This window comes from Phyllostomus hastatus, unplaced genomic scaffold (assembly GCF_019186645.2).
Source record: "Phyllostomus hastatus isolate PE091 unplaced genomic scaffold, TTU_PhHast_1.1 phas_scaffold_193, whole genome shotgun sequence".
Lineage (NCBI taxonomy): Eukaryota > Metazoa > Chordata > Mammalia > Chiroptera > Phyllostomidae > Phyllostomus > Phyllostomus hastatus.
In genome coordinates this window covers 13732313-13855876 of record NW_025334015.1, presented here as the reverse complement: position 1 = coordinate 13855876, position 123564 = coordinate 13732313, and the positions used below count along the sequence as shown (strand labels likewise).

Genomic DNA, 123564 nt, shown 5'->3' with positions numbered 1-123564 from the left:
TCTGAAAATAATACCAAAGTTATAAGGCAAAGATATCAAATCACCTAAGAAAAAAGAAACATTTGCTGAGCACTAATTATGCTAATGGCACTGTTCTAAGTGCTCTGGGGCATTTTCATTAAACCCATTAGACAGCTGAGGACACTGGGCACAAGTCCCAGTCCTTCTAAGTGGCAGCAGAAGGGGAAGTCAGACCCTCTGGCTCTGGGGTTGGAGCTTTGTACCCTAACCACTCTGCTAGAGCACAGAGCAGGTCAGACAGGCACTCACCCTCCTTCTGCCTGCAGTCACAGTGCTGGACTCTACTGGCTCCCACCCATCTCTCTCATGCAGACTCAGATGGCCCTGGTGACAAGAAGGGGACAACTCAGAGCTCAGACTGCTTTGCTTCTTCTGTCTCTCTCCTTTAACATTCAAAGCCTTTAGTTTGTCTTGGTTCTCCTGTTGAGCTGAAGAACATGGTCTCTGACCTACTTTGTCCCGAGCTTCCAGGTCAGCTTCCAGGGATGAAACACCACACTTACAACATCCATGGATAACCAGAGACTGAAGAGTATTTTTCTAGATTACAGACCACAGTACCTAGTTACAGGGGCTCCCTCGGGATACCAGTCCCTACGGAAGAGGAGATGGTTGTTTATGCCCTTGATACTACTTGATGGGGCTTTTAATAGGCTTCCCTTTCATTCAGGTTACATCTTTATAAGTACAATTAAGAAGAAAGCACTTGGGAAAAGAATTCTTGTACTGAGCACTTACTGTATACTGACCACTGTATCTGTCCCAGCACCCTCATCTGAAAGATCCAGAGAAAAGCATACATAATTTCACTGTGTTTATTCCTCAGAACAACCTCATAAGGTAGACCTACCAGTCTCCACTAATAATACATGGAAAATACATGAAAGAAACATGAAAGTGCACTGAAGAAAAGGAAAGCTAGGGAGAGGAACAGCACACAGGGGAGAGCTGCTGAAAGGGTAAGTGTTACAGATTTCAGTTTAAATAGTGGAATGTGATAGTTGAGCAATGACTTGAGAGAGACCTGGAAAGCCTTTGCTTAAAAATACCAGTTACTCTAATGAAACACTGGGTGTCATGTCTTAATGCAGCACCTTCTCTGGGCATCAAGGTTTTGTCCCACAGTTTTACACAGCACTCCAGCCCAAATTATTGCTGTGGGGAAGGAAATTCTGACCAAATAACAGGATAGAGGGGCAACAGAGCTTGCTGAGGTTTCACATAACAAAAACTCACACAGTGTAGATTTTTGGCTGAGACTGATATAAAGAGTAATAAAATTTTATGTGGCAATATGTATTCAACACCCTTTGACAGAGGCATTTACATAGTAAGGATGGCAAATTTTCTATTCAAAAAACAAATCTGTATTTGGGGAAGTTCAAGAGTTGGTTAGCTGATGAGTTATGTATGTTTTTGGTCAGAGTTAAGGTCTGAAGCTCTTTGGGAGAAATCAGGACATCAGAACACAAAGGCAGAACCCATCATCTTCCAGGCAAGTCCAACTGAAATCATTGCACATCGGTCTGTGTGTGTGTCTGAGTGTGTACACGTACAGCAGTGAGGACTTGCCCTCCCCCCACTAAGGCTCAGCAGTGAGGGGGCCTCATCTGCCTGTTTGCATTGAGAATAGTCCACTGCCCAAATGACACTAATGAATCCCAGTCCCTGCTCATCATCCCACTGCACATGTTGAAGAAATAGAGAAAAACAATCCATTATCAAGAAACTAAAGTAAGCACCACAAGTATACTCTCCTTAGGACCCAAGGTCAAAGAGGACCTTGGGGACTCGTTAAAATCTTCAGTTTCCTTTCAGAATCTCAGAGGGTTCTTGGAAGCATGATGCAATGCCAGGAAAAATTCTTCTGAGATCTTTGCCTCTTCAGAGATGGTTTCCATGGGAGCTTCATTTCCACTACATCAAGGTTTTATTTCAAGTGAACCAGGGCTTCTCTAAAGCTGTTTGACTGTTGACTTGCTCCTATACAAGCAGAGACAAACAGAAATCAATATTCTGGATTAAGTTATTTTGTTGCAGGTCTTTTATCTCCTCAGTTTATTTATTCCTAGGTACTTTATATTTTTCTTGCTATAGTAAATGGGATTTCTCCTCTAGTTTCTCTTTCTGATATTTCATTGTTGGTGTACAAAAATGCCATCAATTTCTGAATATTGACCTTGTACCCCACTACTTTGCCAAATTCACTCATTAGGTCAATAGTTTTTTGGTGGAGACTGTAGGGTTTTCTATGTACACTATCATGTCATCTGCAATAATGACAGTTTTACTTCCTCCTTTCCAATTTGGATGCCTTTTAGTTCTTTTTCTTGTTTTATTGCTGGGGCTAGAACTTCCAGTACTATGTTTTATAAGAGTGGTGAGAGAGGACACCCTTGTCTTGTTGCTATTCTTAGGGGGAAAGCTCTTAGTTTTTTCCCATTGAGTATGTTGGCTGTAGGTTTCTCGTATATGGTTTTTATTATGTTGAGGTATGCTCCCTCTAGTCCCACTTTGCTGAGTGTTTTTATCATAAATGGGTGCAGGATTTTATCAAAAGCCCTTTCAGCATCTATTGATCTGATCATGGGATTTTTGTCCTTCATTTTGTTTATGTGGAGTATTACATTAATTGATTTGTGAATATTGTACCATCCTTGCATCCCTGGGATGAACCCACTTGACATGGTGTATGATCTTTTTAATGTATTTCTGAGTCTGGATATGCAGTGTATTGTTGAGGATTTAAGCATCTATGTTCATCAACAATACTGGCCTGTAGTTTTGTTTCTTTGATGAGTCTTCACCAGGTTTTGGAATTAGAATGAAACTGACCTTGTAAAAAGAGTTTGGGAGTTTTTACTCATCTTGAATTTTTTGGAATAGTTTGAGAAGATGGCAGTTAGTTCTTTCTTAAATATTAGATAAAAAACAACTGTGAAGCCATTTAGTACAGGGCTTTGTATGCTGGGAGTTTTTTGATTACCACTTCAATTTTACTGGTGTTATCAATCTATTCAGGCTTTCTGCTTCTTCTTGATTCAGTTTTGGAAGATTGTATGTTTCAAGAAATTTCTCCATTTCACCCAGGTTGTCCAGTTTCTTGGCATGTAGTTGTTCATAGTAATTTCTTACAATTCTTTGTATTCATCTGGAATTGGTTGTAACTTCTCCTCTTTCATTTCTGATTTTATTTATTTGGGTCCTCTCTCCTTTTCATGATGACTCTGGTTAAAAGCTTGTGAATTTTATATATCTTGTCAAAGAACCAGCTCCTGGATTTCCTGATCCTTTGAATTGTTCTTTTAGTCTGTGTGTCATTTAATTCTGCCCTGTTCTTGATTATTTCCTTCCTTCTCTTTGCTCTGGCCTTTGTTTGTTGTTGTTCCTCTAGTTCTTGTAGACACAGGGTTAGGTTGTTTATTTGAGATTTTTCTATCTTCTTTATGTAGAACATTACCTGATTTTTCAATATGAAGTCAACCTTATGTTCCCAGGATCAAACTCTAATTCAAAATTATATAAAACTATTTTTGTGTTCTGTAGGATTTTTTAAGCCAATTTTTCCAGTTGGTTTTTTTTTTGCATCTAAATTCATGAAGCATATTGGTGTGTGTGTGTATATATATATATATATATACTAGAATATATATATATATATATATATATGTTACTAGAATATATATATATATTTTTTCTAGTAACATTTCAGTCCAGTTTAGGTTACCAGAGGCAGTACAATTTCCCCTGGTGAGCCAAGATTTCAGTCACCTATAATCACATCACCAGACTTATCCCTAGACCCAGGCAACCCATTAGTGCTGCTGAGAACCCACCATCAGGCTGCTATGAGCCTGAGAGATTGGAACACAAGGGTGACCTTTGCACACGTGTTTTCCCAGTGGCTCTGTCCTCATTCCTAGACTCACTGGGCCTGCAGTCAAGGCAAGACCTGACACTTACAATGTCCTCTGTGGCTCTCAAAGCCCCTTCACACACACCATGTGCTAATCAATCCTCACAAAGCATTAAGATTGTATCGTGTTTTTCATTTTAAAGATAATAAAGTTGAAGTATGTATGAGTCACCAAAAGTCACATAGTAAGAAATGCATTTTTTAACAAAGTTTAACAGCTCACATAGTAAGAAATGCATGGAACCTAATCAACAAAAGAAAAAAGCAAGTAAAATATAACTGGAGACATTGAAATTAAGAACAATCTGACAATAACCAGAGGGGAGGTAGAAGGGATTAATGGAGAAAAAGGGGAAGGGTTGTGAGGAACAAGTATAAAGGACATGTAGACAAAACCAACAAGGGGTGGAAGCAAGGGAGGGAGGAAGTTTAGGGGTGGGTGTGGGGAGGGGAGGGAGTAAACATAGACAACTGTAATTGGACAAAATAAAACAATTTTTTTTCAAAAGGAAAAGATTCCTAGATACAAAAGAAAAGAAAGAAAAGAAAAGAAAGAAAGAAAAGAAATGCATTCCATGGCACTCTTTTGTCTTCAGTTGTCAAAGTTCATGATCTTTCCTCTATCAATTCATGCATTTTTCAACATTTCTAGAGCATTCTGGGGATCTTAAACACAATTGTAGTAATGTGATTAAAATATTCTGGCAAAACACATCTGGCAGGGAGCAAAATTTAATACCAAAAGAGGAGAAGTTTGAGGGCATAAATCAGGAATGAAAGTTGAATCTGTCACAAAGATAAAGACCTCACTAGGGTAACTGTCCCAGTCAAGTTTTGGATCTCCAGTGCCACCCACACAACAGGCCTCTGATGCATGTAAGTGAACTCATACTACACTCAACACCAAGTAAATGGGTGGCCTCACAGCACTCCCTCCCACCTCATCCCCAGGCTCCCCATGCACACACCTCATTAATGAGAGGGCAGTATAAAGCCACGAGGCTCCACCTACTTGTAGAAAGCAGCCTGGCCTGACCAGCAGTTGAGTCCTATCCACAATAAACCCTGCCTGTCATGTCCTGGCCCATATCCTTGTATGTTATTTAGAGACTCAATTTTTGCTCCTTGCACAGATGCTCCCAAGGCTGGAACTGCAGACACCCTCTCAGAGCCAGCTGCCTGATGCTGTTGTGTGCTCACTCTGGCCATCCTGACTGATCCTCATGTGCACATTCAGCAACATCATGTCACTTCCACACACAACTGCATAGCACATGCTCACAGGTGCCACACTGCTTTGCCACAGGGGCCCACCTCCAAGATTATGCTGGTGCATCCCTTGGATCTGATGGTCAAGGTCATAGCTGCAGACTTCCCCTTGTTGCTGATGTCCCTGGGATCTTCCCAAGAGTTCTGCCCTACAGAGTTGCTGCCATGGTCTACTTTCAAATTGTGAGCCACAGTGTGAAAAACCCTTGTCTGAAACTGTACTTTGGAGATCAACCAGCAGGGGCAGAAAACTTGGGAAAGATCATCTGAAGTTATCATTTCCAGAATTTTTCAGTCAAAATTCTAGAAACACCCCCCGTCACCCCCAAGCATATGTTAGAGGTACCCACAACCAAAACAGACTTGTGTGGTACAGCAATTGCCTCACAACACTCTTGGTTCACTTAAGTCTCCTTCTATGTTACCGTTTTTTAAAAACTGCTTAGTGATCCTTGGCTCTTTTCTTGACATTGAAAGTGTCCTAAGCTGATAGAACACAGATGTGCTTTGGCCAGACTGCTCAACAAGAGCACTTCACTCTCCCCATGTTTGTGTGGTGTGTATTACTAGGCAGCTCCTATCCTTGGGATCCAGTTCTCTCCTTTTGTGCTGATCAGTTTCACCAGAAGGCCATGCTCCACTCTCTTAAGAGGTCATGTTAGGGTGCATAATAATCTTTTTTTAAATTTTTTTAAAAATATATTTTATTGATTATGCTATTACAGTTGTCCCATTTTCCCCCTTCACTCCCCTCCACCCTGTACCCCCTCTCCTACCCATGTTCGCCCCCTTTAGTTCATGTCCATGTGTCATACTTATGAGTTCTTTAGCTTCTACATTTCCCGTACTATTCTTGCCCCTCCCCCCTATCTATTTTCAACCTACATTCTATGCTACTTATTCTCTATACCTTTTCCCCCCTCTCCTCCTCCCACCCCCCCCCCTGCTGCTAGCCCTCCATGTGCCCTCCATTTCTATGGTTCTGTTCCTGTTCTAGTTATTTACTTAGTTTCTTTTGGTTTTGCTTTAGGTGTGGTTGTTAATAATTGTGAGTTTGCTGTCCTTTTACTATACATGTCTTTTCTTTATCTTCTTTTCTTAGATATGTCCCTTTAGCATTTCATAAAATAAGGGCTTGGTGATGATGAACTCCTTTAACTTGACCTTATCTGAAAAGCACTTTATCTTCCCTTCCATTCTAAATGAGAGCTTTGCTGGATAGAGCAATCTGGGATGTAGGTCCTTGTCTTTCATGACTTGGAATATTTCTTTCCAGCCCCTTCTTGGCTGTAAGGTGTCTTTTGAGAAATCAGCTGACAGTCTGATGGGAACTCCTTTGTAGGTAACTGTCCCCTTATCTCTTGCTGCTTCTAGGATTCTCTCCTTCATTTTTACCTTGGCTAATGTAATTATGATGTGCCTTGGTGTGTTTCTTCTTGGGTCCAACTTCTTTGGGGCTCTCTGAGCTTCTTGGATTTCTTGGAAGACTGTTCCCTTTGCCAGATTGTGGAAGTTCTCCTTTATTATTTGTTCTAATACGTGCTCAATTTGTTGCTTTTTCCCCTTCCCCATTCTGGTATCCCCTATAATTGGGATGTTGGAACGTTTAAAGGTGTCCTGGATGCTCTTAAGCTTTTCCTCGATTTTTTGAATTCTTATTTCATCATGCTTTCCTGCTTGGTTGATTCTATCTTCCTTCTGGTCCACTGTATGGTTTTGAGACTCAGATTCCTTCCTTTCACTATTGGCTCACCTCTGCGTATCTTCCTGCATCTCTTTTATGGTAACCTGCATCCTTTCATCTAAATTGTGCCCAAAATCAACTAATTCCGTGAGCTTTCTGATCACCAGTGTTTTGAACTGTGCATCTGATAGATTTGCTATTTTTTGGTCGCTCAAAAGGATGAGTCCTGGGGGACTGATCTGTTCTGTTGGAAACATGTCTTATGTCTTTCCCTGTCTCTCCTTTTTTTTTTTTTTTCTTCCGGTCTGGTCGCTCTTGTTACGGTGGAGGGCGGAGCCTTAGGTGTTCACCGGGGCTGGGCACGCCTGTCGCTAGATTGTGACGTTATATGTGGGGGTGGGGGCGGGAGTGGGGATGGGAGGGAACAGTGGTGGTAGTTCCGTTCTCCTGGGCTCAGACCCTTCTCTGGGATCCTGGGCTGCAAGCTCTGCCCTGGTCCACAATCGCTGCCTCACTGGGTCCGCCAGCCGCAGCTTTCATACTCAGGGATCACCACTGCGTCCTCGCACCCCGGATGGCTGTTGTGCCAACTTCGCGCCAAATTTTCCCTGACTTCCGCGCCGCCGACCCGCGCCAACCCCGCGCCCGCACAGCTCGTTGTCTCCTACCAGTCTGGATGTACGGGTCTACTTCAACTTCTTGGCTGTCCAACTTCCATTCAAATAAATCCTCTATTAGTTCTGAGTGTTATTCTATCTGTAAATTATTGTTGTTCTAATCTTGGTTGTGGGAAGAGGTATGGTGCATCCACCTATTCCTCCATCTTGCCAAAGTCGGGTGCATAATAATCTTAAGGAAATCCTTTCTATAATTATTTCCTTTTAGTTTAGTTTAGTTTAATTTGTGTATGTGCAGGGGCCTGCTCCTGGGCTTCCCTCCTCCCCAGCTCACTCTTCCCCACTTGCCAACTCCAGGATGCCTGGGAGGTGTGCTGAACCTCATTGTTGATTTAAGCCACCCAGAACTAGCAGCAAATTCAACATCCTAGTCAGGTCCAGCCTTTTCTCTCAACATCACAAACAAACTCTTGGCTGAAAATCCCTTATGATCTCATGGAACCAGCACTGGGTGTATGGTGTGTCACTGACGGTTGTCACATGGTGCATCAACACACACTTTTTCAGCCTCCTAGGGTCTCACTTCTGTGTTCTCACTGGGTCTACCTGGAATGCTTCCTAGCAAATCACTTCATCTCATGGTCTTTGGGGAACCCAATGCAAGACTGGTGGAAGGAAACCAAATGAAGAGTAGAGAAGACTGCACACAAGAGAAAGGGGGAGAAAAAACATTCAGAAAGAAAATAAAACCCACCACTTTTTAGAAGGAAAACTGTTGGAATTCAGAATTCTCAGTAAAGAAAGCTCAAAAATAAAATGAGATATCAGCATTTCCCCAAGTCAAAAGAAAAATGTCAGAGTTTTCATCTCAGGAAATGAGGTGCTCAGAGGATCGTTCAGCAGTTCTGGGTGGTTGCTATCCAGTCAGGAGGAGCAGCATCACTGGGGATCTTCTTAGGAATGAGAACTCTCAAGTCCTACCCAAGACCTACCAGATTGGAAACTCTGTGGATGGGGCCTAGAATCTGTGTTTCAGCAAATCCTCTGTGTGATTCAGATTCATCTGAGAACCACCAGTGTAGTTCCTGGTCCCAGGACATGAGCTAAAGTAAAGCGTTTTCCTGACCCAAAGGGAACAAAGAGCAGCTTTTGCATCTGCCTCAGGAGGGAGGAAAATAAGAATGAGTATGCACCAGATGAAGATGGTCAGTTGTAATGCTTATGGCTACAAAATCCAACTGCTTGTCAGTAGGTGCTGAATAAAGATTTTGATGAGAGCAGGTGTGTTGCATGTGCCAGGGTTGATGGTGTTGTGGTCATAGAAAGACACATTGTCCTTTGCCACTGGGTGGGTCATGACACCCCTGATATCTGTTCCTACACAAACCAAGTGTTGGCAGGGAACAGACCTGAGAGACAGATGCCATAGTGACATGAGGCCATGAGTATTAAAACAGTGGTCACTAACAATAAAGGAGCAGGAGAAAAGTGTCTTGCACTTAAAATTAGGGATGCTGCTCCTACCTGTATAGAGTTCATTCTCACTTTACAGTAAAATGGCAAAAACAGAGAAGATTCTCTATTATTCACTTTGTTTTTAAAAATATAATTTATTTCCTTTTATTTTACAACTACAGTTGATGTACAATATCATGTTAGTTTCAGGTGTGCAACCCCATCATTAGACATTTACACAACTTATGAAGGGATCACCTCAATAAATCGAGTCCCCATCTGGCACCATACATAGTCATGACAGAAGTATTGACTGTATTCCCTGTGCTGTACTTTGCATCCCCATGACTATTCTGCAACTACCAATTTGTACTTCCTAGTCCCTAAATCCCTTCACCTTTCTCACCCTTTCCCCCAAACTGTCTAATCTCACAGCCATGAAATGTTCTCTGCATTTCTGAGTTTCCTTCATTTCTGTTTGTTGTTTATTTTGTTTTTCAGATTCCACAAAGAAGTGAAATCATCTGGCATTTGTCCTTCTCTGTCTGACTTATTTCACTCAGGATAATATCCTCTAGGACCATCCATGATGTTGGGGTGCAAGATCTCATTCTTTTTTGTGGCTGAGTCATATTCCATTGTATGTCTGAACCCCTTCTTCCTCCACTCATTTCTTGATGGACACATGGGTTGCTTCCATATCTTGGCCATTGTAAACAGTGCTGCAACGAACATACAGATTTCTTTGGATGAACACCTAGAATAGGAGTTCTTGGGCCCTTCTTTGTCTCTTGTTTAGTCTTTGTTTTAAAGTCTATTTTTTCTGGAATATGCACAGCTACTACAGCTTTTTTGCCTTTCCTCTGTTTCCATTTTCATGTACTACATTTTTCCATCCCTTTACTTTCAGTTTGTGTGAGTCTTTTGATCTGAAGATGGCATATGGAAGGGTCTTGTTTTGTTATCCTTAAGCCACTGTATGTCTTTCAATGGCAGAATTTAGTCCATTTGCACATCAAATAAGTGTGGATAAATATGCATTTATTGTCATTTTATTATTCATATTTCTAATCTTTTTATTCTTTTAAAAGAAGACCGTTTTCACATTTCTTTTTCTTTTTTATTTCTTTATTGAACTCATATTGGGGTGACATTGGTTAATAAAATTATGTAGGTTTCAGGAGCACATTTCTATTACACATCATCTGTATGTTGTATTGTGTGTTCACCACCCCAACTCAAGTCTCCTTGCATCACCACTTGTCCCCTCTCTCACTCCCTGCCTTCTTCACTCTGGTAATAATGCTACTGTTGTCTGACTATGAGTATTTTCATTTTTTGCTTAATCCCTTCACCTTTTCCCCCGACCCCTCCCCTCCTTTCCTCTGACAGCCATCAGTCTATTCTCTGTATCCATGAGTCTGTTTCTATTTTGTTTGGTAGTCTATTCTGTTCATTCAAATCCACAGGTAAGTGAAATCACATGGCATTTGTCTTTCTCTGACTGGCTTATTTCATTTACCCTAATACTCTATAGGTCCATCCATGCTGTCCCAAAAGGTAAGATTTCCTTCTTTTTTATAGCCAAGTAGTATTCCATTGGGTGAATGTACCACTGCTTTTTTATCTGGGAAGTTACCTTCAAGATATGAAATATTATAAAGCTTCTGTAAATCAAGCAGTGTGGTATTGGCTTATGAATAGACTGACAGACCAATAGAACACAATGGTAAACACAGAAATAGCGTAGGTGCCTATGAAATTTTGTATAGAATGAAGTCAACAGCTCAAACCCATGGGGAAAAGATGGACTTTTTTATAAATGGCAATAGAAACACAGGATGGTCTTCTAGAAAAATATATGGTTGGATTCATTCTTCACACCATACAGTGGTAAAATTTCTAAAAGATATTAAGCGGGGCCTTTGATAGCTCAATTGGTATAGTGGAGGACTATAAAATGACCAGATATTCAAATATTAAAAAAAATAAAACCATACAATCACATTATGATAAAAATGAGTGACTTTCTTTATAACCTAAGAGGAGAAAAAATATTTCTAGCATTAAAATACCAGAAACAATAGAATAATAAATTTAATTTAAAAAACTTATCTTAAGAACAGTCAAAAGCCAAATCACAAATTACAGGAAAATATGCAACTTATACCTCAAACAGAAAGCTATTATACCCAATATACAGTCCTCCTAAAAATTGAGAAGATCAAAATCCAGCAGAAACATGAGGAAAAGGTATGAAGAGACAGTCCATAAAAGAAGTAGTAACACCACTGCGGGGGCTCCGGGCCTGGGTGGATGGATGGGTGGGGCTGGCAGTGCAGTTCACAGAATAGAAAGTGTGAGCCCTAGAGTGCAGAGTGCTGGAAAAGTGGCACAAGAGCCTTCAGCAGAGCCCTGAGCAGGGGCTCCTCACTTTACTATGTAAAACTCCCCTTTGAAAAGTACTTTCTGACTTCTGGCCAAGATGGAGGCATAGGTGGATGCACTGTACCTCCATGCACAACCAAGATTGGAACAACAACAATTTAGAGGCAGAATAACATCCAGAACTTTTAGAAAATTTATCTGAATGGAAGTCGGACAGCCAAGAAGTTGAAGTAGACCTGTTCATCCAGACAGGTAGGAGGGGCAGAGAGGAGCAGCCAGGCGCGGGTCGCAGCTCGAAGAGCAGAGAGAGTTGGATGCATAAGGCATCCAGGGGCACATAAGGCATCTGGGGCATGCAAGATTGCAGTGGGTGGACCCTGAGTATGCAAGTGGCAGCGGGCAGACCCAGTGAGGCAGCCATTGTAGAACAGGGAGAGCGCACAACCCAGGATCCCAGAGAAGGAACTGAGGTCCCACAGAGAAATGAGCAAACGTCATTGTTCCCTCTCAATCCTGCCCCCACATACAACGTCACAATCTAGCGACTGGGGTGCCCAGCCCTGGTGAACACCTAAGGCTCCGCCCCTCACCATAATAAGACTGACCAGATTTAAAAAAAAAGGGAGAGAGAGAGAGATGGCTCAAACAGAAGAACAAATCAATGCCCCAGAACTCATCCTTTTAAGTGACCGAGAGATAGCCAACCTATCAGATGCACAGTTCAAAACTGGTGATCAGGAAGGGCACTGGTGATCAGGAAGGTCACAGAATTGGTTGATTTTGGTCACAAATTAGATGAACAAATGCAGGTTATGATAAGAGAAATGAAGAAAAATGCACAGACAACCAATAGTGATGGGAAGAAAACTGGGACTCAAATCAATGGAGTGGACCAGAAGGAAGAAAGAAACAACCAAACAGAAAAGAATGAAAAAAATCAAAAAATAAGAATCCAAAAAAATGAGGAGGGGGTTAGGAATCTGCAGGACATCTTTAAACATTCCAACATCCAAATTATAGGGATACCAGAAGGGGAAGAGGAAGAGCAACCAGTGGAAAGCTTATTTGAATAAATAATAAAGAACTTCCCCAATCTGGCAAAAAAAAAAATAGACTTCTAGGAAGTCCAGGAAGCTCAGAGAGTCCCAAAGAAGTTGGACCCAAGGAGGAACACACAAAGACACATCATAATTACATTACCCAAGATTAAAATAAAGGGGAGAATTCTATAATCAGCAAGAGATAAGGAGACAGTTACCTACAAAGGAGTTCCCATCAGACTGTCAGCTGATTTCTCAAAAGAGACATTACAGCCAAGAAGGGGCTGGACAGAAGTATTTTAAGTCATGAAAGGCAAGGACCTATATCCCAGATTACTCTATCCAGCAAAGCTTTCATTTAGAATGGGAGGGCACATAAAGCCCTTCTCTGATAAGGTCAAGTTAAAGGAGTTCATCATCACCAAGCCCTGATTATATGAAATGTTAAAGGGACTTATCTAAGAAAAGAAGATAAAGAAAAAACATGTATAGTAAAAGGACAGCAAACTCACAATTATTAACAACCACACCTAAAGCAAAACCAAAAGAAACTAAGCAAACAACTAGAACAGGAACAGAACCACAGAAATGGAGATCACATAAAAGGTTAGCAACAGGGGAGAGGGAGGAGGAGAGAGAGGGAAAAGGTACAGAGAATAAGTAGCAAAAATTATAGGTTGAAAATAGATAGGGGGAGGGTAAGAATAGTATGAGAAATGTAGAAGCTAAAGAACTTATAAGTATGACACATGGACATGAACTAAAGGGGGGAATGTGGGTGGGAGAGGGAGTACAGGGTGGAGGGGAGTGAAGGGGGAAATGGGACAACTGTAATGGCATAATCAATAAAATATATTAAGAAAAGAAGTAGTAACACCAACACTCATTAAATACAGGAAACCATCTCCCATGTTTCTTAAAATTAAAGAAATGCAAATTATAATAATACTTAAACACTACTTCTCATCCATCAGGATGGAAACTATAAAAATTCTGAAAATACACCATGCTGAAGAGACTGTAAGAAAGTAGGCACTCCCATTTATTGCTGAGGGAGAAAATAAATGTCAATTCCTCCTCCCCCAACAAAAAAATCCATTGTCAATACAATCCCAATCAAAATCACAGCAGGTTCTTTTGTAGGAATTTACAAGCTGATTCTAGAATTCATATGGAAACTCACAGGTCCTAAAGTAGTAAAAACAACTTTGAAAGAAGTGAATGAAATCCAGGACTTATGCTAACTGATTTCAAAAATTATTATAAAGCTACAGTAATCAAAACTGTATGGTATTGGCATCAAGATAGACAAATAGATGAAAACAAACACACACAAATAGAATCAACTGATCCTATTTAACACAGGTAAAAGAACAATCACTGGACATTTATGTGCAAATATACACACACCCCAAAACCCCACTTTGATCCATATACAAAAAATTAACTCATAAAATTTCCACATTGTTCTTCTGGCCTTAGCTAAAGCAGTAAAGAATTTCTTAATTAGGACATAGCACTAATTATGAAAGACAAAGTGGATAAATCAAACTTCATTACAATTAAAAATATTGGCTATCAAAAGATATCTTTTAGGATAAGTAATGCACAGTCTGGGGAAGATAGACAGGGAGAGGAAGATGACTGAGTATGTATGCATGTATTATCCATAGAGACACATATATTATCCATACATGCACAAACACAAACATGTACACTTATATGGACATACAAGTGCATATTAACATTCCTTCAATACAATAGGAAAACAACTAACTACCCTATATTTTTAATGAGGAAATGACCTGAATAATTACTTCAGAGAAGACATCCAAACAGCCAGTAAATATGTAAAAAGGTGTCCAACATCATTACTTATCAGGGAAAAAAGTTAAACAGAAAAGCATTCCACTGTCCATATCAGAATAAAAATACATTTTTGCATATGGGATAAAACAGGGATAAAATAAAAATACCAAGGGTTAACAAGGATGTAGAGCAATTGGAATCCTCAAACATGGTTGATAGCAATGCAATTTGAATCAGACATTAAAAAACAATTTGGCATTTTTTTCTTGATTTCTGCTTCTGCTGTTTCATTGTTGGTATACAGAAATGCCTTTGATTTCTGCATATTGACTTTGTATCCCGCTGTTTTGCCAAATTCATTTATTAGGTTGAGCAGTTTTTTGGCCGAGCCTATAGGATTTTGTATGTACACTTTCATGTCATCAGCAAACAATGACAGTTTTGATTCCTCCTTTCTGATTTGGATGCCTTTTATTTCCTTTTCTTGTCTGATTGCTGTGCCTAAAATTCCAATGCTAGGATTATATCCTAAGAACTCTGAAACACCAATCTCAAAGAACCTATGCACCCCAATGTTCATAGCAGTACAATGTACAATAGCCAAGTGTTAGAAGCAAGCTAGGTGCCCATCAGTACATGAATGTATCAAAAAACTATGGTACATTTACACAATGGAATTCTATGCAGCAGAAAGAAAGGAGATCCTACCCTTTGCAATAGCATGGACAGAACTGGAGAGAATCATGCTAAGTGAAATAAGCCAGGAGGGGAAAGACAAATACCACATGATCTCAGCTTTAACAGGAACCTAAACAACAAAACAAACAAACACACAAAATATAACCAAAGACACTGAAGTAGAGAACAGGCTGACAACGACCAGGGGGAAGAGAGGAGGAAATAAATATCAGGGAAAAGGGGGAACGGTTTACAGGAACAAGTATAAAAGACACATGGACAAAAACTAGGGGCGGGGAGTGGAAATGGGAGTGGGGGAGGGCTGGGGGTGGACAGGGAAGGGAGTAGAAGGCAGAAAACTGTACTTGAACAACTAAGATAAAAGAAAATGAAATAAAAAGAAAACAGTTTAGCAGTGATGTTTATAAAAGCTGCACATAAGCCTACTCTATTATCTAGCAGATCCACATATAAGCATAATCCAAAAGAAATGTTTGCTTATTCCATCAAAATACACATTCAAACCGTTTCTAAAGGCTTTATCAATAATAGGCAAAAACTTGAAACTATCTAACTTTATTAATAGGCTAAATAATTGTACATTCACATGATGGAATACTACACAGCAATATAACATAATCTACCCATATATACTGCAATATAGATGTACATGACAGGCTTTATGATGAAGAAAAGAGGCCAGAAACAATTGAGTACCTGTTTATATGAAGTTCAAATACAGACAACACACTATAATGATAAAAGTCAGAACAGTGGATAGCTGTGGGGGATGGGACTGAGGGCAGGTTGTATTTATTGGAAAGATGCAAGAGGAAACTTTCTAAAGTAGATGGAAATGTTGTGCATCTTGATGTAGGTTGTGGTTACATATTCATGTGCAAAAGTTTAATGAGCTCTACAGTGAAGATTTGTGCACTTTGCTATATGAAAGTTAGGGCACAACATTTTCAAAAGGACGTTTCTGTATTCTTTCATGACCTACATTGAATAGCATATTCAATACACCAACCCTAACTCCTAAATTCTAGGTTCCCTAAATTCAGGCACACACAGGGTCCAGCACAAAAAATACCCCTTTGATTACATAAAAATCTTGTATTACAAAATAATAAGCATGTAACTATGTAACATAACAATATCACACTCCAGCACACCATATGACACTTTAGGTGAAATGTTCAAATTGCTGTCCATCTCTTGTGAGACATTCACATACCCTACCAACCACACGCAATGGTGCTACTTCTGCTGGACCCTGTATTTCATCTCATCTCAATCCTCCCTTCAGAAGCTTGTGCTTTTCTTTTTGGTGGCATTGAACAGAATCAAAAGGCAGAACTAACTCAACAGTTCTTCCAATTTCCCCTGCATCCTAATGGAATGGACTTGCTAATGAACAGCCAGGTAAGTCAAAATATTTCCCCCAGCACTTCATTTGTCATTGCTTCTCTGAGAAATTTTACCAATAATAGTGAGTTTAGATGAAAATTGTTCTTTTGATTTTTAATATAAAGTTCTATTTCCCATTTCATAATATGGTGGCTTTATGAACTTATCCCAAGCTCACCATTTCTTACCCATATGCCTCTGTTATTAGAACATTGAGGCTACCTGCAATGCCTGACAATTCCATAGCAATTGCCTCTCCTAATAAGCAGCAGCTTGGTGCTGCCTGGCAGGTGAACATGGACCCAGGGCCAGCTAGTGCTCTGTTTCATCCTCTAGACCAGTGTCATCCAATGGAAATATAATGCAAGCCACCTATAAATTCTAAACTTTCTAGTAGATACCTTAAAAATAAACAGATAGATTCATTTTAATGATATATTTTGTTTAACACAATATATCCAAAATGTTATCATTTCAACATGTAATCAAGTAAGAAAGTATCCATCAGATTATTTTTCATATTCTTCAAAGATTTGGTGTGCATATCACACTTACTTTGCCCACTTACAGTATGTCTCAATTTGGATGTCCACATTTCAGTTGCTCAATACCACACATGACTAGTGACTACCAGTTCAGATAGCACAGCTCCCAATGACCTTGGACCACAACCAAGATCACCCTTGCAATGAGACTCCAAATTCTGTCTCAGCCTTGAGATAATATGACGCCTCCACTCAGCATTTTTCTACCCTATAAAATTCCATTTCTCTCCCCTGGAAGTCCTAATTCACTAACCCATGTCCCTGGTCCTCCACTCACCAATTGGGTGGTCACCATACTTGCCTTCTGAGAAACCTAACACACGACCCATTAACACACTAAGAAATTCATCAGACACTGATCTTGTCATTTTGCCAAGACCAACTCAACAAAATTTTTCACCTCCTATTCTCTTGCAAAATGTGATGGATTAAAATTATTTTGTGCAAGTAGTATGAAATTACTGTCAATCCATTATTCATTTAGAGGTACTGTGTCAACTAACATGTGAAATGACATCTTCCTAGAAAGAGATGAGGCAAGAAAACATGGCATAAAGGGAAACAAACTGAATTGAGGTTCAAGCAGGGATTTCAGTCCCAGCTCTGCCATCAGGTAGTTTCATATTTTCAGACTAGATGGAATGATTCTGAAGCCCCATTAAATACTGCATACTGTATAATTGCAGAAACTATTTTCATAAAATAAAGAAGGAAGGGTTGGGTTGATGATGAGAGAGAATAAATCCATTTGGGAAAGAGAGTTAAAATTTCCTTTCAATATAGAATCCAAAAGCAGGAAGTTTGAATTCATTATTGATGATGATGATAAAATAATAATGGCACTCTAATTTAAAAATTCTGATCCCTTTTCTCAATTTCCAATTTTTTTTCAAGAGAAAGTTATTCTGCCCAAGGTTTTCTTCATGGCTAATTTGACATCCTTGTTCCTCAGGCTGTAGATTAGTGGGTTCAGCATGGGCACCACAATGGTATAGAACAGAGTACACACTTTCCGCTGGTCAAGGGGTACAGCAGAAGGTGGTTTAAGGTATGCAAAAGTTCCTGACCCAAAGAAGAGACAAACTGCAATTATGTGAGAACTGCAGGTACTAAAGGCTTTGGATCTGCCCTCAGTAGAACTAATGTGGAAAATGCTGGAAAGAATGAAGCCATAAGAGAGAAAAATGGTCACAATGGACACCCCAATGCCAAAGCCCACAACAGTAAAGACCACCAGCATTATTCATGTAAGAGCTATTGCAGGAGAGTTCAAGGAGGGGAAGGATGTCACACATATAATGATTGATAAGGTTGTCTGCACAAAAGGTCAGAAACAGTATATTACCTGTATGAGCTAAAGCCGCCAAAACCCCCATCCCATAGACACCCAGCAAAAGAAATAGACACACCTGAGGAGACATGGTGACCGTGTACAACAGTGGTTTACAGATGGCCACATAGCGGTCATATGCCATTGCTGACAGGATGAAGCATTCAGAAACGACAAAGAAACAGAAGAAAAAGAGCTGAGTCATACACCCTGTGTAGGAGATGATGTTCTTCTTTGAGACAAAACTCATCAGCATTTTGGGGATGATGGTAGAGGAGTAACTGAAGTCAATGAAGGACAAGTTGAAGAGGAAAAAGTACATGGGGGTGTGCAGGTGAGAGTTCAGCCCAATCAGTGTTATCAAGCCCAGGTTCCCCAGCACAGTGACCATGTAGAAGCCCAGAAACAGGAAGAAGAGGGGGAGCTGGAGTCCTGGCTGGTTTGTTAAGCCTGCGAGGATAAACTCTGTCACAGAGGAGGTGTTATCTGCAGCCATCCTCCTCTGGGAGGGTCTCAGAGAGAAAAAGAAAAGAATTGCTCACACAGAGAGAGGAAAACAACCCATTCTTGAGAGTGGTGTTTGAACAAGGATGTGTGGAACTTAGAGCTGAGATGGCATCTCCTTGTTCCCCCATCTCTGTTTTTATGGTCTCCACATGGCTTCAACCATCCTAGTAACTCTTGGTGGGTGAAATTTGCCTCCAGAATAAGGGCTCATCCAACTGAGGAGAAAGTCCACAAAGCTCAGCTGGGATGCCCCTGCAACCTTGCAGTGACCCTCCTCTGGTACTGCCTGCCCACTATAGCCCTGGACCAAGTTTTGTGTGACCTGGGCCCTTCTCTGGAGTGCTGTTGAGAAGCAGATGCCAGTTGCCCTAGACCTTCCACCTTTGGTCAGTGCTGGTCACAACAGGAAGATGAGGCTGTGTTGCCCCAAGTCTTTATTGGGAATGCCTGTGGAAATGTTATGTGAAATGCCAAGTCATTTACAAGATATAGAGGATTAAGAGTATTATATGTGAAGGTATTTTGTAAACTGTGAAGTATAGAGCAAATGTCAAGTTACTTCCATTTGGTGGGGTTGGATCTGTGGGAAAGGACTGGGGCATAGGCCATCTGCCCTAAGAGGCCCTGACCTTGGCCTTCACACTGGTCCCCTCTGCCTGTGGCCTTCTACAAGGCAAAGAGTCCATGGGGCCAAAGGGATATACCTACTCAGAGCCTATGTATCTTCTCTAGACCACTCCTGGCACCTGGGGTGCTGTAATTCCATGACCAGGAGGCACCAGCATTTTTCCAAGGCCTGTGCAGGCCTTTTCCTTGGGTGCAGCCTCACATGGGCAAATCTGGTCACTGGTATGCACCCCTGGCACTAAGGAATGGCTCCTTGTGGGAGTTCAGGTGGAATTAAGAAGTGCTGGGATGCCCACACATGCAATTATGAGGCTACTTGCAATGTGGGTACTTTGCTGGGTTGGGAAGGGACCTTGGGAGTCTGAGAATTCTAAATTTAAACCTGGCATCTCTGATCATTATGAAGGGGGGTGTGTGTGTGCCTAAATATGTCAAGGTAGGCAGATAGAACACATTTCATTTAACAGTTTGCTAGCTTTATTTATAGCATTTAATTTTTAGATAAATAGTATGTGGGCCTCTATTTGAACTGTTTTACCTGGGCCCAGAAACGTTTGGCCTGGGCCTGTCTCTCTCCCCATCACCAGGCTAGGGGCCAGCTCTGATTCACGGCTGCCCTGCACGCGCTAACTGGAGTGACCCAGCATGGGAGTGAGAGCAGGGATCCTTTATTTCCTTTCACTTTAGCCTCTCCACACTCTCATTTCTGTATCTTTTCATCATGTGTGTTTTTGCCAAATGTTTATTATTGGTTTGTATTCACGTATTTTCTTTTGATTTTAAAAAATAGTTTACATTTTTACTGAGTGAAGTATAAAACACATACATTCATAGACACATAAGTGGACAGTTCAATCAGCTTTCATCTGATCAGGAAACAGAATGTTACTAACAGCCCAGAAGCCCTCTTTGTGCTCTTTTCTCATAACTATCATCCCCAAAGGGGAATATTATCCTGACGTCTAACAGCAAGGTGGATTGTGTCTCATCGCACCCCATGGAAGTGGAATCGTGTGTATACACGCTTTCATGTTGGGCTTCTCTCGCTGTGCATCGTATGCACCTTGGGGTGGATCTAGGAAAAGCAGTTTTTGATTCTGTTTCTCTTTTTCTCCCTCCCTACTTCCATGCATCTGAGCTCTCTGGGTAACCATTCTAACCTGCCTAATGAGTATTTTATTAGTTATGTTTTTCTAAATATGCTTTTTTTCTGGTTTGTGTATGTGTAATTTTAATATACATGAATAACATTGTTTCACATCTCATTAACTTTCTTTTCTCACATGTCACTATGGCTCTAAGGCTCTAAGCTATGTTGCCTGTGGCTAATGGCTTTGCTTCCAACTGCTGCAAAGTCTCCCCTACACTTTACCTGTTTGTTTATCCCATGGTGAGTGTGAAAATAGATCTTGTTTTATTTTGTACTTCTCTGATAGCAATAGGTTTGAGCATGTCCTCGTATACTGAGTGGCACTTCAAGGTTTCTATTCTCTAAATTGTTTTACATAGCGTGCCCATTATATTTTTTGTTGATATTGAAGTTTCTAATAAATGCCAGTGAGATGTCTTCTTCCATTCTGTTGTATTTCCATTAAGTCTATCTCTGGTGTCCTTTACTGAACAAAAATCTGAATTTTGAATGTTATCATATTCACCAATTTATTTGGCTTTTTGGTTTCTCATCCTTAGATAACAAAGATATTTTCCTACATATTCTCTGAATTAGAGGGGACCTATAGTGGTAGAGGACTCAGTTCCTGCTGGAAGGAGGTCAGGAAAAAAGGGCAGAATAGCCATTTGGCAATAACAGCTCTCTCAATATCCCTTCTACCCTCCTTGTAGTCAGGTCAAAAAGCTAAAATTACATATCCCAATTTCCCCCTGTAGCTGCAGCCCTGGATGTGAATCAGTTTCCAGTATCTACGTGCACTTGTGTGAGACTGGGAAGATGGGAGGATTGGGAAGACTGTGAGGTGGCTCTCACACTTCAGTACATAGCAGAATCATTGGAGGGCCCCACCTGGTAATTTTGTAGGTGTGGAGCAGGGCCCCCAAATTTTCATTGCCAGCAAGTTTCCATGTGACACTCAAACTGGGTGCAGTTGTTTACTTACCAGTTCTGTGAGTGTGACAGGCATTTTTTCATGGTGGCAGGGGTCACAGTGGCAGCAGGAGCTTCCTGATCTCTGAGTCATATCTATTGTGGAGTCAGTTTGGGGGGCCCTCACCCCTTCTTCAGTCATTCAAAAAACTGTAAGCAAGTTATTCCTTGTATGCAATCTCTTCCTGTTTGAGAAAACTAGTTCTCTCTCATAATAACCACTGATTGATACAGTATTATACCAAAAATAGCTAGAAATGACAAGAGGATGTCCACAAATGCTTCGCACTATATCAGGCTGCTAAGTTTAAAACAAGCATCCTTGATGTCGCTATAAACAAGGGGACAAAGTTTGTCCCATGGCCACTGGATCTGCTGAGTGAGCTTGGCAGTAGATCTATCAGTTACTTAAGCATGGCCAGAGATTCTGCAGCATGTGTAATGTAGGATGAACAAGCAGCCGGGTTTGTTTGGGATGGAGGGTTTCCCAGGATGTGGTGGGACTTTTAGCTCTAAAAGCAGATTGGGTTGGTCACTCTAGTGTAAGCTTTCCTTAGTCATCTTAAAGAAGTTTCTCATGAATGGGAGAGGATAGGGCAGATGGTAAAAGATGGGAGTCTGGGAAAATAGGAGGTCTTTCCAGAATGTATCCAGCCATGTAATACAAAAAAAGAGACATTTATTGAAGAAGATACAAGAAACATTGTACATAGGACGATGATAATTTAGTCCCTTTCAAGGTAGGCACCTTGGGACTTCATACAGTTCTCCCAGTTGCCATGAGCTGGCCTGTGATATTTTCCTGAATCTCATCGATGGCCTGTAATCTCTTCCCTTTCAAAGGAGATTTTAGTTTTGGGAAATGACAGAAGTTGCAAGGCTCCAAATCTGGGCTGTAGAGGGGCTGAGTCATTTAGCTGATTTGATGTTTCTCCAAAAAACTCTGCACAATGTGATGAATGAGTGAATATGTTGTGTTGAAGCTGCCAATCACCAGTTACCCATAGCTGCGGCCTTTTGAATCATCGGAATAGTATCCACAGAAGAACGTTTAAGCTTAACGCAAAATTTGATTCAGATTCGTTGATCTTCTTGTTCAGTCATTTTGAATACGATGACCACCACTACATACACATACTCACTCAATGGCATCTACTGCCCCGACTGACTAGAACAGTGAAGTCATCATTGTTCACACATGTGCATTCCAGTCCAATCTCCTTGACTGCCAGGTTACATCCATGTCACACAGATCATTCTCATTTTATTAACAATGGTTGGACTTTTTTCCAGACCTTGTATTTTCAGGAGGCATTTGAAATTAGAAGAACATAAGTAGGCAGACTTCACTGGATATTCAAAGGGAGTGTTCACCTATAGCAAAGGGGATAATGATTGAGAGCCAGTAGTGTGGGTTCTAGAGTCACTTAGGCTTTGGTGTAAATCCCAGTGTCTTTGTTTACCAGCTATGTGACCTTAAATAGGTAACTAAACCAGGTTTCCATATCTGCAAAGTGGGATAACAAAAATACCTCACTATTGTGAAGTATAATGAAAAAAAATACATATAAAGCATCGAGAACAGTTGTAGACTCAGAATAAGCAACAAAAACCATGTTAACAGCTAGTATTATTATCACTAAGAAAATTACATAAAGAGACCAGGTATAAATTCTTGTGCAGGAATAACAAGAAAGGAGAGTAAGAGTTGAGTTGAGAAATGAGCTGTGTATTAGGTCTTGGGGGTTTTCAAATTCACCTCTCTTTGCTTTGTGTACTCCTAAATGCGAGAGAGAGAGAGAGAGAGAAAGAATTGGGTTGAGTAATATTTTCCACCTAAAGATAATAAAACAATGATGACTCTCAAAACTCAATGCAAAAGGCTCAGGACAGAGAAAATGAACCCCAAATGAAAGGAAACGTGACCTTGAAATCAGCTGGATTCAAAAAGCAATGAGAGTAGTGAGATGGGAGGAAGGAAGAGGGAAGAAGCAAAGGCGGTTTTTGCCCAACCTTGCAGAAAAGTGATTGTTCCCCATTGTTGGTTGGGCATTCAGAGGGCTTCTTGTGGGTATTTATAACACTTACTTTTCAAATTAAGGAAGAATGATAGCTTTGGTATCAAAACATTTTTCTCCTCAGTGTTTTCTGGATGGCAGCCTTTACTTCCTTGTTCCTCAAACTGTAGATTAGGGGGTTCAGCATGGGGATCACTGTGGTGTAGAACACAGAGGCCACGTTCTCCTGGGCCAGGGAACTGGCTGTGGAGGGTTTTAAGTACATGAATGCAGTGGATCCATAGAACATCCCCACAGCTGCAAGGTGGGAGCTGCAGGTGCTAAAGGCTTTGGACCTTCCTTCTGCAGTGCTGATGTGGAGGATGCTGGAGAAGATGAAGGCATAGGAAACAAGGACTGTTAAGCAGGTGACTATGATGTTGAATCCAGCCAAAAAGAAGACTGTCACCTCAATATCATAGGTGCTGGAGCAGGAGAGCTTCATGAGGGGGGAGGATGTCACAGAAGTAATGACTGATGAGGTCCTTACAATAGGGCAGTTGTATCATGAGGCCAGTCTCTACTGTTGAGCCAACAAGCCCCATGAGGTAAACCACAGCCACCAGCAGGGAGCAGACGTGATGAGACATGATAATGTTGTAACGCAAAGGCCTGCAGATGGCAACATAGCGGTCATAGGCCATCACTGTCAGCATGTAACCCTCAGCAATGACAAACACAAGGAAGAAGTAGAGCTGTGACATGCACCCTGCATAGGAGATGATGTTTTTTTCTGACAAGAAGTTCACGAGCATTTTAGGGGTAATGACAGAAGAGTAGCAGAGATCCACGAATGACAGATTGCTGAGGAAGAAGTACATGGGGGTGTGAAGCTGAGCACTCAGACCAATTAATGTCATCATGCCCAGGTTCCCTATCATGGTGATGGAGTAGATCCCAAGGAAGAGGAGAAAGAGGGGAAGCTGGAGCTCTGGTCGCTTTGTTAATCCCCCGAGAATGAACTCCACCACTGTAGAGTGATTTTCTGCAGCCATTCTCCTTCGTTTGGGAGCCCTGTGAGGGGAAGAGAGAACTCCATGAGAGGATGCATCTGGGACTGCTTGGTGAAGCTGGTTTTGCGCATTTGGAACCAGCTGAATGATTCTGGGTTCTTTCCAGATGCATCCTTCTCTCCTCCTGCTGTCTCTGAGAGAAAGACTGGATCCTGGGTGTTCCAAATTTCAAGAAGATGGGAGGGAAACAGGGCCGAGATCTGGGTCTTTTAACACTTGCATGTTTCTCAAATATCCTAGAGCATTTCTTCTTAAGGTGTAGTCCCCAGACCAGCTGCATCAGCACCACCTGTACATTAGAGAGGCAAACTCTCAGGCCTCACCCCCAGACCTACCAAGTCGGAAACTCTGGGGATGGGGGCACCTCAGTCTAGGCTCACCATTCTTTCCAGGCAATGCCAATGCATGCTAAAGATTGAGACCCTCTTCCCTGTAGGTAATAAGCAGTATGTTTCATATTTTATAGCTGGAGATATACTTTGCTTAAAAAATGAAATTTAGCTGTAATCTATGCAATCCCTAAATATTTACTGCATATGAATATATGAATGCCCATCTCAAATTGATGCAGTGTCAGGATGATATAGTAGTTAAATCTGTGACACTGAGTACAAATCGATTTTTGTATCTGCAAGATGAAGAAATTATTGATATCAATTCCAAAGTAGTTGTAAAACTAATAGTGGTCAATGATCACTCAGAAAATTTTTTCAAGCACTCAGCTGCTATAAAAATGTGAGTTGTCATTAGGTTGTTAGAATCGTTTCTTTGTTTTTCACTGAACTTAAGGCCATGAGACAGTGGTTCTCAACATTGACCGTATGTTGTAACTACCTGGAGCCTTTCAAAGTAAGGAACGATGTGTGGGTTCTACCAACAGTGGTTGATTTCACTGATCTGTGTTGCAGCCTGGGCCCAGGCACATAGAATACTCCAGATTAAGTGCCCTACAGCCATTATTATTATTATTACTCTTATTATTATCATCATTATTCTCAGACCATAATATTGAGTAAACCGTGGCCCCATTATCCACCTACTGGCATAGTACTCAAATTATAGACAGGAACCTAGGAAGCACGGATCTTCATGGCTGGATATGATACCTATAGACAAACTGTCTCTGAGATGAATTTCCTAAGGTAAAAACCATAAACCCTCAGCATTTTCATGCTTCCTTATGTAATTACTAACTTTTTGACAGTGGTCTTCAAAGGTCCATGTTATTAACCCCTGCTACAATTTTTGGGTATGAGGAGAAACATGTTTAGAGTAGGAATTTTATTCCCTTTTTCATGTTGAGAAAATTGAAGCACCAGACTCAAAATTACTGGGACTTGGGGCTCAGACTGCTCCCTTGGTCCTTGGCTTCTCCCCTCGGCCCACGTGCACAGCCTTACGTACCTGCACACCTCCAGCGCTAAGAAATGCTGTTCAGCGTGCTTTCCGCCTGATGTCTTAGGTTGTGCATGGAGCAGGAGATAAGGGTAATCTCCATTACCTTCCATTCTCTAGGAAACCGAGGCTCTCAAGTTACACACATTATCCTATCATGCAGTGAGCAAGAGGCAGAACTGGGCCCCAAACCGAGAACCTCTGCCTACCAGTGCGTTTTGTTCCTCTTAAGCCCTGTTGTTTTCCTGTAGCTTCTCTTTGTGTAGAAATTTGTTATCATTCACTAAAGTTATTGAATTTTCAGAGGTAGAAGGAAGAGTTCATTGGCAATTTTAGGTACATTGAAGAAAACTAACAAGGTAGTATATCTGCACTGTAGAAAATGAGAAATACAAATAAGGAAAATTAATAAATGAATAAATAAATAAATAAGAAAGAAAAGAGAAGAAAATAGGTATGAAAATAGAAAAGCAAAGTAAAAAAATAAAAAGTTAAAAGAAGAAGGAGGAAAAGAAATACAAATAAGCAAAAATAAAATACCATTTTCTGCTCCGTGGAGATCAACGCTGGTGATGACCGCCTTCTACATTTTTCGATGCGTGGATATATTTACACATGTGTAAGTGTATAAATAGCTTTAAAACATCTTAACCTGTTTTCTAATATAGCAATTTAAAACCCTTTGTCTCATTTGGGTCCTATAATAGTAACTTTGGCACTAACCGTTTTGCATTTACTTAGGTGTAAGAGTCTTTAAATCCTTAGGGTGTGGTTAAAGAGAAGAAAATCTGCATTGCATCTTGACCTTTATTTGTTATCTTATCAGCAGTGGGGTATTTAAGAGGTATTTAACTTCGTAATAACTACTACCAGAAATAGCTAGGATTATTTGACTATTATCTCCATTTATTACAAAGGAGAAAATAAATTTCCTCTAGATCACAGTAGATTAAAAAATTCTCACATATTCCCTCCTACCTAATTTCCGCCTCTAAAGACAATCAGAAAGACAGAAAATCCACCTGAATATACCATTACCAGAATTCAGAGTTGTTTAGAAAGCAGTGCAGAGTCGATACCATTCACCCAGCACAGTGCAAATGGGAAAATCGTAGATAGCATTGATTTAATTTTCACTCCCACAGTCATCGAATGACACAAATAGGGAGACATGACCCCCCCACACTGGATATAAATTATTACCTCCAGTTTCACCAGACCATTATCAGAGGCTCATGACTACTGTTGAGAACACAAGGCACAAAGTAAAAAACACTTAGAGATGAAAGTGAACATAGGTTGGAAACATCCTGCATTGAAAGCGGGAGTTCGTGAAAGAAATACTGTTTTCGTAAAATTGCTTTAAATCTGTAAGTACCTGTGCTGAGGCAAAATGGACAGTCTCTGGAAGTTTTAGAGGATGTCCTTGGTTTCAACAATCAGGAAGTAAATATCAGAAAATGAGAGGACATACAGGTTTATTTCTAGTTCTACATTTACTCAAAGGGGCTATCACGGCCATAAAAAAGGGGGGGTCACTGAGCTCGGGAGACCTGCGTGTCTTTTTATATGTACATGGGCAGAAGCTCTCGTGGGATGAAGTCACTGCAGAGACTGGAGCCCTTACTACAGGGGCAATTAAAGTGTTGGTTTACACCTCTGCTCTGAATCTAGTTCTGTCTCCCAGGTATGGTAATTTTCCTTTTACTGAGAGAGTCACCTTGCAGGTTGGAAAAATTAGAATCTAATGCCAGCATGCAAATAACTCATGAACAACAACCCAGTCATCCTGATCATCACCCTCACCATCATCACTCTCACCATCACCATTATCATCATCATCACCACCACCAAAACCACCTCAGTCATTACCATCAACATCACCAGTTTCTACCATATCGTTATTCATCATTAGGCATAATCAACTTGGCTTAAAATGTTAATTTTGAAGGGTCTTGAAGCTAATTCAAATATTTTACTAATGCCAGTCATACAACTTTAGCAAAGGGATGTGAAGTCATAATGTACATTAAATTGTCAACCTGCCACCATACCTGCACTGACAGACAGAATAGAATAGTGGGAGGTTGAGGGGCATGAGACGATAGACTTCTAAGAACGCTTCATACATATATTCTCATTCATAAGTGAAATATGTTCCTAAGAAAATGTACTTTTCAAGAATATATTGTGTAATATGTAATCCACAAAATTTTGCTGATGAAGATTTTTAAAGCTATTTTGAGATAATTTCAGATGCACATGCAGTTGTAAGAAATAATACATAGAGATCCTTTGTACCCTTCATACAGTTTCCCCCGGTGATAACATTTTGCAAAATTATACGACAACACACTCAGGAGAGGGCATATTGCCAAATACAATTCACTGATCTCATTCAGATTTCCCCAGCTTTGCCAATACTCATCTGTATGTGTAGGCATACATTTAGCTTGATGCAGTTTTATCACATGCATAGGTTCCTGTATCCACCACACAGTTCAAATAAAAACACATCGTTTTCATTTTCTAATACTCAAAATAATATTTTGGTGTCTTATGATCCTGCAAAGGTGACTAGTTATTTTTCTTTAGCATCTTTATACTCTCACTAACTTAAATATACCTTATGTATTTCAGTCCATTGCAATTATTATCTTTTGGTGACTCACAATTTTTTCTTTGGCCTGTGGAATTCTCTTCAGTTTTTCTCCTGAGAAACAGTGCTGTTACTCCTTAATACCTCCCTTGTTCTGACACGACAAGGTGTTCTGAGCTCATAACACACACTTCATTCTTCAGACCAAGAAACAACCGTGTCCTCAAGAAACACACTTCCTTTCAGTGGTGAAATGGTGTTTCAAGGCCAAAACTTGGGCACCAGAGAGGCTCATTGCTTCTGGATTGTTGTTTCTACGTCCTTTTGAAGAAGAACTAGGAAATGTGGACTACATGGTTCTCAAAGTATCTTTTTAAAATTTGAAATAAGAAGGACCAATAATTTTACTAGGATATGTTTTGATATTTATTCTTAGGCAATTTCCTTAGGTATATTTCTTTTCAATATGTCACTTTGAATCTTTTTTTAATATCAGGAAAACTTTCTTAAATTACACATTCTGTTGTCAGTTCTGTCCGTTGCGTTGGTTTTTTCTTCTTTGGGGCTCCTGGTCTAGGTGAGTTAGATCCTCTTTGCCTTGTATCTACATTTGTTACTTTCCTGTAAATCCTCTTCGGTTTTTTAAAACAACAGTTTATCCCTCTTTTTCTCCTCATGTTTTCCCTAAGGTATTAGGTGAGGTGTTTATTTGTTCTCTAACTTCTAATTCAGTCTTAATTTCCTAAATTACTTTTCTTTTCTTTCTAATAATTTGCTGAGTTCTATTACCTATATGAGTTTTTTCATTCTGATTTTTCTTTCATAGCTTGTATCATTGTTTAAAATTGATTTTAAATAGAGAGAGAAGAAGAGGTGGGAAGAGAGTAAGGGAGAAACATCAGTTTATTGTTCTGCTTATTGATGCATTCGCTAGTGAATTTTTGCATGCGCCCTGACGGGAGATGGCGCCCTCAACCTCGGCGTATCAGGGGCGATTTTCTAACCAGTTGAGCTACCCAGCCAGGGCTTTGTATCATTTTCAAAAAGTCTTTTAGCTCATTTTGAAATAATGTAATAGTATTCATTTATTTGTGGGCATATGCTATGGACTGAATTGTGTTCTCTGGCATAAGCCGTCCCAAATAAACAATTAAAAGACTGGACAAAATATATAAAATAATTGTTTTCAGACATTTGACAACAGGTGTTGCTGAATTATGATCTATGATAAGAGAGGAATAAATGAGATGAACCCTGTATTCACCCTGACTTTTTTTGTCTGGACGTACTTTCTAGATCATGTCCCAGGGAATGTATATACAAGCACAGCGTAGCATTTTGGTCAGTTGGGAAGAAGCAGTCCAGAGTTTCTGGAGTCGGAAGTGGCTGGAACATGTAGAGAACCGTATAGAAACCAAACAAAGAACTCCAGAAATCTGGATAGTGGCCTCCTTGGAACTTGGAGTACTAAGCTATGCATTTCTAAGATAAAACTCCATTAAGCTGGGCCAAGAACAAATACTTGGGAATTTCAAGCCAAATTAATTATCGGAGCTTATGAAGGAATGTGAGATGTTCGTGTCAACAGTTGTTCCTGAACGCAGGTCCAGCTGCCTGCTGAAACAAAAGCCAAACTTTGTGAAACAGATGCTGGTGAAGTACGGGCAGAAGTTTTGTAAGGAGGGAGAGGGAAGGCAGAACAAATAGATCAAGGCAGAGGGCGCTGAGAGTTCTCTGTTGAGGGGACTATGTGCAGACCAGTATTAAAAAAGAATACTATCCCATCTGACTCTTATTTAATCACCTTAATTTATCCACTTTCTTAGGTTTAACACCACTTTAAATAAAGATCTCTCTACTGCCACCTTTTCTGTCCAGCCAGTCTCCCTGCCTCTTCTTCCCGGAATAATGTGTGTTCTTGTGTTCCTCTGGTGGGCAGTGATGAACAGCTCACTGCAGGTTATCCTAGTGACATTGGAGGGACTCTGAGACATATATGTAAAGACACTGTATACACGTTTAAGTATCGAACATACACTTACATTACACATGATAAACTATAAATATACATTAGATATGAGCTAGAAATAACTAAAGCAATCATTAAGCAGAGATTCAGGTTTTGTACCATAATGAACATGGTCAAAAATATCTCTTTCTGTACTGCTTCCTGCTTATGTTAAAGCAAGTCATCAGTGAACTTGATCCTGGGGGAACCATGGGCGAAAAGCATTTGAAATCCAGTTTTCACGGCGGTGGTCTCTGAAGTGACATCAATTCAGAGGAAGTTTTCCTGGTGTTGCATCATGCAGACAAGAATTCTCTAAGGCTCCTAGAGAAAAGTGAACTTTTAATGAACCCCCAAGGTCTTCTTTGCAGTTGCATTCCTAAGAGAGTTTACGATAGTTCATTGTTTTTCTCCACTTGTAACTTAAGTGTAGTGGGATTTAAGGTCATGCTTTGGGATCCATTAGAGTCACTGGAGGACACAGCAAAGTTCTAAGTGTAAATCAGCAATAAAGCACCGTTATTATGGAGTATTAGCCAAACATGCCTCTCAGAGGTGGGTCAGCAAGCAGGCATCGATGTATGCACACACATAAACGCAGCGACAGGGGCAGTGATTGTAATCGGACTTGACAAGAAGCTTGGTTTCTGCATTTGTGGTGTGATTTGATAAACTTCTCATGAGATGTCCTGATCCAAAACATAGCTTAGTCGCTTGTTCACTGAGGCTTGAGTGTCTCCAGAGATATCCCCCTGCTTTGGCTAAAGACATCATAAATGCTATGTGATTGTGTCTGGAGTAAAGGTAGCTACACATGAGCTCAATCAGTCCCTTTACAAAGGAGTTTATCAGATCCCTTCCTGAGAGCCGATTTGAAAATTAACAGAATCTAGAATAGCTGGTGCTGGCCTATTTAAAGACCAGGAATATGTGTGGGTGGGGACCTTCATTCTGTCCCTTGTGATTTTATAAAAAGCTTAAAAGGTCTTTTGCCTTCTCTAACTTGTCACTACATGCAAGATTTCCTTCACTAGAGCCAGTGCTCATGGTGAAGCAGTTGGCTGAAGCCCAGGGCAATAATGAGTTGCCTGTGGGGAGTGATATGTTCACTGGTTGGGTTATTAGAGCCATTGATGCCAACAGCACAGCTCTGACCATAGTCTTTCAAGACTTGCCTCAGGTGGCCTCTTCACAAGGACACCTAATCTACATCCAATTTAAACACACAACCCACAACCCTTCCTTTGTTTTTTATAGCCCCTATTATTTTCTAAAATATTATATAAGTTACTTGTTTTATTTATTGCCTGTCTTCCCCCAGTTGGAGTAAAAGCTCAGTGAGAACAAGGGTTTTGTTTTGTGTAGTGCAGTTCCTAGAACAGTTCCAGACATATAGTTTCTTGGTATTTTTTGAATGAATCAATTAATGCCATTGTGTTATTCAAAGACTCTTAGAGCTTACTCATTGGCTAACAAACTGCCTTTGGGTTCAGCATTCTACACTCTCCTTAGTGTGCTCTTGGTGTACTCTGCCAGACTAATTTCTTATTTCTTTCAGGAGTCACTCAGGTTGCCCTGGTGGGTGTGACTCAATGGTTTGAATTCCAGGCTGTGGACCAAAGGGTCGCTGGTTGATTCCCAGTCAGGGCACATGCCTGGGGACGTGGGAGAGGCAACCACACATTGATGTTTCTCTCCCTCTCTTTCTCCTTTCCTTCCCCTCTCTCTCAAAATAAACTTAAAAAATCTTTAAAAAGAAAAGAGTCACTCAGGTTATTGCATGGTATCAATAGTCTATTATTTTTTATTACTGAATTGTATTTCATTGTGTAAACAAATCACAGCTTACCTTTATCTACTTTCCTCTTGATCTTTATTTGGGTTGTTTTTTCAATAAGGGAAATGTTTTGGCTGTTATGAATAAACAGCTATGGCAGCTATGAACATTTGTATAAAAAACATTTTGTGGACATATGCATTTGGGGGGTGTGGTATCTGACTGGAGGTTTGGAGTTTCTGGTTCACGGGGTAGGTGTGTGTTTCACCTTGCTAGGTACTGCCAGTTGTACAAATAGTTATACCATTTTACATTCCCGGTAGCAATAAAAGAGAGTTTTATTGGCTTCACATTCTTGCCAACATTTGGTATTATCAATCTTCCAAGTTTTAGCTATTGTAATAGGTATGTAGTGATAACTCATTGTGGTTTTAATTTGCATTTCTCTAATAAGTAATGCTTTGAGCAACTTTCCATAGGCTTACTGTCCACGTGAATATCTTCTGAAGTGTCTATTTAAATCTTTGTCCCGTTAAACAATTTTAATCTTTTATTAATTTATTTGTAGGAGTTGTTTATAAAATGTAGATGAGATATGAGATATAAAATGTTTGACAGATATAGGCATACTTCATTTTATTGCACTTGGATTTGTTGTGTGTATTAGGTGTTGTGCTTCTACAAAATGAATTCAAGACCCTCCACCAGCAAAAGAGATTAGGACTTGCTTTATTGCAACACTTGCTTTACTGCAGTGGTCTGAAACTGAACTTGCAATATATCATAATTAATCCTGTACTTGTATTGTGAGTATTTTCTTCCTATCTGTGGTTTGCCTTTATACTTTCTTAATGCTGTATTTCAAAGAGAAGAAGTTTTAAATAGTGATAAAATAGAACTTCTGGGGTTTTTTTTTAAATGGTTACTACCTTTTATGTTTAAGAAATTCTTTCTACTCTAAGGTCTTGAAGATACTCTCCTATTTTCTTCCATAGGCTTAATTTTTTATTTTTTTATTTTTTCAATTCAATTTATTGGGGTGATATTAGTTAATAAAATTATATAAGTTTCAAGTGTACAATTCTATGATACATCAGTAGGTAGAGTGGATAAAGATGCTGCAGTTGCATATATACAGTTGAATATTACTCACCATAAAAAGGAAAAGAATGAAATCTTACTATTTGCGATAGCATGCATGGACCTAGAAGGTATTATGTTCAGTGAAATACGTAGTCAGTGAAAGATAGATACCATATGATTTCACTTATATGTGGGATCTAAAGAACAAAATAAAAGAACAACAACAACAAAAAAAGACTCACAGATACAGAGAACAAACTGATGATTACCAGAGGAGTGGGATGTTGGGGGGCTGAGTGATGTTCACCAGTTTAATACAGATTCAAATGTGGCACCAGTACCAAGTCTCAGGCCACTGAGCAAAAGTCTCAGGGTACACGGATGCCTGTGGACCTTTGCCATGGGGCAGGGTCTCAGGGAGTCACAAGGTGGAGCTAGTAGAGTTCACCAGGCTAGAGAAGATCAAGATTTGCCTGTGTGGAGGGAGGGCTTAACACAGGAAAGGTGGTGTCCACCAGCCACACAGGAAGATGGTCCCAAACCCAAAGCTGAACAACTCAGGCTCTCCCTGCTTGTCTCTGCATTTTCCCAAGCCTGACTGGAACCCCTCAGGAGTTCTTCAAGAAAGACTGCAAAGTAGGCCCAGGCCAGCCACTAAGGACAGAGCTTCTGGTCCTGCGTGAGTTGGGTAGGGCAGGGCCTCAGGGAATGGTCAGGAGGGGACTAGTGTAGCTCACCAGGCTAATGCCCTGTGGGGGGAGTGCTTAACCCAGGAAGGATGGTGCCTGTGGGTTGTGCAGCAGGAGGACTCCACTGAGGGGCACTTCTAAATCAAGCACAAGTAGCGCATGTCAGCTGGCCCCAGGTAAAACACAGGAGGTATCTGACCTTGGCCTGCACCTCATAGGAGGCTCTAGAGCCAGTGGACGCAGTAGACAGCTTCAGACCACCACCCAACCACCTCCACAAGTGAAACACTTAAAGGGAAGACTGAGCAGGCATCAGAGCCCTGCTGAAGTAAGTCCCACTCTGTAGGATGGTGCCCTGCACAGCTGATCCTCTGTGGTCGTCAAAACCAGTCCTTGTTGACCTGGGGATAAATCTGTCCCATGGACATGCCAGCAGCAATAAAGGCTCAACTACAACAGGATGGTATACACAACCCACATGGGGAGTCATACCTGAAGTGCCCAGCTCAGGTGATTGGGAAGGCCCTGCCACTGGGCCCTACAGGACACCTACTATATAAGGCCACTCAACCAAGACCAGGAGTCACAAAAGCTCTACCTAGTACATACAGACAAACACAGAGAGGCAGCCTAAATGAGGAGACAAATGAAAGAACAGAATAAAAATCCAGAAAAAGAACTAAATAAAATGGAGACAAGCAATCTACTAGATCAGAGTTCAAAACACTGATTATGCTCAATGATCTCAACAAGAACTTCAACAAAGAGAGAAAACATAAAAATGAAGTTAGAACATATAAAAAATAACCTGTTGGAAATTCAGATTACAATAACTGAAATAAATAATACATCACAGGGAATCAACAGTAGGGTAGGTGGAAGAGAGAACCACATCAGCAATTTCAATGATAAGAAAGCAGAAAGCACACAATCAGAACAGCAAAAAGAAAAATGAATACAAAAAATGTCTTTCTGGGACTTCAAGCATAACAACATTGTCACTGTGAGAGTACTACAGGAGAAGAGAGACAGATGAAATTGAAAACCAATTTGAAAAAATAATGACAGAAACTTCTCTAACCTGGTGAAGGACATGAACATACAAGTTCAGGAAGCCCAGAGAGTCCCAAACAAGATGAACTCAAAGAAACTTTCACCAAGACACATCATAATTAAAATTCCAAAGATTAAAAACAAAGAGAGAATCTTAAAAGCAGCAAGAGAAAAGTAGTTAGTTACTTACAAGGGAGCTCCCATAAGACTGTCAGATGATTTCTTAACAGAAACATTTCAGGCCAGAAGAGATTGGCATGAAATATTCAAAGCGATAAAAGCAAAGATGTACAAATATTATCATAAGCAGTTAGGTAGACATTAACCAAAAGGGAGAGAGTGGACCAATCAGAAGCAGATAACTGATTAGAGCTGCTTAAGCTTTACAGTCACCCTGGGGAGTCTGCCCCACCAACACAGGAAGGCAGAAGATGGTGCAGGGGAAAGTCATTTCAATGCCAAATGTTGTGTGAAATACTCCATGCCAAGCTTCCCAGTCCAGGGCACAAGAGCTGGAAAGAGGAGCCCACATAATATCTGCTGAGAAAACCAGTGGGGACTCCATCAGCCCATGTGAGATGCAGGCTGCTGAAAACCCAGGCACCCTCTCAAAGAAAAAAATGCAAAAGCTCTAGCTTGCAGGCATCACCCTGGGCTCTGGCAAAGGAGTGGCAGCTCAGGAGGTGCCCAAGTCATATGGGGAGACCCTGACTTGTGGGGTGAGGGCTGAAGGGACAGCCTCCAATGCCCCTCAGTGGAGTCCTCCTGCTGCACAACCCACAGGCACCATCCTTCCTGGGTTAAGCACTCCCCCCACAGGGCATTAGCCTGGTGAGCTACACTAGTCCCCTCCTGACCATTCCCTGAGGCCCTGCCCTACCCAACTCACGCAGGACCAGAAGCTCTGTCCTTAGTGGCTGGCCTGGGCCTACTTTGCAGTCTTTCTTGAAGAACTCCTGAGGGGTTCCAGTCAGGCTTGGGAAAATGCAGAGACAAGCAGGGAGAGCCTGAGTTGTTCAGCTTTGGGTTTGGGACCATCTTCCTGTGTGGCTGGTGGACACCACCTTTCCTGTGTTAAGCCCTCCCTCCACACAGGCAAATCTTGATCTTCTCTAGCCTGGTGAACTCTACTAGCTCCACCTTGTGACTCCCTGAGACCCTGCCCCATGGCAAAGGTCCACAGGCATCCGTGTACCCTGAGACTTTTGCTCAGTGGCCTGAGACTTGGTACTGGTGCCACATTTGAATCTGTATTAAACTGGTGAACATCACTCAGCCCCCCCCCCAACATCCCACTCCTCTGGTAATCATCAGTTTGTTCTCTGTATCTGTGAGTCTTTTTTTGTTGTTGTTGTTCTTTTATTTTGTTCTTTAGATCCCACATATAAGTGAAATCATATGGTATCTATCTTTCACTGACTACGTATTTCACTGAACATAATACCTTCTAGGTCCATGCATGCTATCGCAAATAGTAAGATTTCATTCTTTTCCTTTTTATGGTGAGTAATATTCAACTGTATATATGCAACTGCAGCATCTTTATCCACTCTACCTACTGATGTATCATAGAATTGTACACTTGAAACTTATATAATTTTATTAACTAATATCACCCCAATAAATTGAATTGAAAAATAAAAAATAAAAATTAAGCCTATGGAAGAAAATAGGAGAGTATCTTCAAGACCTTAGAGTAGAAAGAATTTCTTAAACATAAAAGGTAGTAACCATTTAAAAAAAAAAACCCAGAAGTTCTATTTTATCACTATTTAAAACTTCTTCTCTTTGAAATACAGCATTAAGAAAGTATAAAGGCAAACCACAGATAGGAAGAAAATACTCACAATACAAGTACAGGATTAATTATGATATATTGCAAGTTCAGTTTCAGACCACTGCAGTAAAGCAAGTGTTGCAATAAAGCAAGTCCTAATCTCTTTTGCTGGTGGAGGGTCTTGAATTCATTTTGTAGAAGCACAACACCTAATACACACAACAAATCCAAGTGCAATAAAATGAAGTATGCCTATATCTGTCAAACATTTTATATCTCATATCTCATCTACATTTTATAAACAACTCCTACAAATAAATTAATAAAAGATTAAAATTGTTTAACGGGACAAAGATTTAAATAGACACTTCAGAAGATATTCACGTGGACAGTAAGCCTATGGAAAGTTGCTCAAAGCATTACTTATTAGAGAAATGCAAATTAAAACCACAATGAGTTATCACTACATACCTATTACAATAGCTAAAACTTGGAAGATTGATAATACCAAATGTTGGCAAGAATGTGAAGCCAATAAAACTCTCTTTTATTGCTACCGGGAATGTAAAATGGTATAACTATTTGTACAACTGGCAGTACCTAGCAAGGTGAAACACACACCTACCCCGTGAACCAGAAACTCCAAACCTCCAGTCAGATACCACACCCCCCAAATGCATATGTCCACAAAATGTTTTTTATACAAATGTTCATAGCTGCCATAGCTGTTTATTCATAACAGCCAAAACATTTCCCTTATTGAAAAACAACCCAAATAAAGATCAAGAGGAAAGTAGATAAAGGTAAGCTGTGATTTGTTTACACAATGAAATACAATTCAGTAATAAAAAATAATAGACTATTGATACCATGCAATAACCTGAGTGACTCTTTTCTTTTTAAAGATTTTTTTAAGTTTATTTTGAGAGAGAGGGGAAGGAAAGGAGAAAGAGAGGGAGAGAAACATCAATGTGTGGTTGCCTCTCCCACGTCCCCAGGCATGTGCCCTGACTGGGAATCAACCAGCGACCCTTTGGTCCACAGCCTGGAATTCAAACCATTGAGTCACACCCACCAGGGCAACCTGAGTGACTCCTGAAAGAAATAAGAAATTAGTCTGGCAGAGTACACCAAGAGCACACTAAGGAGAGTGTAGAATGCTGAACCCAAAGGCAGTTTGTTAGCCAATGAGTAAGCTCTAAGAGTCTTTGAATAACACAATGGCATTAATTGATTCATTCAAAAAATACCAAGAAACTATATGTCTGGAACTGTTCTAGGAACTGCACTACACAAAACAAAACCCTTGTTCTCACTGAGCTTTTACTCCAACTGGGGGAAGACAGGCAATAAATAAAACAAGTAACTTATATAATATTTTAGAAAATAATAGGGGCTATAAAAAACAAAGGAAGGGTTGTGGGTTGTGTGTTTAAATTGGATGTAGATTAGGTGTCCTTGTGAAGAGGCCACCTGAGGCAAGTCTTGAAAGACTATGGTCAGAGCTGTGCTGTTGGCATCAATGGCTCTAATAACCCAACCAGTGAACATATCACTCCCCACAGGCAACTCATTATTGCCCTGGGCTTCAGCCAACTGCTTCACCATGAGCACTGGCTCTAGTGAAGGAAATCTTGCATGTAGTGACAAGTTAGAGAAGGCAAAAGACCTTTTAAGCTTTTTATAAAATCACAAGGGACAGAATGAAGGTCCCCACCCACACATATTCCTGGTCTTTAAATAGGCCAGCACCAGCTATTCTAGATTCTGTTAATTTTCAAATCGGCTCTCAGGAAGGGATCTGATAAACTCCTTTGTAAAGGGACTGATTGAGCTCATGTGTAGCTACCTTTACTCCAGACACAATCACATAGCATTTATGATGTCTTTAGCCAAAGCAGGGGGATATCTCTGGAGACACTCAAGCCTCAGTGAACAAGCGACTAAGCTATGTTTTGGATCAGGACATCTCATGAGAAGTTTATCAAATCACACCACAAATGCAGAAACCAAGCTTCTTGTCAAGTCCGATTACAATCACTGCCCCTGTCGCTGCGTTTATGTGTGTGCATACATCGATGCCTGCTTGCTGACCCACCTCTGAGAGGCATGTTTGGCTAATACTCCATAATAACGGTGCTTTATTGCTGATTTACACTTAGAACTTTGCTGTGTCCTCCAGTGACTCTAATGGATCCCAAAGCATGACCTTAAATCCCACTACACTTAAGTTACAAGTGGAGAAAAACAATGAACTATCGTAAACTCTCTTAGGAATGCAACTGCAAAGAAGACCTTGGGGGTTCATTAAAAGTTCACTTTTCTCTAGGAGCCTTAGAGAATTCTTGTCTGCATGATGCAACACCAGGAAAACTTCCTCTGAATTGATGTCACTTCAGAGACCACCGCCGTGAAAACTGGATTTCAAATGCTTTTCGCCCATGGTTCCCCCAGGATCAAGTTCACTGATGACTTGCTTTAACATAAGCAGGAAGCAGTACAGAAAGAGATATTTTTGACCATGTTCATTATGGTACAAAACCTGAATCTCTGCTTAATGATTGCTTTAGTTATTTCTAGCTCATATCTAATGTATATTTATAGTTTATCATGTGTAATGTAAGTGTATGTTCGATACTTAAACGTGTATACAGTGTCTTTACATATATGTCTCAGAGTCCCTCCAATGTCACTAGGATAACCTGCAGTGAGCTGTTCATCACTGCCCACCAGAGGAACACAAGAACACACATTATTCCGGGAAGAAGAGGCAGGGAGACTGGCTGGACAGAAAAGGTGGCAGTAGAGAGATCTTTATTTAAAGTGGTGTTAAACCTAAGAAAGTGGATAAATTAAGGTGATTAAATAAGAGTCAGATGGGATAGTATTCTTTTTAATACTGGTCTGCACATAGTCCCCTCAACAGAGAACTCTCAGCGCCCTCTGCCTTGATCTATTTGTTCTGCCTTCCCTCTCCCTCCTTACAAAACTTCTGCCCGTACTTCACCAGCATCTGTTTCACAAAGTTTGGCTTTTGTTTCAGCAGGCAGCTGGACCTGCGTTCAGGAACAACTGTTGACACGAACATCTCACATTCCTTCATAAGCTCCGATAATTAATTTGGCTTGAAATTCCCAAGTATTTGTTCTTGGCCCAGCTTAATGGAGTTTTATCTTAGAAATGCATAGCTTAGTACTCCAAGTTCCAAGGAGGCCACTATCCAGATTTCTGGAGTTCTTTGTTTGGTTTCTATACGGTTCTCTACATGTTCCAGCCACTTCCGACTCCAGAAACTCTGGACTGCTTCTTCCCAACTGACCAAAATGCTACGCTGTGCTTGTATATACATTCCCTGGGACATGATCTAGAAAGTACGTCCAGACAAAAAAAAGTCAGGGTGAATACAGGGTTCATCTCATTTATTCCTCTCTTATCATAGATCATAATTCAGCAACACCTGTTGTCAAATGTCTGAAAACAATTATTTTATATATTTTGTCCAGTCTTTTAATTGTTTATTTGGGACGGCTTATGCCAGAGAACACAATTCAGTCCATAGCATATGCCCACAAATAAATGAATACTATTACATTATTTCAAAATGAGCTAAAAGACTTTTTGAAAATGATACAAAGCCCTGGCTGGGTAGCTCAACTGGTTAGAAAATCGCCCCTGATACGCCGAGGTTGAGGGCGCCATCTCCCGTCAGGGCGCATGCAAAAATTCACTAGCGAATGCATCAATAAGCAGAACAATAAACTGATGTTTCTCCCTTACTCTCTTCCCACCTCTTCTTCTCTCTCTATTTAAAATCAATTTTAAACAATGATACAAGCTATGAAAGAAAAATCAGAATGAAAAAACTCATATAGGTAATAGAACTCAGCAAATTATTAGAAAGAAAAGAAAAGTAATTTAGGAAATTAAGACTGAATTAGAAGTTAGAGAACAAATAAACACCTCACCTAATACCTTAGGGAAAACATGAGGAGAAAAAGAGGGATAAACTGTTGTTTTAAAAAACCGAAGAGGATTTACAGGAAAGTAACAAATGTAGATACAAGGCAAAGAGGATCTAACTCACCTAGACCAGGAGCCCCAAAGAAGAAAAACCAACGCAACGGACAGAACTGACAACAGAATGTGTAATTTAAGAAAGTTTTCCTGATATTAAAAAAAGATTCAAAGTGACATATTGAAAAGAAATATACCTAAGGAAATTGCCTAAGAATAAATATCAAAACATATCCTAGTAAAATTATTGGTCCTTCTTATTTCAAATTTTTAAAAAGATACTTTGAGAACCATGTAGTCCACATTTCCTAGTTCTTCTTCAAAAGGACGTAGAAACAACAATCCAGAAGCAATGAGCCTCTCTGGTGCCCAAGTTTTGGCCTTGAAACACCATTTCACCACTGAAAGGAAGTGTGTTTCTTGAGGACACGGTTGTTTCTTGGTCTGAAGAATGAAGTGTGTGTTATGAGCTCAGAACACCTTGTCGTGTCAGAACAAGGGAGGTATTAAGGAGTAACAGCACTGTTTCTCAGGAGAAAAACTGAAGAGAATTCCACAGGCCAAAGAAAAAATTGTGAGTCACCAAAAGATAATAATTGCAATGGACTGAAATACATAAGGTATATTTAAGTTAGTGAGAGTATAAAGATGCTAAAGAAAAATAACTAGTCACCTTTGCAGGATCATAAGACACCAAAATATTATTTTGAGTATTAGAAAATGAAAACGATGTGTTTTTATTTGAACTGTGTGGTGGATACAGGAACCTATGCATGTGATAAAACTGCATCAAGCTAAATGTATGCCTACACATACAGATGAGTATTGGCAAAGCTGGGGAAATCTGAATGAGATCAGTGAATTGTATTTGGCAATATGCCCTCTCCTGAGTGTGTTGTCGTATAATTTTGCAAAATGTTATCACCGGGGGAAACTGTATGAAGGGTACAAAGGATCTCTATGTATTATTTCTTACAACTGCATGTGCATCTGAAATTATCTCAAAATAGCTTTAAAAAATCTTCATCAGCAAAATTTTGTGGATTACATATTACACAATATATTCTTGAAAAGTACATTTTCTTAGGAACATATTTCACTTATGAATGAGAATATATGTATGAAGCGTTCTTAGAAGTCTATCGTCTCATGCCCCTCAACCTCCCACTATTCTATTCTGTCTGTCAGTGCAGGTATGGTGGCAGGTTGACAATTTAATGTACATTATGACTTCACATCCCTTTGCTAAAGTTGTATGACTGGCATTAGTAAAATATTTGAATTAGCTTCAAGACCCTTCAAAATTAACATTTTAAGCCAAGTTGATTATGCCTAATGATGAATAACGATATGGTAGAAACTGGTGATGTTGATGGTAATGACTGAGGTGGTTTTGGTGGTGGTGATGATGATGATAATGGTGATGGTGAGAGTGATGATGGTGAGGGTGATGATCAGGATGACTGGGTTGTTGTTCATGAGTTATTTGCATGCTGGCATTAGATTCTAATTTTTCCAACCTGCAAGGTGACTCTCTCAGTAAAAGGAAAATTACCATACCTGGGAGACAGAACTAGATTCAGAGCAGAGGTGTAAACCAACACTTTAATTGCCCCTGTAGTAAGGGCTCCAGTCTCTGCAGTGACTTCATCCCACGAGAGCTTCTGCCCATGTACATATAAAAAGACACGCAGGTCTCCCGAGCTCAGTGACCCCCCCTTTTTTATGGCCGTGATAGCCCCTTTGAGTAAATGTAGAACTAGAAATAAACCTGTATGTCCTCTCATTTTCTGATATTTACTTCCTGATTGTTGAAACCAAGGACATCCTCTAAAACTTCCAGAGACTGTCCATTTTGCCTCAGCACAGGTACTTACAGATTTAAAGCAATTTTACGAAAACAGTATTTCTTTCACGAACTCCCGCTTTCAATGCAGGATGTTTCCAACCTATGTTCACTTTCATCTCTAAGTGTTTTTTACTTTGTGCCTTGTGTTCTCAACAGTAGTCATGAGCCTCTGATAATGGTCTGGTGAAACTGGAGGTAATAATTTATATCCAGTGTGGGGGGTCATGTCTCCCTATTTGTGTCATTCGATGACTGTGGGAGTGAAAATTAAATCAATGCTATCTACGATTTTCCCATTTGCACTGTGCTGGGTGAATGGTATCGACTCTGCACTGCTTTCTAAACAACTCTGAATTCTGGTAATGGTATATTCAGGTGGATTTTCTGTCTTTCTGATTGTCTTTAGAGGCGGAAATTAGGTAGGAGGGAATATGTGAGAATTTTTAATCTACTGTGATCTAGAGGAAATTTATTTTCTCCTTTGTAATAAATGGAGATAATAGTCAAATAATCCTAGCTATTTCTGGTAGTAGTTATTACGAAGTTAAATACCTCTTAAATACCCCACTGCTGATAAGATAACAAATAAAGGTCAAGATGCAATGCAGATTTTCTTCTCTTTAACCACACCCTAAGGATTTAAAGACTCTTACACCTAAGTAAATGCAAAACGGTTAGTGCCAAAGTTACTATTATAGGACCCAAATGAGACAAAGGGTTTTAAATTGCTATATTAGAAAACAGGTTAAGATGTTTTAAAGCTATTTATACACTTACACATGTGTAAATATATCCACGCATCGAAAAATGTAGAAGGCGGTCATCACCAGCGTTGATCTCCACGGAGCAGAAAATGGTATTTTATTTTTGCTTATTTGTATTTCTTTTCCTCCTTCTTCTTTTAACTTTTTATTTTTTTACTTTGCTTTTCTATTTTCATACCTATTTTCTTCTCTTTTCTTTCTTATTTATTTATTTATTCATTTATTAATTTTCCTTATTTGTATTTCTCATTTTCTACAGTGCAGATATACTACCTTGTTAGTTTTCTTCAATGTACCTAAAATTGCCAATGAACTCTTCCTTCTACCTCTGAAAATTCAATAACTTTAGTGAATGATAACAAATTTCTACACAAAGAGAAGCTACAGGAAAACAACAGGGCTTAAGAGGAACAAAACGCACTGGTAGGCAGAGGTTCTCGGTTTGGGGCCCAGTTCTGCCTCTTGCTCACTGCATGATAGGATAATGTGTTTAACTTGAGAGCCTCGGTTTCCTAGAGAATGGAAGGTAATGGAGATTACCCTTATCTCCTGCTCCATGCACAACCTAAGACATCAGGCGGAAAGCACGCTGAACAGCATTTCTTAGCGCTGGAGGTGTGCAGGTACATAAGGCTGTGCATGTGGGCCGAGGGGAGAAGCCAAGGACCAAGGGAGCAGTCTGAGCCCCAAGTCCCAGTAATTTTGAGTCTGGTGCTTCAATTTTCTCAACATGAAAAAGGGAATAAAATTCCTACTCTAAACATGTTTCTCCTCATACCCAAAAATTGTAGCAGGGGTTAATAACATGGACCTTTGAAGACCACTGTCAAAAAGTTAGTAATTACATAAGGAAGCATGAAAATGCTGAGGGTTTATGGTTTTTACCTTAGGAAATTCATCTCAGAGACAGTTTGTCTATAGGTATCATATCCAGCCATGAAGATCCGTGCTTCCTAGGTTCCTGTCTATAATTTGAGTACTATGCCAGTAGGTGGATAATGGGGCCACGGTTTACTCAATATTATGGTCTGAGAATAATGATGATAATAATAAGAGTAATAATAATAATAATGGCTGTAGGGCACTTAATCTGGAGTATTCTATGTGCCTGGGCCCAGGCTGCAACACAGATCAGTGAAATCAACCACTGTTGGTAGAACCCACACATCGTTCCTTACTTTGAAAGGCTCCAGGTAGTTACAACATACGGTCAATGTTGAGAACCACTGTCTCATGGCCTTAAGTTCAGTGAAAAACAAAGAAACGATTCTAACAACCTAATGACAACTCACATTTTTATAGCAGCTGAGTGCTTGAAAAAATTTTCTGAGTGATCATTGACCACTATTAGTTTTACAACTACTTTGGAATTGATATCAATAATTTCTTCATCTTGCAGATACAAAAATCGATTTGTACTCAGTGTCACAGATTTAACTACTATATCATCCTGACACTGCATCAATTTGAGATGGGCATTCATATATTCATATGCAGTAAATATTTAGGGATTGCATAGATTACAGCTAAATTTCATTTTTTAAGCAAAGTATATCTCCAGCTATAAAATATGAAACATACTGCTTATTACCTACAGGGAAGAGGGTCTCAATCTTTAGCATGCATTGGCATTGCCTGGAAAGAATGGTGAGCCTAGACTGAGGTGCCCCATCCCCAGAGTTTCCGACTTGGTAGGTCTGGGGTGAGGCCTGAGAGTTTGCCTCTCTAATGTACAGGTGGTGCTGATGCAGCTGGTCTGGGGACTACACCTTAAGAAGAAATGCTCTAGGATATTTGAGAAACATGCAAGTGTTAAAAGACCCAGATCTCGGCCCTGTTTCCCTCCCATCTTCTTGAAATTTGGAACACCCAGGATCCAGTCTTTCTCTCAGAGACAGCAGGAGGAGAGAAGGATGCATCTGGAAAGAACCCAGAATCATTCAGCTGGTTCCAAATGCGCAAAACCAGCTTCACCAAGCAGTCCCAGATGCATCCTCTCATGGAGTTCTCTCTTCCCCTCACAGGGCTCCCAAACGAAGGAGAATGGCTGCAGAAAATCACTCTACAGTGGTGGAGTTCATTCTCGGGGGATTAACAAAGCGACCAGAGCTCCAGCTCCCCCTCTTTCTCTTCTTCCTTGGGATCTACTCCGTCACCATGATAGGGAACCTGGGCATGATGACATTAATTGGTCTGAGTGCTCAGCTTCACACCCCCATGTACTTCTTCCTCAGCAATCTGTCATTCGTGGATCTCTGCTACTCTTCTGTCATTACCCCTAAAATGCTCGTGAGCTTCTTGTCAGAAAAAAGCAACATCTCCTATGCAGGATGCATGTCGCAGCTGTACTTCTTCCTTGTGTTTGTCATTGCTGAGTGTTACATGCTGACAGTGATGGCCTATGACCGCTATGTTGCCATCTGCAGGCCTTTGCGTTACAACATTATCATGTCTCATCATGTCTGCTCCCTGCTGGTGGCTGTGGTTTACCTCATGGGGCTTGTTGGCTCAACAGTAGAGACTGGCCTCATGATACAACTGCCCTATTGTAAGGACCTCATCAGTCATTACTTCTGTGACATCCTCCCCCTCATGAAGCTCTCCTGCTCCAGCACCTATGATGTTGAGGTGACAGTCTTCTTTTTGGCTGGATTCAACATCATAGTCACCTGCTTAACAGTCCTTGTTTCCTATGCCTTCATCTTCTCCAGCATCCTCCGCATCAGCACTGCAGAAGGAAGGTCCAAAGCCTTTAGCACCTGCAGCTCCCACCTTGCAGCTGTGGGGATGTTCTATGGATCCACTGCATTCATGTACTTAAAACCCTCCACAGCCAGTTCCCTGGCCCAGGAGAACGTGGCCTCTGTGTTCTACACCACAGTGATCCCCATGCTGAACCCCCTAATCTACAGTTTGAGGAACAAGGAAGTAAAGACTGCCATCCAGAAAACACTGAGGAGAAAAATGTTTTGATGCCAAAGCTATCATTCTTCCTTATTTTGAAAAGTAAGTGTTATAAATACCCACAAGAAGCCCTCTGAATGCCCAACCAACAATGGGGAACAATCACTTTTCTGCAAGGTTGGGCAAAAACCGCCTTTGCTTCTTCCCTCTTCCTTCCTCCCATCTCACTACTCTCATTGCTTCTTGAATCCAGCTGATTTCAAGGTCACGTTTCCTTTTATTTGGGGTCCATTTTCCCTGTCCTGAGCCTTTTGCATTGAGTTTTGAGAGTCATCATTGTTTTATTATCTTTAGGTAGAAAATATTACTCAACCCAATTCCCCCTCTCTCTCTCTCTCTCTCTCTCTCTCTCTCTCTCTCTCTCTCTCTCTCTCGCATTTAGGAGTACACAAAGCAAAGAGAGGTGAATTTGAAAACCCCCAAGACCTAATACACAGCTCATTTCTCAACTCAACTCTTACTCTCCTTTCTTGTTATTCCTGCACAAGAATTTATACCTGGTCTCTTTATGTAATTTTCTTAGTGATAATAATACTAGCTGTTAACATGGTTTTTGTTGCTTATTCTGAGTCTACAACTGTTCTGGATGCTTTATATGTATTTTTTCATTATACTTCACAATAGTGAGGTATTTTTGTTATCCCACTTTGCAGATATGGAAACCTGGTTTAGTTACCTATTTAAGGTCACATAGCTGGTAAACAAAGACACTGGGATTTACACCAAAGCCTAAGTGACTCTAGAACCCACACTACTGGCTCTCAATCATTATCCCCTTTGCTATAGGTGAACACTCCCTTTGAATATCCAATGAAGTCTGCCTACTTATGTTCTTCTAATTTCAAATGCCTCCTGAAAATACAAGGTCTGGAAAAAAGTCCAACCATTGTTAATAAAATGAGAATGATCTGTGTGACATGGATGTAACCTGGCAGTCAAGGAGATTGGACTGGAATGCACATGTGTGAACAATGACGACTTCACTGTTCTAGTCAGTCGGGGCAGTAGATGCCATTGAGTGAGTATGTGTATGTAGTGGTGGTCATCGTATTCAAAATGACTGAACAAGAAGATCAATGAATCTGAATCAAATTTTGCGTTAAGCTTAAACGTTCTTCTGTGGATACTATTCCGATGATTCAAAAGGCCGCAGCTATGGGTAACTGGTGATTGGCAGCTTCAACACAACATATTCACTCATTCATCACATTGTGCAGAGTTTTTTGGAGAAACATCAAATCAGCTAAATGACTCAGCCCCTCTACAGCCCAGATTTGGAGCCTTGCAACTTCTGTCATTTCCCAAAACTAAAATCTCCTTTGAAAGGGAAGAGATTACAGGCCATCAATGAGATTCAGGAAAATATCACAGGCCAGCTCATGGCAACTGGGAGAACTGTATGAAGTCCCAAGGTGCCTACCTTGAAAGGGACTAAATTATCATCGTCCTATGTACAATGTTTCTTGTATCTTCTTCAATAAATGTCTCTTTTTTGTATTACATGGCTGGATACATTCTGGAAAGACCTCCTATTTTCCCAGACTCCCATCTTTTACCATCTGCCCTATCCTCTCCCATTCATGAGAAACTTCTTTAAGATGACTAAGGAAAGCTTACACTAGAGTGACCAACCCAATCTGCTTTTAGAGCTAAAAGTCCCACCACATCCTGGGAAACCCTCCATCCCAAACAAACCCGGCTGCTTGTTCATTCTACATTACACATGCTGCAGAATCTCTGGCCATGCTTAAGTAACTGATAGATCTACTGCCAAGCTCACTCAGCAGATCCAGTGGCCATGGGACAAACTTTGTCCCCTTGTTTATAGCGACATCAAGGATGCTTGTTTTAAACTTAGCAGCCTGATATAGTGCGAAGCATTTGTGGACATCCTCTTGTCATTTCTAGCTATTTTTGGTATAATACTGTATCAATCAGTGGTTATTATGAGAAAGAACTAGTTTTCTCAAACAGGAAGAGATTGCATACAAGGAACAACTTGCTTACAGTTTTTTGAATGACTGAAGAAGGGGTGAGGGCCCCCCAAACTGACTCCACAATAGATATGACTCAGAGATCAGGAAGCTCCTGCTGCCACTGTGACCCCTGCCACCATGAAAAAATGCCTGTCACACTCACAGAACTGGTAAGTAAACAACTGCACCCAGTTTGAGTGTCACATGGAAACTTGCTGGCAATGAAAATTTGGGGGCCCTGCTCCACACCTACAAAATTAAAATTACCAGGTGGGGCCCTCCAATGATTCTGCTATGTACTGAAGTGTGAGAGCCACCTCACAGTCTTCCCAATCCTCCCATCTTCCCAGTCTCACACAAGTGCACGTAGATACTGGAAACTGATTCACATCCAGGGCTGCAGCTACAGGGGAAATTGGGATATGTAATTTTAGCTTTTTGACCTGACTACAAGGAGGGTAGAAGGGATATTGAGAGAGCTGTTATTGCCAAATGGCTATTCTGCCCTTTTTTCCTGACCTCCTTCCAGCAGGAACTGAGTCCTCTACCACTATAGGTCCCCTCTAATTCGGAGAAAATGTAGGAAAATATCTTTGTTATCTGAGGATGAGAAACCAAAAAGCCAAATAAATTGGTGAATATGATAACATTCAAAATTCAGATTTTTGTTCAGTAAAGGACACCAGAGATAGACTTAATGGAAATACAACAGAATGGAAGAAGACATCTCACTGGCATTTATTAGAAACTTCAATATCAACAAAAAATATAATGGGCACGCTATGTAAAACAATTTAGAGAATAGAAACCTTGAAGTGCCACTCAGTATACGAGGACATGCTCAAACCTATTGCTATCAGAGAAGTACAAAATAAAACAAGATCTATTTTCACACTCACCATGGGATAAACAAACAGGTAAAGTGTAGGGGAGACTTTGCAGCAGTTGGAAGCAAAGCCATTAGCCACAGGCAACATAGCTTAGAGCCTTAGAGCCATAGTGACATGTGAGAAAAGAAAGTTAATGAGATGTGAAACAATGTTATTCATGTATATTAAAATTACACATACACAAACCAGAAAAAAAGCATATTTAGAAAAACATAACTAATAAAATACTCATTAGGCAGGTTAGAATGGTTACCCAGAGAGCTCAGATGCATGGAAGTAGGGAGGGAGAAAAAGAGAAACAGAATCAAAAACTGCTTTTCCTAGATCCACCCCAAGGTGCATATGATGCACAGCGAGAGAAGCCCAACATGAAAGCGTGTATACACACGATTCCACTTCCATGGGGTGCGATGAGACACAATCCACCTGTGCTGTTAGACGTCAGGATAATATTCCCCTTTGGGGATGATAGTTATGAGAAAAGAGCACAAAGAGGGCTTCTGGGCTGTTAGTAACATTCTGTTTCCTGATCAGATGAAAGCTGATTGAACTGTCCACTTATGTGTCTATGAATGTATGTGTTTTATACTTCACTCAGTAAAAATGTAAACTATTTTTTAAAATCGAAAGAAAATACATGAATACAAACCAATAATAAACATTTGGCAAAAACACACATGATGAAAAGATACAGAAATGAGAGTGTGGAGAGGCTAAAGTGAAAGGAAATAAAGGATCCCTGCTCTCACTCCCATGCCGGGTCACTCCAGTTAGCGCGTGCAGGGCAGCCGTGAATCAGAGCTGGCCCCCTAGCCTGGTGATGGGGGAGAGAGACAGGCCCAGGCCAAACGTTTCTGGGCCCAGGTAAAACAGTTCAAATAGAGGCCCACATACTATTTATCTAAAATTTAAATGCTATAAATAAAGCTAGCAAACTGTTAAATGAAATGTGTTCTATCTGCCTACCTTGACATATTTAGGCACACACACACCCCCCTTCATAATGATCAGAGATGCCAGGTTTAAATTTAGAATTCTCAGACTCCCAAGGTCCCTTCCCAACCCAGCAAAGTACCCACATTGCAAGTAGCCTCATAATTGCATGTGTGGGCATCCCAGCACTTCTTAATTCCACCTGAACTCCCACAAGGAGCCATTCCTTAGTGCCAGGGGTGCATACCAGTGACCAGATTTGCCCACGTGAGGCTGCACCCAAGGAAAAGGCCTGCACAGGCCTTGGAAAAACGCTGGTGCCTCCTGGTCATGGAATTACAGCACCCCAGGTGCCAGGAGTGGTCTAGAGAAGATACATAGGCTCTGAGTAGGTATATCCCTTTGGGCCCCATGGACTCTTTGCCTTGTAGAAGGCCACAGGCAGAGGGGACCAGTGTGAAGGCCAAGGTCAGGGCCTCTCAGGGCAGATGGCCTATGTCCCAGTCCTTTCCCACAGATCCAACCCCACCAAATGGAAGTAACTTGACATTTGCCCTATACTTCACAGTTTACAAAATACCTTCACATATAATACTCTGAATCAATCCTCTCCATCTTGTAAGATTACAATACGATGCCATTTGATAGATGAGAACACTGAACCAAAGTAACTTCCTGAAGTCATACAATAAAAAAAAAAATGAGTTCTGCCAGGTCTCCAGTAAAAGACTTTTCCTTCCCAATGTCAAAGGTCACGTTCATCCATTATTCAACACTGCCACCCATCCCTTAGTGTTCTAAAGAACAAATGGATGCTTAAAATTATAACTATATGGAACTCATAAATATGAAGCAGGGAGGGGATTTTAACACCAAATACAGAATCCCTTCTGAGAAAGAGCCTGAGCCCAAAGCAAATCTCATCACTGGTACAAACAATACTATGTAGGAGTAGCAGTCCTAGCTGAGTCTTGGGGTTCCCACCCCCACCTCAAACCACAAAATGAGGACCTTCAACACAACTAAGCAATCTCCACCCAAATTCTGCACCAATTACATGGGTGGGGGGAGGCCTGGCCACACAGCCCGCCTTCTCTCCACCACCCCACCAAAAATACTTTATTAATAAGAGGGCAGCATAAAGCCATGGGCCTCCCTCTGCTCAAGGACAGTCCACAGAGAGCAGCCTGGCACCAGCCCCGGCTGATACCCGACCCTCCTCTAGCAAGGACCCACTAAGCTATGCCTCCCTCTAATTACCAGGTGTCTGGCCCAGGGCCTGGCCAGTTATTTAGAGAACCAGTGCCTGCTTCTGGCACAGATGTCTATAAGGCTGGGGCTGCAGGCACTATCTGCTCAAAACCAGCTTCTTGAAGCTGTCATCTCCTCACACTACTATCCTGGGACCCCTCCTGCTGCCTGCGCACCCCAAAACTCAGCAGCATCATGTCACTTGCACACACAGCTGCAGAGTACATGCTGTCAGATGCCCTGCTGCCCGACCGCAGGGGCCCTCGCCTCAAAGGACTGCACCTAGAACTACCCCTGGATCGCATGGTCAAGTTCATAGCCGTGGGCTTCCCCCTGTTGCTGATGTCCCTGGCATTTGCCCAGGAGTTCTCCTCCGGTAAGTGGCTTCCAAGACCCAGTGTATAGGAGACTCTACCTTGTTTTCTCTTTACATCATGGGTTCTGAAGCAAGGCAGCTCCCACATCATCTAGGTGTTATGGCTGGCCTGGGCATTACCCAAAAGGCTAACTATGTATGAGTTTAGAGTACCAGCAAAGGCACCAACATTTTTTGAAAGTTATTTCCTAAATTTTGGAAAAAAAAAAAAGATTTATTTTAAATTTCAGTATTCATGTATTTTATGTCATTGCAATAATTAAACTTTTGATTTTATATGGATGAAGGAGATTGGGGGCTCCATAATCTTTTCAGGACTCAGGACTTCTAAAGGTGTTGGTCATCCACACTTCTGATAAGTCTTGGAGCCTTCTTCCTACTCCCCACTTCCCAGATTACTGACTTAAGAACATGTGTTAAGTGCCCAACAGAGCTTAGCACATCACAGGTGAGTAAGTCCACTCCTTCCTCTCCACACACTAACATTAACACACACGTATGTAGTGTCCTATGGGAAAGATTAACTCAGCAAATCTGCCCCCTCTATTAAAGAGAATTGGGATTTCTGGCTTTCTTTCCCAGCTGTGTGAGTAGCTTGCTTGCTACATTTCCCAAAGAAGTATGCCAACTTCCCACCGCCTCTCCCTTTACCCACAAAGGGGAGAAGAACTGGTTCCCATTCCTGCCTCTTTTTAAAGAATGATGGGAAAACCAAAAACGAGAGATTCTGCCTCCAAGCCCACTTTCCTTCTAGCACTATTTATCTACCTTTTTTCTTTAGGACCAGGAATCCAGGCAACTAATCCTCTAAATTTTAGAACCCAAAGGTGTCAGCTCTCTTACCATGAAATTGAAAGCCTTCTGGCATCAAACTGCAAGATTGCAGGGAGCCTCTTCTCCCACCCCACCCCACACACACCCCTACCTCCGACCCTGTGACCCCCTGGTGCCTGCCTGTCTGGGAGTCCAGGGGGAGCTCAGAGAGAAAAAAACTGGCAGGCATTACAGGGAAGTCAGTACATGGGCAGGCCTGAGTCAAAGAGCAGAGCACTGTCCTGTCATGCCCGTCCAACGGTGACACGGGCTCGCCAGACCCAGAAACTTGGGCATGGGAAGAAGAAAGTGCCTACCACGTACACAAATTGGCAGAGTTGTGGGGGCGGCTCCTAGAAAGCTTTTAGCTGAATGTCCCCTGGATTCCAAGGGCTTCCTCAAGGGTGTATTACTGTTTCAGGGTCTCCCATCAGCTGCTTCTCTCCCAGTAACTTCAGTGTTCGGCAGGCGGCCTACGTGGACAGTTCCTGTTGGGACTCACTGGTTCACCATGAACAGGGTGAGCCTGGGCAGCACAAGCTGAAATCTCTCTGGCCTCATAAGGTAAAGTGGGCTCGGGCTCAATCAAGCCAGCTTCATGGCTGAGTGGGGTGGGACTGGACTACATCATTATACACATTTTCTCTCTTCTTCTTCACCACCCTTCCCCTTTCATGTGTTGGCCATTGATGTTCACGTTTCAGGCGTTCTTCGAATGCCTGGTGATCTGTGGTTTCTCACTGTTATCTGATTGGAGGTTTTGTGCTGATGGATGAAGCTTGCTGACCACCAGCCTTCAGTTTAAGGAGAGCCCTTGGGCCATTTCATCGGAAAAACCTCAAATGTCAGCATCTGTAATTCATTCTCTCAGGCTGGTCAGTTTTTCCAAGGAGAATGACTCAATCCCTAATTTGTGTGGAGGGGGCAGGGTGGAGTGGATGTCAGGCTGAGCTGCCAACCCTGTGGGAACTCAGATGTGGTATCAGCATTCAGTATTCAATTAACTTCTGCCAGGTTCTCAGTGTGGTCCCCCTGCTCTCGATGGACCCAAATGCAGAATCTCCCTGGTTTCATGTTTCTAAGGGGTAAACCATGGCCTTCTGCCAGGGGAGGGACGGGGCAGTCACTGCATGCGTCCTGTTACAGAATCTGCAGGGCTGGATTTTCAATATTCCTGTGTTCAGTCCCCCTTTCAGAGGCACCTGGTGTCTCTAACTCCTGAGTCTTTCTGGTTCTGCGGTGCAAGAGAGCTTGCTTATTCACTCCTGCCTCAACTCCCCATCCACTCGCGTGCTGCTGTCCTTGGCCATGCAACTGCTTTTCAGTTTACAGCGTTTTGTTGCTCTTTTGTCCTCTCCTGTTTTCTTTGTCCTCACAGGATTATGTCATTTTGATCTCTTTACTGTTGTTCAGGAGCAGAAGTCATTTATACGTCCAGTTTGCAATGTTTAGTCACAAGTCACTCGTAACATTTTGTTGTTATGACAGGTTTACCAGGTCTCAAAACACTGCAGTTCTCAGACACAGACAAAACCAGAAAATTAATGCAAAGAGGCCATGAAGTGTCTGTCACTGGAAGTGTTTGAGCAGGATCTGGAGGGCAACAGGTTCAGGACAGTATAGAGGGAATTCGTGTTAGAAAAGAGTTTAGTGTCTAGGGGTGAAGAGTTTGTTTTCAAGAAATGTCCTTTTTTAAACAGGTGTCAAAAGGTTCTAATTTTCTCTCACATACCTTTCCCAACACGTTTCTCTTGTTTAGTTCTGAAACTCTCTTACACACACACACACAGACACACACACACACACACACACACACACACACACACAACCATGTCCCTCTATCTAGATGCAACCAAATATGCTCCCTCCCTCTTATTCTTCAAACTCTCCCCCCAAATCAAAGTGCCCTGATTCAGAGAAGCTGTAGCCAAGCATCATAAGGGAATACGCTCCAAAATCAGCCTGCTGGATCCCAATTCCCATTTGCTTACCTTCTAGATGTGAAACTTGTACAAGTTACTTAATATTTTCACATTTCAGTTTCTTTGTGAAACAGAGACACTAATAGTACCTACATGATAGCGAGCGCCCCTGTGAAAATGAAGTGAAACTATGCGTGTTAAGCACCTAACACAAATGTGGCTTTAAAAGCCTTTATAGGTAGTTTTTACTGTGGGCAGGATAGAGTCCCAACCTGGTAGGTATGATAAGCATGATGAGGAAGCCAGGAAAAGTCCCTTATCTCAGGTAGCTCAAGAGAGGGGGCAGAAAAGGAAATGGGTTTGATCTGTTCTCTGGAGAGTCTAAATGCAAGTCAGCAATGTCGGGGCCTTTTGCTGGACTTAGCTAATGGGCTCTAGATGTTTGGTGATAAGAACCTGAAACAGTCAGAGAAAGAAAAGGGAAAGACTGAGAATAAAGACACCCTCTCCTGGGATGCCATGAGCATGTTGGCCTCGATTTCTGGTTAGCTGCCTCGGCTGACATGCAGGGGGAACAGGGACCCCTCTGGCTCTCTCTACACACCTCCCCCTCCCCCGCCGCTCCATCCCCCATCTCTCTCTTACCTCCTTCCTTCCTTTCTCTCTCCCTTCCATATTCTGTCTCTTGCCTCTCTGCCTCCTGCCTCTCTCCTTCCTGGGAACCTACACAGACCCCAGATCAGAAAAGCAGAGCTGGGGAGGGTAGAGATCCACCATCCTTTCTCTCCTGGGCCTCACTGTATTCAGCCAGGTCAACAGAGAGCCTAACAGCCTGGGCCTGCGGCAGCTCTTCCCTCTTCTGAGGCAGAAGCCCCACAGTCAGAGCTCTCCCCATGAGCCCCCAACACCCTGGGCCTCCCTCCTCAGCTCGCTCTCACCCCACAGGCCCTCCCCTACTCCCTGCTGGCCCTAGCCATGGTCATGTACCTGCCAGTTCTGCTGTGGCAGTATGCAGCCGTGCCGGCCCTCAGCTCAGACCTGCTGTTCATCATCAGCGAACTGGACAAATCCTACAACCGCTCCATCCGCCTGGTGCAGCACATGCTGAAGATCCAGCAGAAGAGCTCGGACCCTGATGATTTCTGGGATGATCTGGAAAAGTGAGTTGTCTCTTCCACTCCTTTCTGAAGACTTGGTCAAACGTCAATGTGATTTCCTTGCAGAGTAATGTTTAAACTATCCTTACCAGGGGGTTCCAACCTGCGGCCCACGGGCTGCATGCAGCCTAGGATGGCTGTGAATGCAGCCCAACACAAAACTGTAAATTTACTTAAAACATTATGAGATTTCTTTTTTGTGATTATGTGTCACACTGTATTTAATGTGTGGCCAAGACAACTCTTCTTCTTCCAGTGTGGCCAAGACACCAAAAGGTTGGACTCACTTGCATACCCAACCTTCTCCGAGGTGCAAACTGACACACCCTCTCATTTACTTGCTATCACTGGCGTACAGGGAGAAGAAAAAGGGTTCTGCCTCTAGTTTACAGGTGAACACAGAGCCTCCAAGGGATTGGATGCTCCAAACTACCACTGTCATATACCACTCCCCTGCTCAGGAACCTCCAGTTGCTCCCCTCATGCATACAGAAGAATATCCACGATCTTCCAAGTGTTTGTCCAAGGCCCTCTACACACACTGTCACCAACCACTTTCTCAAACTTCTAACTACCAAGTGACAGAAATTTCCCACTCTACCTAGGGAGTCTCCTTCTTTTCTCCTAACGAGTCAGTCAGCCACCATTTATGAATACCAGACACTGGTCTGGGTGCTTTAGAGATACACGTCTGTGTGTGCACAGGGGGCAGAGGTGGGGCAGAGGTGGGGCAGAGACAAAGCTACACTGACCCATATGGGGCTTATTCTCTACTGAGAGAAAACAGACACAAATACTCATAACATGTGTAAATTGTAGGGTAGAAAATAAGTGGTTTGAAGGAAAAAAGCCAGGCAGGGTGAGGGTGGGGTGATCAGGAAAGCTGGACAGCAGTGGAGTGGCACGGTTTTAAATAGAATGGCCAGGGCGGGCCCCACCAACAGGACAGTCGGGCTAAGATCTGAAACCATACTCTGTCTCGTGTTTGTGCACGTACTCCTTCTGAACTCTATCTTTTGAAGGCCAACTCTGCAACAACGTTTTCTGTAAAGGTTTCTGAACGCTCAGCCCGTACTGTTATCCTCCCTCTCCTCATTTATAGCTACCACGGGTTGTACTCATCATTTTAACAAACCGAGCGCTATTTTTACTTTATGTTTGTGTATCGTAGCTGCCCCTTCCCCACAAGCCAGACTGTAAACATCTTCAGAACAGAGACTGGCTTATGTGTACCTGAATACCACAGCTCTCAACGAGTACTTGTTAGCACATTTATTTTTATGAAATAACTGGATTGACCTAAATGTCATACAGAATATACAGACCAGGAACCAGAATATGCTTATTTAGACTCCCCGTCCAGTGCTAATTTAATGAGCCTTACTGCTTGCTAAGAGGTTTCTTCTGCCTTGCTGGGCAGAAGTAAACCAGAGTGACAACTGATTGTTCATTGATCATTCACTGGGTTTATTGCACTGCACTCACTGCTTGGAGAACTGAGATACACTTACTTGCCTCCTTTTGGGGAGAGGGGTGGTTACGCTCAGAGAAGGCAGACTTTCAGGAGTTGAGAATGCCATGTTGGATAGGCAGATTCTGTGGCTTTTCCACATGGCTCCATTAGGATATGGTTCTAAATGGTCCCTCCTAACCTTGCCTCATTTCTTCCCCACCCAGGGCTCGGAAAGAACGATACTTTGAATTCCCCTTGCTTGAGTGGTACCTGGCATGTAAGCAGCGCTCACATTCACTAGTAGCTACCTACCTCCTGAGGAACTCCCTCTTGCTCCTCTTCACCTCGGCCACCTACCTGTACCTTGGCCACTTCCACCTGGATGTCTTCTTCCTAAAGGAATTCAGTTGTTCTGTCAAGACAGGGCTGCTAAGTAATGAGACCCACATCCCTGATCTCATCACATGCAGGCTGACATCCCTGTCTGTTTTCCAGATTGTTAGTCTCTCCACTATAGCAGTATACACCCTGCTGGTTCCAGTGATAATCTACAACCTCACGCGGCTATGTCGGTGGGACAAGCGACTCCTATCCATCTATGAGATGCTCCCAGCATTTGACCTCCTCAGCAGAAAGATGCTGGGGTGCCCCATCAATGACCTCAATGTGATCCTTCTTTTCCTCCGAGCCAACATCTCTGAGCTCATCTCTTTTAGCTGGCTGAATGTTTTATGTGTGTTGAAGGACACAAGCACCCAGAAGCACAACATTGACACTGTGATCGATTTCATGACTGTACTAGCTGGCTTAGAACCTGCAAAACCTAAACACCTCACTCATCAGGTATCTGATGAAAACCCATAGTTAGGAAACGATGGGGTGGGAAATTTTATGGGTAAAAGTCTTTCTCCTTCCTCCCAAGCCTCACTCACTAACATTAAAAAAAAATCCACTTTAAAATTGCTAAGCTTGGATTCAGCCAAATTATATATCCTGTACCGTGTTATCCTAAAGCTGAGAAGATATAATCAACACATGGAAACAAATTGGAAAGTTCAGGCTAAAGAGTCGAAGAACTAAAAAATTAGGTCTAGAGCATAATATGATAGGGAAAAAAACCTACAACTAAAATTAAATCTAGGCATTCTGCAAGGAAAGAAGGTTCTAAAGGCTATTTATGGAGGCAGGTTCTTCTTCCTATATCTAATATTCCATGGCCCTTCTAGGATACACACTCAGCTTACCCCAAAGAGCAAGTGGGTTAATCTGGAAAGAGAATAAAGATATGAAAGCCCTGAAAACCCTTTGGTGTGGCCTCAGATCCTAGGAACATGCCCACCTTGCTTTGTGGAAGACACCAACCTTGCCCAGGCCCTCTGCGGCCTGCAAAGTGGTCAGGAGATAATGATGGCAGGAACTTGCGATATGCTCTTGGGGCTTAAGGACAGTGTAGAACATGGTCAGGGCCATGCATCAGCTGTAGCTGGAGCCACACAGTGTGCAGATATACCTTTTCATCATTTAAATCAGGAACGCACTTAAACATGGGCTGGGGTAACAGGCTGTGGACCCCTTCACAACTCTTAGTAGGCCCACGTGTGCTTTTAATAGCCCAGGGGAGGCTATACGTCCACTTGCAGCCCATCACTGAAGAGTAACCACTTCAGTAAACTGCTGGTGATCCCCTTCTCTCTCTCCTCTGACTCATCACCCATCTTATGTGCTAACTCCCATCCCTGTGTCTGTATTTAACGAAAACTTGATCCGACTCCAAAAGCCACGCTCACCCACAATACCAACTGTCTCTCAACTGGTATTTCTTTTTCTAGATGCATATTATACCCTCCTTCACACAGGTATGTAGAAAAATGATGTCGTTCCTGACAAATCTGGATAAGTTTACCTAAAACAAGCAAAGGGGCTGATACATAAACATTCCTTAATGGCTTCCTATTGTCATTGGTAAAGGTCTGCCTCTTCAGACTGCTACACAAGACCTTTTGCTATCCAAACAAAGCCTGCCACTTTGGTCCTCTTGCCCCTCTCCACATTCCTTTTTCACTCTAATCAACTTCCTGCAATTCCTATGCTTCTCGTGATGCTAAGCCTTTGGATGCACTGTCCCCACTGCCCAAGATGCCCTCCTGTTCTTCTCTCTTTCAGGGTAAGGGCTGGCACATTTCCTTCAAGAAGCCTTCCCTAGCTCCTCCCCCTTCCCTAACAAGGTGCTGCTGTATCATCCAATACCTGCCTTTGAGATAAAACTGACTAGACTGTGTTTATATGGCCCCTTTTTTCCCTCTTAAATAAGTCTCCTAAATGTTCTGCCATAATAAGCTCTATTCTTCTGAATAAATAAGTGACTCAGTGAGTTGTTCAGGAATATTACATTGTTGGGGCACACAAACCCAGCCTCTAAACAATCCTGTGTGAAAAAAGCTTTGTGCACAAAGATGCACTTTGCAGCAATTGATGACCAAAAAGTCAAACAACATGAAGATAATCACGTAAAATGACTATGCCATAACTGAAATATTAAGCAGCCATTTAAAATTATAAAGAAATCATAATAACGTTGCAAAATGACTATTATAGTGGTAAGTGAACAAAAAGAAACCTTGTGTTTAGTATACAAAGATGCATGGAAATATTCAGTATGATACACTCCGTATAAAGATGCATGAAGACACACATACCAATGTGTTACAAATGGTTCATTCCATGTGGCAGCATAGAGATTCTTAAACTTTTTGTACTATATTTTCTAAGTTTCAAAAGTTTGCATGAAATGTTTTACCTATTGTAAGGAGATGTTTCTAATGAAGAACAAACAATAAATATTTTAATGAAAATTCCACTGAAATCCATTGGCCAGAACAGCTTGCAAACTAAGGCAAGTGGTAGCACTTTTCCTCCCACTAAGTATGAAGAGGAATAATGAAAACAAAAGACAAAGCCTGCAATGACAAAATACAGCTGGGCAGCCAATAAACCTGGCAGTTAGGGAATAGGGGTTTACAAAAGAAAAGAAAAATACCCCAAACCTCTTCTGATCAATCAGAACTGTTTTCAGGGTCCAAGGTAAAGTGCCAATTTATACTATCAAAGGCATGAGTGTGGGTATTTTGTAGGCTGAAAAAATTCCTGGCAGTTTCGAAACATGAACTTGTGTGGCTGCCTTGAGTGTGTCTGCGGAGGCACACTGGCACCAGGAGGGGCTGCTCTGCTAAAACTCAGCCTGGCCCCACAAAGGGCAGCTTACAACATGGATGGGCATAAAAGGACTTCAGTGAAACCTATTTTTGTCAATACCCCATCACCATTTTTACAATTTTCAGAAATGAAATACCTGGGTCATCGATTCTAAACTTCTCTTTTGAACTCTGATTATGTTACTTATTCAGTATTAGATTTTTCTCCAGTAATTTAATAAATGTACTTTCCTTAATTTCCATATGCCACTCTAGAAGTCTATATTTTTAGACTTTCTTCATTTGTATATGCCACTCTAGAAGTCTGTATTTTTAACCTGTAACTGTAATTCTATTTCATATAAATAGTGCCTTGCAGTTTAGAACTCTCGCTCACATCCATTACTCCACAGCATATTCAGTTTTCAGAGGAAACATCTGTTGGCCCAGAGACTCAGTCAAGTAGCTAGCGGCACTGCTGTGAGAATGAACAGACGCCTCTGTCTTCCGAACGGATGCACCAACACTGCATCCTAAAGAGTTTTTTCTCTTCATTTGATTTTAGATAGACCTGGACTACACATAAATAAACGTAAAGGTACAGAAACTTACTTTTGGTGCCATCAGACAAACTATGACTGAGTGCCTACTTGTGCTTGCGTATTATTAAAGCTGTTTGTTAATTCTTCCACTTTTCCTGCTACATTCTAACCTGCGGGAGCAGAGGCTTTTTGCTATTCAGCCCCGAGCCCGGACTCGCACTAAAATCACGGCACTACGGAAACATTTACTCGAGCTGCCAAAATGTAAGGAAGCCAGGAAGACGGCTGGTCCACACAGCTTGCGTACGAGCGCGTCTGAGTCCTCCCCACGCTATAGCGCCGGGAGCACCCTGGGTACCGAGTGTAAAAAGCTGGTGTCGGCCGCAGTCGGCTGCGGGAGCGTGTCATACTCGCGCGGGGAAGGTTTTTGCCCGCTCCTGCCTCAGCCCAGCAATCACACTACTAAGCTAAGCACGGGCACGTGAGTCAGGGAGTGTCACAAGGGTACCAGCCCCCGACCGCGCGCTCGAGGCGATCCTACGCTCAGCACCCGGATATTACGCCAGTCGGCGCCGTGGCGTAACTTCCGGTAGGAGTTACTTCCGATGCGGACGCAGAAGGACCGAAGTTCGGGCTTTGACTGCATTAATTCCGTGCTAGCCGCTCTCCTTGGTAGCGTTCTTGGAGAGGTCGGTCCTTCAGGGCCCGGTTCCGCCAGCGCAGACCGGACGGGACCGATGTCCCGCCGCCCCTCGGCCGGGCGCTGATGCCCGCTGTGCCCGAGAGGCCCCGCAGCGGGCCCAGGTCATGAGCCTGCTGGGCGGCCTCACCCCTTCTCCGCGGGCCGCGTCGCAGGCCGCCAAGGCCAGGATGAAAAAGCTCCCGAAGCGGAGCCAGAACGAGAAGTACCGGCTCAAGTACCTGCGGCTGCGCAAAGCCGCCAAAGCCACGGTGTTTGTGAGTTTGATGCCGCTCTGTCTTTCCCAGTCTCCACACTCCGAATTCGCGAAATCTTTCCCGAAACCGTCCCCCATCCCAGAGTGGCAGTGGTAGTGTCGTGTTAACTTTCGCAGTTTTACATCGCTTCTCGGTAGCCCTGTACCCTTGGACAGGTCACGTGTTTCTATGATTTTGTTTTTTATCTGTGAGAATTAATAACTGTCTTGCTGAGTTGTGAAGGTTAAATGAGGAAAGTGTTTGGTGTCTAGAAGATGTGCCAGTAAGTTTTAGCCATTATCGTTATAACCTCAAAACTCTTGGAAATGCGTTTGATTCTCAAGAGAACCCTGAGAACGAGGCACTATTTTTAAAATAACACAATCGCCGAGAGATGATTTGCTTAAAGGCACCGTGTCAGAGCCCTGACACCAATTTAGACCCCGCGATTCTAGTTTCTTTATTACTTTCACTAACCCAGCCTATTTCCTAGGCGCCCCATGTACCCCTTTCCTAAACAGACACATACAGGAAGCTTTCAATAATTTATCCCCTTCTAACTTCTTCTGAGTCTCCCCAGTATTTCTGCCATTTTTTCTATTGTAGAGGCACTGGGTATATTGAATGAATGAACTGGTTGGCCAGCCCCACACTTTGTGTTAACATGTTCTGACTGGCTCAAGCTTGCCTCAATGCAGGGAAATATAAAGAGTGGAGTCCCCAAAGGTCCTCCCATGTCTGAATTACCACCTCGCCCATCTTTCTACCCAAAACTTGAACATCTCTCGGCTTTTTTTGGAAGCATAAGGAAGTTTGTGAATTAGCACATTCATTCCAGAAACATTTATTTAGCACTTGCTGTGTACACTGGAGAGAAATAAGAAAAGTATAATTAAGAGGATTTGATACTTTTCTTTTATTCCCTACATGTCAAAGGTACATGAAGCTTGGAGCCTGTGCTGTTAGGAGGACCTTGGTTCCATTCACTACTACATAAAGGTTTTGTGAAGAAAAGGGCTATTGTTTTCGATTCACAGGCAGAGTTTGAGGTCCCACCTATGGAACATCTGGATTGCAGCATCACCCCAGGACTGCTGCTTGGGAGACAGGCTGAGTCGTCAGTAAAGAAAGACAGTGCTTGAATAAGTAGATGAGGAAGTCTAAGAGTTGTACATACCAGGGTTGATTTTATTCCTTCCAATTTTTCTCTGACGTTCATATTGCATGGGATGCTTCAGGTTAGGCTGATTTCATAAGCTCCCCCAAGAGTCAAGGTACTTGGAAATGCCTGGTCCTCATATTCACAAGGGTTGAATTTAAGCATCCATGGATTTAAGCAGGATGCCCTTTTCTCTGCCAAAGGTGACCCTAATTAGGATGACTACACATCTTGGTTTGCCTAGAACAGCCATAGCCCACCATATTGTTCTGGCATAATCACTAATAGTGCTCCCTTTTCACTCAGAGGTACCCCAGTTTTGGTAAATTCTGTAATTACCCTGCGTATAGTCGAACTGGACTCCACTGTTACCTGTAGGTTCTTTTGTAGTTTGCAAGGTAGCCTAGTTCTTCCTTCTTTTCTAGCAACATAGGACTTCTTTGGTTTGAAATATAACTCATCTTTCCAGCATAATATTTTGATCTTTTATTCATTCTATGTGATTATAATCAATTTTTTTTCTTAAAGGAAAATGCTGCTATTTGTGATGAAATTGCTCGTCTTGAGGAAAAATTTCTTAAAGCAAAAGAAGAAAGACGGTGAGCTGAGTTCATTTTGTGTTTAGAGTCACAGTTTTGGTGATTGATACGCCGTTACTGCTCTGGGGATTGTGCTGCAGTGGGTTTTTTGTGCACCACTCGGCCTGCTGGCCGCTGGCAGCACAGAGAAACAGCCTGTGATGTCGGCTCCCGTTTATCCTAGCTGCGTTAGATCAGTGATGAGACAGCTCTCTATTCATCTCTCTAATGAAGCCCTCTTGCCACAACTAATAAGTAATCTAAAAATGTAACTCCCCAGTTATAAAATAAACTGTCCCTCATTCTGCAAATATGTGTTCAGTATGTACTAGTCTATGCAAAGTCCAGTGGGTATGTGTGCATATGCAGTTTGTGGTGCATGCCTTTCCGAAGTCTAACACCTTCCAACCTCAAGTTACAGCCACTCTCCAGGTGCACAGAGACACACTACAATTCTTTATCCTTCGCTTCTGGAGTATTGCCCTTGGACCTTCATTATTCTTAGGGTCCAATAAGAATATTATTTTTTTAAGTGTAATAACCTTGTACATAGTTTTGACTTTTCCCAGTAGTTAAGTAAAACGTTGACTTGAGATAAAATGGAAGCTCACACCTCTGCTTTTTTTCCTTCCCAACCTCAGGTACTTGCTAAAGAAGCTTCTCCAGCTTCAGGCTCTAACTGAAGGGGAAATACAGCCTGCAGCTCCTCCCCACAGCTCCAGTTTGCCCCTGGCTTATGGTGTGGCCAGCTCTGTGGGGACTCTACAGGGAGCTGGACCCATTTCTGGGCCCAGCACTGGGGCCGAGGAGCCATTTGGGAAGAAATCCAAGAAGGAGAAAAAAGAAAAAGGCAAAGAGAACAACAAACTGGAAGGTACCTGGAGGGGATATCAGTTGTGCCGGTGGCTCAGTGCCTGTTGACAAAGACCTGATACTGACTGGTGGACACACATGGCCATGGCCATGCTTAAACTCTCAGCCAGTCCTTAAGCAGCCCTAACAGCCCTTGGAAAACAAGCGGATCAGAGCCATTTTGAGAGAAGGAATGCCAGTTAGACCTGGTTAAATGTGCAGGGAGCAAGCTAAGTCTTCCACCTTCTTCCCTATCCCCAGCTCTCTAGGCTGCCTTCAGTTCCCTCTTTCCTAGGGGCAGGGAAGTGAGCTAGGTGGCCTTTGGAACATATTGCTGGCTTGGGAAATTTCTGATGTGTGAAGTAAGAGGCCTTAAAAAGTATAAGGCTTTTGGGTCCTGAGCAGTAATATTCAAATTGGTTACTGCCAGGTGGGTGGCTTAGAAGGATACTCAGGGCTTTGGGGGGAAATCCCATGTGCCCATTCAGTGAGTGTGTAGAGCCAGGATTGGCTTATTGCTCTTAGCATTTACATGTGAATTTTCCCCTTCCCCTTAGCATTGGGAGGGGCCTAAAGTGGGTGACCCCAGATTTGCGTTTCAGTTCTGAAGAAAACATCCAAGAAAAAGAAAATGGAGGGAGGTGCTCGCAAGCTGGTTCAGCCCATTGCCCTGGATCCCTCAGGACGGCCTGTGTTCCCCATCGGACTGGGGGGTCTAACAGTATATAGCCTGGGGGAGGTGAGTGAGACCAGCGATACCTAGAGAGGAGCTTCAGAAAGGTGGGAATGGGGTTGAGCTTTCCCTCCCCGTTCCCAGTAGCAGCAGCGCTTACTGTTCCAGACCAACACCAGGAAATCTCCAGGCCTTAGGAACCAGGTCAGTTTGGTCTGCCACACAGCCTGCACACTTTCTGTGACGTGTGTCACTCTTTGTAGCACCGGAGTGGTTCCAGAGGCTACCTGTGGCACACTGGGCTTCTAGATTCTCCGGTGACTTCATTTGCAGGTTGGGGGAATCTTTTTTGTAGATCATCACCGACCGACCTGGCTTCCATGATGAGAGCGCCATCTACCCTGTGGGCTACTGCAGTACTCGAATCTATGCCAGCATGAAACACCCAGACCAGAAGTGTCTGTATACTTGTCAGATCAAGGATGGTGGTGTGCAACCTCAGGTATTTTTCTTCACAAAAATCTTATTGAACTTTATAGAAAAGTAGTCAAGGAATTTTCTAGCCAACCTTTAAGTTGGCTAGAAAGCACTTACTACAAAAATTTTCTTGGCAAAAATTTCTCAGTATAATTTTTATTGAACCGTTTATAAATAGTTAAGGTATTCTGCAATTCAAAAAGTAAAGAAAATTAACTGAAAAGGGGATTTGCCGTCAAAATGGCCCATGAGATATTGTAAGGTTAACCCAAGATTACATGGAGAATGATCTCATTGGTTTTTAGGATACCATTTGCTTTTGTATTTAGACACATAAGTAAGTGGATCGAAAGGGGTCTGGAGAGGCATGGAACCAGTTCATTGTTGACCTCTGGAGAGCAGTAAGGCCAGGAGTATAGAACTGAAAGAGTCAAAAGACTTTGTCTTCTTGGATTTATTTGAATTTTTAATGGCACTGCAGGAAACTGTACCCACCTCCTAGTGTGGTACACATCAGCTTCACGTTCCAGAGTAGAGAACAGTTATAGGACAGTGTGACTTCCTCTCTCCTACTTCTTCCTCCAAGGGTGCTCTCATGGCTCCTTTGTCTTCCTCAGTTTGAAATTGTTCCTGAAGACGACCCCCAGAATGCCATCGTTGGTTCTTCTGCAGAGGCCTGTCATGCAGAACTGCTCACGGCCGTAAGTGCTACTGCGTAAGTTGGCCAGCAGCTTGAAGACAGACAGAAAGACCACTTTGGGGACAGCTACAGTGAGACCTTTTCTCCTGCTGCACTGAGTGGAGATCTCTCACTGTATAGAATGCTCTCTTTCATCACCCGGCTATTGTAGCAACTAAAGTCTCCAGAGTGTCCAAGCCAAGGCTTGTGTGGCTGATCGTGCCCACATCCCAGCCCGAAACCCATTCTCATCTCCCTCTAAGCTCTTGAATTAAAATTCTCCCTCTCCTATTCAGGGGGAAACCAGTGTCTAATGTGCTTCCATCTGGAGCAGACTTTTTTGGGTTTTCTCATCCAACCATCCACAACCTGATCCAGAGTTGCCCCGGAGCTCGAAAATGTGTCAAGTAAGTGTGGTCGGATCCACTCCCTTGAGAGAAGCTATACAATAGCAGGCCAGGGACATAAACCGTTTTGTACACTTACTGAGCTGCTCCTGCGCATAAAGCATGCTTGCTTCTTGACCACTGTGCCTGAGTATTGCCTTAGTCCTCTGCACGGGCGAGCAGAAGCCAGTTCCCCACTGTACCATAATCGTTTTCTGTGTGTACCATGATAGCAAGAGGAAGTCCTGCAGAATAATGTGCCACTAAAGAAGCCTATCCATCTTTTTAAAGGTGTTTTTGTTGTTGTTAATGTGTTTTTAGATATATATTGGAGAGCTCTACAGAAAAAAATGGGTTGTGGCTAACAGCTTTTTTTTTTTTTTTTTAAGATTTTATTTATTTATTTTTTAGAGAGGGAAGGGAGGGAGAAAGAGAAATCAATGCGTGGTTGCTGGGGGCCATGGCCTGCAACCCAGGCATGTGCCCTGACTGGGAATCGAACCTGTGATGCTTTGGTTCGCAGCCTGCGCTCAATCCACTGAGCTATGCCAGCCAGGGTGTGGCTAACAGCTCTTGATAACGATGTCCTTTGGTCCTGCAGTTACCAGTGGGTGAAATTTGATGTGTGCAAACCTGGAGATGGGCAGCCACCCGAAGGCCTGCTGGAGAGTGAGGCAGCTATAAGCTTCGAAGCCTTTCAGAGACAGACCTTTGATGAAGATCATACTGATCCCATGCTACAAGGTATCTTTTAATGTTATCTTCTGGTTTGAAAATTGACCATATTCAGGCTGCCCTCCCCTCTTCATCCATAGCTGAGTACCCCAGATGTCTGGGCAGAGGTACAAGCTTTCACTGCTCTGATCCTGGAGAGTCCCGAGCCAAGAGAATCCACTGTCCTGTGTGGCTCTCCAGCAGTCCTCACAGAAGCCACAGGGCACGGCTGGGATCATAAAAGTAAGGCAGGGCCCACCGAGAAACTAACATTTCTCATTTTCTCCTGAAGTTGAGACCTAAGTGGGACTCCAGGAGCAAATTTGCTGTGCAGGGCTAAGATTCCAGGTGGGGTAAAGGGGATCGGGTCACAGTCTCAGTCCCGCCTGTGTCCCACGGATTCCCTACCGTAAATGCAGGGAGCAGCCAGGGTATCCGCACAGGGATCATACCGGCAGAGCTCTGAACTGGAAATGAGAAAGTGGAATTAAAACTCCCTCTCTTTGCCTGATACACTACACAACCAGGCGAGTCACTTAATCTACTTCAGGCATAGTGAAAGTAAATACCTTCATTGTAAAAGTGTCCTATCTTATGAAACAAGGGTGAAATTGAGGTGTTAGGGATTTGAAAGAACATACATGTATCTAATCGGTCTCCTGAGATTCCCAAACAACACTGGAACTTAAGGAATTTTTTCCCCAGGACCGCTGGACCTCCCGGAGCTTCAGCCTGCAGCCTTTGTGTCATCTTACCAACCCATGTTCCTGGCACACGAGCCCTTGGTTGACAATCACCTAGAGCACTTGAAGTCTCCAGTGCAGTGTAGCCCAACGCAGTCTCTAGACTGAACGAGAAGGGGTCAGATACCATTTCACCATGACAATTAAGTTAAAATTTTTTTTAACTTAATCTAAAACTTAGAATATATAGAAGGAAGCAGCAGTTCAGAAGAAATTAACACGTTTTGTTGTGGAGCTTCCCATGGTGACAGTTTTCCCTGAGAAAAACTTCACCTACTTTATTTTTAGTAATAAATTTCTCTTGACAATTCTGCTTATTTTCATCTTGTCATCAGATAGAATCTATTTTGCTTAGTTCCACCTCAGGTAAACTTAAACCCTTTGTTAACCAGAGTAAGAAATGGCTGCTGACTCAGGAAGGAGTCAGTACAGTTCTGACGACCTTTTACCCTTGATTCTGATCCTACTTCAAGGACTGTTAAGCCCCAGCCCCTGCACCCCAAGCAGCCGTTTTATTTCTGTGTCGGTATCATCGAAATCAAATCCTGCGCATCCCCAAGCTGGTGTCCAGCCCAAGGCACACTTTGCCCATTCACATTTCACATTTCTCCAAGGGGAGCAAAAGGTTCTCTTGACGCTTTCTACATCTTCTTTGTGGTTTCTTATCAGAAGTGTGCTGTTAGCTAAATACACTGAAACTGCTTGATAACACATTTAGATAGGACTGGGGGTCAGCTCCCAGCCTCCATCACAGGCTCACAGTGTCATTAGTCTTTCTATACGTTTGTAAGCTTTTACAGTGCAAAAAGGTATAATTTGGATTATGGCAAATCAAGGGTGGAAAGGGTATTACTCAAAGCTGTTAATATTTTAATATGTTTCTTTTCTCTGTGTAAGTTGCCTGAACATCATATCTGTACTTACACAGAAATGATATATGCTGCTTTTATCATATAGAAAATACTTTTCCATTCTATTACAGCTTGAGTAAATCACATATTAAAAGAAAGCTTCATTTTAAGAAAGACATTTAAAAATGTTTTAATAGGTTAGTGTGTTATTTACTCTTATTAAAGAATATTCACTTTGTAGCTTTCCTAGAATAGAAAGAACCCATTTGTCGTTCTTAAACTTAGGGAGTCAAGTACTCTTTTAAAATTAATCAGACTATATTGGAATGCATCATGTGCCAAAAGGTTAAAACTCGTATCAGATTAGTGTGTATGTATATATTTATATATCACACATGCATTCACATGTATGGGGATACATGGAATGTCAAATGTTTTTCTTATGGATCATCATGTTTAAAGACTTGAAAGACAGTGCCATAGATCTGTCATCTACTGGGTTGTTAGGGATTTCCTAAATTGGACCACATGCAGTATCGGTGAGAAGGAGATGAAAAACGGGACTGTGCCTGGGTGGGAGTAGAAACTGTTGGACTTCTGAGAGGGTGAAGCTGCAGGTCTCACAACTGTAAACATATTTATCCTTAAACCCGTTCCTGCACATTAAGAGTCCTAGGGAAATTAAGTGTGGTATGATGTTTGCAAGTAACCATTATCACAGTATTAGTTTAACAGTGAAAAAGTGGGAGAAAACCTCTTAAGTCCACTAATGGGCAATTGGTTAAAGCACGGGGCTCCCACAAAATGAAACACTCAAATCTGTTTACAGTTTAACAGGGAAATTATTTTGCTGGAATAAATGAAAAGCACAGATTACAAAGTAATACCCAATGTAGTGTGTACAGTGCAACCCAGACAAATCAAGTGACTGTTCACCAAAATACTGCTCTCCAAATGATGGATTTGGGGTGATTTTTTCCTTATATTTTTGTTAGCATCCAAATCATCTACAGTGATTATAAATATCATTTTTCAAACAGTAAAATGTTATCCGGGAAATAAGCTGAGTTCCCACAGAATGTTTTAAATTATTCAACCATTAAAAATAAATCAACTTTTATATGAGTTTTCATTAGTATGTCCACTCCCTACACCTCATTTTTCACACTGTGCGCTAGGTTATCGGGGATGAAAGGAACCCCAGCTGCTTGGTTGGTCTAGTTTAAACAGTAAAGTTTCAGTAAGCCAAGGTTAATTTACCATGGAAGAAAAACATTTGCACATAAACTCAGAGCGGCCTGAGAGCCGTGTTTGTGAAGTTGACAGCAGTGAGCAGGAATGTCCTCGGCCTTCACACGCACCACTTCCTGCACTGCCTCACCCAGAGCGACTTCCGGTCCTGCCAGCCCCGTTCTCGGTGAGTGCCCTGCACAGGTGCACCATTTTAGCTTTTATACCGTGATTTTACTGCACCTCTCGTATGTTTAGATACGTTCAGGCACACAAACACCACTGTAGACTGCCAACAGTCTTCAGTACAGTAACATGCTCTATGCAGCCCAGGTGCCACCCAGGTTCATGTGACTGCACCTGTGACATTCGCATGACAGAATCACCGAATGACGTGCTTCTCACAGTGTCCCCATCAAGCAGCGTGTGACTTTATGCTTTTATTTCTAACTTCTAATAGACAACACACAATTATGAAGTGCTGTTAACCATTTTTAATCAACCAATAAATATGATTCTTAGCACACACAAAAGCCCTCTTTTCACATTTGTCCCATGAGGGTTATTTTTCTAAATGCTCATCACATAGCTTTACTCTCAGCCTCCCTTTATTCTTCCATCCGGACTATCCTTTTTATAGTTAAAACTCTTACCTTTAAAGAGCCTGAGATTTCTATTTAACTGTAGTGGCCTGTTTGCCCATCAGTGACCTCCAGAGTCACACTCTAAGCTTGTGATCCCCCCAGACCTGCTGCTGGCAGCTGAGGTGTCTTTGTTACCACGGCCTCACCTTTTCCCTGTGTTCCTGAGGCCGGCCCTCCGCACCTCCCCTGGTGCATACTCATGGTTCTGCCTTGCTAGCTCTCGGCGTTCACCCTGCCGCTACTCAGACCGAAAGAGCAGAACTGCTTTTGGTGTGGAGTGCAACATGGAACACTTCCTCCCCCCACACCCGGAATTGTGGAAACGAGGCTGGAAGGACCCGCAAGGCCTTGTGGTCCAGCCAGCTGTTTCACCCCGATGAGGAGGAAGTGAATGACACTGAGGTTCTATCTGTGGTCTGGCATGAGTCCAGTATGGACACCAGCCTAACCAAAGCAGTGGTTCCCATCCTTTTTGGCACCAGGGACCAGTTTCGTGGAAGACAATTTTTCCACGGGAGGGGGGTGGTTTTGAGATGGTTCAAGCGCATGACATTTAAGCTCCCCTCCTGCTGTGTGGCCCAGTTCCTAACAGGCCAGGACTGGCACTAGACCGTGGCCTGGAGGTTGGGAACCCTTGAACTAGAGGACAAAAGGCAGGCATTTCATTACCAGCCCTGGCTCATCTCAAAATATAGAAACAGCCACGTGCTCGCTGGGAACTGTCCAAGTTTCTGTTAATTTCCTTTAAAAGCAAGTGCTGTCCTCATTTAAACTAAATGCCCATTTCTAAGGAACCCATGCTTCTGTCTGTGGTCATATAGCATCATTTAGCAACTCTGCTGTGAGATCTAGGCATCTGGTCTGCCATGAAAGCAATAAAGGGAGGAGCTGGCAAGGTGCTGCTGGGGTGGTAGAGGGGACACAGCTTATATTCACAAGGCCATGCAGTCCAGGCATAGCGGACAGCAACCACAGCACCGGAACACAAACTGGTATTCAGGGCCAGCGTCCAGGTGGAGAAAGTGTTCATGGGAGCTGGAAGCCATGTGCACTGCTGGTCACCACAACATGAGACCTGGTGAGAGAGCAGTAAAAAGGGCGGGTCAGGTCCAGCCGAAGTGTTCCTGGAGGCTGGGAACTGCCCTTTCAGACAAAGAGCTACTTTCAGCCAAGAACCCACTTCCTCTGGTGACCAGAGCAAACCTGAGTCTGGGTCTGGTGAACACGGCCACAAGCTGACGAAAATGGTCATGTGATGAGCAAGTGACTTAAATCACTAAAGCATGAATTACCGAGGGAGGAAGGAAGCACAATCACAACCAGCATGTGGGGAGGGTTCCCCAAGTACCCTCACTGTCACCCTCCCGACAGAGGGCCACGCAGGAGTCGAGTGAGCCAAGCACTCCTGCTGGTGCTCCCCTCGGGCCCTCCCCCGGAGCTGAGGAATGAAGCGGGGGCACAGAGACACGGGATGCCAGGCTTTCCTGCAGGCAGAAAGCACTCCAGGGAGGGGAACCGGAATGATCCAGTACCCAAAGGTTGAGTGCTGACCCGACCACAACTGTGTTTCTGGGTCCAGGAGATGGACAGACTGCCAGCAATGGACGGAAATGGAGAACATAGAACTCAGAATCTACCTAAAACCCGGTGTCCAGAGTCTAAGGCGTAGCGCTGACCAAGCACCTGAGGCAAGTGGATACTGAAGTCAGGACTGCAGAGCAGAAGCTGCCCCAGATCAACTGTGTCACTAAAGTGTGTTTCCAACATTCTCTCACCTCCTCCAGGGCCCTCTTTTCGCACCCCGCCAATCCCAGCCTAATGGTGTCTTGGTTCCCAGGCACTCACACAAACATTCCGTCTAGGAATGCCCCCACCCCACCCCCAGCGATGAAAGGCCCTTCAAGGAACCTCTTTAGTCAACAGCCCCAGCTCCACAGTGGGGTGATCGTTGCTAGGTGTTAGAAGAAGGTCGTTTCACTATATAAATTCACACTAAGCTACAAATCACCAAGCTTATGCCTCTTAAAAGAGACACCAACTCAAAAGAGTTTCAGATTTAGGATAAAAGGCATCCAAGGATGAGGAAAATATTCTGGAACAAGGGTCCTTTCAATGCAACCTACGAATACAGTGGCAGCCTTGCCCAGAGCAAAGATGGTTGCTCTGGGAGGGAAAACACGAAAGGTATACTATTTTAATTTGGACGCCTCTCCCCTTCCTTGATTGTCCCATCGAAACTGCCTCTAAGTCAGTGATTTTCAGCTGGTGTGCCTGCCGCAAGAATGTTTAAAACATACACCTGACTATTTAGTCAGGGGCATGGACTCTTCCCTTAGACTGTCTAGGAAAAATATGTCGACAGCCAGCACAGTTCCAGCTGTCCAGTGTGAATGAACCAAAATTACACCTACTTTTTTGTCAGACTGGCAAAAACACTCTTCTCCGGTGTGCTGCAGGATTCTGGTAATTTGTGTGTGCCGTGAGACGAAAGAGGATGGAAACCGCTGCTCTGAGCAAATGAATGAGTAGCAGCTCACCTGCCCCTCCGAGACAAGCCCTGCCGCACAGTCATTCAAGTCAGAGACGGGCCTCACTGTGGAGGGGACCCTGCGGCCCCAGACAGGAGGGGCCCCCGTTGTTTCTGCCAGCCTCACCTCAAATATCCTGTCATCCTTCTTCTGCACTAGGATTCGCTGGGAATACGTGAGGTTAAGCAGCCCCTCGTCTGCCAGGAGCTCCATCTTCTCAGGCAGCGGCCCCTGAAAGGTCAGCTGCTTCTCACCGTAGGCCACAGCGCGGGCCCCCAGGTGCAGCCGGTAGGCCACGGTCTGTTTATCTCGAGGGTGGATGCTACGGGGTAAACACGGAGAGAACTTTGGGTTTGAGCTCAGTAATGACTACATTTAAAAAAAAAAAAGAATAGGGTAGTGATTGTGAGGGTGAGGGGGAATAAGGGGGATAAATACATGTTAACGGGAAAATACAATAAAAATAAATAACTACAAATAGACATAAACAAGAAATAATATACAAAGCACCCTTTAAGAAGGTGAGAATAGAGCTGACTCAATCAAATAGCCAGTGACGAGTGGCTGCTACTCAGCTTGAAAGACCCGGTGAGTGGCAGGCAGAGGTGCGCTCCGGGCCTCCTGCGGGTTGGGAACCTTGAAATAACAGGAGGAAACAAAGGGAGGCAGGGAGGATGCTGGAACTGACCTAGGCGAGCTAACTCAACAGACTATTCCAACTAACATATCCTGTGTTTCCCCCTGCATCGGCTGTTTATTGCTTGGTCCCCTCCAGGTTTTATTGGTTCAATAAATATTTATTCTTTCAAAAATAAGTGAATTATTAGTTCAAGCTCCTACTAGTGCCCAGACACTGTATTGGGCTGCTGCTTTGGAACCCCCTCGTGTCCGACAGCATGTGGCAGTCGTGGGCAGTCACACACCAGTATACCACTGCTCCTCCTCTGAGCCCACGGCAGAACCACGGTTCCACCCCCTGCAGCCGGGCGTGGCCACAGGGCTGCTTTGGCTCCAGCAGAGTGGGCAGAAGTGACTGGTGCTGTTCCGGGGAGAGCCCTTCATCACCAGTGTGGCGCTTTAAGGTGACTGGAAGTACAGGTCAGTGTGGTGCCTGTTTCCCTGGATCTGCGAGTGACTGGGGGAGAGCCTCTCGGTTGACCTTGGGATGTGTAGTGTGAACAAGAAAAAATTTCTGTTGCATTGAAGCCCTGGGATGTTGAGGGTTCCTTTTTATTACTGCAGCACACCCCAGTGTAAGTGATTACAAACAATGCTTCTATGGTCCGATCCTCGGGCCATCTACTCTCTCCCCTCACAAGTGAACGAACGTCCCAGTGAAGATCACAAAGAACACACTATTCAAGCAAAGCCCAAGAAGCACCCATACCTGCCGAAAGGCGAGGTCCTGTCACCAAGATCCATCGCTACAGCCATGAAAGTGTTGGGCATCCTCAGGTTGGGGACATAGCCAGCGTCTGCCGTTTGATGCCAGCGGATCTGGGAAAATCCGTCATCCGAGGCTGCACCAGACAAAACGGACGACAACTAAAAAACAGAGAGATTATTGCATCAGAATTTTATTGCATCAGAACCCTGCACTAGAATCTTTTTCACCAGCAAACCCTGGTTATGCTTCCCTGGTTTGTCCAAATGTTCATTCAACAAGTCTTTGCTGAGCTCCACACCGCAGTGGCAGAATCCCTCTTGTCCCACCTGCCACAGGGTAGCTCTGCCACCCCTCTCATCACGAGGGGGACTCTGGGTCTCCTCCCATGGAATCTAGGCTACGTTTGTGACATTCTCTGACCAATAGAAAGCTCATAAGTGTGTGTAGCTTCCATGCCTTTGCCTCAAGCGCCCTGCCTCCTGATTTCATCTTCCTAGAACCCTGAGATGGCTGGGTTAAGAAAACAAGTCCAGCTACCCTGATGGAGGAATGACACAGATAGAGGAGCCCTGGAAACTGGAAGATCGTGAAGGAGATAGGCATCGATGTCCCAGCAATCCCAGCAGAGGGGCCGGTCATGTGAATTCTAGAGCCTTCGATTCCAGCTGCAGCCACACAAGCAAGCCCACTGGTAGCACCAAGAGCAGACTGAGCCATCCCAGTTGGGACCACCTGGCCAGTCCATGGACTCATGAGCACAAACAATGGCTGATGTTTTAAGACACCAAGTGTTGGGGTAGTTTCTTACAAAGTAATAAGTAATGGACACACCTGTGTACAACACAGGGCTGGGCACTGTTTTGATGGGGGAACTCAAGAGTTGGAAAAATTTTAGTTTTAAGTTACAGTTGTTAATAAGCTTATTAACTATATACAATAATTAATGCATATAAAAAGCTATCATTTCAGGAACTGAATGGACACCCACCCTGACTCTAGGAGACCACAGGCAAGTCAACCTTTGTGCCCCTAGAGGACTGCCAGCCATCGTGCGTGCTCCAGGGAAGAGACGCCCTGCCACTCAGGACACAAAGTCACTGCCAACAGAGGAAAGGATGCTAGGGAAATTGCTGGACCACAACTTTTATTTGATTAACCTTTTCCCTGAACTCCACTGACCATCAGAACAAAGTGCCATAAAGATTCAATCCTTGTCTCTACTTGTTGGTTCTGATAGTGACAGGCAGCATGAGTGTTGACTTTCCCGGTTTCAGTGTAGGAAAGCAAAGAGGCATCTGTCCTGGAGTGTGTGTGCAAATTGCATCAAAGATCCCAATTCTTTGCACGTTCCTATATCCACACCATCTTGTCATGTGACTTTATGGTTCCTCCTATGAAGAGAAAAAGTATATTTACCTCCCCACCCCTCGATTCTGAGCTCAGCCATGTGGACTGCTTTGGCCAATCGGTGAAACAGAGAGTTACAGTGGGTCAATTCCTAGACTAGGTCTCACTCTTTCGCATTTCTGCTGTCACCATGAGAATGACATGCCCAGGTTGGCCCACTACTCTTGAGAAAAGGATGAAAGCTGCGGAACAGAGCCGCCTCCTCTAGCGCAGTTCAGCCCAGCCTGGACTGCACGGAGCTCCCCGGCTGACCCACAGAGATCTGTAACTGCCCCAGGGAGCTCAGCCAAGAGCGACCAACCCCCAGCTGCCCAGGCACGGGAGCTAAAATAATAACTGTTCTTTTAAGTCATGGAGTTTTGCGGTGATTTGTTACCTAGCAGTAGCTAACTAGTACAAGTACTTCATAGCTTTGCTGGGGGGACAGACCTGCACATGAAAAACATTAATAAAAACTCTATACAATAGTATGGGTTAAATGCTGCATTGGTGGCACAGACAGCAAGTGCTCTACATTTAGAACAACGTTTATTATTACAAGAAAACATAACCTCAGAATATGTTTAAAAAATGAGTGGGTACAGAAAATATGAGAGGCCGCTGCAAACAGGACTGCTCGTATGTCCCATGTTAGAACCTTATGAGATGCAAAGGTAAAGGATAAAGGGAGTTTTGAGAGAAAGAGAGCAATCCAACTGGAGTAGAGAATTTACGTAGGAAAGACAAGGCTGGAAAGACAGTTGGGGAAGTGTTTGGACAGAGCTTACACTTTGTAAGTGACAGGGAACCACTGGAGAGACGGTCACAAAACACTGTGAATGTACTACATGCCACGGAACTGGACACTTTAAAATGCTTATGTGAGAATTTTGCCTCAACTTAAAAATTAGAGACACTGAAATTATTAACATGATAAATAGACTATTTCAAAAGATTCATCCAAGAAAAGAAAGAGACCCATTAGTTCAGAAGGTACTGTAATATTCTAGACACAGAAGAGACAGGGCTAGTCTAGAACGATAATAGTGGGAAGGGCATGGCTAGAAATAAGGCAATCTAAAAGACAAATGGACAGAACCAGGCATCCAGTTGAATGTGGGGGCATGAGAGAAAGGGTGATACCCAACATGCAGAATCTGTAATATCCAAATTGTCTGCTTGGGGTTCTGCAGATGTAAGTACGGTCCCTCATGACAGTTGCCTTCAAAATAACCGAAAGCTAGAGTATTATGGTGAAGTCAACCCAGTCGTCAGAGACTTTCTCCTGCTAGCCTTTAAGAAGTAAGCTGCCACAACTTCTACAGCTTCAAGGAAATGAATTCTGCCGGCAGCCACATGAGCCTGGGAGGGAATCCTAGGCTTCAGATGAGACCCCGGCTCCATCCAACACCTTCACTGCAGCCCTGAGCAGAGGACTCAGCTGAGCTACACCTACCCAGACTCCTCAGCCACAGAGACTGTGATAGATCACAGCATGGCCTTGGTTTACGCTGCTAAATACGCAGTTATTTGTTGAGTAGTGACAGAAAACTAATATACTGGGAAATCACTTTCCAGGCAGAAGGGGAAAAGTATGGTGGGCCCTGAGGTGGGAGTACACCCGGTGTGACTGAAGAAAGCACGACAGCCATTGTGGCTAGAAAATCAGGAGATGAGGTCAGAGGGTAGTGGACACAGGGGCAGACCGTGTGTGGCTGGGACAGGGGGACCAATGGAGCCTTCTCATACAACCTATGTGTCAAAGCACTGCTTTAACTGACATACTGAGAATATCCTAAAGGGGGAGAAAAGGAAGCAGTAGCAGCAGAAAGGATATGGCATGAAGGGTACGTGGATGGAAAAGGGGCCACACACTAACCCTGACAAGCTCAGGAGTGGCCCGCATGGCGGGTCATACAAACTCAGACACAGAAGGTGAACGCATAGGAGGTCTGAACATAATAATGGAAAGCGAGTCACAGTGGCTAGTGACATCCAAGGCCTGCAGATTCCTTGACAAAGGTCAGTCTTTACCTGAATGAGCCTATCCACCGTCCTTTTGCATCTACAATAACAGACCTGTGGAAGGTTAGAGTAATCCCCTTTTCCAGACCTCTCAGGGCACAACCTCTGCACCAGAGCACGAGACCCCAGAATCCCTCACTGCTCTCTTGTTCCCCCCGTGCCATCTCTGTGTGCTGTAAATATTAGTTATTAACTGTCCTGTACCCGCCAATGTAAGAAGTATGTGTCTTTCCATTTTACTTTTTATGCAATCTTAGAGGTTTCCCCGCTTTGCTTTCTCCCACCTCTTTAATCTAACACCAAGGGATTCCATGTAACCCCCTCACATCTCCTGCTTTGATTGTATAAAATAACCTGCAAAACGGCCTTTCTCTGCAGCAGATCTCAATCTGTTGAGATTTGCTTCCCAGCAATTGTCTTCAGTTGGGCTGCAGGTTTGAATGTTTCTCACATTGACAGGTATGATATGGAATGTAGAGGACATTTCCAATTCTCTTAGTAAAATCTCTTATGCCAACTGGCTTTAATCTGTATGATAAGAGGTGCTGACGTTTCACAACGGAATCTCATGAAAACCAGAAGATGAAATAGATAAGTGAGTTATCCCACTTCTTCCCCCACAACGCCAAGAAGACTGAAAGTGGAACCCTGCCCATGGTTCCCAGTCAACGCCATGATGGGGAGCACAGTAACAAGCTACCAGAAAGATCTAGAATGAAGCACAACAGGGAGAAATGCTAACAACAGTCACTCACGCCAAGGAAGTTTTCTCAAAATGGCAGTCTTGCTGAGAAGTCCTGCCCGGTTCACTCCATTTCATTGACTGCACTAGCGCACACTGGCCACATGGGGGCACCAGCAAACTAAACTCCACAACTACATGGTTTTTCCTAGTGGGAGATATAGTTCAGTCTCCCATGGTGATTAGTAGAAATACTGCTGCTTACTAAGGCAAATAGCCAAGAATATAAAGGCGGCCACATTCACAGGACTTTACAAATAATATACTATAGTCTGCAGTCTCTTCCACTGGTCCCCTAAACCCCTTTTAAGAAAGCACAGTCCCAAGGACTCCAGCCCCTAGCCTCCTGCTCCCTTCCCCTCCCTGCTTCAGGTCGCCTCCCTATGAATGACTCTCTGACACAGGTGTCTGGCCCTGGCCTGCCCACTGAGCTTGATCCTTCATCTCTCGTCGCTCCAGCTGCTGCAACCACCAGGTCAAACCCACAACCTCATCCTTCCCTACAGACCAACTATCCTCCAGATGTTCTGCCTTCTCTCACTGATAAAAACAAACACTAACATTGTCTGTCATGTGCCAGGCTTTCCATGAATTGACTCACTTGATACCTAATAACAAAGAAGTCTGAGGTCTTGTTTGAAATCACACAGCTGAAGAAGTGCCAGAGCCAGGACTTGAACCAGGCAGCCTGGCTTCAGACCCACGCTCTGGATGCCTGTATGGTCAAGTCTGACATTTCCCTTGGGAGGCAGATGTCCACAGTATCAGTCTCCCACAAGCAATCCACATATTTTCGCTGATGATGTAAAGCGAAAGCCCAGAGGCTAAGGGGCTTCTGCTAAACCGTCAGGCCTAAGGGCAAGGCCAAGGTCTCTGGGCTGCATGCTGTTTCTAGCCCTCACTCAGTTCCTAGCACATCATACGCATTCAATACAAACTTTTGGTTTGAAGTGGCTGAAGTCACATTTAAATCACCACATACACAGGCTAAGAGACAAAAAAAAAGTCCCTCAAATCTAAATGTAGTTCCCACCAACAGTAACACAGAGCTGGTGACAGGAGTTGCTATTTTGATAATAATGAGCAGAATAATCTTGTTTCAAAGTCAAAATAAATGTAAGAAAAATGATTTTAAAGTAATTATAAGTGCAAGGAGTATCTATAAAAATCTTTATCCAAAAAAAGTACAGTGAAGTAGGACAAGGTAGAGGAGACGGGCGGATGGTGGGAAGGAGGGACCCGTGGACGTTCAGAGGCAGCTGCCCGGACGTGTTATGTCCGATTCAAACACTGAAGCCCGTCCCATCACTATGTTGTGAGTCGGGCTTTGTTTTCAAAGCACCTTACCTGTTTAATTTCCTAAGTTCCAGCAGAGTCAGAACCGCCACCCTACTAAAAAGTCTAGGTCTTAGAAACAGGTGGGGCAAGGCAACTATGAATTTCGCTAAACATGTGATTCCTTTCGGACAAGGCTGAGAGCACAATCTTTTTGACCGGTTGCCACTAATGAGAAGTACATTTTCTCTTGAGGCACATTTTATTCATGTGTTAGGCCACATTTAACAAGTGTCAACCAATTAGATACTGGGGACACACACGTGACCCAGGAAAATACGGCCATGCGAGCAATCTACATGCGAGGAGAAAGGGAAGTGGAAGGTGCTACAGAATCACCCATCAGGGGAAAGCGGGTACCTAACCCAGACTGTGCATGGTCCCAGAAGGCTTCCTAGCTTATACCCAGGCTGAGGTCTATAGGATAATTGAAAGTGAGCTAGGAAAGCACGGGAGAGAGAGGTTACTTCAGGCACAGGGCACATGGAATGGGCGGGCAGTGAGAAAACGGGGTTTGTTCTAAGGAGTGGTGGGGTGACACCACGCTGGGGAGGGTGTGGGGAAGTGCGCATTCTCACACGCTGTTGCTGAGGGTATGAATTTACACAAATTCACAGACTTTGACAGAGAAATGTGGGAATGTGTTTAAAGCCTTAAAAAGTATTTCATTTAACCCAGCAATTTCATTTCTGGGAATTTCTCTTATGGAAATAATCAAGCATGTATGCAATGATTTAGCTACAAGGAATATTAAATATGCCGCTACTTACAAAGCAAAATGTTTAAAGCAACAACTTAGGTGCCCATCAACTGAGGACTAGTTAAATAAATTATAACATAACCATATTTCAGAATACTCTATAATCATTATAATTATGCCTAAGGTTAATATTGGTTGGCGTGAAAAAATATTCACAATACGACACTGTGAGAAAGAAAAGCAAGACACGGTACAGTATTATGGTGTGAATCCTACTTCAAGAATGAGCAGAAAAATCTGCTTATTTACGGATTGTGGAATTACAAATGTTTTTAGCTTATCTTTTTAATGTCTCTTTAACGAACATGGAACATTTTTTTCCTTTTTAATTGTTAACACTACTCCAGACGTCCCCATTCTCCCCCACTCTGCCTGCCACCACCCAGCCCCCACTGCCCCCCTCCCTCCAGCCACGCCATGCTGTTGTCCGAGTCTCTGGGCCACACACGCGTGTGCTTTCGCTAATCCCTCCACCTTCTCTGTAATGCTTTTTTAATAGGAAGAAGTATTAGTTATTAACTTTTTCAAAAGATTTCATTGTCCCATCAGTGAACAGAGATGAATTAAGTCTTATATTCAGTTCCTGACCAGTGGCTAGGAGGGTGAAAAAGGAAGGAACACGGGGTCCAGGAAAGAGATCTCAACAGCACGTCCCCACAGAGAGGCCCATGCCCTCTTCCCCCCAACCCAACATGAACCTGAACAAATCCGAACGGGAAGAGATGCTCCGTCTGCCCCTGAGAGCCACGGTGGAAGGTCTGGCGCCAGTCTGCGATGAGCGCGGGGAACGTGCAGTTGTACAGGTCTCTGTGAAAGTTCACATTGGCCTCCCCTGAAAACAGACCGAGTTGTCAGAGGAGTTGGGGGGTCCATGCAAAAATGGCTGCACATTACCCTCAACTTCCACCATGTCTTTAGGAAGGGGGCCTTCCTGCAGACTCTCTGGCCTGGCCTGTGACTTGTTTGGCCCACAGGGCAGCGGCAAACATGATGCAAGCAGAGACTTGCAGAGTGCTTCAGCTTAGGGGTCTCCTCTCTCCAGACACACCCGGAACCCTGAGACTGCTATGTAAACAAAAAGTCAGTCTGAGCCAGCCAGCTGCAGGCAGGGGCCACACGAGAATCACGGGCCCCGTGGAGAGAGCTCCTAGTCCTCACACATGAGGGGGAGACCATTCTAAGTCACCCAGCCGTCGGACAACCTGCCAGGTGGCCAGAAACACGTAACAGATTTTAGCACAAATCGGCTGCAGCAACTCAGACACAAAAACTACCCTGCTAGCCCACAGAATAGTGGGCTTACAACAAAATTATTTTTGTTTTAAGGCACTAAATTCTGGGGTGGTGTGGCATACAGCACGGCTAACTGACACAGTGAAGAAAGAGTGCACGGAACGAACACTCACCCTGGTACCATATCACGCCTTTCAGAGTTACACTGCACAGGGGGTGGACCATGGCGTTCCAGAGAACCGAGTGCTCGCTGGGGCCAGTCACGGAGTCGGGTGGGACGAACCTGAAATCAGTACGATGCACAAGTGTCGCAAGAGAAATAGTAATTGGCCACATCAGATCCTGAAGCTGGGCATCTATCCAGCTTTCCCTTGGGGTGAACTTCCGATGAGAGCAACACAGAATTAACATGAACCACTCTGTTTCACAGGTGAACATGAGAACAGTCTCTGAATTTCACCCCCAGGTTCTTCTCAGGATAAATGTATCAGCCAGTTTTCTATGAGTTCAGAGTGGGCCATCCCAGCTTCCAGATGAGGTCATTAAAACCACAGAGAGAAGTGTTTTATTATGAGTTTCTCACATGGGCAATACATTTATTTAATTCACACTCAATGGATAGACACTTAGATTATTGTAAGCTGTTGGCTTTTATAAGCAATGCCATGACTGTCTTTCTTGTAGCATGATCATTACATACAGACTTAAGTATTTTCTTGAGATAAATTCCCAGAAATGAAATTACTGGGTCAAAAGGCATATTTTTAAGATTTGCAACAAGCTCCTAAATCTCCCTGTAGAATACTTGTGTGAACTCATACTCGCAGCCGCTGTACGTGAGAATGCCCACTTCCCTACACCCTTGGAATTGTCCCTTCCAAGCGCGCTGGAGGCCTGCCTTCGGATTCCTCCTACTTTCCCACAGGCGACTCTTTCTGCTCCAAAACTAAATGTGCTCACACAGGCACGCCTTTGCCCAGGCCACACCAAGAGCGCAAGTCCACCCTCTGCCAGAGGCCCTCCCAGAACTGAAGGGACAATGTCTGCGAAAGCAGTCCACGTGTTGCTCACCTCCAGCTTTCAAGGAGTGTCCAGGCTGCCTCCACGAGCCCGTTCTCCAACCCCCACCCCACCACCCAGCATTCTTCCCAGTCCGTCTCTTCCTGAGTGAGCTCTCACAACCAGTGTGCCACACACGTTCGGTTACACGTCCATCTGTTCTCCCCGTCAAACTGCACATTCTTACAGATAATACAGTTGGTGCTTCAGAGCACAGACACCGAAGCCACACTGCACCGCTCACTCGGCGTCCGTGAGCAAGCCACTAAAGCACTCTGGGACGTAGTACCTTTACCTACAGTAAGTTAACAGTGTCCACATTGCAAGAGGTTGTTGTGAGTATTAAGCGAGTTACTATATATAAACTGCTTATAACATCTTCCAGCATAAAGCTTTTGGCAGCATTAGCTGTAAGTATTATTAAGAAAAAGAATCACAATTGCTTCTTGTCATATTCTCAGGTGCCTGTGGTGGTGACGACAGTGGAAATAACAGCTCACCTAGCACGGAGTAAGTTGATACGTATTGGGACATTCAACACACGCCTGACTCCCCAGAGGAGCCCATGGGCCTTCTCTCTTGGATGACCTCCCGGCAGGCTTGCTCCTGGACTGGAGGGTGCTTTCTTACCCTTGCTTAGGAACCCCGCAGGCTTTCAGGGACCTTCCAGATGACCAGGCTTCAATGGGGGTCCCACCCCACGAGGAGGAGATCAGCCCAATGGGGTACTGCAGAGTGTCGTGCAGGTAACGCCCGAAGAGCCAGCACACGGCTGACATGTACTCGAAATTTCCATGGCCTAAGTTTTCTGTTCAGAGAAACAGTTAAAGAAAAATAGTTACGGAAGAGCAGACAGCTGCAAACTGCAGGTGCAGATGGGTCAAGGTGACAGGAGCGGGTACGGGTCACCCTTGCATTCCTTGCTAAGAATTTCTGAAAGCGGGATAAGACTGAGAGGCAACTGTCCCCTCAGCAGAGAGCGAAGCTCCCGCGCTCTTCCTCAGACCCCCCGCCAGCTGCTCCCCTAACACTTCCGAGCTCCTGAGAACCCGGAGCACGAGTCCCACTCAGCAGGTGAGGGACAGAAAGGCCATTGGCCCCTATACTGCCCTCACCTCACCTCTGCCTTTACCTCCGCATTCTTCCCCAGGTTGCTCTGCAGAAGGGAATAAGCAAGCTGGGAACACGTCGAGAAAAAAATTTTTTCTGGGTAATGTTATACCTGGCTTCATAGCTGTGGTGATGAAAATGTGGACAAATCAGTAATGGGAGGTTTGGATAAAAGGGAAAGCAACAAGAGCCATCTGTCCACACAGCCCAGTCACCACACACACCGAAGTGGGCACTTCCCTGTCAGAAGAAAGCGGAAGAAGAGGGGAACACGCACACACACACCCAACGGACGGGAACATTCAACCTAACGTCTACTAAAGAACTACTCTGTGCACGTCGCTGGCTTGGCACTATCAAAGATGCAAATTCAATATACCAGTAGTTCTGGCACTCAAAAAGTTGACAATGTTATAGAGGGAATTCAATCAATTTGAAATCAATTAAAATTGATTGATAGTAGGTGCCAGGCACTTCTAGTAGGTGGTAGGACAGTAAATAAAAAGAAAAGGAGAAACATGCAACCTCTCCCCATAGGTCTTATATTCTACAAAATAAGGCATCTATTCAGCTGAATAAAATATATGGCAAAATACAATTAAGTCCCTCAAGAGGCACTAACATATATTAGGGGAGTTAACAGCAAAAGAACGAATATAAAATGAAAGGCAGAACATAAAAAGCCCAATAAAGACTGACCTCCTCCCGGTGCCTCCATCGTATCCACTACATACCATTTCCCTTCCCCCACTAAACTATTAGTTTCGTCCACCCTACTCAGTGTCTGGACCTCACGGAGAGTCAGCAGATGTTTGCTGGCTGGGGCCGGGTGGCTGTGGGTGGCTGGTATGAAGCTGGAGATGCGCAGGGAGAGAGAAATGGCAACTAAGAGGGACAGCGAGAGAAGTCGGGGAGCCTTGGAGGCCAGATGGAAGTTTAATAAGCAGAGCTGGCATTCAAGGCAGAGAAAAGCAATAGATAAAAAGGCACATAAAATAGGATACAAATGTGAAAGTGCTTGACTGGAGCACATGTTAGTTACAAAAGGGAGAGAAGGTTGGAGGGGAGGCTGAAGTCGAACCCAGGGGTAAAGAAGGGGAAAGCCGCTTGGAAATGCGTAAGAATGAGACTGCGTGTAGGCAGAGCAGCCCCTGAAGATGCCCCCACCGAATGCCTGTACCCTGTGAACACGGTCCCTCACGTGGCTAAAGGGACTTTGTACATGTGACTGGGGTTAGGGACCCTGCGAAGGGAGATAATCCTGAATTATCCAGGGGGGACCAATCTAACCACAGAGCCCTTGAAGTCAGGAAACCCCCCCCAGTTGCAGGCGGAGGGATGACAACGGGGAGGCGGGACCGACTGGCAACGTGAGACAGACCAGCCCACCGCGCTCCTCCTCAGACAGCCGCACTCTTTCAGGTGGCGCTTATTACTGAAGCGTCATCTTTCTCCCACGGCCATTCACACTGGGAACCACTACCCACCCTCACCCCAAGAGTCCCTACTACTCCCTTTCCCTGATGCATTTTACTTATTTTGTCTCATTGGCACGCATCGCCATCCAACCTCTCCCTTGATGCCCCCAGATGTATTTGGTTTCCAAGTTCAGAGAATGAAAGGGAGGTGAAAGCAAAGTACAAACACACCATCCAAGTCGGAGTGATTCCAGAGGTTTGGATAGCATGTGGCGAATGCTCATAGACCAAAAGATTCACCCAAGAAGTTACCAAAATAAATTTAGTTCCTAAGTTCTTTTTTTTTTAAAGATTTATTCATTTTTAGAGAGACAGAGAGGGAGAAAGAGAGGGAGAGAAACATCAATGTGTTTGCCTCTTGCACACCCCCTACTGGGGACCCAGCGTGCAATCCAGGCAGGTGCCCTGACTGGAAATTGAACTGGCGACCCTTTGATTCACAGGCCAGCACTCAATCCGCTGAGCCACATCAGCCAGGGCAGTTCCTAACTTCTTGAAGGGAGAGTTCAGATAATGTGACACTGAATAATATCAGATACTTCCTACAAAACTTACTAATTTTATGGTCCCACTGCTCTAGAAGGCAAGCTCCATGAGATCAGATGTCCTTGCTTGTTTTACTCACTGCTGTACCCCCAGAACTGAGACCAGTGCTAGCACATAGTGGGCACTCAAGTATTTGCTGAATTTCTTTATACTTGAAAATGCAGGAGCAATTGAGGTTACCAAAGTAAAGCACAGACAGACAAAATAGAAACGCGACTAGAGAGAGCGCAAGGGGCCACAGCTGGAGGAAGGAACTGACGAAGGCAAAGACACAGGCAGGGAAGACAGAGGAGAAGAGCAGAGAAAGGAAGAACCACGCAAGCTGACAGCAGCGTGCGGTTCCTAAAAAGGGGGGTCAGCTGTGTTGCATGCTGTCGAGGTCCCCAGAATGTAGTTAGATGAACAGCAGTCACGTCGAGGCGAAGACATTGTGGAGATGGGAGCAGAAGACACATTATAAAGGGTTAAAGAGGGAACACATGGAAAGGCAGTGAAAAGAATGAAAAAAAAAAGGTGTTCTAGAAAGGTTTAACAAAGCAGAGGGGAGAAATAAGGAGCGTGTGAAAGATGTTTGTTATGTCCAACTTTGCTTTATTTGTTATAATAAAAGAAAAGCTAAGGTCTGAGGACAGGGACTGTGTCTGTCTTGCTCATGGCTGTCCCCTTGGGGCCTAGCACAGAGCCACACAGAGCAGGCGGGAAATAAAGATTTTCTGCTGAATGGGCTGTGGGGTGGAAGAACAGAGCTATGGGGGCAAGAAGAACCTGGAAGAAGTAAGAGCCCGCATCAGAGGCAGCCGTGAGAGGGCACCGGCCAGGGTATTCAGACAGGGAGACACAGGAGGGAAGGGGAGAGGAGAGCCTTGAGGCGCTGAAGAGAGATGCTGGCCGAGGTCATGCCGATGGCCTCCATGTATCTGGGAAGCTGAGGGTAGAGGCATCTGCGCGTGGCAAGGAAGCAGACTCACCAGCGGAGTCTTGGGAATAAACTTAGGGAGTGGCTACCATCAGGAACGGGGTGGAGAATCGGAAATGAAAAAAGGATGGTTGAATCATAATAAATTAGTAAAAAAAAAAAAAACCTCAGGACTACAGATCCCACCTGGGTCGCTGACCCCTTCTAGAGGAGACGGCACGTGCCCCAGCACGCACTCACCTGCGGTGGGCTTCGACCACTCCAGGTCGACCGCAGCAAGATCCTCCAGCTCCTGCTCTGCCTGAGCCAGAGACACCGAGAGGATGCGGACGGACTGATAGGCGGCCGTGTCGGACAGCTCGCTGGTAGCGTTAAATATCTAGGACAGAAAGAGGGGTGTCATTTCTTTCACCACCCTGTTCAGCAGGGGGTCAACTGTCTGACTGCCTCTTAAACACTACAAACTGTGGACGGAAAAGGGGTCACAGCTAAGCCTGACAAGCTCAGGGAAGGCCCCCTGGGGCGGGGGGGCACCTACAAACTCAGAGGCAAAAAGTAACCACATAGGATGGCCTGAACATAAACATTCCTAACTAAAAGCAAGACACAACGGATAGTCCAGTCCCAGGCCTGTAGCTTTTTTGACAAAGGTCAATCCTGACCTTAACTGAGCCTGTCTGTTGTCTTTTTGCATCGAAGATAACAGACCTTTGAAAAGTCAGACTAATCCTCTCTAGACCTCTCACGGCACACCTACAGTGCCAGAGCATGAGACTACAGAACCCCTTATCTTGTTGCTTGCGTACAATCTCAGTAAACGTTAATTAACTATCCTGGACCCACCAATGTGAAAGAAGTATGTCTCTCTTCATTTTACTTTTAATCCAATTCCAGGTTTTCCCTAGCTTTGCTTTCCCCCACCCCTTCAATCTACCACCGATGGAGGATTTCCTGGACCCTCCTCACACACCCTCCTTCAGCTCTAATGCACGACACAAGCTGGGAAACTGCCATTCTGGAGCATTTTCTCAGTCCATTGAGATTCTGCTTCCTGGCAATTGTTGTGAGTTTGGCTCAGATAAACTCATTAAAATTCTCTACAGGTTTGGATGTTTGTTATGTCAACACCACCCTCTGAGCCTTCAGTATACCCAGATCAAACCAATAACCAAAACCAATGAGGGGCTGGTGGGAGTCACCTTGACCCACCCTGCCCAAAACAGATGGTGAAGAGTCATGTCCCCAAAGAGGACAGGACTGCAGTAAAACCTGAGGTCTCATGGAGTGAGTCTGTATTAGGTGAGAAAGGCAATGGAGTGATTTAGGTTAAAGAAAAGTGACCGTCAATGATACCACTGTGATATGCTGGGACACAAACATGCTTCTTTCTATTCAGAAAAAGCACCTGATAACATGAAGCCATGGTGTTCAATTTTTTTTTAACGGAGCCAAAAAGGCTGTGGGGAGGTAGATTTGTGTAATCCATCCCACCTAAAAGGAGTGCATTAGAAAGAAACACACCTGAGAAATGACTGCTGAACTGCTGCAGCATACTGAAATCTATCTCAAAATGCTTGTTCTCGTCTGGCTCTCAGCCAATCACCAAAGAAGAGCAAGGGAGACATGGCAACTTGAAAAGTAGTGTTCGGGGTGACCGCTGAGAACAGTGCCAAGAAACTAAACAAGAAAAGGGTCCCTCCAAAGACCCATCCCTTTCCCCCAAACCACTGTGTGACCGACCCCTTGCCCACTTCCCGGAGAGCAGGAAGGACTGGAGATTCTCTGGACAAGAATGTGTGTAGTCTGTGCTGTGTTGGATTGGGCATCAGCCCTCTCTGAGTTTACACATTAGTGCTATTTCCTTTAATCCTGATTTTTTAGTTATTTTTTTTATTTTAAAAGAATGTAACGTAAGTACATTATTTTGCTTTATTTGTGTGTTTGCTCTTTCTTGTCCTGTCTCTATCCCCCTGGCCTAGTCTGGTTTTCCCCAAACAAAGGGCAAATGGGAATGTCAGGAAGCCCGGCTAGCGGCTAGCGCTGGCCTCAGGGAACAGGCGCCCCAGCTGAGGCAAGACTGCCCAGCAAGAAGCCCAGGAGGCTGGATACCTGCCATTGGCCGCCAGCCGCAGAGTGCGCAGCTGGCTCCCTTCCCTCCCGCCCACTGCGGAGAATACAGCTGGCCCTCCAGCCCACGCTGTAAGGGAAAGAGGGAGCTGCCAGACTGCCCTCACAGAGCAGTTCGCTGAAAGGTGCTGCCCCCCAATCGCCTCTTGACTTGCCACTGCGCCTGCTGCCTGCTGCAGTCAGTGAGACGGCCAGACGCAAATGGCTCTTTCCGTCACCATGGAAGCCACAGCCTGAAATGCTCCCTGGGTGGCAGCAGCTCTAGCCTGCCAGGGTTACTGGTCTTCCCACTATCAGGGCACAGATTACATACAGTCTCAGGAAAATTCCACAGGAAAACCAGGTCTGTTTGTTCAGGATCTTGCCTGGCCAGTTTAATGTAAAACAAACTTTAAAAGAATAAGGGCAGGCGAATGCACTCACAGTATATCCTGGCAGGGAAACTATTTTTCAACAGCAAGTACCTGTAAAGAGTCGCCTCTCCTGAAATTCAGTTCTTTGCGAAGCGCTGAGCATCCGCTGCGGCTCCCATGGAAACAGTGGATGGGACTGCTTCCCTTCCCTCCACCCACGCTAGCTTCCGCACTGGCTGGGAACTCAAGTGCCTCGCCGCCCGAGATGCCAGCTTGGGGAGGCAGCATGGTGAACATGCTCCCCGTCTTTTAGACCCGTTGCTAACACTTAGAGTACTACAAGGCCAACAAAGTCGGGGTGGCTGGCGCTCTCCTACCTTGTTACCAGCACACAGAACTAGATCTAAACCATTGGCTGAAAAGCTTCCATTTTCAAGCTCAACATTTGTGTATTATTTCAAGCCAAAACTTGAAAGCCACAGAGAGCTGAACAAAAAATGGGGGTGGGAGAAAATTCTTGCTGTCCCTGATGACAAATACTTGTGAAATTGGTCTCCTCTCCCAGTATCACCAAGCCTTTGTGATGGATGCCATTTCCTTGGGGATACTGGCAACAAATTTAGGAATAAAGAGATTTCAGGAAGATTTTCATTTAAATGACACATGGCTTCCCTGCTGATGAAAGGGGAAGCCTTTCTCCATCTGCTGAGATCAAATTTCATCCCATCAAACACCTCAGTGTAATTATTTTTCTACCAAGTATTTAAATGAGGATGTAAATGAACACCAAGGTATCTGAAGTCATTAAGGCGGCTGCGGCTGAGAGGGAGCATCGCGGGCTCTCTGGGGACGGGCAGCTCACCATCAAAGCAGCTGGTCACGGGGGTTCAATTTGTGACCTTTACACCGCATTCTTGAATTAATGAAGAAACATCAAGAATCTGTTTCCTCTGAGAATCTTGGCACAGGGTCTGCATGGGGAGCAAGGCTGTGTGTGTGTGTGTGTGTGTGTGTGTGTGTGTGTGATGGGGTGCGTGTGCATTGTGTATTTCACCTTCTACTACAGTATAATACAGCAGTTCTAAAGTTGAGGGAATAACTATAAATAAGCTACCCATCATTACCTCTGTGCCTCTTTTATTGTAATGTGTTATTGGACCTGGATTTTAATTTCTCTACTTGTAGAGCAGGAATGTCAGCGTCGCCAAGATATTGAAAAGCGGGTTTGCAGCCCAACACTGGCCATCTTCTTCTTAGCTCAACTAGAAATACCCAAGTCTTAAGACCTACCCTGTCTGAGGAGGCGACAGATGAACATTTAGACTTTTCTCCATTTATAAACATCTCACTCAGTGTTATAAATAACACTCAACTTAAAAATTCCACTTTACCCTAACAACAAGATGGGCATACAATCTGCCATTTCCTTCATTTGAATGCGAAGAGTGGTAGGTTATAGTGGAAATCTTACCTCCTCAGAAAGGTCACATGGAGGAAGGGAAGGGAAAGGAAAGAGACAGACACCCTGTGTGTGTGGTAGGAGGGGGGCGTTTGGGGGGAAATGAGCAAAAGGAATGACGGAGAAGTCACATACTATATCTTTTTGATCAAAAATAAAGTTCTATAGAGTGTGAAGAGACTAGCAAACTTGGCTTATAGTGCTGTCAGTGCCTAAAGCTGTCATACAAACTAAATGCATGATTTGAAACCAAAAAATAAAAAATCAACACTTGGCTGTGTCAGGTGGAATCTTTTTTCCATTTTCCTATATCTGAGAGCTTGTAGCCCTCATTTAATACAGAAGATGCTAAAGAGTAAATTCTAGGCAGAGAGAATGTGTTCACTCTTAACAATCAAAAGCTGATTTAGCTCAGCAGAAATGGGATGCGATCCCCTGGCATGGACTGCTCCTGAGAACCTGACTGTGTAAATAAAAACAGATCTGGCCTGTGCCTTTCTCTGCAAACAGAGAACTGCGAGTAAAGTATCAGGAAAGTGAGGTCTTCATTAATGGGTTAACAGCAATGCCGCTTCTATATGAAACCATGCTTTCTGTAAGAGCTAAAACTTCCCTTTTGCTTCCATTTACTTATGTTAAAAGGGAGTCCAGTTAAAGTTCATTTTAATAAACATTTACATTCAAAAGGTTTCCATACATTTAAGTAGGGCAGGAAGCAAGAAGAAATAAAATATTGGTTAAGAAGACATAAATGCAAGAATTTAGATTTTGAATTAGAAAACTAACAATGAAATGAAGTAAATAGGTCAAGAGTACATTCTTCTTAGCAGCATTATTAAGTAATTAGTTGGGGAAAAAAGAATAAGAAACTATAAGGGATAGAAGCAATAGAGGCAAAATAAGAAATCATAAGGTATGTGAAAGGACTCGATTTTATAATTTTTCTTAAAAAAGAAACTGAGATCATGGTCTAGTTGTAGAGATCTTTAAATCTCAAATTTAAACATTTCTCAAAGACAGAGAATAAAAGAAAGGCAGGAAAATAAAAATCAGCTTGAGGAGAAACGGAGTATTAGAGAAAGAGTTAGGGAAGACAATAATCTCAAGTTCTTAATCTATTAAAAAAAGTATACAGAACATATTGATGCCAATCAATAATGCAAATTATTAGCCCTGGCTGGCGTAGCTCAGTGGATTGAGCACGGGCTGTGAACCAAACTGTCGCAGGTTCAATTCCCAGTCAGGGCACATGCCTGGGTTGCAGGCGATGACCCCCAGCAACCGCACACTGATGTTTCTCTCTCTCTATCTCCCTCTCTTCCCTCTCTAAAAATAAATAAATAAATAAAACTTTTTTAAAAAATGATGCAAGTTATTTATTCCTAAGGTTTTAAGTAATGTGACTATTGTAAACTGAGCCTTTGACAGATATTTCAGAGATTACGTCAATACCAATTTCTTATTGTTTAAACTTTTAGAAATTAGTTATTTATTTCATGCTCATATTTTAAAAAACCAGAAAATACAGATTAAAAAATCAATCCCAATTTCAAATGTGCCAAATAACTCATGATAATTTCTCTGGAGGGCTGATAATGAGTAAAATACATTTACTAATCTTTCAGCAATACTTTAAAAGCTGATGTAGTTTAAATATGTCTATGAACTTGGTATTACACTGTCCAACCCTGATGCTAATTTAAAGGAAACAACAATGGTCTTCCTTACTTTTATTTTTAAATCAGATAGCTGCCACCAAACGAATGAAGCAAGGACAATCGAGGCCCAAAGCACTAACCCCATCACAATCTATCCCAAAACCCACTCTCTCTGTTCTAGACTACTCTTGTGTATAACTAGAAAGTAGAGTTGATCCCCCTGCCAAAAATCTGAGTGCTAAAGACTTACAGCACTAAGGCTTTTGTTCTGCCATGGTCGCTTTGCTAGAATACCAACAGAGCTATTCCGAGCCTTGCTTCCCTTGACAACTGTTTCAATGTCCTTTTTACCCAGCATTACTTGAGAGACCTCACTCCTAGTCCATCAGAGGGTCCCTGTTCTCCAACAGCAGTGGAGATGGGAACACTTCAAGGTGCGTTTCATCACTGACCAACATACCAGCGAGTCAGCATCCTCCTGACCCGTCCACCAGATGCTGCATGTGCTGCACATGCCCATCCCCCTCCTTAGGAGCCGACACAGTGCTCATGCTCCCAGCGCTCTGGCGGGGTGCAAAGAGCCCAGGGATGCCTCCGCACATTTATAATAAAGGAGGAAAAATTCTAGTCTCAGAACTTAAGAATAGTTCCTCTTCAAAGCTAATGATTGAAATACAGGAAAAATAATGACACTAACAAAAGAGATCACAGGCTGTGAAAATGCTAAACAAAAAAAGTCATCATTGGCCTATTATTTCTTCTTTCTTTGAAAACAAAAAAAATATATATAAAAACAAATTAATTTGATATATGAATATATATATCGATGTGATATGTGACACCTAATTGAACTGCTAAGATGTCTGAAACTTACCTTGAGATGGCACATGATAGAAAGAAACTAAATATGGCAATATATTAACACCTGTCCATCCAGGGAAATGGGTATATAGGTTTTTGTAAGTGTCTTAGCTTTTGGGTACGTTTGCAATTTTTATAATAAAATGTTGAAAAATAATGACATTTTATATTTAGATAGCAGTTTTCAATTTATAAGGGCCTTTGAGAGACAAAAAATATATAATTTACTCTTCCATAATGGCCCTGTAAATTAGTTAGGTCAAATATAATCACCGTATCATAAAAACAAAGCCTCGGACATTTAACAAAATTCAACATACTTTCGTGACAAAACCCCTTAGGCAACTAGGAATAGAAGGAAAATGTCTCTATGTGATAAAAGTCATTTATGAAAAGCCTATTGGTAACATCATACTCAGTGGTAAAAAAAAATGAAAGCTTTCCCCCTAAGACCAGACAAGACAAGAATCTGCTCTCAACACTATTATTTAACATTGTACCACAAGTTCGAGCCAGAGCTTTAAACAAAACACACACACACACACACACACACACACACACACACAAAAGAACCCCGATTGGGAAAGAAAAGAGGTGAGAGGTAAAACTATCTCTGCCTCTATATGATATGCTTCTCTATATATTGAAAAAATCCCAGAGTCCACAAGGAAACTACTAGAGCTAATAAATAAATTCAGCAAAGTTTCACAGTACAGGGTCAACGTGCAAAAATCATTTGTTTCTATACACAAGCAATGAACAACCCTAAGAGAAAGTTAAGAAATTCAATTTATAATAGCATCTAAAAAATTAAACACTTGAGAATAACCCAAAAACTATGAAACATTGCTAAAAACATTTAAAGACAATTAATGGAAAGACAACCCATGTTCACTATAGAAGTTAAAATATCAATACTACCCAAAGAATGCAGATTCAAACACAATACCTATCAAAATTCCAATAGCCATTTTTTAAAAAGTGAAAAAGCAAATCTTCATATTTGTATGGAATTTCAAGAGACCCCAACTAGCCAAAAACAATATTTAAAAAGAAAAATGAAGTTGGAGGACTCATACTTCCCAACTTTGAAACTTATTACAAAGCTATAGTAATTAAAACAGTATGGTCCTGTACAAGAAGAGACCTATAGACCAATGGAATAGAAAAGAAAGCCAAGAAATAAACCCTCGTGTGTATGGTTCATAATTGACAAGAGTGTCAAGACCAGGCAATGGGGAAAAGACAGTCTTTTCAACAAATGGTGCTGGGAGAACCAGATGTTCACCTGCAAAAGCATGAAGTTAGACCCTCACCTTACACCATCTACCAAAACTGATTCACAAAGAATCAAAGACCTAAACTTAAGAGCTAGAACTATAAAACTCTTAGAACATTGGGGAAAATGTCCATGACATTGGATTTGGCAACAATTTCATGCTATGACACCAAAAGCAGAGACAATAACTAAAAAAAAAATTAATTAAACTTTATCAAAATAAAGAACTTTTATGTATCAAGGATACCCTCAAGAAAGTAAAATTACAACCTAAAGAATGAATTAAAATATTTTCAAATAATTTTCATATACCTGACAAGTGATTAATATCTAGAATATATAAAGAACTCCTATAATTCAACAACAAATAACCCAATTCAAAAAATGGGCAAAGGACTCGAACAGACATTTCTTCAAAGAAGTTTTACAAATGGCCAATAAGTACTCGATATCATTAGTCATTAGGAAAATGCAAATCAAAACCACAATGAAATACCACTTCACATCTACTGATAAGGCTATAATTTAAAAAAATGGAGAGCAACATGTTAGTGAGGATGTAGAGAAACTGGAACCTCAGCATATTCCTGGTAGGAATGTAAAAAATGGCACAGCCACTATGGAAAATGGTTTGGTGGTTTCTCAAAAGTTAAACATGGAACTAACAGATGACCCAGCAAGTCCATTCACGGGTATGTCTCCAAAAGAATGGAAAGCAAGGACTGGAACAGGTATCTGCACACCAGTGTTCATAGCAGCATTATTCACAACAGCCAAGAGGTGGAAACAACCCAGGTGTCCATCAGCAGATGAATGGATAAGCCAAATGGGCATATACAATAGAATACATTCAGCCATGATAGATGCTACAACATGGGGGGACCTTGAAAATAGTATGCTTAATAAGTCAAATGTCAAAGGTCAAGTATTCTACAATTCCACTGACATGGGGGAACTCAAATCAGCAAATTCACAGACAGAAAGCGGAAACAGAGGTTACCAGGGCTGGAAGAGGAGGAAGGGGGAATTACTGCTCCACAGGTACCAAGTTCACGCTGAGGATGATGAAACAGTTTTGAGTATAGACAAGGGGGTGGGTACACAGAGCACTGTGAATGGGGGGTGGGAAAAGTAGGTTTACAGGTGAGTACGCAAAACACAGAGTGTATTCTTGTATTATTATTTATGGATTATTGTATTATTTTCCATACAAGTAACTGTTAACCTATTTTTGCCCCACCCTGTATATTTAATGCTACTGAATTGTGCACTTAATCAGTAAAAGGATAAGTATGTTATATTCATTTAAGCACATTTTTAAAAGGATGTTTTAAAAACAAAATCTCAAAAGTGTCAAGCGATTTCCTCTCTGAGCCATACCCTAGTAAAAGGCAAAACCAACATTCAATCTTAATTTTTCAATCTCCATGACAACAAAAGACATAATAGTGTATTAGCTGCTCAGCATTAAAGCAAAATCAAATTGTTTTGATTCCCTGGGCTCTCTCCAGAAGATCACCTTCTAAGACCAGTCAAGAAGAGTAAGCTACTTAGTCTTCACTTTGCTATGAAATCTCCATTACCAGGAGATACATATGCTCTAGCTTCTGTCTGTTGTCCAGGAAGGTGTGCAAGGCATGCCTGGCACACTGACCACACACTTGCCCTGACTAAGAACGCAGGCTCCAGAGTCGAATTACTACCTCATATCCTGGCTTCCCTATTAACTGTGACTGGAGGCAAGCCATTTAACCTAAGTGGTCCAGTTTCCTAGTCTGTGAGATGAGAATACTTACCTCATAAAGATGTTAAATCACCCTGGCTGGTGTAGCTCAGTGGATTGAGTGTGGGCTGAGAACCGAAGCATCGCAGGTTCGATTCCCAGTCAGGGCACATACCTGGGTTGCAGGCCATGGCCCCCAGCAACCGCATATTGATGTTTCTCTCACTCTCTCTCTTTCTCCCTCCCTTCCCTCTCTAAAAATAAAAAATAAAATAAAAAAATAAAATCTTAAAAAAAAAGATGTTAAATCAAATGTGCAAAGCACATGGTAAAAAAAGGTTTCTATTGCTTTCTCCTCCTTGCCCCTTCCTCCTCCTCCTTTTTCTTCTTCAACATCAACATTCCTTATTATCACTGAGACTCTGCAAATTACCTGGGAGACCGTCATCTGCATGTTACTCTGCCCACTGCAAAGCCAGACGTCTCCAAATAAGACATCGTGAACGCCGAGGGTCAGGTTCCTTCTCCTGAAAGTCTGCTGTGCCAGGACTTCATAAGGTCCGCCAGGCTTCAAGGGGTCCAGCACCACCATCCAGGTGTTAGAGTGTGCTGAAATAATAACAAGGCTCCAAGGAATTAATCGGTCAGTTAATTAAAATGAAATTAAAGCCCAATCCTGTCAAGCATTGTACTCATTTGCAGCCTTTCCCAGCTTCAGTGATTGACTGAAGTCAAAGCTATACAAACTGGCCAAATTTCAGTCAAGCAAATACAAATGACAGCAGAGGCAGAACTTCTATCCTTTATCTGTGCTGATCCCGCCTTACTTTTGACTGAGGCATTCACAAGAGAAGTAAATTAGCCAGCTATAATCCTAAAGGAGGAAACACAAAAATACAAAGAAAGTAAAATTCAAGGGCATTTACTAAAAGCAAAATAGAAATTCTTATCATACCGTCCAACTGTCAACATTAACATAATCATAATCTAATAGATTGACACAGTGCCCCAAATGATTAGAAAAAATCAGTTGTAACCTGAAAACTTCCCTTGCCTGATGGTATCATCTTTGTGATCACCATCCCCCACCCCACCTCCTCCCCACATTCCTACCAAGGATTAATACTAGCAGTAGTTCCAGGTCCTCCTGTCCCAGAACTGGTAAAGGGTCAGTGAGAAAGTTCCATATAAAGAAGTAGTGGGAGACATAAATTAGTAGCTCTGTGAAGAAGATATTTAGATCTGCCCAATTAATTGCTTTCCCAGAGTTATTTACCAGACTTAAGGTTTTCACACTCAAGTTAAAGAGATGAGAAGGCTGCCCAAGCCCCTATTTCAGAGACTCACGGCGTATTCCTTGGGAACCACCTCCCCGCCACCTTCCTACCTCTCACCCACTCACACTGCCACCCGTGCAAACATCACGCTCAGAAACTTAAGAAAAATATCTTCAAAGTGGCAAAATTATGCCCAGGAGAGCCACACCACAGGAACAAAGCCGAAAAAATGAGAATAAGAAAATAGATAAAATAGAGAAATAAGCATTTAAAAGGAAATATTCTTGGCATGATGCAGATAATACGAAGTGATTAATAACTTGTGCCCATTGGATCAACGTAAATTCAAAGAAAAAGAGTGGTAAAAACTGGAAGTGGGGCATCCCAAAGTTATTATGCCAGCTTGCAAACAATAATAATTATAAAAATACTACCTAAGTGACTACTACGTGCTAGGCAGTGTGCTCCGTTCTCTGCAGTCAGTGAGAGCTAAGCAGAAGCGTACGCAGTCTGGATGCATGACGGGAGATCAGGAAAAGCCCCAACCATAGAGGGCTGCTCAGTCGGGGGTGGGGGAGGGAATGGCCAAAACCTGCCACAGCGTCAGTGAAAGGGCACGTGTTTGCTCCCCTAGGAAGCACAGACAACTCAGTCTGCTCCTCCCAGCCCTAAGAGGCCAGTCAGGCCCAGGACCACATTTCTGCTACGGTTTTTATGCCACCGATAGCCAGACACCAACACAGCAAGTGTGTAATTCACCTAAAGCAGAAAAACCACTGCTTTGGTGGCGGCGGGCAGCCGGTGCAGACTGTGCCGCACAGGTGCACGCGCTCCGTGTGTCCACATGGCTCGCACTTCTGAGCAGGCAGACACTCCAATCTGTCCCCGCTGCAGTCCTGCCAAGGTCTTTCTAGGCTTCTTGCACTGACTTATCTCACCGGAGCTCTGTCCTTCTGCCACCGTTACTCACTCGTACTGATGAGTTCAACCCCCAGAAAACCAAACATGGCAATTTTTTAGCCTTCTAGGGCTACACAATCCATCCTCATCACGGCTGTTAAGCAGTATCGTCCCTGCACCCCAGCCCAGGCAATGTGGCTGGTCAAGAAGACTGCCTTCACCAGAGTTTCTGAAAGTTTTGCTGCTCAGCAGTAAAAAGACAAATAAAGGAAGGGGGACATTTGGGCAAAACATGACAATACCACCCTACCCCAGCGGGAGGATGAGCTCTCCCTACAGGAGCAGAGAGGACTCCACGTCAAGGCCTGAGCCCTATTCCCAGGAACTGTTCAGAGCAAACCTCTCACATCGCTTGAAGACCTGGAAGAACCTTCTTCTGTTCTAGTCCTCAAGTTATAGTTGACAGCTTTTTCCTGCTTCCACTCGATAGAAAAATAAACTCTGGTACAGTTGTGAGTGTTAAGTAAAAAGTTAACTGCCAGGCAGGGCAAAGAAAATCAGATCTGCTACAGAGAGGTTACTAAGGGTCAAAGTTACTCAGAAACAATCTACTTAAAACAATGAGAATTTACATTCCTACATAAGCACACGTTCAAAGGAGAGCAGCCTCTGGGAAGACGTTTCTTAGATCAAAGGCAAGGGTGGGATTATACAGGCAGAAGCCACTGCGTATCACAAGGAGAACTGCCTGGTCCTCGGCCTGTCAGTTCAGGACTAACTGGACCTCACCACAGGATGCTGAAGTCCAAGTTATGGTTTTTAGAAACTGTGCTGCCCCACCAAGGGGCCCCACCAATTGCCCCACTCAATAGGTTGAGTCCAAATAATAAAACTGCGTCACTGACCACAAGAGTTTGAGGTTCACCATCCAGCTGGCCTCCTGCTGATCCCAGTGGGCGGTGGCCGGTGGGCTTCGTGAGCAGCAGTTCCTCTGGTTCCTTCCTTTGGGCCCTAACCTCGTGCTACGGTGTAACGTCTTTCCCAGTCCAGCCCCAGGCTGCTGTAGATGCTCACCACATTCCTGTCTCTGCTTCCGCACATTCTTTCTTCTCCCATCTGGGAAGACTCATCGCCTTCTTCCATAACAGAGCTGGAGTGCACCAAGAGCTCCATCGTGTAAAAGGCAAACAGACCCCACCCTTGGCCGCCCTGACGAGAAAGCCTAGCAGACTGGCTGGGGCTTCGAGTCTCCATGTCTGACGGCCCATTTACTGTTCCTCCTCTCTTCACACTCCAGCCAAAGACACAGGTCAGGATCACTCTATCTCCATTTCCTCTACATCTCCCTCTCCCACCCCCATCTAAAAATGGGAAGAACAAACAATCAAAGGGAAAAAAATCAAAATAATTTGTCTAGAGACATGATTAGTCATAAAGTACTTTCTTTTTTCTTTCTGCTATTCACATCAGATGTTAATTATTTTTCAGGTTGTTGTGCCAAATCTCAGATGCCAAGAACAGAAAAGGGAAAATTATCCACAACCTTTCCCTTCCCACGAGGAAAAACCTAGAGCTGGAAGAAGCCACTCTGTTCACTTCCCACGCAGAACCCTGGCATTCGCCAGCTGCAAACGGGTTCAGTGACCTGTGGAAGTGCCTGGAAGGTAAAGAAAGCTTCACGGGCCAAACTGCCCCTTTCTGGCCTGCATTTATTCTGTATAAAGTCCACCTCCGCCACCACCAAACATGAATGTAAAAAAAAAAAAAAAAACAAAAAAAAACAACCTTAAGTACCTGTTAAAACAACTGTTTATGCAAGTCACTTCAACTGTAGCATGCTGTGGCAGACATGCCCTAAGATGATCCCCAACAAGTCACACCCTGGTCTAACCCCTGCCCCTCAAGTGCAGGCAGAACCTGTGATCTGCTTCTAATTAACAAAAAACAGCAAAGGGGATAAGATGTCATTCTCCTGATTAGGTTATGCTGTATGGGAAAGATAGAGGGGTTTTGGAGATGTGATTTTAGTCCTAAATCAGTTGACTTGAAGTTAATAAAAAGGGAGATTACCCTGGGTGAGCCTGACCTAATGTGCTGAGCCCTTCAAAAGAGTATCTAGAGGTCAGAGGTGGGAGGCAGCCATGATGCAGCCATAACTCCTAAGGCACAAGGCAGTGAACCTGACGGAGCTGGCAGCAGACAGAGCTTGGCAGTGGATCGGTTCCCAGCTGGGCCTCTGGACACAGCGCAGCTCGGCTAATGCCTGGGTTTCAGCTGGGCAGACCCTGAGAAGGGTACCCAGCTACACAACGGCCGGGCTTCTGACCTACAGAAACTGTGAGACAGTAGAAGTGTGCTGTTCTAGGCACCTAAGTTTGTGGTAATTTATTATGTAGCATAGAAAATGAGTGTGCAGGCTAACACTACAACCAGGGACTTTTTATTTTCTAAATTAGAGTAAATATTATCTGTTTACTTCAATGAGGCTGACAAGTCCAGGCAGATACAGCCTCATCTTGTCATGCACATGCGCATCCCTGTGTGTGTCAGAGTGAGAGGACGCACGCTATCCCCCAGTTCCACTCCTTGTGCCTGGACCACCCTGTGTCCTCTGATGATGTGGTCTGAGGGTCCCAGTGCTTGACCATACGCCCAGTCACCCACCAGGTTTTAATTTCCCCAATGCTTAAGTGTCAGTCTCCCAGCTAAAAACCTTTACATTGTTAAGTTCCACTTTGTTGTGGGCAGCTAGGGGGTTACAAGTAAAGTAACAAGTTAAACATTAACAGAGAGACACAGAGTGGGGAGCTGAGGTAGTCTGTCTAGCTGGAAATTCCCAGAGTCCTCGTGGATGTGGAAATAGAAGCCAACCCTTAAATATACCCTGTAGTGTCTCCTTTGAGAAACATTTTCTTTTCTGCCCTTCTTTATTCCAAATAACACTTTATTCAGTTTGCTCCATGGGCAGGACAGAGCAGGAGGCCCCATGAAGTAGGCTTGTGGATCTACAAAACCAAAGCCTAACAAACAGACCGACCCCCACCCCCAGCACCAGCACCAGCACCAGCACCTTTATCTCCTTCAGACAGAGGCTCCTGCGTCAGGCGGCTAAGTCTCGCCTTCTTGACCGTCCTCACAGCAACCACCCTGGGGCAAGCCTCCCTGTCTATTGTCTGAACATCCTAATGGCCTGCTAACAGGTGCCCCCACTTCCAGTCTGACCCATCTCCAGTCGCTCTTCCCCAGCGCTGCCAGAGCAATCTAAAATACGAATCCGATTGTGTTATTTCGTGCTTGAAGTTCATCCATCCAAAACAGAGCACTCACTCCTTAACAGTGACGAACGAGCCCCGGACATTTCCAACCTCATGGTTCTTGTCACTCACCACCAGTCACATACCCCCCTGCTCCAGACAAACCCACTGGCTTGCCGCTCCTCCAGTGGCCCGAGCTCAGCTCACTAGTGCCTCCCTGCCTTTGCCCAGGCTCTTCCCTCTCCCTGGTTTGCCCTACTTGTCTTTCAAGGTAAACCTAAGGCGAAGTTAATTATCCCTGCTAAGCACTCCCACTGCACCTTGTACTTTGCCACTGTGGCACTTACCACATTTAACAGTAACTGCTTGTTATTTTTCTGTCTCCTTGCCTAACCTATTAGCTTCATTAGGGGAGAAACCACATCTGTTTTTCTCATTACTATATCACCAGGACCTAACACTGTATCTGGCACATAGTAGACCCTCAATAAATACTAGAGTGACTGGATAAAATAATAACAATAACAACAGTTAACATTTATTCAGTACTTAATGTGTGCTGGGCACTGTTCTAGAGTGCTTTATATATATTCATTCATTTAAAATCCACACAATCCCAAATACTATTATTATCTCGCTTTACAAATAAATAAATAGTGACACGGAGGTATTAAACATCGTGTCCAAGATTATATAGCCATTAAGCAACAGAGTCAGGACCTGAACCGAGACAGTGAATTCCAGAGCCCAGGTTTGTAACCACTCCTCCATACTGCCTCTCCTGGATGCACGATTCAGCTCAAAGGCCCCCTCCTGTGTAAACCGTCCCTCATCGTCCAATCTGAGGCAGATGCTGCTCCTCTGCACCCCATGGCACCCCATGTCCCCCTCCATCACAGCAGCGATCACACTCTATAACTGGGTGTCTACTCCCTTATTCTGTCAGCTCCAGGACACTTGGCTCAGTCTTCATTTTCTTTGTATCCTCAGTGCCTAGCACACGATAAATGCTCAACTTCTATGGAAGGGTGGATGGATGGATAGCCTGAGCTAGAGAGGAAGCTTTCATTCTCAGACAATCCAGCAGGTGGCAGGAGAAGACAAAAGCTGAACAGAGAATGGGGGCTGCCTTACCTTTCACAGGAGTCACTTTCTTCATGATGACTTCCTGATCTTGACGAAGAGTCACTGTCACTGTGGCTCCCGGTATGCCATAGCCCCAAATCACTGCCCCTGCGGGCTCCTTCTGTAGCACCATGTGATTATGGATGTGTGAAGCAAATCGAAAATCAGCAGCTGGAAATTTAGCAAACAGAAGAGCATTACTAGGAAGACAGCACTGATAGAATCTGGTTAACGAGAGAGGAACACGCCGTCTTCATACCAGAGAATTTGAATATAATCAGTACTTTTAATCCTCTAAACCTAGATCTCATTCCCCCTAATTAAGTAAGCAAATCACAACAACAGTTTCCAACAATATGCACCACAGTACAAGACCAACAAGGAAAACTCCGAGAGCCTAGGATGTGCCCCAGACCTCTTCCCCTGTGGAGCCCTCGATCTGCCTTTGCTCTCAGGCTTGGCCCTAATGCTTCGCTCTCTCCTCCCAAATCACTAAAATGCTCCTTTTATGCACCCTGCAGATGGTGTTTATGAGAAAAATAAAGCACTTCCTTCCCTTCCTTTCCTTCACCACTCCCACTGCCGAGTAACTGGGAACTAAGAAGCCTGCCTCTCTCCGACATAGCCTCTCTAAACTGTCCCCCCCTTCCCACCCTGCCAGTGTGAATTTCCCTCAAGTAATTCCTCTTATTGTGGTTTTTGGACAACCCACTGAAAATTCTAAATAAGCATGTACGAATATCTGCGACAAGTCTGCTTCCTTCTAAGGTAAATTCAGATAAATCAAGGTGCAAAAAATAAGGTCAGTGCAAGTTAGAAAGTCAAGCTGTCTGAACAAAGGTCTTTTGTCATCATTTTACCCATTTCACAAGCTAAATTATGCACAAAGAACAAGAGGAAGAGCACTTGAAACTGTGGATTCTATTCTAGAGTCACTAACAAGACTGAATAAGAACTCATTTTAACAAGATCATTCCTATTTTTAACATTCAGCCTATATCAAAGTATTTTATTAATAACCAGCATCTATCCAAATTATCTGTGCACTCCTCATCAAAACTTAAAAGGGGGGAAAAAAACCCTTAAGTTATAGCTTTGTCTAAACAGACCCCAAAATCCTAGAAGAAAATAATTAATACAATTAAGATTTTGAAAAATGATAGGCAGGAAAGAGAACCAGACCTAACAAGGCTGACATTTCCTTCCCTAGAAGCTACAAATGATGACGGCCCCTCGGGCTGTATTCCCGAGCACACAGCTAATGGGGCCTCCTACACAGACTCAGTGGCCTATTTGTCCCGCACTTCAAATAACAGCCCCAGTCCCAAAAAAAACAGCCTTGGCTCTCTCTTAAGAGTTAGTTCCATCATGAAACCTCTGTGACAAAGTTCACCCAGAAGGCCCGCTGGGCTGGCAATGCATGGCTGCCTGGAGCAAATGCTCTAAGAGATTAACATCACACCAGGGGGAATTGCATAAGCACCTTGGCAGCCCGCTGGAGGGAAGGGGAAAAGCATGTGTGTGGGAAGGCCTTGTCTTGGGTAGGTGCTTCACAGGAGCCGGTGCACACGGAGGGCTCTAGTTGCACACAGCCACCTTCCCGAAGGCCGGGGGAAACACCTTCCCAAATCAGTCTGTCTTCTCCAGCGCACACTTACTGAACCTCTTTGTGCACGGCTCCTGTTCTCAATCAAAGAATTTTAGATCCTTTAGAGGAAGGATCATGTGTGTCCTGCGGTATAATCACATTATTTACTGATCAACAGACTAAGACCCAAGGAAATTAGATAATTTTTTAAAATAGCTTGCATACTTATTAACTCAACAAATATTTATTGATGCCTACTATGTGCCAGGCACCATGATAAGCATTAAAAATAGACACACAAAATCCTTACCAGCAGGGAGCTTACATTCTACCAATGGCTTACTTGCGGCAGGCACTGTGCTAAACACCCTGCAGATACTAAGTTACTTAGTATCTTAGATACTTAGTATCTGCAGGGTGTTAGTAACTTAGTATCTAAGTTACTTAGTATCTTAGATACTTAGTATCTGCAGGGTGTTTGGCACAGTGCCTGCCAAATACTGGTATCAAATGAGCCTTCAACAGAGGAAACTAATAAAATAATGGCCCTACTCTTCTCTTTATCTTCTCCTCACCTCATACGCTAGACTCATATGTCCCCATGTGAGGATGAGAGAAAAAGATTCGTTTACACTTTGGTTAAATCCAGAAGAACCACCTATGCACTGAGGTTTGTCTGCATCTGGGTACTTTCTGGATTCTTAGGGAGAGCAACCATCGTATTTCTGCACTCCAACAGTCCTCCCACCTCAACTTTCATTTCTTAACGGGGATTTTTGTGGCCTACTATTTGAGTGTTTGAAAGAAAAACTGGGTCCAGCATTATCACTTTAACTTGCATTAGCAGACAGAGCTTCTAGTTTTTCCATAGTTGTGACCCAGTGTCCAGCTTTGTGTGGTCAAATGACAGGAGCTGACTTGGACAATAGTCAGTGAGTCACTCTCCTCCCCTGTGCCACCCATATTATCCCACCACCAATATCTGTAAGCTGCACCAGAAACCAAAGTTGAGCCTGAAATATTCTGAGCTAGTGAGGGGGTTGTACTTCTTAGCCCAATTAAACTAGTAAGATTTAATTCCTTGCCTGAAGCAAACCCTCCCCCAGGGTATCACTGAGGGGGCTGCACTGAAATGTTTTGGATGACTCACGCACCTGTTTCCAAATATTACCTAACTGGCTCTGACCCTCCTCTGCCAGCTCCGCAGCAGTAATTCAAAGACCCTGCGGGGCTCCCCACTCAGATAAACCCAACTCTCCATCTGCTTAAAGCACTGCATCCTAACGGCGGGACTGGAAGGAGGAAGCGGAAGGGCGGGAGTTCCAGCCAACAACACCCGCTGTGCAGGCCTGGGTTGGAGACCCCTTCCCCGACCTTGAGAAGGGGAGTGTGGGGGCGGGGGGAGGGGCGGGCCCGAGCGCGACGGTCGTCGGACTCCGCGCAGGCTGGCGGGGGTTCGGGTCGATCCAGGCCGCCTCACCTGGCCTGGTGCGAGCCCGCAGGATTAAGGGCAGCAACAGCAGTCCCAGCACAAACCCCGGCGCGACCATATTTGCTAACAACCGCCTCCTAGCGCGGACCTCGGGGCGACGACCTCCGGGACGCGGATGCGGAGTCCAGGCGGGGCGGAGCCTGGCCTGTTAGGGGCGGGGCCGTAGGGCGGGGCAGGCCTGGCCCCACCCTACCAGGCCCTGTAGTCCGCGAAGCGGTCCGCGAGAAGGGGCAGCCCTTCTCGGCCACCGTAGTCGATTGAATAAACGGTTCCTCGGCAACGAGAAAAAAAAACAACTAGAACCATCGGCACCAGCTCTGAGAGAAGCAAGAGGTGAGGCGGTTGACCCCACTTCCCGTCCGAAACTGAGACCTCCTCTTTTCCCTTCGCCTCTCGTAATTTTCCGAGGGTCCCCGACACATTCAGGGAACCCTCGGGCAGACGGGGAGCCCAGACAGCCAGCCGGCTGGGAAGCCCCGCTTCTCGATGTCCCGCCCCTCCCACGGCCCTCCGCTCCTCGGACCCGCTCGGGGACTCGCGAGTCCTTTTCACACCCCGAAAAGGATGTAATACCTCATCTCCTGTACCCTCGAAAAAACGAAAAAAATAACGCCGACAGATTAGGCCTCATGAAACCGTCTAGTCCCATTATGCAGCATTGACTCACAACAGGCCGGGTCCAGAGTGTGTTTTGCTCGCCCCGCAGCGCAGCCCGCTGCCTGGCAGCTCTCCATCTGGCCGTCCTGCGCCGAGGCAGGAAGGCAAGACCTGGTCAAGACAGAACCGGAGAAATAAGAATCCCCAGACTTTGGAGGATGGGGTTGCAAAATTAGGACTGCCCCTTGCCCGCCATGCTGCCCCTGCCGCCCCTTCCAGAATATATAGGCGCTACAAGGCATTGTAAGTCATACTTTAAAAGTGTGAAACTTAAAAAATTAGAGTAATTTCTAGAGCCAGGAGCAGTTCTGACTTTAATTTTTTTTTTAATTTTAGACCCTAAACTGGATCTTCTCAGCAATTTATGGTGAACTTTTGACAATCGTTCTCTCTAAATCCCTGTTAGATAGAAAAGAAAAAAAAAACACCTCACCTTTTAAATACAGAAAGACATCGAGATAGAAAGAAAAAGTACTAATGCTTTAGTGAAAAATCTGTGATTTTTGTAATTAAAAGAATGACCGGACCTATTAAATAGGCCTGTATTTGTAATAGTCTAACTAATAATGGAGAATTCAAGAGTCTTCAGAACAAATGGGTGGCCTGGGATTGTGTTGGGGGAGAGTACTTAAGTCCAGGAAACTTGGTGCTCAAAAATACTGTGTTGCCGTAGTTGTGATCGTGTGAGTAAAATCGGACACATTTCAAGACAGCGCTCTTTAATAAATCTCCAGGTACAGTAGGCAGTTCCTTCCAAGGAGATGTCGATCCCATTCTCCAACACCCACTACCGAATTCCACAAGGATTTGGGAACCTTCTGGAAGGGCTGACGCGCGAGATTCTGAGGGAGCAACCGAACAATATACCATCTTTCGCAGCAGCATATTTTGAGAATCTTCTAGAGAAAAGAGAGAGTAAGCTTTTTAGAAATAGGCACTTTTTAAGTAAATAAGAGACTGAGCCCTCGGTTATGGTGAAACTTGTTTAAGACCGCCCCTGTTCCATAGACACAGCCTTTACGCGGCAGGCGGCATCGGGTGACGGTTCTTGCCGTTGGAAACAGCTGGGGGCCTGTGGGGCAGGTTCTCTTAAATTCCGTTACTTCCGGCCAGCGAAGATGGACAGTTCATTGCCCAGACCTTGGTGGCGGCCGTCTTAACGGACACGCCGGCCGGAGGGGACCTCGCAGATCCCCGGTGCAGCTCTCCGTCTCCCTGCGGGCGCTCCGGGCCCCCAGGGCGGTTGACTGCCTCTTCTTCAGGGCAGGGGAGATGTGTTTTCTCACATGTTTGCTCTTTTTACTTGAAAATATTGTGAGCGCTGTAAAAGTAACTCAAACTCCTTAGATTGAATGGATTGTCGTTCACTGAGGGATATGAAACTGGTCTACAGTACAGGCGCGGAGAAAAGCTGCTTTGAAGGCGATGTTCATTCTGCTTCTGTACCTGCGAGGCCCCATCCCGCCCACAGACTAAGATTCTGGACGACAGTGGCTCTAGTTGAGGGCCAAGCAGTCTCTTCATTTCCGAAAGTAAGGTTCAAATTTCCAGCCTTGAAGGTTCACGACTATCCAGACAGACCTAATGGTCAAAATGGGAATTATCACAGCTATAAATTTCTGTTAAAAAACTTATAAGTGGAGCAACCATTTTAATGTAAGCTTTTGTCATTACTTTTATACGGGAGTATGTGGAAATCTCAGTGTATTCTATTAGTTTATTTATTTATTTTTATTGAATTTATTAGAGTGACCTTGGTTCACAGAACCATGCAGGTTTCGAGTGTACGACTCAGTAAGACGTGATCTGCGCCCTGAATCGCGGGCTCATCATCCCAAGCAAGGTCTATTCCCGTCCCCACCCCTCCTAGCTTTGTCCACCTCCACCCACCTCCCCACTCCTTTATCATTACTTTTGATCACAGTATTGTAACCAAGTGCAAAGGTGCCTAGAAGTAGCCACAAGTAAATAAACCTTCCATTTAAATCGATTTAGAGGGAGAAAACCTCCGGCAAAGCCTGGATTGAAAGAACTCCCGTGGAGAGGGCAGAGCTCTCCGTCCTCTTGTCCTCCTTGCTCTGCCCTGGCAGAGCTCACGGTCTCTGCCAATTTCCCGAATGTTGCTGATCTTCTCCTTATCCAGTCACTGTGAATATTTGTCACGCAACCTAAAACTTAAATGCCACTAAAAAGCTATTAAGAAAAATCCTTTAGATTAAGAGGTGAATTATAATGAACATTAATTTAATTTTGTTATTTTAACTTTATTTTACAAATTCATGAGTGAAATGTCTTTAGTCATTTGTTTAATTTTAGACCTCAGAAAACATCTCATTACAAAAACATTTGAGTCATTGTTACTGGCTCATGACAATTAAAGCAATCGGTGATTCAGAGTGATAGTACCGGAATACTGACCCTCTAACTAGTACAATTGGGTGAAACTATCGGAAAAGATTGTAAGCATCATACCCATGTTCACTCCTGTAAAGCAAAGGTGAGTTATTCAACTGATGTAAGTGTTAGAATTTAGTCTCTCCAAAAGGGAAGCATAAAGTCCTCTGTCCAGTCTCTCACACAAGGCAAGAATCTCCCTACCAGCATTCCTCACAGGTAATCAGTCACTAGTCTTAATTCTGGGGTTTATGACTGGAAACATGTGGGTAAGTGAAGTAAGTGGTATCTCAAAATCACTGGGGAAAGGGGGGCTTTTTACTAAAGATATATAATAAAAATGGATAAAGATAAAATTTGATCTATTCCTTACATGGTTCACCAGGACAAGTTCCAAATTGATCAAAGATTTAAATATTTAAAACAATGAATCCATACAAATATTGAAAGAAAATATGGATAGATTTCTCTGTAACATAAAAAAGGGAAAGATGGCTAGCTAAGTTGCTATAATTACTTTAAAAATCCAAGAGCAATCAGGGAAGAGATGGATAAAATTGACAATATTACATGACAAAAGTTGCCATAAGGGAAATAAAACTACACATGACAAACTCAGAAAAATAAAGGTGTGCAATTAATATCACAGCTGGTCAATTAGCCTAATAAATAAAGAGCTTGTAAAAACAGTGAAGAAGCCCTGGCTGGTGTAGCTCAGTGGATTGAGCGCAGGCTGCAAACCAAAGCATCGCAGGTTTGATTCCCAGTCAGGGCACATGCCTGGGTTGCAGGCCAGGTTCCCAGTGGGGGCCATGTGAGAGGCAACCACACATTGATGTTTCTCTCTCTCACTCCCTTCCCCTCTCTAAAAAAATAAATAAGTAAAATCTTTTAAAAATTTATTTAAAAAACTGAAGAAAAACTAACTGCTATATTTTAAAAAATAGGCAAGTGATATGATCCAACAATTCACACAAAAATAAGTGCAAATGGCCCCTGACCTATTAAAACATATTCAAACTAACCCGTCATAATAGAAGCCCATATCAAAACTACACTGAGGCACCACCACCCACCACCAACAACCCCACTCATCAGATTGGCAAAAAGCCAAAAGCTTGCTGATTTATTTCAGGCAGGGCTGGAGGGAAATAATTACTTGTATATATTGCTGGAGGAAGTATAAAATGATACAACCTCAAGGAGGGGAAATGGCAGCATCTACCATAATTATATACATATTTAACCTTTGACCCAGAAATTCTACTTCACTTTTCACTGCATTGTTATTTGAGGCAGCAACCCAAATATCGATAATAGGGATTTATTGACTAGAGTACATCCACACAATGGAATATTATACAGTGTTTAAAAAACAGAGGGAGGAAGATCTCTGTGATGCTATAGAGTGAACTTCGAGATAAATTAAATGAAAACAGGTGGAAGCATACATTAGGGTTAGTATGCTGCTCGTTGCCTAGTGAAGGGGTGTTGCTATGAATACATAATGTTCATTTATATTTTTTAATGGAGGAATAATTTGTTTAAATAATACCTCTTGGGGCAGAAGGAACAGAGTGGAGGGAACAAAACAGAAGGCTAGATTTCTCTGAATATATCTTGAGTTTGAAATCATAAATGCTAGCATAGTTATAAGATAGAATGAAATTTAAAAATTGTTAAACAGTTTCTAAAATTTAGAAGCAAAGTGCAACAGACAAACCCAACTAGTATTGAATGGATAGCATAACCACACAGATTGGAATTATTTCAAGTGATTTTATGATGAAGTAATCCGACAGTACATCCCTGATGGATGTAGCCTAAGAGCAAAGTGAAAAAAATCTTACATTATTTTTAACAATTACTGTTAATATTATAGTATAGTTACTCTGTAATTATTGTGTATAAATTGTAGGACATAGCAAACAAGTATCTCTCCTACTGTAATTAGGAATAAGATGTTTAGTGTGAGAAAAATGACCTACACATATAAAAATAGTTAATAAAATCATGTAATTCTCAATTTGAATTGAAAAATATTATTTTGACCTCATGATATATTTTCTCTTTAAAAATAAGCTTTTTCTAGCTCCATATACTTTTGAAATTTATTGATTTTAGAGAGAGAAACATTGATTTGTTCTATTTATTTGTGCATTCACTAATTACTGCTTTTTTAAAAATAACTTTTTATCATTATTATTGATTTTTTTAGAAAGAGAAAGAGAAAAAGAAACAGACTTGTTGTTTCACTTACTGATGCACTTATTTGTTGATTCTAACATGTGCCCTGACTGGGTATCAAACCTGCAACGTTGGCATGTTGGGACAACTCTCTAACCAACTGAACTATCTGGCCAGGGCTCTGTACATTTTTAGGCCTCAAAACAAAGACCAATACAGTACCAGTGAGCACCGGGCTTCTTGGAGAACTAGGTAATCCCTTGAACTGGATAAGAAATACAAAGATGAGCCTTAACATCGTGCCATACCAGAAAATAAGGAAACCATCAAAGATTACTTGAGTTGTTTCCAAAGGACTCAAGAGCATCTGAGCACCCTAATAAGCCCCTACTGGCCAATTTTTGACAGGCATCAATTAGAATAAGAAAGACAATGGGTTAGAATTCATCTAATTTGTTAAATATTCATGAGCTTACAATGATTAAAAGGGAGCAGCTCCTTCAGAGGATCCTAAGGAACCAAATGATTATTCTGAAAACTGATAAATAGAGGGAAAGAAACCTTTAATCTACCCTTTCTGTAAGAACTGTATTTCAAGGTAACCAAATAGTTGATGAGGGAAACTTTTTCTTTATTGAGTGCTCCAGAGATGAAGTAATGGTAAAATTTGAACACTACCATTATGTAACACCTAAAGAAATGATCTAAGCAACCCTCATCATCAATGGGCCCATAGAAAATGTAAAGACAGACAACTAGGTGTTATATATCTCCTGACAGAATTACACTGCACTACTTGTATTTTTGCCAAAAACAGTCAAACCTGAATCACTGGAGCTCTAACTAGCAGTGTACAAGAAATTCAAAAACAGAGGAACTTGTTAAAAATCACCATGGAAATGGAATAAAAAATATCTAGACTATGGAAAACTCCAAAGAAAATGACCAAATTTTATCAACGAATACATTGCAAGGAAAAAAGATGGGGTGGGAGGTAGGGAGCTTTCAATGACAAGAGATTTAAAAGGCATAAAACAAGTTTGTGTGTGCCCACTGTTTAGGTCCTGATTTGAACAAACCAACAGTATAAATAAATAAATAAATAAATAAATAATAAATACTGAAAAATATTATTAGACAATGAGGGACATTTGGGTAATTGATATTAAGGAATTATTAGTATTTTTAGGCATGATAATGGTATTGTGGCTTTATATCTTAGAGATGTATACTGAAATAAATATTGCTAGATAAAGAAATACGATGCCCAGGATTGGCTTGAAAATAATCAGAAGAAAGCAGAAAAGTGAGTGAACTTTCAGAAAAAGTAAGATAAATTATAAGTTTATAATTGTTGAATCTAAGTTATGTGCACATGGGAAGTTGTTATATTCTCTATTTTCTAAGTTTGAAATTCTTCATAATTAGAAGTTAAAGAAAAATTTTGTTTAAATATAAATACTTGTTTCTGTCTATGTCAACTGCCTATACAATATGCCTCAATTTTAAAAAACATTCCCATCCTTCACTTTTCCAAACTATTTTCTTACTATTTAACATTTATTTTTATACATTTTCCTGTGTTTACTAATTTATGCTTATAAGTTTCTATACTTATATTTAAGTATTGGCATTTGTTCTCTCTCCCCATTTTGTTATAAACTTTATGAAGGCAGCACTTAACGGTTTTTTACTGCCTTTCTAAATATACCCAACGGCTCATCCGATGTTTAATTCATCAGTATCTATTTCATGATCGCTGGTTAGATCTGCAGTGCGAGGCTGTGTTCAACAGCAGTGAGATTTTCAGCTAGCAGTAATGAACCTGGGACTTGAAAAAAACTTGTTTTGTGTTATTCTAGATTTGCTTTAATGAACTCAAAGTAAGTCTAAAATTATTATATTTGTATTACTTAGAAACCAACTTTGATCCAGCAGAATGGGGGGCTAAGGTAGACGACCTCTTCTACAACAAGCATGCATTCAAGGTATGGCCCTCTGAAACTAATGGGTCTGGTTACTTCTTCTCCCTGTCTCTAGAACAGAGATTATTGGGATCTCCCAGAATCATGAAAATTGTGAGAGGCATCATAAATATCTCATGAAACCTTCTTAATTGTAGTGTTCTTCCTGATGAGAAATTCTTTTCTGAAGTATATCTGAATCACATATAGATACATAGTTTGAATTTTAGATGATGAGCAGGAAGAATGTAATGGAAAGTTATAGAATAAGTATTCTTTAGATTTTATTGGGCATTACAGTGCTTAGCGGTAGCAGATAAATATTTGTTGAATTAATGAGTGATATTTCATAAAATAAAACACTTCATTTAGTTATTTTGTTGACATTTTACAAAAGACTGAGTAGAATTAAAGATGGTAATGGTAGATAGAATTTTCTTTTCAAAGCTAATCTGTTCAGAGACTGAACCTATCTTCTCTCTAGTACTATTCTTTGAATCAGTCTTTCTCAGCTAAGGTTCCTCAAAATATTAATAATTAAGCCCTAAGCGGAAGGCACCCATTGCATATAAGGAATCACTGTCTCTCCTTTGCATCTAGAATGCTCCTAGTTATGTATCATCCTTTGGAGAATTGAGAAAATAGTCAAAGTATTCTGTTTTGTGATCCAGATCAGGAATACTGGTTGAGAAATGCCAGCATCATTGGCATCAACGGGGAGCTTGGTGGAAATTCGGTCTCAGGCCCTCCCCCAGGTCTACAGATCAGAAGCTGAGTTTTAACGAGATTCCTAAAGTAAAATGTTAGGTGCACTAAAGTTTGAGAAAGCACCACACCAGATAACCGTGATAAAACATTAGCCACAAAGCCCCTGCAGATATTGTAATTAAAAGGAATTAACAAAGTTCAACTTTTGATAGTGTTCCATTGCAGATTTGGGGAATTTCCTGGGGAAATATCTGTCACTTATTCCAAGTTCAAAAGTGAATTTCCACCCATTTGTACCTGCCAGATAAGGGGGGAGGGAATCTGTTTATATCCATTTAATTGGATTCTTTGTGTTCACACTTTATTGAAATCAAAGGAAAATGTTGAAAATTTAAAAATATTTGTGAGATACCAGCTGTTTCTTCTTTTTTGAATTCTAAAGACTTGATTTGATTAGCTTATATGTCCTTTCTGTTTTGTAGATTAAGGAAGCTCTTCCCATAAATTGTGAATTAGCAATGTCTCTGTTTTGGAGAAATATTTCAATAACATGTCAGTACAGGCAGGGCTGGTTTCCCTTTTTCTATCTGAATCGCTCCCCACAAGAAAATTTACTTTTTTGACTTAGTTTTTAATTTACAACTTCAATTTACATTTACAACTTTAATTTACAACTTAGTTTTTATTTAAACTTCATTAAAAGGTCACCCTGATTTCAGACTATAAAACACAATGACATTTATTTTGTTTCTGCTTTAAAAAATATTGGCACCTCTTCTTTACACTTTGCTCAGGACTCATTACAGCATCTTACCAACCTTCAGTGTAAGACAACGACCTGTTTTTAATGGAAAATAATGTTTCATACATTCCAAAAGCAAAAAAGCAGTCATTTTGTTTACCAGTTCTTTCATTTTTAATATTTGTTTATGCACATTCCTTTAAGAGTGCTCATTTATTTCTTCTTTCGTCATCCATTTTCCTTTTTTAAAAAATCAGTATTTTTTAAATTTCCACTTCTTCTCAATATCTTAAAGTAATATTGAATCACCTTCGAGCAGTCTGATCCAAAACTTTACTATTTGGAAACATTGCCTCTTTGGTCTCTCCCTTCTCTCCAGGAGCAAGAGCCACCTGAGAAAGAAAAGACTCAGCCACCTGAGAAAGAAAAGTCTCAGCCACCTGAGAAAGAAAAGTCTCAGCCACCTGAGAAAGAAAAGTCTCAGCCACCTGTGACAGAGGAGGCACCAGTCACAGTCATGGTAAGTTATATTTTCCATATACTGTTGGATTTTCCTAGAAAGAAGACACTCCATCTAAAATTATACCCTAAATGAGAATCTAGTTTGTTATCCATGTTGTTAAAATGATTATTTTGCTTCCTAGATAACTAACATCAGTGAGAAACTAACTGGTGGATTATTTTTGGCCATGCCACTTATAAAGGAAAACTCATTTCCCCTCAAAAATAAAATCTTATTTCCCAAGAATGTCAACAGATGGATAAATCTCTTCAAGGGGAAGAAAGGCAGAACTCACCAGCCCCATTCTCCATCCTTCAGATTCACTTCCCAGTTTGGGAGCTTTCCACTGCTTGACGCTGTTACCACCACACAGTGACGAAGGTTCAGAGATAACAAAAGGAAACTCTTGGGGGATGACACACAACCAAATGAAATGGCTTCACACAATGTGTCGTACTCACCGTGCATGCATGCCCTCTGCAAAAAATGACGTCCTGCTTGACAGCCTGCATCTAAGTAGTAAAACCTGGGTAGATACCTGCACGAATTCTGTATTCTGTGTGCTAGCCAGCTTGCAGCTTTCAGGAAAGGGTTGAATATATCTCTACATAACCCGGTGCTCAGTAAGGGCACTGTGGTAGCTTGAAATCAGCCCTCGAAGGAATATTAAGACCATGAAAATACTATAAATCAGGACTTTTTTCTGGAGAGCCAGTTTTTAAAGCATTTGCCAGCATATCGCTACCCATATTTTTCATAGTCCAGACTCAAGAGGACCAAGCCTAGTGAGAAAAAAGAACTTAACTCTCCACAATACTGAAGGCCAAACTTTTGAGTTCCTTTTCATGTCCCAGGCAGTCATCCAATAATCGACACCTAAAATGGATATCCCCCTCAGGGAACACCTTACTTCCTACCCAGTGGGGCATAACTTTTCCCTAGAACCTTTATAAATTATTCCTGAATCATATCAGCCTAGCATAAGAGACACTGGGAGGTCAGGGAAGAAGGGAGGGAGTATTGTTTCCTTTCAACATCAATAGCTGCCCTTGCACAGGTTTTCACATGCGTGTGAGTTGAGATCTCATTGATTTCCAACCTCAGAGTAATTCACTCGCCCATATTGGAGCATCATCTCAGAGGAGTTTACACCATTTTGTTTCCATTTGAAAGGTTAAGAGCTAGCTTTGCCTCATTATTGTAATTCGGGGGGCGGCAGGGGAACAACCCAGAGGTCTGTCAGTAGGAGGCAGAGTAAGTAAATCAGAGCCTAACAATACAATGTAATGCAGTGGTGTCATGAAACAAAAAAAAAAGAATGGGCAGAGATATGTACTGAATAATAACATAGATGACGAGAACCAAGATATGTTGTTACATGGAAAAAATAGTACCAGAACTCATTCTTATGAGGCACATATGTACCCATATGTACCCACAAAATAAAAAGGCATGTATGTACCCATATGAATACTCTGTCTGTTCAGAGGTTTTGGAAAATTATATACACTCAACCATAATAATAGTCACCTCTTAGGAGCAGGATTTGGGAAGGGGAGGGAAACTTCCACTACCAGTGATACTTAAGGGTTTTTGTTTGTTTGTTTTGTTTTTTAGAATTTTTTTTTAGATTTTATTTATTTATTTTTAGAGAGGGAAGGGAGAGAGATAGAGAGAAACATCAATGTGCAGTTGCTGGGGGTCATGGCCTGCAACTCAGGCATGTACCCAGACTGGGAATCGAACCTGTGACACTTTGGGATACTTAAATGTTTAAATGTATACATATCACTTTTATAATTTAAAATATTATGAGCTACATACCTATTGAATTTTACACTTAATGTGTATTTCACCCTCTGTAAATCATACCTAAATTTAAGAAGAAAAGGAACCTGACACAAACCTTAAAGCAATCTTGTTAAAACTAACATTATTGGACTAAGGCTTCTCTCTGGCATTCCACTTTAAATGTGCACTTTTGGTCAGCTCCTTACTGAGAAATTAAGAGGTTAACACTTTGATTCATTTTATGTAATCATGATTATTTTGAAACAGCACATTTGTTATCTTCTCAACATTTTTACCATGCTCAAGGATTCTTTCTTTTTCTCTACTCCCCAAAAGTGTTATTGCTCAGGAAACTGTGAAATACAAGCTATTTTGCTTTGTAATTTTTATTCAGTAACTTGAGAGAGAAATATTGATCTATTGTTTTACCCAGCCATGCATTCACTGGCTGATTCTTTTATGTGCTCTGATTGGAGATCAAACCTGCAACTTTGGCATGTCGGGGTGACATTCTAACCAACTGAGTGACCTGACCAGGGCTGAAATAGGAGTTATTTTGGAGGGGAAAAGTTGGCAATGTTGATTTATTGCAGAGACATATTGAAAAATGACAAAACAAAATCCCCACCATTTTGGTAATTATCATTGGTACGCAGACAATGTGGCAAACGTATAAAATTCCCTTGGGAAGCAACAGAATTCGATTGTTACACCAAGCCCTAAACTGATTAAATTTATGCATTATTTTTTTCTGGCATGAAAATACTGTATGGAATGTTTACCAAGTCTCTTTTGCTCCTTTCCGTGAAGGAAGTTTCTGAAGAAGATAAGGAAAAAGAGGAGAACGCTGCTGTCAAAATCCAAGCAGTTTTCCGGGGCCACTTAGCCAGGGAAGAGGTGAAGAAAATGAAAGATGGTGATGTTCAAGAAGAGAAGAAACAGGAAGACAACTGAGGAGACTGGTTTTGCCCTCAAAAAAAGCATGAAAAAAAGAATCCAAATCCATCCACCTTGTTGCGATTGTCGTTTTTTTTTCCTTAGTAAGGGAGATTCGATGTAGTGAAGTAACATTTGTTGCTGTTGTGAAAATCTGTCGTGAGCGTTTGTTTAATAAACATGCCATTGAACACATGCTTCTTGAAGATGCCTCTGAGATCATCAGTCTGTTTATACTTCTCCCGAGTCTATGTATAGAGACCCTTGGACTCGAGGGGCAGACCAGGAGCATCTTGGGCTCTCAGAGATCTCAGAGGACACACGGTCTAACCGTCAGCTCACGGCCACATTCCATCACAAACCTGTAAAGTGGTCTTTCAGATTCCGTTTCACTCGTAGGGAGAGAATTCCACTGCCTTTCGAGAGGAGCTCGTTTAATTTTAGAGTAGCTTGAATTATTAGATGAGCTGAGTCAAAAATCCGTCTCCTTACAAGTTTTCATTTGTCATGCCTGCATTCAATCCTTTATTGAAAAATGTATTGTGCAGAATTCATGTGCTGGGGTATAGTAATGAATATCTGTTCTTATATTTATGCAACTGACAGTTTTTTATTATCTTGCTCTCCAGAATGACACAGAATAAGACTAATGTATTTGAAAAAGAAAGCTTTGATAACATCATACACAAGTAGACTCTTCTCCAGCCAAAACTCCTCGTGTTTCTTTCATGTATCAGTGGTAGTACCTTCATCACGAGCTCACGGACTTCTTTCAGGAAGCCATTCAAGCCATATTGCCTAATTTTTAGAAAGTTCAGTCTCTCCTTTTGAGGCCTCCCTACCCTTGAATGTTCAAGAAACTGCAGGAGTTTTGTCTTACACCAAAAGCTGCAGTTCCCTTCCCAAAAGAAAATGGAGAGAAGGTAGATTCTTATCATTTAATGCTGTTACCTTCTCCCACGATGAGGCAGCCCAGTCTGGCAGACTGATGACATATCCTGGCTGGTTCCAAATCCTGTCTGCAGCACACTGGGCCCCCCAGGCTTTGGTCCTAGCATTACACCTCTCTTAGTTCGCAGCCACACAGCTGTTTCCCTAAAGCTCAGTAACACGTCTGGGTGGCTTAGTCTTGAGGAGCTTCCAAACCAGCCATAGTGTATGCATAACAAGTGGTCTGCAGCAAACACTTAGATCTCTGTCTTAAGCTCAGACTTTGTCTTTCCACAAAGCAGTGTTACTTCAGGTGCCCCACGCCCCTTCCCGGGCACTGAGCCCTTGTCAGACTCCACGACAGCAGTTTACCCAAGCGACCGCCACTGAAATACAGGTGATTTATGCCAATGCTTTCAAGATGGTGGCATTCATTCTCTATCTCCACCCACTGCTGGACAGCCACCCCCCTTCTGAGATCCTGCTGGCACGAGAGAGCTGCTTGCCAACTAAACACAAGTCTCAAATACCCACTGGACTCCTTCCTCCCGTCCTTAACCCCACTTTTCCAGTTCTGGAGAAAAAGAAAATCAACTCTTCCAGCATTCCACCTGCTCATTTCCAACGGCGTTCACAGTGCCAGCCTCCAACCCCCTTCTTCTCAAAGGAATCCTGCTTGGGGGTTGTCAGCAGGACCCAGAATCAATGCAAAGGCTTAGCTTCTCAGTCCTGAAAAGCAGACGGGAAGGAAAAAGACGTTTCCACCCTAGTGAATATGTAGTGTGGCAGGGCGGGGGTGGGGTGGGGAGAGGGGAAGGTGCCAGCTAACTTTTACAATACTTCTGTTATACATGTAAAGTGATTTCCAGTACACATACATACACACACAGACAGACACAGAACACTGTGCTTTCCAGTACACATACATACACACACACTCAGACACACACACCCCTAATGACCTAGTGGCAGTAATGAAGTTTTTGGTGAGGGAGGAAAAGGAAGAGGAGAAGGTAGGGAGGAATGAATGTGGTAACAACACAGGAATATCACTTTGTTAGCACTTACTGCTTTTCATCTTATCTCTCTGGCTGCTCCTCAATCTCCTCTGCTGGTAACTCTTCAAGTCCCCAACCACTAAATGCTAAAGTGACCCCAGTCCCAGTCCTTGGACCCCTTTTCAAGCAATCGAACTTAACTTGTTGATCTCATCCAATCTCATGGCTTTAAAAGCCGTCTGCATGCTGATTACCCCCACATGTGTACTTGTAACAGTGGACCTTTCTCCACTCCGGCGCCAGACTTGTGGATTCAGCTGCCTACTTAACATGACTGCATGGATGTCCGCAGGCAACTCAAAGTTAACAAGTCCAATAACTCGTTACTGCTTCTGATAACAGCTCCTGATATTACCCCTCCAATCTTAAATTCCCTCATCTTCCATCTCAGAAAACGACCATTGTGTTCTTCTGTTTGCTCAAGGCAAAAAAACGTAGAACTCATTCTCAACTCCTCTTTCCCTCACACCTCATTTACAATTTACCAGCAAAGCCTGTGTGCTCTGTCAACAGAATCTGACCACTTTTATTTTTACTACCCTGGTCCCAGTTCCTATCACCTCTCTTGTGAATTACTGCAGTCACCTCTACATTGGGCGGTCAGCCATCGCCATCCCAAAGTCAGTGGTTTCTTTTTCTCATGGGTCTGTGGATCAGATGCACTTTAGCTGGAGCTAGGCTGGACTTCAGGCTTCAGGTTCAGGTCTGCTCCAAGCAGAAGGTTTGTGGGTCAGCTGGGAAAGGTCTGCTTCCGGCTGTGAGCCCAAGGGTGGATTGTGGCACCTCTTGTGTGTGCATCCTACTCAGAGCCGGTGCTGAAAGCGCTGCCCAAGGCATGTGCTCTTCTCGTGGTGGGGAAAGAAAGAGAAAGCTGTAATGAAAGAATATTTCAAGTTTTTGCTCATAACCCGTCCAGCAACATCTCACTCACTGAAGGAACTCATCTGACCAAGCCCAAAGTCAAGAGGTAAGGAAATACACTGCTGGCCATGCAACCACAGCAAAGACCTCATATACGCACAATGCTTCCACAGGGTGGTGGAAATTTGTGAAGAACCAATGATTCAGCTGACCATAGTCTGCTCTCTTGGTTATATCATTTGCATCCTTTTCACGTGCAAAATACATTCACTCCTATCCCAAGACCCCAAAATGGTCCATCAAATCCTTGAAATTCAGGATCTACCTTAGGTCTAGGCATGGCTGTTCTTGATGTACAGACCTACAAATTGAAAGAGCAACCATTTTCTCCTCATGCATCCAACACACAACAAATGATGGACAGGGACCATATGACCAAAACAACAACAACTCTTTCATTTAGAAGGGGGAATGAATCATGGAAGCAAATACCAGTTACTGGATCATACAATTATTAAATACCACTGAGCAAAGATGGTCACGTTTTTCTATTTGGGGAGGGGAGATGATGTTCAATGATTAGGCATCAGTTGTCCTCCCTGTGAATAACTCTCCAGTCCACTCTCCATAGCTCTTGGCTCTACAGTCTAGAAAATTATCTTTTCCTTCATCTTCCTTAGTCATTTGGAAAGGGCATTGGCTAATATGCCCTTCCTGGTAGATAAGGGAGTTTCTCGCCCGATTCCTGTCCATAGGAAATTGAGAGCCCAGAGGTCTCTTTACCTCTTGCACATCTTCGGTCTCTCTTAGTTATTAGTGATGCTTTTGCCCACAAACTCTTCTTAAAAGCCTTGTGAGTTTCCTCTGTTTGATTCCGGTCAGCTCCATGTGCCAAACCCTGTACCCACGATGTCTTTCAAGATATGCCTCCCTCTCTCTAAGTTTAATTCTGTTAAGAGTGACAAATTAGAACCAGTATTTTAATGTCCTAAAGCCTCATACCTGTCATAAGTAGTCTCCCTGCTTCCACCCTTTCTGCCTGTCAACACAGCAGTGAGAGTGTCCTGTTATAGTTGAAGCCATACCATGTCACACTGCTTGAAACCCCCGCTGGTCCCTCGTCTCATCCAGAGTAAAAGCTAAAGTCTTCATAGTGGACTACAGAGTTCTCTGCAGAGCTTGCCTCCCGTCACCTCTCTAAGCCCCTTCCTTTATCTTTTTATTTTTCTCCTTGATTCTGAACACCATCTTTTTTTAAATATATCTTTTTACTGCCTGCTTCTTTCTCCTAGAATGTACATTCCAGAGGATAGAGATTTGCGATTTTGCTAACTGCCTAGCACCTATTTTACACGCAGCAGGAAAGACTGAATCATTTCTAGTGGTCCATACTGAAGTGGCAGGAGCCCTAACAAATAACTTCTTCCATCAAAGTAGCTTCAGTTGGGTTACATACCCATTGCTTAAGGAATCGTTGAGACCAGGAGGAAAGAATATGCTAATTACCCAGCTGTGGAGTAGAGGGTCAATTCTATGAAAAAACCCAGCTGAATGTCAAGAAACTTTAAAGTTCCTTCTAGAAAACAGAGTAACATAGTCAGGAGGAAGGGTTAGTGGATACTGGGCAGGCAAGCGACAAATACCCACCACAAAGGCTCCTCACTATACTGCACTGTTTGTTAAACTGTTGGTCAAAACCAAAGGCTAGGAAAGTATTGGGAATGAAAGGAAAAACTTAAAACAGCAAATGAGGGATTAAACACGGGACTGTAGAGATTTGAGGAGCCTGCTACCTAAACGGCAATGTGTGGAGCTGGGCCGTGCAAACGGGAAATCTCTCCAAAGTCAGAGCTTTGGCGGCTGGGAGAATATGAAAAGTCATGTGAGGAAGAACTTAAACTGTTTTTTAAGAGATTTTATTTATTTATTTCTAGAGAGGGGAAGGGAGGAGGAGAGGGAGAGAAACATCCACCATTTCCCTCTCACGTGCCACAACCGGGGACCTGGCCTGCAACCCAGGCATGCGCCCTGACTGGGAATTGAACTGGTGACCCTTCCGTTTGAGGGATGATGCCCAACCCCCTGAGCCACACCAGCCAGGGCAGAACTTAAACTGTTTTTAAAATCCATGCAAAATTTACTCTGTGGGAGGCTAAGTGTGAGAGTTTTTTTAAATGTGAATTTTTCATAAAACACTCTTATGAACACTTGCTGGAGAAAAGGAGTCTTCTGTCAAAATCATCAGTCAGTCCTTTTTAGTAACTGGAAGCCGAATATCACCTGGAGGGACCTGCTCTGCGTTGCACTGTGGGAGCAGCTCAGTGAGCGCCTCTGAGTGGATGGTGAACCCAAGATGCGGGTCTGAACC

The 123564-nt window shown here is 42.9% G+C and overlaps 7 protein-coding genes across 9 annotated transcripts; 4 read left to right on the top strand and 3 right to left on the bottom strand.

Annotated features, from left to right (window-relative positions):
* Positions 1-17721: 17721 nt before the first annotated feature.
* Positions 17722-18664, bottom strand: LOC123832570 (olfactory receptor 8B12). The gene is given in 2 exon segments (XM_045860290.1): positions 17722-18069; positions 18071-18664. Coding segments are annotated over 2 exon segments (936 nt in total). The 5' UTR covers positions 18659-18664.
* A 4854-nt stretch (positions 18665-23518) lies between these two features.
* LOC123832572 (olfactory receptor 8A1-like) lies at positions 23519-24452 on the bottom strand. The gene is given in 2 exon segments (XM_045860291.1): positions 23519-23905; positions 23907-24452. Coding segments are annotated over 2 exon segments (930 nt in total). The 5' UTR covers positions 24450-24452.
* A 21063-nt stretch (positions 24453-45515) lies between these two features.
* LOC123832580 (olfactory receptor 151) lies at positions 45516-46448 on the top strand. The gene has a single exon (XM_045860305.1). It carries the CDS (start codon positions 45519-45521, stop codon positions 46446-46448), a length of 930 nt encoding a protein of 309 aa, XP_045716261.1. The 5' UTR covers positions 45516-45518.
* A 5236-nt stretch (positions 46449-51684) lies between these two features.
* Positions 51685-58074, top strand: PANX3 (pannexin 3). The gene is made up of 4 exons (XM_045860369.1): positions 51685-51865; positions 53100-53242; positions 55546-55760; positions 57435-58074. Exons 1-4 carry the CDS (start codon positions 51685-51687, stop codon positions 58072-58074), a joined length of 1179 nt encoding a protein of 392 aa, XP_045716325.1.
* Positions 58075-61544: 3470 nt separating this feature from the next.
* Positions 61545-70116, top strand: TBRG1 (transforming growth factor beta regulator 1). The gene is made up of 9 exons (XM_045860171.1): positions 61545-61900; positions 63567-63637; positions 64258-64490; positions 65071-65207; positions 65497-65643; positions 66236-66333; positions 66594-66704; positions 67285-67427; positions 68103-70116. The coding sequence occupies exons 1-9, from the start codon at positions 61751-61753 to the stop codon at positions 68246-68248; spliced, it is 1236 nt and encodes a 411-aa protein (XP_045716127.1). The 5' UTR covers positions 61545-61750; the 3' UTR covers positions 68249-70116.
* A 584-nt stretch (positions 70117-70700) lies between these two features.
* SIAE (sialic acid acetylesterase) lies at positions 70701-107343 on the bottom strand. 2 transcript variants are annotated; one of them, XM_045860170.1, is made up of 10 exons: positions 107040-107343; positions 103396-103557; positions 97264-97439; positions 87611-87749; positions 83951-84128; positions 82435-82544; positions 81727-81860; positions 74781-74938; positions 73520-73715; positions 70701-71940 (listed from the first exon to the last, which is right to left on the bottom strand). In XM_045860170.1, exons 2-10 carry the CDS (start codon positions 103517-103519, stop codon positions 71689-71691), a joined length of 1467 nt encoding a protein of 488 aa, XP_045716126.1. In that variant the 5' UTR covers positions 103520-103557; positions 107040-107343; the 3' UTR covers positions 70701-71688. The 2 variants fall into 2 exon arrangements, with proteins under 2 accessions (XP_045716126.1, XP_045716125.1); XM_045860169.1 differs by lacking the exon at positions 107040-107343 and adding an exon at positions 106455-106605.
* On the top strand, positions 106720-118542 carry SPA17 (sperm autoantigenic protein 17). 2 transcript variants are annotated; one of them, XM_045860173.1, is made up of 6 exons: positions 106720-106799; positions 107460-107490; positions 107858-108038; positions 113622-113692; positions 115498-115638; positions 118222-118542. In XM_045860173.1, exons 3-6 carry the CDS (start codon positions 107885-107887, stop codon positions 118363-118365), a joined length of 510 nt encoding a protein of 169 aa, XP_045716129.1. In that variant the 5' UTR covers positions 106720-106799; positions 107460-107490; positions 107858-107884; the 3' UTR covers positions 118366-118542. The 2 variants fall into 2 exon arrangements, with proteins under 2 accessions (XP_045716129.1, XP_045716128.1); XM_045860172.1 differs by lacking the exon at positions 107460-107490 and having other exon boundaries at positions 106729-106799.
* The last annotated feature ends 5022 nt before the right edge of the window (positions 118543-123564 follow it).

Coding starts and splice junctions, on each gene's coding strand:
- LOC123832580 (XM_045860305.1), top strand. CDS start 45,519: ATGGCTGCAGAAAATCACTCTACAGTGGTGGAGTTCATTCTCGGGGGA.
- PANX3 (XM_045860369.1), top strand. CDS start 51,685: ATGTCACTTGCACACACAGCTGCAGAGTACATGCTGTCAGATGCCCTG. Junction 51,866..53,099: donor TGCCCAGGAGTTCTCCTCCG/GTAAGTGGCTTC, acceptor TTACTGTTTCAG/GGTCTCCCATCAGCTGCTTC. Junction 55,761..57,434: donor TTCTGGGATGATCTGGAAAA/GTGAGTTGTCTC, acceptor TTCCCCACCCAG/GGCTCGGAAAGAACGATACT.
- TBRG1 (XM_045860171.1), top strand. CDS start 61,751: ATGAGCCTGCTGGGCGGCCTCACCCCTTCTCCGCGGGCCGCGTCGCAG. Junction 61,901..63,566: donor CCGCCAAAGCCACGGTGTTT/GTGAGTTTGATG, acceptor TTTTTCTTAAAG/GAAAATGCTGCTATTTGTGA. Junction 65,644..66,235: donor ATGGTGGTGTGCAACCTCAG/GTATTTTTCTTC, acceptor TGTCTTCCTCAG/TTTGAAATTGTTCCTGAAGA.
- SIAE (XM_045860169.1), bottom strand. CDS start 106,524: ATGGTCGCGCCGGGGTTTGTGCTGGGACTGCTGTTGCTGCCCTTAATC. Junction 82,545..83,950: donor TGCGGGGTTCCTAAGCAAGG/GTAAGAAAGCAC, acceptor TACTGATTTCAG/GTTCGTCCCACCCGACTCCG. Junction 71,941..73,519: donor AGGATGACAGGATATTTGAG/GTGAGGCTGGCA, acceptor CTCTCTCACCAG/GTCTCATGTTGTGGTGACCA.
- SPA17 (XM_045860173.1), top strand. CDS start 107,885: ATGTCGATCCCATTCTCCAACACCCACTACCGAATTCCACAAGGATTT. Junction 108,039..113,621: donor TCTTCTAGAGAAAAGAGAGA/GTAAGCTTTTTA, acceptor TGTATTACTTAG/AAACCAACTTTGATCCAGCA. Junction 113,693..115,497: donor ACAACAAGCATGCATTCAAG/GTATGGCCCTCT, acceptor CCTTCTCTCCAG/GAGCAAGAGCCACCTGAGAA.